Source organism: Mauremys mutica, chromosome 4 (genome assembly GCF_020497125.1).
Source record: "Mauremys mutica isolate MM-2020 ecotype Southern chromosome 4, ASM2049712v1, whole genome shotgun sequence".
Lineage (NCBI taxonomy): Eukaryota > Metazoa > Chordata > Testudines > Geoemydidae > Mauremys > Mauremys mutica.
The window spans coordinates 100481380-100587685 of record NC_059075.1 but is presented as its reverse complement, the minus strand read 5'-3'; the positions used below and the strand labels follow the sequence as shown (position 1 = coordinate 100587685).

At 40.9% G+C, this 106306-nt stretch overlaps 1 protein-coding gene across 4 annotated transcripts; it reads right to left on the bottom strand.

The window, feature by feature from the left end:
* Positions 1-18365: 18365 nt before the first annotated feature.
* Positions 18366-94021, bottom strand: LMO1 (LIM domain only 1). Of its 4 annotated transcripts, XM_045016218.1 has the most exons (5): positions 51836-51902; positions 50529-50589; positions 35325-35538; positions 23417-23542; positions 18366-18821 (listed from the first exon to the last, which is right to left on the bottom strand). In XM_045016218.1, the coding sequence occupies exons 1-5, from the start codon at positions 51857-51859 to the stop codon at positions 18716-18718; spliced, it is 531 nt and encodes a 176-aa protein (XP_044872153.1). In that variant the 5' UTR covers positions 51860-51902; the 3' UTR covers positions 18366-18715. The 4 variants fall into 4 exon arrangements, with proteins under 4 accessions (XP_044872153.1, XP_044872155.1, XP_044872154.1 ...); XM_045016220.1 differs by lacking the exons at positions 50529-50589; positions 51836-51902 and adding an exon at positions 93380-94021; XM_045016219.1 differs by lacking the exons at positions 50529-50589; positions 51836-51902 and adding an exon at positions 86547-87124.
* Between the last annotated feature and the right edge of the window lie 12285 nt (positions 94022-106306).

Genomic DNA, 106306 nt, shown 5'->3' with positions numbered 1-106306 from the left:
TCTCCACCTGAGTAAATAATTCAAAATTAGGCTGCAAGTTTTTCTGCTAGTGTAAACGTAATATTGTTTCACATTCAGTTTTGGTAAAAACACTACACAAGAATAATGGCATAGCTCAGGCTCATAACCACTGCTGACCTCCCATGTAGCCAGCTCAAATTGGCGAAGAAGCTAATGTGCTAACTAGCTGTCTAAGCTAAAGGCACCCAAATTCCCACCAGTGGCGGTGAGGATAACATCGGTCTTATGCCTGCCAGTACAAGCATAGCCTTTTTTTGTTCTTCCAGAACCCTCTTCAATCCATAATGTTCCTATGATTTGTCCAGGTGTTGTTGATGCAGGAAGGGGCACTCTTGTTAGCGAGGGCTCAAGATTTTTCTGGCTTCTATGGAGTATGCCTAAAGCTGTAGAAACTGCTAATTGTACACACTGGACTTATGTTTTCTGTACTAGAATTTTCACACAAATTATATGCAGTAGACTATTCTTTGATGTACAATCTGGGTAGGTTTCTGTAAGCAGGTGAAGTTCCCACCCTATTCTAAACAAATCAATATTGTATATTGCTTAAACTTATTTCCTTTATAGGGCTTTGAATTTAATGGAAACTTAAAAGACACCATCACAAAATTCAGCCTAAGCTTTATCCCGGAGATTGGACCAGCTTGGGTTTTCTCTATAGGACCTCCTCTGTCACAGTCCTTATTACCCTCTGCCACAGATAGATGCTCCAGCCTCTATTTTAGCTTGGCTAGATCTAACAAGATCCATCCACCAGTATGAGTCTGAAGAAATTATTATGTGCCTGGATACAGGTTTCTAGCACTTGAGCTTAGTGTGACTCAATAGAAGAGCAAACCATTATGCCAAGTCCTAGAACCTGCAATCCTGTTAGGTATAATGGATCCAGTATACAGAAACTTGTGCATGAGCCCCACTTCAAGTTTGTACTGCATCTCCTGGTGCATGTCGATGTCTATGGTCTTCTCCAAAATACTTCTTTGTAACCTGATGGCATTTGAATGGGAGGGTCTGGACAAACACGTTACACTGAAACATTCCCCATTGTGCTTACATAACTCAAATAGGAGACCACTGGGCCACATACTTATGACGAGATGAACCTAATCCTCTTCTCAGCTCATTCTTCTCAGCTGATGCATTAGACTCTGTGCACAGCAACGTAAGTCTGTGGAACGTCATTTTTTTAAAAGAAAATCCAAGAAGGAACATGCTAACAGAGTCAGCTGCAGCCATCAGTTTTTTGAATGGTTTGCTGGACAACATATCAAATGGCAACATCAGTCCACAGATTTCCTCTTTAATGTTCTTACTGCAAATGTACAGATGGTTCATTCACTGTGGGCTTCATTTCCATGGCCAAAATTTCATGCTGTTTTGTTTGCCTTGGACTAAGCTTACTCAGTCACATTAGGGCTTCAAACAATTTTATGTTGCTCATGCAATGAAACAAAATGCACCTTCTAGGGGGAATTTCCCCAGTACACCATTGCACTGAGTATCCATTACCATAATGCGGAGGTGAAAGGGGGCCAAGGATTGCACCCTATTGGCTATCTATAGAGAAACAAGCAGCTTCACTGTACAGTCTTGGTACACCTATATCCCTATAGAGGGCTGCTCATCGAGTCATGGCACAAGCTTCCAGGTAGCTGGCTTTTATACTGCAGTCACATAACCCTCACATAAGAGTCAGGCAACGAAAGATTAACTGTGCAAAGGTGCATTGCACTGTGTATATGTGACGAGCTCAAAGGAGCACACACATGCTCATAGAAATCTGTAAGCTAATTTCAGTATTCTCAACCTTTAATATTCCACAAACCTGCAAATTAGAAGTGTAGTGTCACAAGCCTTGTCTATACTGGAAAAAAGCAGCATGTGAGAAAGCAGCTTAATTAGCACATTTTAACTTGTGAAACATGGTTTTGCCCTTAGTGTGGACAAGGGCAGGTGTGTTTAAAAATATGTTAGCTAGTTCCTGCTGGGAGATCCCATCACATCCCTTGTTTCTTACTTTAAATCTATAGCTTGGCAAAACTCCCAACTTACAAAGTCACTGCTCCCACTTCACCTTGCTCACACTCAGGTACCTTAGTTGATGTATGGAAAGAAAGGAATGATTGTCCCTGCAACGCCAGAATAGGATCAGCTATGTCAGGTTTTCTTTTTGATAACCATCCTCAGTGTCTTTTGCAGTCTCTTTCATTTCATGAGCTTTAGCCACCATGGCTGGTGATTTCTCTCTAAGTGATGTTTCAGCACAGAAAATGCCAAGGGCCAGATTTGTTAAGGGATTTAGATGCCTAAAGGTGCAGATAGGTGCCTACTAGGATTCTCAGAAGCACCTAGGCTCTTACATACCTTTAAAAATGTTGCCCCAACTCTCTACATTCCCTTTCCCATTACTCACACGTGTGTTGCTGATGGCACAGCATACACTTATTCTAGATACATTAAAAGACTGAACAATATTGCCCTGGAATTTGGGCCTCTTTTCTTTTTGTAGCCTGTGATACATTGAACAGGACTTGGAAACGAAGCTTCATTGGCTCTGGACATTAACACCATCTGAAATTATTGGTGAACGTATCTGAAAATGTACAGTTTGGGTGTTTGTTCGGAGTTGTCCACACTTGAGAATAGTCCAGATTCATAAATTCTAATGACAGAAGAGACCATTATGATCATCCAATCTGGCCTCCTGTATAACACAGGCCACAGAACTTCCCAAAATAATAACTATTTTTAAAAATATCCAGTCTTGATTTTAAAAAAGTCAGTGATGGAGAAATCACTATGATCCTTGGTAAATTGTTCCATTAGCTAAATTATTCTCATCTTTAAAAACTTACGCCTTATGTCCAGCCTGAAATTGTGTAGTTTCAACACAGCCATTGGATTGTGTTATATCTTTCTCTGCTAGATGTTCCCCATGTCAAAAATTATAGACAGTAATCAAGGTACACCCCTTAACCTTATCTTTGTTAAACAAAATAGATTGAGCTCCTTGAGTCTACCACTCTAAAGCAGGTTTTCTAATCCTTTAATCATTCTTGTGGCTCTTCTCCAAACACTCTCCAATTTATCAACATCCTTCTTGAATTGTGGGCACCAGAATTGGACACAGTATTTTGGCAGTGGCCACACCAGTGTCAAATATAGATGTAAAATAACCTGCCTACTCCTTCGAGATTCCTGTTCATGAATCCCAGGATTACATTAGCTCCTTTTGGCCACAGCATCACACTAGGAACTCATGTGCAGCTGATTATCCATTATGATCCCCAAACCTTTTTCTGAGTCACTGCTTCCCAGGATAGAGTCCCCCGTCCTTTAAGTGTGGCCTGTGTTCTTTGTTCCTAGTTGGATACATTTACACTTAACCATATTAAAAAACACATTTTGTTTGCTTGTGTCCAGTTTACCAAATGATCTAGATCTCTCTGAATCAGTGACCTGTCCTCTTCATTATTTTCCAGTCCTCCAATTTTTCTGTCATCTGCAAACTTTATCAGTGATTATTTTATGTTTTCTTCCAGGTCATTGATGAAAATGTTAAACAGCAAAGGCCCATGGGATCCCTCTGAAAACACACTCGCTCAATGACAATTCCCTGTATGCAATTACATTACGTCAGTGAGCCAGTCTGTAATTCATTTAATGTGTGCCATGTTAATTTTACACTGTTCTAGTTAAACATAAAATGTTAATTAAATTCAAACACCTAATAGAAGTCTAAGTATTCAGCAGCCAGTAACCAGGAAGCTGGTGCTGACTCCGGATGTAAATAAGAACAAGATAGAGTTTGCATCCATTAATTAATAAAGATAATTCCTGGTTAACTCAACTGGCACTTGAGAGAGACGCGCTGGTTCAAACCTTTGCATGTCTCTGTGTCTACACTTACAGGGCAGCTGGGTGAGGCTACACCATGGTGCTTTTTTCTAGTGTGGACAAAACCTTGGGTCCAGTAACCCTTGGCAGACTCCACTCCAGTCTTCTCACTATCTCAGTAATTCTCTCCCACTTCACTAAACTTCTTATTTGGCTTGCCTGAGTCACTATCAGCTTCTTTAACCTTCACATCCTTTTCAAATCTCAGTTTGGCTGGAAGTACAAGGGAATGGATGTTATAATGCACAGTGGCTCTAATACAGTATAATACATGCAAATTCTTTAGAACTAGTTAGGGTGACTAGACCGCAAATGTGAAAAATAGGGACAGGAGGTGGTGGTGGGGGGTGTTAATAGGAGCCTATATAAGAAAAAGACCCCAAAATCGTGACTGTCCCTATAAAATCAGGACATCTGGTCACCCTAGCACTAGTTGTCTTCACAGCAGGGGCTACTCATTTCACAGTATAGTTACGGTGAAGGAAAAAAAAGGTGCCCTCCACCATTTGTGCTAGTTATGTGCAGATTTTGTGGATTTACTCTAGCTAGTTAACTTGAAAATGACAGATGGAAACTAAAAAACAATGAAAAGTATCCTGCCCAGGTTATGCAACTTCTGTTGTATACTGAACACAGATAGCTTCATAGTAAGCAAAAGAAGCTTATTAGGCGCGCACACACACACACACACACAAAGTTATTTCAAAAATTTGGTAGTCTTCCTGTTTAATTTTTTGTATTCTACGTGTTTTTATGTTTCCTCGCTCAGGTATTGACCGAGAGAGAGAGAGAGTTTCTTCTGTACAGAACTTCCTCCTTCAAGGAAAAACAAATTCAGCAGTTTTTACATTTAGTTAAAATGTATGTTTTTAGCACATTTTTAATAGATTGCCTGAATTTATCTTGATTGCTTACTGGTAGTGTGAGAAGTCAGAAATATTAGGTAAGTAAATTTAGAGCCAATGGGAAATGTCTGTAGGCTCATCTTGTGTTAGGCATGTAAACCAAGCTACCCAACTCTGCGACTGAAGGTTAGCTGTAAAGGAAGTCAAATAGCTAGAACAACAAGGAGTCCTTGTGGCACCTTAGAGACTAACAAATTTATTTGGGCATAAGCTTTCGTGGGCTAGAACCCACTTCATCAGATGCTGATATTGACTAACACGGCTACCACTCTCAAATAGCTAGGTTATTCATGGGTAGGTGGGTGTTATCTTCAGAGCCATGCCAATATTTACAGATTGTAAATTGTAAATAAACATGTCCCATAACCAGAGAGAATCTGGAAGTATGCTGGACAACTTTGGAACTTATCCTCTTTGTACAGGAGCTTTGCTTTACCATGCATCTTATTTCTCTTGTTAGGTTATGTGTGGTCTGAATTACTTGGAAAGGCCCAAGCTCACTCCCAGACCTGAGACTCATACATAATAGCACAATATGCTATCGCTAAACACCCTGTTGGGTTTTCGTCATTTGTTACTGCTGGAATGAGAAAACTGTTGGTAGGCTATTACTGCACATATTTTAAGATAAAAAATAAAATCTATTTGCAGAGAAAAATTGTTAGATTAATATCATCCTCACACAGCAGTCATTTTATCTAGTAAAAAAAATCACAGTGGAAGGTCCTGTAATGTCCATATTCCAGCATCATGCATGAACATTTAACATTGCTGAACAGTTGTGTGTAAAGAAGTTCTGTTTGTTTTAGCTACTCAGCGCAATTTGCTCAGTAGTATTCTGCTGCCTGTTGAAGTGGGTCATTACCTATTTAGCCTTTATTTTTACCGCTGAGATAACCACCACTAATGACTCAATTGTTAAACGTCTTCATGGTATTTGCCTTGTAAACATCTAGCTCTGTTTTATGAGGGCCATTCTTCTTTGAGATTTAAGGCTGGGATTTTCAAAAGATGCCTAAATGGATTGGGCTCAACTTTAATTGAATTCCAGTGGGAGCTGGGTGCTTAAATCCTTTAGGCAGCTTTGAAAATCCCACTCTAAAGCTTATCGTTATAAATTCCGTGCACCCCCCACCCCAATCTTTTACTATGGAACCAGATTTACTGCAGTTCTTTTCAAATTCTTCAGCTTTTTAGGAGGAACACATTTCCTCTATCAGGAAAAACAACACTTACCAAACTTAGCAAAGAAATTACAAGGAAGCGTTCAAACCATTAAAGGGAGAGAACATCCATTTTCAAGAGATTGATAATGGGATGTTGAGCCTTTCACCTGTACATTGCCAGTAGAAGTCCAGCCCAGAGCTGTGGTTGATGAGTCTGTGTATGCTATTTGGCAACTTGTGTGAAATAAATTGTTGGTGTCTTTACAAATCCAAGTCAACAGGTCTACATACCATAGTAAGTGATACGTAAGAAAAGTTAAACATATAAAGTACAGTAGAACCTCAGAATTACCAACACCACAGTTACAAACTGACCAGTCAACCACACCCCTCATTTGGAAATGGAAATATGCAATAAGGCGTAAGCAGAGACCCAAAAAAATGGGGGAGGGGGGAATCAAATACAGTACAATATTGTGTTAAATGTAAACTAATAAAAAAAATAAAGGGAAAGCAGTATTTTTCTTCTGCATAGTAAAGTTTCAAAGCTATATTAAATCAATGTTCGGTTGTAAACTTTTGAAACAGAATATTTTGTTCAGGAGTTACAAACAACCTCTATTCCCAATGTGTTCGTAACTGAGGTTCTACTATATTGACTATAACTTGAATTATTATTTTTTTTAACCTGTCAGCAGGTGTCAAGCCTTCTATGGATGACTGAAGTCAGCTGTGCAATGCCTGATTTCTTCATAATTGCAATTAATTGGTGGTGGTGTCCTTTCACATCTGGCACTACAAGTTAATCAACACAGTACAGAGCACCAATAAGATCAAAAGACAGCAGTTTAGTTTATATGTGTGTGGTGTGTGTGTGTGTGTGTGTGTGTGTGTGTGTGTGTGTGTGTGTGTGTGTGTGTGTGTGTGTGTGTGTGTTCTTTTTAAGAAAGCCTGACAGATGCCGTGAAGCACTCTGGTCAGACTAAGACATCTGCCAGGGATGTCACTGTTACATAGGTATTGCTGTTTCCAGTAGTAAAGAACAGGATAGAAATTACAGCTGAACTGGGAGGAGTGATAAGCTGAGATCACAGATACTTTCCAGAAATAATATGGTGTTGGATAAATTAATTAAATGTAAATAGGCTCACAATCAAAAATAGAAGCTATAAATCTCAGACAAATTGTCAGAAATTTAAGAGCAAAAGTAGGTAAACTACATCCCTAGTACTAGAAGAGGACCTTGACATAAAAGGCATTTCTGAAACATGGTGGAATGACAAAGACAGTCAGTAGAACACTGCATTGTCTGCATATACACTCTACAGGGAGGACAGAGTAGGTCATAAAGGTGGGAGAGAAGCAGTAGCTCTGAAAGGTTCCATAGAAACTAATGGGATAAGATTGCTGAGTGAAGAGGACCACACGTCTGTATTTGTATCCACATGGATACAAATCTCAAGTCACTGTGATACTAAGAGTTACACCACTGGCCTCCATGTCAAGAAAAATATATTGAGTGAAATCAAAGAGGCAACTGAATCTAATAAAGAAGTAATAATGGGTGAATTCACCTACCCACATATAAACTTGTCATATGTCACATTGGGACAAGTTTTATAGAAGCAATTTCTTGACACCTCAAATGATTGCTTCTTGAAACAACTAGTTCTTGACCACACAGAGAGGCTACACTCCATTCAGTCCTAAGTAACCCAAAGAAGTTGATCTAAAAAGTTACCATAGTTTAGCCACTAATTTATTGTGATCACTTTGTAATTAAGTTGAACATCCTGAGAGAAGTGATCATCTAAAACCTCTCCAGGGCATCATCAAGGATCTATAACCTATCCTGAAGGATGATCCCTCACTCTCACAGATCTTGGGAGACAGACCAGTCCTTGCTTACAGGCAGCCCCCCAACCTGAAGCAAATACTCACCAGCAACCACACACCACACAACAAAAACACTCACCCAGGAACCTATCCTTGCAACAAAGCCCGTTGCTAACTCTGTCCACATATCTATTCAAGGGACACCATCATAGGACCCAATCACATCAGCCACCCTATCAGAGGCTTATTCACCTGCACATCTACCAATGTGATATATGCCATCACCTGCCAGCAATGCCCCTCTGCCATGTACATTAGCCAAATCAGACAGTCTCTACGCAAAAGAATAAATGGACACAAGTCAGACATCAAGAATTATAACATTCAAAAACCAGTCGGAGAACACTTCAACTTCACTGGTCATTCAATTACAGACCTAAAAGTCGCAATTCTCCAACAAAAAAACCTTCAAAAACATACTTCAATGAGAAACCGCAGAATTGGAATTAATTTGCAAACTGGACACCATTATATTAGGCTTGAATAAAGACTGGGAGTGGATGGGTCATTACACAAAGTAAAAATTAATTTCCCTGTGCTAATTTTTCCCCTACTGTTACTCACATCTTCTTGTCAATTGTTGGAAATGGGCCATCCTGATTATCACTACAAAAGTTTTTTTCGACTACTGATAATAGCCCACCTTAATTGATTAGTCTTGTTATAGTTGGTATGGCAACACCCATTTTTTCATGTTTTCTGTGTATATATTTTCCACTGCATGCATCTGATGAAGTGGGCTCTAGCCCACAAAAGCTTATACCCAAATAAATTTGTTAGTCTCTAAGGTGCCACAAGTACTCCTTGTTTTTTTTCCCCTAAATTAAAAAGGATACTTAAAAAAATTAGGAAGCAGGTAAAAAATGTAAAGTCAAATGTGAATTAAAATCCTTAGAATCACCATTAAAACTACATAAAAAGAAGGCATATCGTGACAGATATGCAATTTCCTGCAATAATCCTTAAAAAAAAACCCTTAAATTTTAGTGTCTTTGGAGTCCACTGTATTAAATGCAAAGGTTTGTTATTTATATTATTGAGGGCCAGGATTGTATGCAACTTCTAAGGAGGAGATGTGATGTGAACCTTGGGAAGTGCAATGAACTTCAAAGGACTGTATTGAACAATGTGACAGACAGGAATGGACTTTTGGGACAAACGATGTCAAGTGGTTTGTGTAAGGAATTGGGGGACGTGAATGCAAATTCCCACTTGTGGTTATGCAAAAACCCAGCTTTTGAAGCTATGCCCTGAGGAAGGGACCATTGTCTGCTGATCACCTGTTCTCAGAATCTCAAGAAGAAAGGCCCAAGCTGACTGATCTATTCATGGTTGGGCTAGTTCTGAGCTAAGGCTGTTCCGAACTTGTAACCACACAAAAAACCCATTGTGGAGTTGAAGGTCTGAGCCCTCACAGAGCCTTTGTTGGAGTGCAGGGTGATCTCTGGTAAATTTGTCACATGTGTGTATGTTCCTTTAAATAATTTTCTTTGTAATGCTTTCATTTTAAGAATAAATGTGCTTCCCATAAAGACCTGTGTGTTAAGTTGTACTGCTGGCAATTACAGCTGTTCATAGCTTTCGAAGAGAAAGCAAAGCACAGAAGCTGGCCTGGTTAAGCAGACTTGCTTGTTGGAGATATCACAGTGTAGGCAGTAAACTGTGCAGCCTGAAAAATCTCTGATCAGAAGGGAGAGAGATTCAGGTCTCTGCCCAAGAAAGATGATAGCTGAGTAACAGAGTCTAGAGGCGGTGTCCCTGGTGGAGCCCGGGGGTGAACTAGATTAGGACAGCTGCACCTCTATGTGAAAAATACATATCCCAAATCAAAAAGGAAGCAGAAATGCAAGAAAAACACAACATGGTTTATGGCCAGGCGCAAAAGGTAATGTGAGCCAAAGAACTGTCCTTCAGAAATGGAAATCCACCCCAATTTATGCCAATAAAAAGGAACAGAGACACTGAAGGTAAAATCTAAGATCAAAACCCAACCTTATTTCCAAGAGCCAAGACATGAGAATGAAAATGAAATTATTTTTATATAGTAGAAACTGGAAGCCTGCAAGAGAATCAGTAGATCTGCCGGAGCAGCAGGGATTAGAATAGAAGCTAAGTAATTTCTTTGACATAAAGGATATTAGGGAGATACCTGCTCCAGACCTTTGCTCTTTAGGTCAGTAAAGATAAGGCAATCAGAGACTGAAATGTCAAAAGAGAGGGAACTGGGACAAATTGAAAATTAAGGCATAATCCATCATCTGGACCAGGTATTGTATAGCCAAAAGTTCTGAAAAAAATTAAGAACCTTGTGGCAGACCTGAAAAACATATCCAATCCTCATTAAAATTGCCTACTAGATTGGAGGACTGCAAATGTTATACCTATCTTTTAAAAAAGGATTTTAGAGGTGGTTATCTTAAAAGTTTTTTTTCTGTACTAAATAAAGTGGTTAAATTATAATTAAGGACAGAGTTCTCAAACACTCAGATATGATAAGGACAAGCCAGCACAGTCTCTTGTAAAGGAAAATCATGCCTCTCCAATCTACTAGAGTTCTATTATTTTCAGTCCACACTCTAATCTTGGGTATATGTTTCTGGTGGCAATGTTATACTGTTCTGTCTAAACAGAATTTAAGGTATTACATTACACATTAGTTAGAATATAGGCTACACTTTGCCAGTGTGACTTAAGTAAAAAGACAATGGGCTAAATTTTGGTCCCAGATACTGCACATGTGCACAACATAGATGGAAGTAAATGGGAAACTGCACAAATATACCTAAGAGAATAATGTGGCCCAGTGTTTTTCATTGCTACACTGGAATCAGCTTATTCATGTGCTGTCAAATTTTTTAAAATATTTTTGCAATTCTATGTTATATACTAATTATCCATTTCCTTCCAAAAGGATGTGTTACAAAATCAGTATCGATCTCTTCTCCTATAACTACAAATTTTCTCCCGATGGTACAGAAATCCATAGCTCTTTAACAGCACACAGCCACACTACCCTGTTGTTCAGGGCAGGAAGAAAAAATGGTGTCTAGATGGAAAATGACGGGCCAAAATTTAGTTCTGCAGAATATAATTATGTAATCCAGAATTTGGTCCCAGGCCAATACTCACGTGAGCCAACACGGTCAGGACATCTTCTGAAAGACACAATTACCCCTAACAATATGCTGTGGTACAGGTTTATTACGAACTCATGGGGATGCTTGGCACATAGTGAATCACAACGTTTCCTTCAGCACCTTTTTCCCTTGGAGGTCTCCCATCCAAGTACTCCTCAGACCTGACTTGCTTAGTATGAGATCTCATGAGATCAGTGCCCAAGGTGGTATGGCATTAACGTTTGAGAATAATTTTCACATCTGAGCCTCTTATAATGGCCAGAATCTGGGTCACCATGAAAATTGTGTTTTAACGTGTAGTTTGACTGAGCTCTTCGCTTGCCCTTTTCTCTTACAAGAATTTGCAGTGAAAAGACAGAGACACTTCCTTTGCCCATAGATAAACCTGAGAAAATCCTGATGCACAAGATGAATAGCATGAAAGCACTATATAAATGCTTCAGGAATCTGTTGATATTAGAAATGTCTGCTGTTGTGCCCATATGTCTACTTATTTCCATACTAAAGACATTTACTGTATATGTTTGCCACAAGGGAAAACTACTGTCTACAATTCAGCTATATTACTGGAAGTGCAGTACTGTATTTGTATGTGTCTGAATCTTACATTTCCAGGATATGTACAGATCCGCATTTTATAGCTCTTATCTTTGAAAGACTCCTCCAATCTGTGTTTCACCTCCCAGCCAATTAGTGAATATGTCTCATTAGGATCATTCTGTCTATATGGAACTTGCTACAGCCCAGGAGGAGATGCATTCTATGCACTGTTCTCAGCAAAGTTAATGATCATTATGGCACAAGGGAGGGGGATACATCTTATAACTGAATGGAACAGGGTTGAGATGCAAATACAGCATTTCTTGTAAAGTAAATTAAGCTAACAACAAGGTAACAAACTGCTGTTAATATTAGATTAACTTGTTTGGCAAGATATGAAATCAGGAGAGTTGGATTGTCGATAGCCAAGTGTTCAATAAAGCTAATGTAGCTCAGGAAAGTAGAGCATCCATCTGAAATACAAAAAGTAAAAATAATAGATTGGAGAGAGAGCCAGAACCAGCACAATTATACCAGTGTTAAAGATAAATTTAAAGGGCGCTCAAGTTTGTTTGTTTTCAACACTGACTTAGTCTGATTTTGAAATAAAAACGAGTCACTACCAGCCATTAGATAAGCGAAAAAAACAAACAAACAAAAAACAAAACATCCCAGATTTTTTTTACATTTGGAATCTAGAGCCTAAATGCCACATTGATCTAAGAATAAGTAGGCAAATGGCAAATAGTTCAGAAGTTAAAGCAAGTTGCATGTGTGTTTTTTCAGCAGCACCGTGCTGCAGTAATTCTACTAGACTTTGAGTAAGAATCATTAAGACTCAAGCAGAGGGGTCATTGACAGTAGCATTCTGAATGCAGGGATTGAGGCAAAAGCTGAAATGTCAAACTTCATGCCAGTGGTCACTAAACAGATTAAGCAGCGGTTATCTTGAGCAGTAAAAAAGGCACGCTGCTAATACTAAATGATTAGAGTCTAAAATGCCATTTACTCTGGTGTGATTCCTCAAATGAATATTTATACCAAGTGATGACTAACACACCATCAAAAGAATTTCATGTTCTGTTCATCAGAGAGTGTCCGTGATTATTCAGCAGCAGATCTGTGCTTCAGCACTTGTTTCTATTAAGCAAATTTGCAGTGTTCAGACAAAAATTCATGATTGCATTTTCCTTCTGGGATTTTTTTTAAGAAATCACATTCTATTCCATCATAAGAATGTGGGTCACGGCGGGTGGGCCTTATCCAATACATATATATGAAAGTGGTTATACAGGCACTGAGCAATTTCTCTCCTGTATTTTATATGAAACTGCTGGACATTTGCTGCACTGTATTCAAAAGGAGAAACCACAATGCATGCAGTGCTTCTCTCTCTCATTTGCCCAGCAACTCACAGGCCGAATTTCTGCATGCAATACACAAATCTGGGCAAGACAGGAAAAAAAATAGAAATCATTCAGTCCAGGAAGCGTCTTATTAGGCATCTGGAATCAAATTTACAGTCAGTCACTTTGCAGGGGCACAATAATAATCCTGACCATCAAGCATTAAATCAACTATCCCTACATTTACTGGAGTGGTTAACCACAATTTTTAATGCAACTGACACCCGATAACATATATGATGTTATGCCCATGGTAGGGAATGGTAAGTCATTGGAAACCTTGATGTTCAGAAATGTATTAACCTACAACAGCATTCCTGCAGCCCCATTGTCTCTCTTCTAAATGCAAGTGCATCCAGCCTTCTAATAATGACATTAAAGCCAGTTTGCAAACTATGACAGCTTCTATCCAAGGACCTCAAAGTGCCTCACTTGCATTGTTGCATTAATCCACATTGCGCCTTAATGACGTAGCCAAGTGACGCACAGGGGACTTGCCCAAGTTCTTAAAGGAAGTCAGTGGCAGCACTGGGAATAGGACCCGGCTTTCATGAATCACAGTCCTGGCTTTCACCACAAGAACATCTTTCCTTCACTAGGTGATAGGATTTCAGAATCTGGCATGCACACATGAATGTATTTTGCCTCATCACTAATGTTGAAGTTTAGGACCTATCACAGCCAAGGATTTGTGAAAAAATTAGAAGATGTAAGACTACCCCATGGAGGAAAAGCAATCAAGAGTGTAACAGAGCAGAGTTCAGCCCTGTGTTTTTGGTGTATATGATACCTGCAAAAATACCCTGGTGAGATGTGAAGCTTGGCTGAAGATAACATTCCAAAACTGAACTGACATACTTCTACCAGGAGCTGGCTTGATGAGGCCACAAGCATTTTCCCCTTTTCCACCAATTGAACACTAATTACTTGGGGATTTTTTGGCAGGCATCTATCTGCAATGATGCCTACAAAAATCCTGACAATGGTTCAGCAGCTGGTAGGCTGTGACTCTGTTTAGCAGACTAACCGATACTGTCTGACTGTTTCCTTGTGCTCCTCCCAGGTGTTTTTTCCACCTGTTGTCTCGTCTTAGACTTTGATCATAAACACCTCTGTGCAGGGACTGTCCTGTGTTTGTATAGTGCTTACAATGGGTCTCCAAAGGAACCCTAGGTGCTACCATTGCACAAGTAAATAAAATAATGTAAGCTATGCAGAAAGCAAGCCACCAGAAGTTAGATGTTTTGCCATTTCCACGCTGGGTGGAAGTTGTCTAATGTTTGCAGAAGTTTTTGCAACAGCAAACAAACAGTTCATGTAATTGGAGATGATCCTTTCTACTGAGGGGTCCTCTCTCCAACAGTCCGAAAAAGAGGCAGGCTAAAAAGGAGCGCTTGAAACTTCTTGCTCCCTAAGCCTACTTCACTCTTTTGGAGGGTTGTTGGTACAAGGACATCATGGAACATGCTATTCAAGACTGCCAGAAATGGTTCTCTCTGTTCCCATAGTTATTTTCCTCCCCCATTGGAGAGGATAGAGCCAAGGAGACTAGAACTAGGGAAGGGAACAGAAAAGGAGGCCAAAAGAAACAGAGAAGGGTGCTATGCAGGGGCGGCTCTACGTTTTTGGCCGCCCCAAGCAGTCATGCGCGGGAGGCGCCCCGGAGCCGCGGGAGCAGCGGACCTCCCGCGGGCATGACTGCAGAGGGTCCGCTGGTCCCGCGTGGCTCGGCTGGACCTCCCGCGGCTGCGGACGGTTCGCGGGTCCGGCGGCTCCGCTTGAGCTGCCGCAGTCATGCCTGCGGGAGGTCCAGCCGAGCCGCGGGACGAGCGCCCCCTCCGCAGTCATGCCTGCGGCAGGTCCGGTCGTCCCGGGGCTCCGGTGGACCTCCCGCAGGCATGACTGCGGCAGGTCCGCCGGCCCAGCCTGCCGTCCTCCCCGGCGGCAGGGGATGCCCCCTACCTTTTGCCGCCCTAGGCACCAGCTTGTTTTGCTGGTGCCTAGAGCCGCCCCGGTGCTATGGATGCATGATGACAATCGTTTTCTTTCATTAACCTTGAGTGATTTCTGTAAAGCAAAAAAAAAAGTCATTAAGCTGTGTTAGCAAGTAGAGCTGGTTTCAGACAGCCCAGTCATGTCCACATTAAAGAGTGCCTCATTAGGAAAGCTACAGTTATCCTCAATCAAGCCTTCCAAACCCCTTTATGTACTATTTTTTCATAATAGGATACTTGGAATTCTGAACGCTGCTCCAGCTGAATTTGCACTCACCTTTTGTACAGCACCAAATTGTCTAGACTCAAGAAATCTCCTTCAGAACTACTAAGGTCAGAGCCACTAAGGTCTACTGCTATGTATTGTCTTTGGTTCTTGCTTTTGGCCAGCCTGGAAAGCTTACAGGAACAGGGCAGGATGAGAAACTGCTAATACATTTTTACCCATTCGGTGTATTTTTTGTGCCCTAACAAGGCAGAGAAACAATATCATTTCGGCACTTCCCCTTAAACCAGGGAGCAAAGAGGTACTCAAAAAAAAAAAAAGTTAGCATGCTTAGCTTCAAAGCTTCAAGAAAACTCAATTATTTTATTAGAACTTGTTGACCAGTCCCCAAGTACAGATGGTCTAATCTTTTCTTTCTAGTCCTACATATCCTACTTATACCTATTAGCTTTTTAACCTACCATTGTGGCAAATGCTTTTATGTTTCTGTCCACTTTACTTGTATCACAGATCACTCTCCTGGCCAGCATCTTGCAATTTATAACCATTTAGGCCAGTCCGTATTGCAGTTCAAGTTTCTCATTGTGTTTTTTTGGTTTACAATCTACATCAACCCTAAACCATTCATCCGTCTGTGGCCTATTTTTTCCAGGTTCTTTTGGATTTCATCTTTATCTGACATTAACCTGTCTGCCATTCTCATGATTCCTGATGATTTCCATTGGTTGTGCCCCGCACACTGTCACTGAACAAGATTATGCAAAAAATCCATCAGAGATATTACATATGCCAACTTCTCTCTTTTTCCATCTCCTGCTACCCTCTGACATCTCTTACTAAGTCATTTTTTAAAAAAGTGAACCCCCACTTTTTCTTTACATTAAGGAAAGAACTTCAGGAAAATTTAATCTGTGCCTAGACAGTGTTTAATAGTAGAAACGGCAAATTGTAATGTTCCTTCTATATCTTAAGGCTGTGTGAGCACTGTCAGAACACGTGATTCAGTAGAAAAATGTTCTCATGTGTCCAGAGAGACCTTTCTTCTTTCTGTTTGTGTCCCTGTTGTTGAGGCTACATGAAACAAGAGCCATCCCAGATGCGCCTCAACAGAAAAGAACTCAGATATTCTCAGCCTAAGGAAGCAGACAGGTGGTTCAATCACACAAAAGAAACCTGCCTATACAGACCACACAGCCATTTTATAAATCCAAGGTTCTTAAGAGCCACTTCTCTACAAGCTACTGGATAGATTTCTCCCTTCTATACTTTGCCCGAATACTTCAACTTCATTGTCAGTACGGCATACGACTGGGTAATAATAGAATTGATTGGTGGCCAATGTGTCCAGGCAAATCTTTTAAAGAGAATTTCTTCCAGTGAAAAGAAGGATAAAAATGAAGTTATATAACCTTGAAAGAGTATTTCTTAGACATCAAAAAGTATCAGTTCTCTAAAGAGATTCTTTAACTGGCACCAAAACACTTCTTTCAAACTTTAAATAAGCCTGATAGGAAACCAGCTTTGTCAGCTCCCCTAGCATCACTATGGGATGACACCCCTACCATCACAAATGTCATCATTTTAAACTATGGAAGGAAATCATGGATATGCAGATGCCAATTTTTTCCTTGAATTTAGAGCACATGAAAGGTGGTAAAACGACAGTACTGGATATGGTAACCGATTTAAATCAAGAGAACAAATACAGTTTGGATAGTGAAAAATGAAGACTCTCCTATACTGTCACAAGCAGCCTGAACCATGAGCTTGATAGCCTCTAGTGCTAGGAAGGCTATTTAATCCATGCTCCCTCCCCCCGCCCCCGATGAAATTGCTAAAAGGAACCAATTGGTATTAACTGGAGGAGTGACCTATTGAAAAGACTCCTGACAACCAGAAACAGAATGGAGACCAAACAACTCATTTCACATGGCCATCCTGATCCTGAAATATCGACCTCTGTGTTCAAGAGAAGGAATGCTCAAGATAAACTATGAGGTATGTTAGCTTATTAGTGATATCTCAGTGCTTCTCTTACATCTCTGGTGTTCTGCTGTTATTTTTTAAGTTTGCTCAACTTGAGTTCTGGATGTACAGTGAAACACAGTTAAAGAAAATAGATATGAGAGGCCAAGATAAAACTGTATATAGTATTTGTAATGCAGAGGAAACAAGCAATACGAGATTCAAGATCAGTAGCCGGCTATTAATTCATGCTGGGAAAAAACTGAAACAAACAAAGAAAAGAAAAGCAGGGAGATATAGTGTGTAGAACTGAAGTAATTGTTTACCAGTGCTGGCTGCAATGTATAAAAATGATGTTGGTTGTAAGTAAAATTGTTTAGTGTGGTCCCATACCTTGCACGTGAATTGTGTAACACTGATAATTGCCAGAAAAAGTAGCCTGAATATAATTTGGAGCTTTTTTATCGGAGTCTTTTTAAATGACCTAGATTAACTGGAACCTGACAGCTTGTTGTGTGGGAGGTCACAACAACTGGCAAATGACAAGCAAAAAGATCTGTAAAACAGGTGATGCGGGTTCAATACCAGGCTTCGTTTGAAGTCTCTGGCATCAGCTGTTTTGGTGCCTGACACTTGGAAAACTGATGCCCTGTATAAGAGAATTAAGCCATGCCAAAGCCCTGAAATGAATATTCTGATCAGTAACTGGCCACCTGTTGACAAGGCTAGATAGATTCTATTCATTAGGGTTCATACTGAAGAGATACTGTATTATCTGGTCAATAAGGTTCTTGGTCATAACATTGCTCTGTCTGAATTGACGTGCTTTCACTTAAAAGGGGTCTGTGTCCACAGATACCATTCATGGTGAACAATTAAAGAAGTTGTTTACCACAGTCCTCATGGGGATTGACTAGTGATGCAGTGAAGATTCCCCAGCTATCACCCCCACAGAGCTCATTTACGCCTTTTCTACACGACAGCAATTGTGGAGACCAAATGTCATGTGGTTCAAGCAGAGGCTGAATTTCAGAGCAGCACTTTCTCCCCCAACTCTTGTCTGTTTTTGTGGTAGTTTAAACTCTTGCCCGTTATTTTATTTCATGAGTGTTCCAGGGATCTGTGTAATTTAAAAAAAAAAAAATATCTGGTCAGCATCAAATGCAGGAAACACAAGCCCCAACTGTATTACAAACAAACCACAACTTAAAATGACCAGGAAACATTCATAATTTTTAATTCACACCAGTAATAAAATTGCATTACATTTTTCATAAAATAAATGTTCCAGTTTATATACAGAAATCAGACTGTACAGAGCCCTCCCCCAGACCCCAAAAAACTCACAAACATACAGGCAATGCAGTGCTCAGCTAAGCAGGCACAACTGTACATCTAAATTTGTAACTGCTTTGTGTTGGGGGCAGGAAAAAAGTACTACAATGTATATAGTCCTTTCTGGACCAAGAATTAAAAAAATATTGCAGGCAAGCTGACAGACGCCCCTCACTGCTTGTGTGGCTGAACGTCCATCCCACAGTGCTTCAGCAAAGCAGGGATCGTTATTGAACTTGGGACTCAAAACTTCCATTCAGCTGCCCTTCCTCATAGTCCATCTGACATAAGATCATGTTGTTCTTCAGGAAAAATTTGTCTCCCACACAAAATCTGAAACGTAAAAAAAAAATAAAAAATTACGCATGTCTAAATGTTAATTGGCATTAACCGGGTGGCAGTACACCAAGGAAAAGATGACAGAGGATTAAAGTCTAGAGGTAGCAGGTGCCCAGATGGAAAGGAAAAGTTATCTTCATTATGAACTATACTTATCGGATTGGAATTTAGGGAGGCAGGATACAGTGGAGAGGGCACTCGACTAGGAACCAGGCGACCAGAGTTCTATTTCTGGCCCTGCCACTGATCTCTAAGAGACTCAAGTCACTTCACCACCTTGTTTCCCTCTCCTACCTTTTGTTTGTGTTGTCTAGTTAGACTGTAAGCTCTTTGGCGCAGAGGCCCTCTCATACTATAAATTTGAACAGTGCCTAGCACAAGGGGCCCTGATCTCTGTTGAAGCCTATAGATCAAGGGTCGGCAACCTTTCAGAAGTGGTGTGCCGAGTCTTCCTTTATTCACTCTAATTTAAGGTTTCACATGCCGGTAATACATTTTAACTTTTCAGAAGGTCTCTTTCTATAAGTCTATAATATATAACTAAACTATTGTTGTATGCAAAGTAAATAAGGTTTCTAAAATGTTTAAGAAGATTCATTTAAAAAAATTAAATTAAAATACAGAGGCCCCCTCCTCCCCCCGGACCGATGGCCAGGACCCGGGCAGTGAGAGTGCCACTCAAAATCAGCTCGTGTGCCACCTTCGGCATGTGTGCCATAGGTTGCCTACCCTGCTATAGATACTACCGTAATAATCAACATGAAAAGTGATGGAATAGATCCCCAAATAGACACGAGCTTTCAGATTTCACTGAAACCAGGAAGCAAACAGGTTATGTTACACAAAATGTTTTAAATGTTCTATGGTATTCAAATTTCCAGGTGAGGCAGTGTTTACACTAATTTACAGGCACTAAATGGCTATTAAGTCCTTCTTCACCCCCTTATGTACAGTGCTGAACAATAAATAGAAGTTTTTTGATGGATGGCTAGACTCAGTTAACCTTTATCTTCATGGAATGGAGCATGAAGTTCTCCGTCTGCCATGTAAATTGTTCTGTTTGTATTAAAGTTGACAGAGAGACTTGTGATATTTAACAATTTTATTTGATCATTAAGGTCAAAGAAGTTGCACACAATATCTGCAAGGTGCAGTTTGACAGCCACTAAGCTCCTCACACCTCCTGTTTGCTATAGATGTAAAAGTTAATCTAGAATTTTAGGATAATACACACGGTGCTCTTCATTGATCTCCCACTCAAGGGCAGAGTCTGACTTAGCACATGCTAAGTGCATGACAACAAAGCAGGACATAGGAGAGACAGCCTCAGTGTCCTAAGCCAATCCTGCTACTTCAGGGCAGGTACAGGCAAAGCTGGTAGTGATGCGGACGGCCAGTTCTGAAAGACAGATATATATGGGGCACACATGTCCATCCAGCCAGCCAGGAACTGGCAGATATGAACTTTAAAGAGGCAAAAACATTAGCTAGGAGTTCGCGGGAGAAATATAGGCCCTATACAACATGAAGCCCACAACTTTTTCCTCAGCAGAGTCATGAAGCCTTGAAAATGTGCCCCTACTATGTAGGGTGACCAGATGTCCCGATTTTATAGGGACAGTCGGGGGGGAGGGGATGGGTAATAGGAGCCTATATGAGATCTACCAGATCCAAGCCTCTCCAGCACCTCATACAAGTTTTCCCTTAATGGATGCCTATAAGTCAGCTGATGCCTTGCTTAATTTGGCAAGTCGGTATGGCGAAAACCTGTGGCTTCCACAGTGTGCTTAATTAGTATGGTTCATTGTGTGATTTCTCTCAGCACCCAGAGTCTCCTCTCCTAGCCTGCACCTGAAGCCCTCTTTATAATAGTCTGAAATTCAGCTAGCTAACTTTTAACTTTGTATTCCAGATAAGAAACAAAAAGCTGCTTCTTTAAGAGGAGACTCCAGTTAAAGCAGCATTGCACATATTCTCCTGAAAGTCACGGCCTCACCAATGGATTTGCTGAATATACAAAGTCTATTAGCCAACATTTTCCAGACTGCAACTTAAGACACAGCTGCTGACTTTCTGCTACTTAATGTTACTTAAACTGTGACCATAAAACCCGAGGAGCAGGAGTACAAAACAATGTCACGCCACCAGCACAACTGCAGCACAGTCAACAGCCGCCTCTTGCCAAATCTAGCTGGGGTCTAGAACAGCTGTGGGAGAGCTGAACAGATATTCGTAGTGTGTGGTTGAGTGTGGTTCTTTGAAAATCAGGTGAAAACCAGGCATCATGGGGTCCCATGTTTGTCTTGTAAATTGAGCACATTGTGAGAGACAAAGATGTTTTTCTCCAACTGCCAGCGCTGAAAATTCAGCATGGACCCAGCAGGAAGTGGAGTTCTTTCCTTCTCATGCACAACTACCAATCAAGGTTTAGCAGGCCCGTGTCACACCCATAGAGTTTTATGCCTGTGCAAACCCAGCAGTTTTCTGGAGGTTGATGTGCGAGGAAAAGGGAACCCAGCCTTCACACCGTGAGTGCCGAACTGTTAGAAAAACCTATCTTACTGAGCGAGTTTCATCAGGAATCAGAGAGACACGAACACTGACCCCAGGATGCCATTTTTATAAAGTGACTTTCAGAACAGAACTCACCACGAGAAAAAGGCAGGTGAACTGCCTGAAACATCTTAGGATACTGATGTATTAGCAGAGTACAGTGATAAAAAGAAGATTTAGTAGTTAGACAACAGTTACCTTCCCTTAAAAAAAGCAACATGAGTTAGGCCCAAGACATATTTTAGGAATCAGTGTTTTTGACGTGTGTTGGAGCCAATAGCTGATGGAAATATTTCGTACTCAACACTATTAAATAAAGTATAATTTTGCCTTAAAAAAACAAAAAAAAACCACCAATCTCCCCACTATGCTAAGAATGGAGCCTGAGACTCTGAAAAAGAATAGGGTAATACCAATGGATCCCAAAAAACCTAACTGAGGACTTTGCCTGTGAGAGGCTGCTCACTGTTATGAGTTTCGTCTCTGGGGAGGGAGGTGCTGAATCCCTGCCAGCGCAGTCACAAAATGGATAGGTCTGCCAATGCTTTCTGGATAGCAATAAGGTATATCAGAAACATATTAAAGACAGAATTAGAAATAGGACTATGCACCAAAACACTGGGAAATACAGTTTGTCTGCAAGAAAGTATGCTCCCTGTCCAACACACCAACCACTAGATGTCACTATAACCTCAGTGGAATAACCCTATTAAACTGGGGACAGCTTGATTTATTGCAGCTGTCAGTATTAATAGGAAGGCATTCTACCCCCAAACAAATACTACCAGCTTTGTGTTTGATACAGTGCCTTCAATTAAAGCCACTCAAACTACATACCGTGTGTCTGATTCTCTTCAGACATGCACTGCTGGGAGTCGGGTGTAAATCCACAGACTTCAACCAAGTTATACTGATATAAAACAAGTGTGAGAGGAAAGTCCTGTATTTTGATAGGTTCTCACAAATCTAACATAAAAGCTAGAAAGGAGACGTGAGCATGTGTGTGTGTAAATATCACACACATACAACCCCATATTGACAAATTCCAGAGTAATTGAAAGTGATGTATCTTATTTTTAAGTGAAATATCAGGTATGTTAACTTGGCTTTGAAGTAACATGCTTTTCTCCCATTGAGCTTACTCTCTCTTCTTTTCCTCCTCTTTTACCACATCCCTTCACAAATAATAATTTGTGGTTCAACGGGCAGCCTAAGCAAGGAGGGGCAGTTTTAAGAATGAACACATGCTTCAAAAAGGGAGACTATGTTGCATTTAATGCACTCAGCTTCCAAGAGGAGAACTCAACCTTCCGACAAGTGCACCAAAATCAAGAGAAAAGCATACCCTAAAGTCTTTGCACACACACACCCACATACCCCCAGTCTTTTATAGATACCAATGAGTCAGGCTAAACCCATGTCCTTTCACTGTACACTTTGATATGTATTTCTCTTTGCATCTTCCAGTCAGGTGTGGTACGGCCCCATTTAAAACTACCCTACAAGCAGGCCCTATTGCTTATGCAGTAAACTGAAGAGAGCACTTCATAGTCTCCAAAAGGGTTTAACCTAGAATAGATTTCTCCTTTGTACCCTCCTCACTTCTGAGCCTGTCAGAAGTCTGATTTAAGTAACTGAGTAACTTGTGCAAGAGAGGGTCCTATTTCCATCTATGGGTGTTCAGCAAACAGGCTAGATGCTGAAAGACCTCAGAAGCTGTTCATTCAGCTACATTACAACTATTTCAGAACAGCTGTCTAGTGCTTACTGTGCCTGGATCTGCAGTCCTTGCGTGTGCGCACCCCCCCCCCCACCCACCCACCCCTCCCTTGGCTCCACCAGGCCCACATCCTCGAAAAGATTGCAGGACAGACCCAGTCTATGTAGGCAACTACAAATAAGACAACCCAGCCAGTGCTAGCAGCTTCTCGGCCTCAGAGAGGTGGCAAAGATCAAGGGATTTCCTTGGTCTGTTGGCAAAAATTAAAAAAAAAAGTTTGTGGGTTTTTTAATTTCTGTAATAACTGTGTCCTCACCTCTGGTTGCAGAGTTGGCAGGCAAAGCAGTCCAAATGGTAAACATTATCTCTGGCCCTCATCACCATCTCGAAGGCAGGGATCAGTTTACTGCAGGCAGCGCAATTCCCGGTGGTACCAAAGAGCCTGCCAAAGAAGCACAATCATTAGAAGCCATTTTAATTAAATGGTGGAAGCACTAATTAAGTGTAATTAGCAGTATCAAATACTGTATTGCACCAATAAATAGGAGTTGCAGTATCCATTTCGCTGACCAACCAGTGTGCAGGAACTTGGGATACAATTGCCTGGTGAGCAAATGCCGATTGTCGAGATGAAACTTCACTTGGCTTGTGAGCCTTGGGCTAATTTACTATCTAACGGAGAAAAGCATTAAAGATACTTTCAGCCCTATTTTGCGGCTCACACGATTTCAGTCAAAACAAAACTATTTGCAAGGTTTTATCTCTGAACATTTTGCTTCCTTCCCCACCCCACTCAGCACCCATTTGCTCTTCATTGTTACCTAATGGAGGAATCCAAGCTGATGACAACGAGCCAGTTATAAAGGGTGAAACACAGAAGACTCACTAACTTTGCCAATGGAGAAAAGTCCAACTTACCTCCTGTTTTAAAGGAACACACACTTGGCATAATGTTTTACAAAGCCACTTTATAAATTTTGCTAAGACCTCCACCCTCCTCAACCTTCCTGGGAACCAACTAAGCGTCTTACACCAAGGCACAAACAGTACATTCAACAGTTCACTTCAGCTCCTCAGTCCTTGAGGACAGCCCTTCTGCACCAGAAGCTTTGCCACTTTTGTCATGGCTTTTGTATCTCCCTTCCTAGATGTCTCCTGCTCTTACAGCTCCCACAGGGAGACTAACCAAGAGCTACTGCATCATCCCCCCAGCCCTTGGACAAGTCCCTGAAGACCCATGACCCAGTGCCACTCCCTGGTGACAGGCATGACAGCACTTCTAAATTAGAGCTATAGGAACCAGTTGGGGATGCATGCAACGAATCAAAGATTTCAATCTTAAACTGCAAATAGTCAATATACACTTGTTACTTTCTGTTTAAGAGAAAGCATGTGATTTAATTGTTCTCAGAGCTATGTGGAAGGCACCTTCTTTCTGCTGATTGTTAGTTCGGCGTGCATGTAAACATGCACACGTGTGTACATCCTCCTAAACATATATTGGGCCTAAGGTCTGTTTCAATTCTTTGGAGTTGGATCTTGCTAATGCCAGTATTTACTGGTTCTACCAGTACAAAAAGGCAAAAAAGCATAGAGAGAACTGCTTGTAGCCTGGTACAGGAACACCTACGTCTGATTTCTCAGCCTACAATTTGCTGAACCAATCAATGCTACTGATCGCTGGACGGTAATCACTGAAGTGTGATAAGATCCTCAAGATAACCCTTCCACTCTCAGGCTCCTGAGCTATCATGTTAGCTTGTTTTTAGCATATAAAAAGTCTTACTTCTTGTGTCAGATGTTAAAAGAGACACCCATTACTTTTCTGTTATTCTTGGCTTGAAGGCAACTGGACTGTTTTCAGTGGGAGGAGACTAGACATTTGTGTCTGACACTTTACAAAAAAAGTCTATGGTACAGTGGGCCAGATAAAAATAGTACCAGACACACAGCGATGTAAGATCTAAATACTCTTGCCCTCAGACTTCACCACATTAGGGCTGGAAAGCCTGTACCGCAATAGACCAAGCAAAATGGCAAAGAGTTTAAATAAGTCTTACAAGCAAACAAAGCAAATGGGAACATATTCAGCAAGGGCAGGATGGTGGCCTGCTCTTATGATAGCAGGCGAGCCAGCCCTTCACTTTCCTGCCTGGGCTCCCTGCATCATGGATTAGTGCAGGACAGAGAGAGAGTAGCCTTCAGAGGGCTGCTGCGCCCAGTCCTACACAGGTGGTCAAGGACACTGCAAGAAAGGGCGTGTCTTATTATGGACCAGTAGCAGACTGGAGCCAAGGGTGGTGGTGCCAGCAGTGGCGGCAGAAGCTCACAGTTCCCTCCCTGGAATGCTCCTGGGCCAGCATAGCTACAATGTCCCTCATTCTGGATGGGGTGCCAATTTATAATTTAGCCCCAAATTTGTATTTTCTGATTCACAGTCATTTTACTTGGCAAAACAGAAATGTGTCTATCGCTCCTTGGTGTGATCGTCTTCCATCGTATAACTAGAACACCCTTAGTACAGTAGCAGCAGTCATTAGTTTCAATTTCTCTATTTGATAGAGAACTAGCAGGTTAGGAGAACAATGACGTCTGCATTTTTAAAATATCCAAATCACAGCAAACGTTAAAAAAAATCACTTAAAAAAAATCAAACCCAAGCAAAGCAGCCCAATACATTAGTGGAAGTTAATCCTCAATTTGTTCTGTGCATGATGCCGCTATTCTTGTGAGCGTAAAATATCCATTATTCATTAGCATCACAGTTGTGTGGAGCTCAATCTAGATTAAATAAAATAAAGGGGCCCCAGACAGAGTTATTTGCATTGTTAAACAGACAGTTTTCTTCACCCTTCAAATAGGATACTTCTCTACATGGAAATGATGGGGAAGTTTGGACAGATGTTCACTTAACGATTTAAACAGTTAGTTTAAGAAACATGAAGATTGTATTTGGCACTGGATTCACCTGTCTCTTTTCAGGGGTTGGGGGGTAAACCAAGGGTTAAACAGCTTTGAATGTTTGCATAAGAGCTACAGTTTATGTTTTGTCCAGCTGAAATTATGTCGCCTTTTAATGTCTACATAAATGTATCTCCCAGTTTCAGTGCGTTAATCTTGTTCTCTTCCATTAAGTTTCAGACAGCCCTCACCTCCCTTCCCTAACATATGAACATTTCACACACATTCTAGCACTTTCTAATTTTAATCACTTCTCAGGGAACGAAGTAAAGCTCTATATAGTCACTAAAATTCTCAAGTATGCCTGACTTGTAGCTCAAAGATCACAAGCTTGGAGGAAGTGCAGATTGAGGCAAAGAAGAAACACATTCTTCAACTAAGAATTTGGTCTTTGTTTTTTTGGCATGTCCAGCTGTCATGCTCCATACCTCCTCTCTTGGAGATCACACGAGGAGCAGTTTGGAGTTTTGTTTTTTTAATTTTGGGGGAGAACTCCCTTTCACCATCAATACATCCCATTGTTTAGTTTAAAAAGAAGCCACAAAAAAGGAAACACATATCCATCCTCTGGATGCATTCTCCATAGCAAATCCAATCTTCTCTCACTCACACACACACACACACACACACACACCCCGCCTCCCCCCCACAAGATCCTCAATATTCTCACTGGCATGACACCAGTGGGGGGAAAAAAGTCAGACAAGGAAGGTTTTTTTAAACCTTTTTAAAACTCTTAAAAGTTAGGAGACAGCAATTTTTAAGTACAGATTTATTCTCTCATGTAACAGAAGGACCTCACCAGCTTGTAAATAAGCTTAGACTATGCAGATTTAAAATTTAACACAATTAAACTTTTACCCTGTGGTAGTAATTATGCTTAATGGCTCTTACTCTGAACTTAACCATGTCTATTGTCGTCAGCCAATCTGAAAGCAGGAGTTTAGCCAAGGACAATTTTCTGTAGTTTATAGGCACACTAAAATCCAGCTATTCTATATTCTGATTAGCTGTTGATGTCATTGTGTATAGTAAAAATTAAAGCTAATTGGCACACAGGAGCAGCAGTGAATAGGAATGAATTGAGGGGCAAGCGGGTAGCATTCTGTGGAAGTGCTATGTAACTGTTGGGAGGCTTCTTTTTATTTAAAGATTTAGCTGCTTGTAACAATAATCTTCTGTACAACATTTTGGAATTCAGCAGCTCTGTGGAGGTACCTTAAACTGACTAAATGTATGGTATGGGCATAATTACCCAGAGTTCACCTTTTCTTTAGGGTATGAGTGAGGGGCTTATGCTGGTGAGTATGTGAAAGGGAGGGACTTGTCTAAAAGCGACCATCTCCTCCATCATTTTAAACACATTCTGTATTTCCAACTTTCATTCATCCCTCATGAATGAACATTAGATTTGTACCCCTTCCATGAATCTTCCTTCTCGCCCCACTCACATTCATTTATGGTCTAAGCTACAGGATAATCTGCACCTCAGTTTCATTATCTCTAAAAACCTACAAATAGTATCTACAAATGGATTTCTAAATACCTAGCAATACCAAGATTGCCCTCCATCCTGATATTTGAAAATCAGCAGCAAGTCAGGGGCCAGAAAACTCTCCTTTGAAAAGGGATTGAAAAGATTGGGGGCAGCTCACTTTAGAAAAGCGATGGTTAAGAGGGGATATAAGTGTATATAAAGCACAGAATGGGATAGAGAAGGTACATTGGGAGCTTCCCTTTTCCCTGCTGTATAATATGAGAAACAAGGAGGACATTCAGTAAAGTTAAAGAGGCAGCAAGTTCAAAACAGAAGGGACTGGGCATGCATATGGATACAAAGAATATCCAGAGTTATAATAGTTAACAGAAGCAGATTTTAGAAGATAGGAGAGAATCAAATGTATCTTCTAAAAGCGCCCCACTGAAAATTCTGAATTAAGATGGCAGTTCTGGCAAGAAACTTTGAGCAGGGCTCACAGAGATTGCTTGTGTGCTCCAAGCTGGTGGATCTTCAAGTATGTCTGCGGATTAATAAAACAACTGGTTTTTGTATTAAACAAGCAGTTTACAAAGAAGCACACTAAGGATTTCTATACCAGGAACAGTGGCTTCCAACAGAATTTGCCTATTCAACGGAAATAGATATATAAAAGATGGAAAAGCTAGCCATCACGACTTAACCAAATGGTAAATACATTGTATCTGGAAATACATCTGTATGTAGCTGGAGATTGAGGTGGGATTGCAAGGATAACAAATTTAAACAACTCAAGATCTGATTTCATCTTTCAGAATTAGGAAAGAAGAAAGTGCTTTAGGAAACATGAAGGTTAACAAATGTTCCTTTGCAAGCAATGACGACAGTTTATCTTTTGAAACAAATTATAAGGATATGGTTTGCTAAGAGTTCCTGAAGCACATTTGAAAGATGTCCTCAGTGACTCGGACAAAATGTACTCAGTGCAAAAAGCCCACTGCCTTATTTGACGCATTGGATGGCAGCCCGCTCGAAAGTCACGTGGGCAGGCCAAGAATATACAGAAACAGTAGGGCTCCTGCCACTGGGCTCTACCCCCCTCAGAAGAGGAGAAAATAGTCACACTAAAAGGAGCTAATTCTCATGCCCGTTCCATGCACTGGTCACAGCTGTCCAGTTAACAGGATAGCACTTCTTCCAGGGAAGATCCAGGCATTGTGTCTATTCCTGTCAGGGGCTCCAAAGCAGCACAGCACTGAACAGCCCAGAAGCCACCGCTGAGTTCTGAGGTGCACCTTCAAAAGTTTCCATTCATGAACGAGCAGAAGTGTAACTGAAGCAACTTGCAGCATGTCATCTAGTATTTCTTTAAATGTATGCACAAATAAGCACCACGGCCAATGACCATGGAAAATACACCATTTGTTTCACACTAGTTGGCCAGAAAGCTAGGGTCTCTGGTGCCTGTTTACTAATCACGAAGCAGCGCATTCTCAAACAGCTCGAGCTCCCCAGTGGATCTCAACAGTTACAATACCACAGGGGCCAATATCCATTAAAAAAGGCCCTCTATCCTTTATGTAAAGCCTATGGGACACCAATAGAGTATGTGCTCCTACTATTATATGCACTATTCCCATCAGGTTTCACTTACCTTTTCTCTGTCCACATTTATAGATTCAAAACTGGCTTGCTTCTTAGCTTTGTAAAGACTTTGTAACATATTTAGTGTACCAAATTCCATTATTTGACAGTGCTCTTCTTGGAAGCCACATAATCACAGTAAGCGGCCAGTGATTAATTCTTTTGATAGTCATTGTAATACTTTAAGTCACTGCAATGAACTTTACTATAAATATATCTGTAACGTATAATTCCACTGTAGTTTAGCATTAATTCAGTTCCAATTGCTGTAGAAGAGGTTACTTTTTTGTCTTACCTACAGTTTGGATATTAGCTCCAAAGCCATTAAAGAAAGGAGTCAAATTAGAAGGGCTTAGATAATTCTCTGTGAGTGATGCAAAAAAAATAGTGGAAGTGAATTAAGGACTGAGGAGATTGTGCAGAGAAAAAAAAGTTATGGATTCAGAGATCCTGTGGTCAGAAGTGACTATTTGGAGTGGAGAACTTCTAGTTGAACAGATGCGGCAAGTTACCTTCTAGGCAGAAGGCTGGCCTGGTTGGTGGGAAAGCGTTTAAACAGGGAAGAGGGAGATGATGGATACACATTACAACATAAAGGCAGAAGGATACACAACAACACATATGGCCGGCAGGACAATGCTGAAAACAAAGCAGAAATGGCTGCAAGAACAAATAGAAATGAACAGAGGTAATCAAATGCTAAAGACATTAACATTAACAAGAATAATGCAGCATTATCACAAGAAATAAATCTTATTTGGTTACCTATGAGAGAGCCACAGAACAAGACAATTCAAATATCAACTTGCGCAGGAAAGCTGGCACTGTGTTACATATAAAACTAGTAGTTGACAAGGGACAAGATTTTCAAAAAAGGTTGTCTAAAGCTAAGTCCATATTTAGGAACCTAAGTAAGTGGACTGATTTTCAGATGCACTGAGCACCCAAGCAGCTCCCAATGATTTCAGCAACAGAGAATTCGGTTAGCGTTAGGCACGTCAGTAAGGCATTCAATGCTGCTCCACATAGTGCTCTCAGAGAAGTCTGAACAAAGGCATGGCTACGTATATTATGTGATGGATGCCTAACTGACGGATGACCGGGAACAAAGTAATGCTGCTAGTGTATTAGATAGCCAACCCCCGCAATGGATACCTTTCCCTCCCCTCAGCAAGAGTCGGATATAGATCATGTGCTCAATGTCTTCATAAGTGACCTAGAACAAAGAAAGAAGAGCATGTTCACCAAGTTAGGAGGCTGCCTAGCAGCAAGGGAGGCAAAATTAAAATGGTGGGATCTAGGAGAGTTAGACAGGAAAAGTGATAAACAAAACTAGGTTTAATCAGGATAAATGCAAAGTGGTATGGTAGGAAGCTAGCAAAATGGGTGAATGCTGGTTGGGAACTGGTACTACCAAAAGATCTTTGATGAGAAAATGGGCCCAACTCTTTCCTGCCCTGTACACAGTAGTCATTTTACATCGGTGCTCAGTAGCAATACAATGCTACCAAATCAGACTTCTGCACACCCTTACACAGGGACGAGTGGCTTCACAGAGTAAAACCCAGTCAGTTGAACATGAACAGGGAAATCATGCAGTAATAGAAGAGAAACACAGGGATGTATAAATAGTAGTATAATGTGTGGAACTGAATTATTCTTAGCGAATTTAAAGAAGAGTAGCATAAATTATCAGATTATTAGAAAATGACTTACTTAAAGGTTAAGAGAACTAAAGTAGCACAGTCTGGAAAGGGAACTTTGGAAAGCAGATTTGTAACAAGAAAGAAAATCTAGGAGGTTTTTTCCAGTAGTCAAAGTGAGCACAAGCTGAAATTAAGAAAGGAAGAATTTAGGATAACCTAGGAAACAATCTATCAGTGAAGCCAGTTACAGACTGCATATAGCTGCATATGCAACTGTCGTTATTTGAGTCAGTCAATGAAAGATTAGATGGATCTCTCTTTTTTTGTATCCGATAGTGATAAAAGGAGATGATCCAAAGTCCCTTCTACCTGCAGTAGCTAAAATTCCTTAGCACAGAGAAAGCCTGCACTGAACTGTTGTGAAGTAAGCTCCTCATTAATCTCACCACCAACACACTGCTTTACACTTTCAGAGTTCTGTACAAATTCTAACTGACCTCCCACACACCCTAAAGAGGTGGAGAGAAGTGCTGTAGTTATATTTGGCTTATAGCCGGAGACAGAGAAGTGATGTGACACACCCAAGTTATAGAGTTAGTCCATGTCAGAGCCAATGTTTTGGTAATCACTGAGACAGGTGCCAAGTTAAGACAAATAGAATTAGAAATCTGGCTCAGACCACTGCCTGCAAGAATACCCACAGCATGGATTACCTGTAAACTCCTCAGAGTGCTGCTGGAGAGACCTGTAATCAATTCCCGGTTCAGCCACAGATTTCTTGTGGGACCTTGGGCAAGTTTCAAGAATCTGTAGAATGTGGATGAGACTTTCTTGCCTCACAAGGGTGTTGTGAGGATAAATTCCTGGATGATTGTGAGACACTCAGATATTACAGTGATGAGGGTCATGTGAGTATCTAGACTGACCTGGAGGCTATATGGCACTTCTTACCCATATGATGACCCATCCTAGGGGCGCGCACACTTTTTTCCCCTTAATTCTTGCGAAGGAAGTTAGAGAGAACAAAGCCCCAGTCTACCAGGAAATCCCAGCAGCACAAGCTCCTCCTACTTCCTATGAGTACCCCAGCACTTTGGTGCTTCATCCTCCTTTGGACTCCCTCATGCTCCCAGCAGCATCGGCTAGCTGCCCTGTATTCATTGTCCATGCTCTGCCAGGAGCAGTCTTTGACTGGTGTTACAAATCTTCAAAGTCCTCTCTCCTATCTTCTAAAATCACCTGTACTTTCAATTCACTGTATGCCAAATTCCTCAGTCTCTCCCGCCCAGAACTCCTTGCTATTCCTGGTGTTTCTTCCCCAAAGTCCAGCCTCCCTCTGTTCCATATTATTCTACTCTCTGCCTTCTTCAAAACCCTTGAATTCAGTCCTTCCCTCCCAAGCAAATCCCATAACACTCTGCTCCATACCCCAGTCTCTCCTCCCTCTTCAAACAAGCCTCCCCTCACCTACACTTTGTGGGTGGCCTACCTATACAATTATACTTGGGTCTGAGACAGCTGAAATTCTACGGACTCTTGATAGCACAGGCACTTCTTATATGCCTGAGAGATTTAAGAGCAGAATTCATAACTAGAGGAAAGATGCTCTGATTCCACTGATGGGCTACAAGGTTCCAGTTCTAAACACTGTAACAGTTAATTACAATCAAATATTTCACAACTCCATTTCTTATTTTTAAAGGAAAATTAAGGAAATTTTGATTTGTAAAATTGTAAACACTACAGACTCCCTAAAATATTACCCTGAATCCATTAATACTTTGATCCCAGATAGTTCAAGGGTTTTAACTATTGTCACAAATACAGCTGGTTTCTGGGAACCACAGGGTTAACAAATGTTGAATGGCTTAATTACAGTCTATTGTTTATTGCTGAAAATCTATTCAGGGGATGATGGTACAGGAGGAAATTCTATGGGGACAGGTGTTATAGAAAAATATTAGCTAAAAGTCATTCACCCCTCCAAAAAAACCTCAACATTATATCTTTTCACAGATTCCAAGGCCAGAAGAGACCATTGTGATCATCTAGTCTGATCTCCTATATAACACAGGCCATAGAACTTCCTCAAAATAATTCCTAGAACAGAACTTTTAGAAAAACATCCAGTCTTGTTTTAAAAATGGTCAGTGATGGAGTATCCACCATGACCCTTGGTAAGTTGTTCCAATGGTTAATTACTCTCACTGTTAAAAATTTACACCTTATTTCCAGTCTGAATTGATCTAGCTTCAACTTCCAAGCATAGGATCATGTTATACCTTTCTCTGCTAGTCTGAAGTCTTTTTTTAAATATTTGTTCACCATGTAAATATTTACAGACTAATCAAGTTACCCTTTAACCTTCTCTTTGTTAAGATGAATAGATAGCTCTGAGTATCACTCTAAGGCATGTTTTTTAATCTTTCTCATGGCTCTTCTCTGAACCCTCTCTAATTTATCAACATCCTTCTGGAAGAGTGGGCACCAGAACTGAACACAGGATTCCAACAGAGGTCACATCAGTACCAAATACAGAGATAAAATAACCTCCCTACTCCTTCTTGAGAGTTTCCTGTTTATGCATCCTAGGATCATATTAGCTCCTTTTGGCCACAGCATTACACTGGGGGTTCATCTGCAGCCGATTACCCACCATGATCCCCAACTCTTTTTCAATCACTGCTTCCAGGACAGAGTTCCCCATCCAGTAAGTATGGCCTACATTCTTTGTTCCTAGATGTATACATTTATATTTAACTGTATTAAAACACATATTGTTTGCTTGCGCCAACTTTACCAAGTGACCCAGATCACTCTGAATCAGTGACCTCGATTCCCTGTTTAGTTACATTCCGAGACCTATTAGTTAGCCAGTATTTAATTTATTTAATGTGTGCCAGGTTAATTCTATATTCTATTCTTTTTTTAAATAAAAAATGTCACAGTAGCAAGTCAAACACCTTACAGCAATCTAAGTATAGGATGTCAACAGTATTATCTTTATTAACCAAACTTGTAATATCAAAAAAAGATATGAAGTTAATTTTTCATAAACCCATGTTGATTTGCATCAAATTACATTACCCTCCTTTAATTCTTTATCGAGTCTCATATCAGCCACTCCATTATCTTGCCCGGGATCGACATCAGGCTAACAGGCTTATAATTACCTGGGTCATCCAGTTTACTCTTTTATAAGAACTGGCATGAGTCTAGCTTTCTTCCAGTCTTCTGAAACTTCCCCAATTCTCCAAGACTTATTGAAAATCAACATTAATGGTCCAGTGGTTTCCTCAGCCAGCTCTTTTAAAAATCTGAAGTCTTGGATGCACTTTAACTGGACGGCCTGTCTAACTTTAGTAGCTTTTGTTTAACATCCTACAGAGATACCAGTGGAATGGAAAGTGTGTTTCCACCACCATATGAGGAGAGTACATCATCTGTTTTTCCTCCCTGAATACAGATCAGAAACATTTATTGAACATTTCTGCCTTTTCTGCATTATTATTGACCAACCATTGTCAGGATTCTTCTTGTTCCAAATATATTTTTAAAACTCCTTATTGTCCTTAACTCTGCTGGCCACAGATTTCTCCTTGTGTCCCTTTGCTTCCCTTATCAGTTTTCTATAATTCCTAACTTCTGATTGATAGTCATTACTACCAACTTCCTTTTTATTTATTTTATATATTCTATACAGCGGACTTCACTTCCCCTCACTTTTGCAGTAAGCCCCATTATTAGGCAAAGTACGCTATAGCTATTGTCTTATTAAGACTCATTTAAGCTTCCATATATACGTATTTACATATATCCAATCCAAAAAAAAAAGTCACAATTGTCCTTGAGTAACAGGTTTTATTCGCTACAAATGCACATGGGTGAGGATAGCTCTACCTGGAGGAAGAGTCACTGTTGGTCACTACAAGATTTCCTGAAGGAAAACTTAAAAAAAATAAAAAACACCTGATCTCTTATTTTGATACTGTTTTGCTTTGTTGTGTCACCAAGGAGCCTCATTTGCCCGGGGGAGAGGGGAAAAGGAGGGAGAGAGCAGACAGAAAACAGTTAAATGTCTATTTAAAAGCTGCCATTGAAAGGCAAGTGGGACAGATCCTCAGCAGTTGTGTATCCACATGGCACTGAAGTCAGAGGAACTACGCCAGTTTACACCAGCTTATGATCAAGCCCTCCATTTTAAAAATAAACATCCCTTTCTTTTGTAAGCTCGTAATTTAAAAAATACCATAAAGCATGCCCTTCCCTCACTACCAAGCCTTACACATAAACAGTTCCATCAAATATAATACAGCAAACGAAAAGGTGTCCTTAAAAAGGAGAAAGCTATGGATCTTGTACTCAATTTAGCTATTAGGCAATGCTAAAAACTGTGCATGTGGATATTTAGACAGTACAAATTTAGAAAAAAAATAAACAGCCAGCAGTGAACTGGGAGCGTATAGGAAGAACCCACAGAATATACCTGTATTTACCTCAGGTAATCTCTGCGGCAGAGAATGAGATTTGCTTTTGTGTAAAGAGTTGATCCAACCTCTCCAAGACGGCAGTCACAGCAGGCACATTTTAGACAATCTTCATGCCAATATTTATCCAAGGCCTTCAGAAGGTAGCGGTCCTTGATCTTTCGGTTGCAGCCAGCACAGCCTTTCTGTTTCCCTTTTGGTTGTACAGATAACATGGGCACCCCTGCAAACAAAAACAAACCATTACAATTCATGTGACACTTGCAGACAGACCGATATTTTAAGCAGAATTGCTTTCCCGCACAGTTGGGGACCTTCAGTGCTGCAGGTTTGGGGGAGATCATGTTCTAAACAGCTTTCGGCAGCGGTGATCAAAGGAACAGGTTTTATCTTGGGAGGGATGTTCACCTGCAAGGATGTGATAGTTATTTCCCAAATGATAAACTGACCCGAGCACCAAGTTGTTGGTTTAAAATCCTTCAGCAAATAAATTAGTTGCAACTTCAACATTTTTCTTTCTTAATTAGCATTAACAGACAATTAACGAGACAGGTAAAGGCAATCATGAAGATTTTAATGGCACATATTCCAAGGCCCTAATGCTGTTCTGCTGTTGAGTTGAGCTTGGTAGAAGGGGAGGAAAGTGCGGGCAAAGAAAACTATATTCCACCCTTTTACTCTTTGCACCCTCCTCCCTCATAAAGACCCTGCTGAAAACTAGCATAGTCCTCAGGCTGCTCTAACCTATGCTGCCCCAGGCCTCTGAGGGCAACTGAGAATAGCCAGAGCACAAGGATTCTTTAACAGTGCTGCTTATGTCAAGGGCTCTGCACTAGCACTTAAGATGTATTTCCAGATAACTGGCTAATCTGGGCTTTCCCTTTGCTTTGTGCCATCAGAGCAGGTACCAAAAACTCTGGGCCTCATTCAGATTCTGGACATCCCTGCTGGACAGCAGAGATGAGTGCAAGCATGTCAGGGAGATAGCTAGGTTCTCAGTCAGGGAATTGGGGGAGAAAGCAGTTCTTTGGCCACCAAATCCCTGGATGGTGATAGGACACCAAGGGCCTATCTGAGCTCCCAGGGCACCAAAGCCCCCAGGCCTGTTAGTACACTTGCCTCTCATGGGCTCCTCTTCCAACTTTCCAATATGCTGCTCCTCCCTACTGCCTCCAACTTCCCTACAGGCCTCCTCTCCCTTTTGGGTACTCAGTCACCACAGGGCTCCTGGTCCCTGAGCTCTGTGCCGAGAGAAGCTGCTCACCTGTTGCTTTGGAAGGAGTGAGCCTGTATCCTACCACCCCTCAGTATCCTCACAGGGAAAAGCGAGAGATTTGCTCTAGAGCACAAGGGCAAAGGAAACAAACATGGTTTTGTGAGGCTGAGTGGGCAAAAAAAAAAAAAAGGTGCACTTTGTAAGTGACCTAGATGCGGGAAGTGACTATATAAGGAGTCAGAATGCCACTTTACCTAGAGCTTCACAGTGTCTATTACTGGCCCCGCCCCATATCATACCCACATTGAAATGAGAGAGCTGGGCCTCCGAATTGGCTTAGACGAATTTGGGGAGATGAGATGGTTTCGGTGATGGCAACAGTGGGGGTGGCACAGGATCTGCTCTCGTGCAACAATTTTAGAACAGTTTTTATAGCAAGTTATAGATCCTAGGAAGCAGCAGCTTGATATTGGAATTATTAACAGCCCCTTAACCTGAGTGGCACTACTTAGTGCTGCTGTAATAAGTGACATTTGCTGCTTTCCTTAAAAGCCAGGGGGACTCGAGGGTGGCTAACACTTGGCACATGTAGAACCCACCACTCTTACAGTAATAATTGCTCTGTCAGAGCTGCAAGTGGAGGACAACAGCACTTAAGACACTTCTGCACAAACAGTGCGCTATTGATCCATTTGTTATCAAAGTGGTCTCGGTACTGTGGAGACAGGTCAAGTAACATTCTTAAGGCTAAAAGAGCCCTCCTGCTCTAGGCTGCCAGAGGCTCAAAATCCACTTGCTTAGAAATATCTGCAAACTTGAGACACTAGTGACAACTATGTAATAATTAGTAAGTGAAGATCTAAGCCTCAGCTCCAACACACCACACAAATCAACAACGCTACTCAAACGCATGGCGCCATCAGGCTGCCCAAAAGTAGGAAAAGATTTTTGAGCAAGCACAGAAGTGTTCCCTAAAGAAAACCCACAAACAACCCCGCCCCCCGCCCCCTGCGAACCGCAAAAATTCAGAAGTGGAACCTATCTTAGACTGCAGGGGTAAAATTTGAGCAGCTGTGATATTGCAAGACATGCTCACAAGAGACAGGAAAGGGACTCATGGGTTCTACAACTGTGTTTTTTACTTGGGCATTCTGGGAGCAAAGAGAAGGAGCTCCACTTTTCCAGCTGATCTCCTCCTCAGAGTATTTCCCACCAAGAGATAATCACGTGCCAGCTCAAGCCCCACACCAGCAGACTAACTCCACAGACAAAGGATTGCAATACCTTGCCAGAATGGAGGCCTTGCGTGGAAACACTAACTGGATGTAGAAGTAGGTTTCAGTAGCAACATTAAATTTTTTTTTACAATTTTCTGAGCTTACTGAAACCAAGCACCAGGCCTTCCCCAAATGTAAGAATCTTGTTGAAAGACAGTCTCTCTAGGCACTGGAGAAGGGAAGAGAAAATAGCTCTCTATCTAGTAATACAACATTTTGGATTACAGAATTGAACTGTCTTGATATATGTAATCAAAGACTCTCCAAGGTCCTTAAAGAGGTGTGACACCACATAGTACTGGATAGGATTTGTTGACTAATCATGTACTTGGGTTCCAGGGTGGGTGAAGGGCTTTCCACTCCTTTGTATTAGCGCGGTTAGTCTGGCCACAAATTGTATAACTTCAGCTTTGTCTGTCAAAAATAACCATAATCTCATTGGTCATTCAAAAGTGGACAGAAAGATAGGTTTGCTGTGCAAAAATCAGTGTTTCCAGTATCTCATCCAGATACTCTTCAAATGGCTGCCTTAAAACTCTCCGATGTCAATGCTGCCGATCACCAGTGGATGGAAAGCAAGGGAGAAGACACAATCCAAGTTGCTAGTTGTCGACATTAGAAAAATCAAGTTTCAGGTGATCACAAGAGATTGAAATTCTGATGCAGCTGATCGCAAATCATGTACCAGCTTTTCAGCTGCCAAGTCGTGAAAGGGATCCAGAAAAACTGAACTCACAACATGTGTTTAGATCAATACTCTGGGATACTGTAGGAAAAACCCTTGCTTGACAGCAGCTCTTTTATCCCCTTTGGCACTGGGTATGCTCGGCTGTGACAAACATTAGTAATTTGAGTTCAAACGTTTACAGTTCAAGATACTTAAAATATACTGCTAACATAATATATAAAGTTGCTGCTGCCATGTTAACAAGATTTTAAACAAGAGCTCTGTGTGTGTCAGTATCTCTAATTTTTTCATTCTCTACCAGTCGCATATGCATTTACTGTACATCTATCAGGGCTCAAAACCAGCTAGTAGGTGCCTACATGTTGTACTGGTACTTCTCTGAAGCTACCATCTCTAAGGGTATGTCTGCATAGTATTTTGGAGCAAACCTCTCTGACAGTCATCAAATGGGGTTTGCATTAGAGCTCTAAAAATAGCAGGATTGACAGCATGAAGCTGCGACTTGGACTTCACAGTATGGGCTCTGAAACCTAGGTTGAACGCCTGGAATAACAGCTCTGAGAGGCGTGAACTGCCCCATTCATCTCAACAGAGGGTTAAATCATCATTCCTGGCCATCTGAGTGAAGTGTCTACTATTTCATTCTTCACGTAAGGCCATGTCTATAGATATGGTGCTATTGAGGCATCTCTGCAGCACGTTTGGTGAAGACGCTCTAGGCCGATGGGAGAGAGCTCTCTCGTCAGCAGAAAACCCCAACTTCACGAGCAGCGGAAGCTATGTTGGCGGGAGAAGCTGTGCACACAAGTGCTTATGCCAGTGAAGTTTGTGTCGCTCAGGGGTATGACTATTCCTTCACAGCCCTGAGCGTCATAAGTTTTGCCGACATAGGCTATAGTGTAGACCTAGAGGGGGAGCCAAAAAGCACACAATCATATTTTGAATATCTCCACAAGCTACTGTGAGCAGCCTCTCATACTGGATAGTCACAGAGGCGGAGCTTGTTTTGTGGGCAGAGTTTGGAAGAACGCACTACCACTTCTCCCTCCCCGCCCTCAGTCTGCTTCGAGCCACACCGTCAGACAGTCTATATAAGGCTGTTTCGTATTTGGACAAGTTTCACGGGTAAGGCTTGGTGTTCAGTTTTTCCAATACAACATGAATAAAGGAGGAGTTTAACTTACCCAAGCTCAAACAGAAAGTGCAAGAAACGCTGTACATGGCAGAACAAAATCAACTCAATTTGGAGTAGTCTGCCCCACCTGTAGTAGCCTCCACTCCCCTACAAAACGTTATTGTTCTTGTAGTTATTAACTTTATACTACAAGAGATCTACGCATATCCACCCAAGTTTAAAGCATCAGTGGAAATCTAGTAGGCACTGAAAAATACCAAACCCCAGGTTACGTTCCTCTGGTGGTGCGCTTTATCAACACTCACACTTTCATTCATAAATATGCTTTGAAACAGCTCAGCAATTTACAGATCTCCTTCCCCATCCCTACATGGAACCACGTGTCATTCGTGAGATCTTAAACAAGTCTGGAGAGCCTGCCTCAGACCCATCCCAGGAACAGTAGATGCCTCTAGTTTCAAGGTTTAAACATTAAGTTTAATTGGTTCTATTTCTCCAAACAGAAAATAATTATATAGGTGGGGGTTTCTAAAGCACTTAAGTGACTTAGGAGTACAAGACTTTCAATGGGACTTGTGTTTCCAAGTCACTGTGGGGGTGGGGGGAGAAATCACACACTACAAGAATGACATTTGCCTTCACTCAAAAAGTTGGGCTCCTAATAACTGCGGTAAGATCAGGACTTCTGCTGAGGGTGTGAGGGATGGAGGGAAAATGCAGTTCCCTTTCTTAAAACATTTAAAAAAGTTAGTTTAATCAATATAGGAGGAAAACTTTCCTTAATAAAAGTTAAGCAGAGCTTGAACTAAATTGTAAGGGAGTCACTAGTAGTCTGTGTTAAGGATGATTAGTGGAACCACAGTATGGTTTGTTGTCCCATATGTGGCCTGTAGGCAGATAACTCTCTCAAATCTCTACAGTCTCCATTCTGTGCACATGATTGTCTTAGGAGAGGCTCATGTGAACAGGAGGAGAGCAACACTTTCCAATTTTCTTTTAATAACTAGCAGAAAAGCAGTGAAGATCTTTTTTACAGTACCTTTGCAAGGAAAGAAATGCCACACACTTGGTCAGTTTTCAGCGGGGGGTTTTCTAATGAAAAAAGCCAGCATTTCAGAGATCATATGATGTTCAAAGCTGCTATTCCCACTCAGATAATAACGAGCAAGGTCAACCTGTGCTGGTCAGGTTCAGCGTTTTGAAATTACATTTTGGTCTAGAAGGCTCCCCACCTCCAACACCCTAACCAATCTGGATGGAGCACAAATGGAACTATAAAAAGTTTCGACTGCAATTAGCTGGCACATTGACATGGCAGGTGAGGTGTGAAACAAAATTTCAAAACTGCCAAAGTTTATCAGCATGGATTCACAGAGTACTTGTCATTTCATTCCAAACAATGAGCAAGCAGAGTCTCCAAAGCATTGTAACTTTACAGCCCGAGCCCTGCAGGGAAATCTCAGAAGACAGGGCCAGTATAAATACCCAACCCCACTCTCCTCCCTCCCTGAAAAACAAACGACCATGGCTGAATAATGCCAGCCAGCCAGTATTCAGAGCCTCAAGTTTTTATTAGTAAGTCACTTCCTTACCTTAACATCATGAAACACCACTGGAGTATTCTTTATTTTCTAGTACTTATCTAGGGGTATGTCTATACTACCCACATTACAGCGCGGCCGCGGCAGCACTGTAACATGGGCAGTATAGACATGTTTATCTCCGGGGGGGAGAGCTCTCCTGGCGATAAAAAACCCACCCCCAATGAGCAGTGGTAGTTTTATCACCAGGGGCGTGGCTCCCAGTAATAAAGCACTGTCTATACTCGTGCTTTTCAGCGCTAAAACTTTTGTCGCTGTGGGGTGTGTTTTTTCACGCCCCTGAATGACAAAAGTTTTAGCACTGAAAGGCTCTAAAGCAAGAAATACAGTTCATTTTGACTGGTGAAATATGGTGTTGAAATGGGTGCTAACAAACAAAAAAAACAAAAAACCCTAAACATACTCCTGAGGTCATTCTACACCAAAAATTTAAAAAATCGGTGCCAAAAAATTTAAAATTCTGCAAATTTTATTTGTCAACTAAATGTGGAGGCTCCAGCATGTCATTGGGGAGCACAGGCCACTGGCTGCCTAGAAGTGGGAAGATCACTGTGCAGTCACACACACCCCCAGGGAGGCTGCACGCAACCCTGACACAGCGCAAGTACTGGGTCTGCCCCAGAAACACCCCAGGTACATCAGGCAGGCTCAGAAAGGCAGGATCCAGGTGCAGAGGGGCTTAGTGTGGAGGATCCAGGTGTGGGTTGAGAGGGTTCTGTGTGGGGCAATCTGGGTGCGGGTGGCTCAGTGGGGGATCTGGGGAGGGAGGGGAATCTGGATGCACAGGACTTGTTAGGGGGTTCTGGGTGCAACGGTAATGGGATTCTGCGGGGGGGTCCAGGTGAAGGTGGTTGGGGCTAAGCAGAGGGGGGTCTGGGTATGGGGAGGTCAAGATGCTGAGGGAATGGGGCTCAGTGGGGTGGGGATCCAGGTGCAGATGTTTGGGGCTTGGTGGGATGGGGATCTGGATGTGGGTGGCTCATTGGGGTGGTTCACTAACAGCTGAACCACCAACCAGGTCTTCCCCAGTCCTGTCCCCCACCCCACAGTGATTTACCTCTCTTCCGGCTGCCCTGGGCACCCAAAACATACTGCTGGGGAGGGTCACATGACTGCTCTTGTGGCTTCCCTTTGCTTCCCTGTCAGAAAGTTATTTTTCTGAGGGGAAGCAAAGAAATCTACAGAGGACAGAAATTCTGCACATGTGCAGTGACGCAGAATTCCCTCAAGAGTTAACATACCACCTCAGGCACAGTCCCACACGCACTGGTCAAGCTAAGGTTATAAAGGAGCATACATCTGTGGAGCTGGGAAAAGTAACATGCCGATGCTTACCTGTTTAAATACATAATCAAAATGCATTACAAAGGAATTTTGATAAAGTATTAAACAGGAAATTTTGCAAATGATATCAAATTCCATTCTCTCTGCCTCTTCCTCTCCACTCTGCCCCGCCCCCCCATTGCTCACCATCCATGGTACCTCTTCTTAGAGGCAGTAGATGAAGATTTTCTATTTTTGGCAACCTATATTCCCTTCCTTGCCCTTTACAACTTAATAGACTTGCTGCTGGTAAATACAAAATAAAAGCTATACTTAGCGCTCACAGCTCCAACACACATTAAAAAAATTACAGACACCACCCTCTGGTCATACTGAAATTTACGACTGTTGTCTAAAGAGGATGTTATTGTACTGGGTAAACTAAACTTTACCTCTACTCCAGGGCTGACAAATGGGCTTTAATCAGCCTATATCTTCTCTGTCAAGGGTCTTTCAAGAAAATTATTCAGCTGCCTTATACCACAAGTATCAACTAAATACACCCTATATGTTTCTAAAGCATTTTCCAGATATTTTATTCATGTGGCAATTTGTAACTATACCTCTAAGGGCACCCTTCGTATATCTTCATTTTCAAGAGACTGGAAAACTTTTATAAACGGTGGGCCACACATTTCAATAATAGTTACCTGAAAGGGTGCTGTGATGTACGTCTCTACAGTGCTCTGTTCTGCAAGGGGGCTCCTAGTCCTGTCTGAAAGCATGGAAGTTCACCACCTAATTTCTTTAATGCAACTCTAAAGGTTAATTGGTCTGAAAGAGTAATGTGGACTGCTGGCTAATGATATATGCCTCAAGGCTTCCTGGCTTTCTTGTGTTTTATACAATCAAGTCCAGAGCATAATACGCAGCTGAGATCACCATGACTTTTCGAGCCCTCCCCTCCTTCCCCCAACAGCCCTCCAACCTACCAATACATCTAAAATGCTTCATATTAAAGCAGCAGTAGCTGAAGGCAGTTCTGTTCCACCTGCATTTCATGCCTTGTTAGAGGGGGCTCAGTTAAGAGCAGCAACTGCACTTCTCATTACCACTGCAAAGAACTAAAAACAACCCTAATGAGGAAAGTGTGTGAGCATACAGTATGGGCTGGGAGGAGGGAAGTCCTCCCACATTCCCTAAGGAATCTGGCCAAAATCTTCAATTTGCCATTTATGACAGCTAATTAGTTATTCTATTCAAAATCTTTGCTTTAAATAAAAGAACTAATTATACACAAAGGTCACTCCCCCACCTCCTGTGAAGCACACATAATTGGCTTATTTCCCCAACATTGTGTGTATGTTTTACACAATGCTTTCAGGCAGATGGCTTTAACTCTTTCCTTCAGCAACTTCTTTTTAAACTTTTCCACAGATTAGCGCTTTTACCATCATAATAACTTCTCACAACAACAGACTGGGTAACCTCCCTCCCCCAAAACGTACTAGCAGACTGCCACTCTCCAGGGCAAGATCTACATCTCCATATAGGTTTGTACAACACCTAGCACACAGGGATCTGGGGACCACTGTGACAGTGTTTTGTTCAGCCATGAACTATTGCTTAAATGGCTGCCCAGCGCTTCCAAACATATAATTAACCAACGTGCTTCAGGTTGGAAACCAGGGGCTACAATTCTTCTCAGTGCATATGCTACATTAATTGCAAAAACAAATATTAGAAGGGGGTAGATGGAACATTGAACTCCTAAAGTAATAAGGGCTTAAAGCAATTTGTGCTTAGAGATCGCACTTTGGGAAGTTGGGAGACAGATAGGCAATTTAACCTGGTATTTCAGAGTACTTAAAGAAATCTTATTTCCAACATCTAATAGCTTAATTTAAAAAACTGACCTTCCAGTAACAAACTAGCATTTGGCTGCAAAAGACAAAATGGCAAATGAAGAGTAAAGTAATCTTATTAACTTTTGTCAACACAGTAAATAAGCAGCACTCTACTGGTGTCTTTCATCAGAGGATCTGACATTTCTAAGCTTTAGTCTCAACACCAACATAAGCAGAGCTGGGCAAGTATTTACAAAAAAGAAGAGGATTTAGAGAATTTTCAGTCTTATTTTTCAAACAAAAGCATTTTGACTGTGCTCGTACTACTGTTGTGTTTATCTTCTGTGACTATTCTAGCAAACTTGTTTGCTAAACAGGAAACTATCAAGCCAAAGAGTACATTTTTAGTATTTGCAACCTTGAATATTTGCTCCAGAACCTGATTTAATGAGTTAGGGCATCCAATGAATGAGCTGAACATTACCATGTGATGCATGTACAATCAAAATATTCAATATATGCACCAAAGTGTTTATGAACGAGCTATAGACCAAGTCATATTCATCAAAATTGTTCAATGAATAATTTCAAAAATGATTGTATTACAGAAAACCCATGATCATTTCACAATTCTAGTGTTGTACTGTGATATGCAGAGGGTGATTTCAGTATGGCTTTGGGAATTCATTTGGTGGCATTCTTTCCTCTGAGTCATTACTGAACAAATTCCTCAAGCATAATAAGGAACACTGTTGTTGCAGGGGGCAGTTTCTAAGAAGAGATGTAAAACAGATTCAGAACAATTAATAGTTAGATATCCCACGGCTTGCTTTTTGTGTGTGCGTGTGCATGTGTGTAAGTAAAATGAGTAGGACTTTAGCCCTAGAGTCTTGGCCAAATTGCAGTATGCGATTGTATGCTCTGATTGCCTACTGCAATCTAGCAGTTTCTATTGTACAAGGTGGCCTAATTTTTCAGCAGTGTCTAATGATTTTGGTTGCCCAACCTGCAACACTTTAAAAAGGGCAAGACAGGGTACTAATTTTCAAAGCCTGCTGGCTGAAGCTGGGCACCCAAACACAGATATCCGAAGTCACTCCTCTTCATTTCTTGTCCAAGAACTGCATACAGATAGACCTAAGCCACAAAATGTGGATTACGGCTCAGAATCCAAACTTCCTTTGGGGTGTTCAGATGCCTAGTGTGGGCCAATCTCTTATGTACTAGTGCATTCAAGTGAACAACTTGTAGTTGGTAAAATATATCTCTATATCTATCTCACATGCCAGGCACTAGATGGAATCCACAATGGTGAAGGTTGCAAAACAGCTTCCATAAGTAACATTTTTATCTGTTCATAAAAATATTCTAGTTGCGGGCTTAAGTTTTCCAGGTTTTGCATCTTTCCAAAGATATATGGACAGAGTATCTACAGTTTTGTTTTTGTTTCTTTTAGCATGTTCACAAAATCCATGCAACAGTTCTGAGTTCTGGGAGAATTAACTAAAACCCACATTTCTCACCTCCCATCTCCCCAGTGTCAGAATATTCTAATCTCTTAAAGACACCGCTAAAGCAAAATCAGTTGAGTTGAAATTTGGCATGGGCTGCCTTTTTAAGAGGATTATTAGTACCTTTGTTTAGGGACAGGGAAAGCAGAAAAATAAAAAGTTACAAGTGAAAGAACAACCTAAAGCACCTTAGCAGAGACATGAGAAACTCGCTGGTGGGAAAATATTGCAGATTCAGTGATTTCGCATTTGGCTGGAATTCTTTCTATATTCTACAAATTTGTAAATTACCATTAAAACAAAATTAAGTTCTTTGGTTCTTCTATGCAGAACATTTAACTGCCAAAGCAAATAGAAAAACAGGTCTGTCTCCAGGCCAAATGGCAACAAAGGTGAGAACTCACCCTTCACTTAGGGTAACTATATTGTAACAAAGCCAACTTCTTTTCTCTTTAAATGCAAAAACCTTAATTTAAGTCTGTAGGGTTAAAATCACCCCAAAAGCCAGGGGAATAAGTGTTGAAGTCAACTCTAAAGGCACGAGTAATATTTTATTATTAATATCCAACTTTTCTGTTAAGTGTCTGGCTTTATATATTTGTTTAGATTGCAAGAAGTACACATATATTAAAAAGGATACAGAACATGTCTGAACTCAGTTTTAACAGTGACTCTATAACACTGCTTTAATGTAGGTTCTTTTATTTATTTATTTTAAATTAGTGAGTACTTTCAGGTGAACAGAGCCATATCATTGTAAGATCATCATCATTTCTTTTTCCTTTTTGCAGACATACACATTGTCAGCTTAAGCTTTCGGCAACCTTAATAGAATTTCAGTGCCCACTGCCAAATGGCCATTTGATGTTCTGCTGTGTGTACACAGATGAAGCTGTCACAAACCCTAATACAGGCAATAATAACTCTCTAATCCAAAGCTTTCACAGGCCTACAGAAGTTTCTCAAGAATTTTGGAGACAATAAAAATTTGTGCACTACCACAAAAGAATCTGAAACCAACCAAGCCTAATTTGAAAAGCATATAACCATATTTCATGTTTTTAAAAGGGAATAATATTGAAGCCAGAGGCAATATTTGAAGCCATCAATAGCTAGAAAGTCATTAAAAAAAAAACATCAAAAGCTACAGCCATCACAGGTCATCACAATATGTAAGCAGGAAGACCTCAAAAAGCTTACAACAGATTCGCACTCTGAAATACACCCCCTGCAGAGAATTAGTGTATTTCACGGTCAACTCTTCACCTTTACCTCTAAAGATCTAATTGCATTTCCCCTGGGTTTTTCAAAAGATGAGCAAGAATCTACTTTTAAAGAGTGCAGACAGAGTCTTTCCACTTAATTCAATCCATGTAACAGATACAATTGCTATTGACCTTCTAGTGTCATGAAACATACCTCTCTAATGATTCATAAAGATGCAGTTATTCTGAAAAACCTAGTTTTTTTACCTTCCCAAGCAACTACCAGACAAGCCTATTTGCTATTAAAAGTTGGAAGAGGGCTGGGGGGAGCCATTTCCTCCTCCTTTGTTGAAAGAAGAAAAAAAAAGCCAATCCACTTCTTTGCAGCAATAAGTACAAACCATTTGCATGCTTAACTGTCAGACCATGCACTTTCCATTAAAGAGATAGCATCCCCTTTCATAAGTCCATTTGGGATCCATTTTAGTGTTATCTAAAAATCAAATCTACATGGTAATCCTTTTAATGTACTCTTGACTTTTAAAAACAGCTTTATGTTCCTTCAGGAAATGTTTTAAGCCATTACTCAGTAATTACTATTCACCCATGAAAACACTGATCTTTTACAATATATAATCAGTTTGCTGACTTAAAAATAAAGCAGGCTGGAATTCTGTCTCATGAAAGTAGTGGCTGAAAACCAAGGTTACCAAAGGTAAATATTTTCTGCCTAGCCAATATATTCCAGAATGACATATTGCTCTAGTGTATATAGAAGTCTCCAGATGAAGATAGTCAGGAGACAGTTGTATGTACAGTGGTCACCATTAAAAAAAGTCAAGAATTACCAACAGATAACAGTTACCAATTTTTCCTCAGTTTAATAGGGAAAACTGGTATCTCCGATAGAACTATGCTTTCACTGTTCGCAAGTCCCAGTTTTTAAACTGACAAGGTGGGTGAGGTACCATCTTTTATTGGACCAACTTCTACTGGTGACAATAGCAAGCTTTCAAGCTTAAACAGAAAAGAATTCTTCCATCGACCTAGCTACCGCTGTTCAGGGAGGAGCGGAGGTAGACGACCACCTACATCAGTGGAAAACCCCTACATCGACATAGGAGAAGTCTACACTACACTACAGCACTGCAGCGGCATAGCTCCACATTGCAGCTGTGCCTCTGTAGAACTCATAGCATAGACACTCCCGAGGAAACATATGGGGCAACCGAGAAGATAAAACTCCTTGTTTGTACACACATGCTTAAGAAACCGATTTGTTAGTGTGTAGGTCAGAGTAAAGAAGGAAAGAATTCTATATTGGGGGAGGGGGAGTTTAGTAAGCAGTGAGAACATTTTGCTGTAGTGAGCCTTGAGCTACAATCAGTGATCCTGAAGCAACACTGGACCTGCAGAAAACACACCAGACCCAAAGTAAAGGATTATACTGAAAAGGCCTCCTTACCACTCCCTCCCAACACCATCTTGAAATAGCACCCCAATTCCCAAGAAAGTTCCCCAATGCTCCTGCCCTGTGGAAAGTTTAGCATGATTTCCTTTGCTGGAACCTTCTGATATTAATTAGAAGGCAGAATATATTTTTTCAAATGCACTAGCTCAGTTATGGGTTTGATGCAGGAATTGTCTGGTGAAATTCTACAGCCAGCATTATGCAGAAGGTCAGACTGGATGATCATAATGCTCCTTTATGCCTTCAAAATCTATTAGTATCTGAACGTAGTGGAGGATGGGCAGAAAAAAAGCATGTGCCAGATTGCAGCACTGCTTCCACTCACCTGTTTAAAGACAGGATCAGATCACAAGAGTACTTAGGCAGGCCCATGACCCAACCCACAACTTCATTTCCATGCAGCCTTAACCAGCTGAAGTCTTCTCTGAGGATGGTGGCTGAGAAAACTGTGACATTAGCATGGGCCACTACCCTTCCCCTTTAATGCACAGGAAAAGCTTGTTAATATCTGCTAGACGTAGAATTAGCCAGTAACTAATCATATAGCATAGATCAGAGTGGGTTTTTTAATGCATTTTTATTTATATTGCTAAATCAGGGCTTAGCAATACACAATTGGCCCCTTACGCTATAAGTCTAACATGTAAACACCTTGAAAAGGAGTGACCAAAATTAGTAACTATCAGAGTAATCAGTTGGTGCCAACTTTCTTTACATTCCTTCAATACCATCATTATTTATTTATTTTTTTAGGGTAAATAGATAACTCAAGTGCTACACAGACAAAGGGCAACAAAATGGGGGGAAACTGCAAGGCTTTTTTGTGCATTGCACAAAAAGTTTGAAAATACTTATGTGGCAATGTGCTCATTATTCCAGAATGGAATGAACACTCAGGGTCTGGGACAAACTATTCTGACATTTAGTTTACTGCACCCATGAAAGCACGTAAAATAGACTGCAAATACAGTCTAGTCTACTATATACAGCATTTATAGTACCATGGTACTCAGAATACGAGGAGACAGGATCACATGAGACTCTCCTCATTTTACGGCTGACCACTGGGCTGCATTCAAGCTGATCCCAAGGGAACCATTTTCATTAACCTATAATACCTTTCTAATCCTATTCCTTGGACCTCAGACCACCACTAGCACAAAAACATACGACTTGCTGCCTACACACTGGATGTAGTTCACCATCATTACAAATGCTCTATGCAGCAACAGATCCTCTTTAAGAGGAAGTCTGCTCTTAAGACCAGTTACTTATGCTCCATTTAATTCTCACTGACATATTTAAAAAATTAAGTGTAAAACTAGCAGGTTTTATTTTTTATTATTATTAAAAGAGATGAGCACAGACCAAAAACCCAGATCTGAAAGCCTCTGAAATTTGGGATGTTCTGGAACCTGGATTGAGTCCACATCAATTTGTGCTTAATGGCTCTTCTGTTTATTGCAGTGGTTCAGTGGATTCCCAAACATTTCCAGCTGCTTCAAATGGGTAGTAAACGTCGAGCTTCACCTCCAAACTTTTGACAACCCAGGACAAGAAATTCCAATTAGCATACTTTACCTTCTTCCATTTCGACAGTCAAGTCCCAACTGCTTGATGTAGTCTGTGTTTTGAGCGGACACCTCATCATAAAATTCCTGACCGCTGAAAAGAACTATTCTCACCTTACTAATGAAGTAGAGAGTCTTAAGTGCCCTGCAATCTCTTTAGAAAAGTTTGAATCTTCAGATGAGTCTCAATTTCACAGCATCAGGGAATTGTCCGCCAATGCATTGAACCAGAACACTAGAGTCTAGTGGGAGTTAGATACACATTGCTAACATCAGGGTTATTTTAGATTAGAGTTCTTCCAAATCAATTTTGGATTCAAACTTTTAAATGCACTCTCCAGAATGCAGGGAAAGAATTTGCTCTCAGTGGATATTTTCTACTGCTTGGGTGCAACTCACACTTCTCTAAGGAAAAGGATGCAACTAACCTTTGTTACTGAAGTACCAAAGCTGGGTCACATGGGGAAAATTATGCAGACACCAACAATCCTAAAAAGGAACAATATACTTAAGGCTTTACTTATAAAAGTTGCATACAAAAATGTACTGCAGAGATTCACTGGAAGCTTGTTTTATCTGAGGGATTTTCAAACTGGAGGTCGGACCCCTCAGAGGGTCGTGAGGCTATTACATTGGGGGTCGTGAACTGTCAGCCTCCACCCCAAACCCCGCTTTGCCTCCAGCATTTATAATGATATTAAATATATTTTTAAAAGTGTTTTTAATTGGGGGGGGCGGGAGGGCTCGTACTCAGAGGCTTGCTATGTGAAAGGGGTCACCAGTACACACGTTTGAGAATCACTGTTTTAACTCAACTTTTACACTGCCCAGACACTTAGGTCCAGACCCAGCCATCTTTACACTGATACAATAGTATTTTACTGCACAAGCAGTTCCATTTTTACTCATGGAGCAAGGTACTATTCAGTGTGGTCAAAGGTGGTGTAATGTGACCCCGAGGAAAGTAATCATGTTGTAGTGTTAGAGGGCAAGCAAGATTGGCAAAGTTTGGCCTTTGGAAGATCACCTGGAAGACTAGAAAAAAAATTACAAGAGTTCTATAAAGTCCAACTAAAAAAGTTCTTGAGATGAGGCAAGGCAATTACCAAGACACATATGGGAAAGTTAATGTCAAAGTTCAAACCAAAAGCAATTAAGATGGGTAAGAGTGCTCCACAACTTGACACAGGTTTCCTTTGTATTCAGAACTTTTCACTAGCATTAAGCATCTTAACTTGCATATAAAGACATTATAATTAAAACCTGTCAAGCTTAAATCAGTCATTTATAACAAGTGCCCAAGAAAGCTTTTAAACCAGACTAAATGTCTCTATTAAAATGGAAGTAGTATCAGAGACATTTTCAGTTACAATAGTTTTTTCCTTAACTAGATAGTTTGAGAGATTAGACTAGTTTAAAAATCAAAAAGTTCTATGGAAGTCTGAAGCCACTTAAGGGGGGGAGGAAGAGGGGGGAAGTGTGGCAATTAGAAAAACCTTTTAAAAACATTAAACAGCCCACAATTCTTTGTATGAACTTGAGCACTTCAGAAAGCCTATAAAAAGGCCCAATTTCCCTTCAGAATTATGAGCACATCAGGGAGTGCTCTACTATGCTCCCTACAGATAGGGGCAATTATGTCAATCTGCCACTAGAAGCCGGACAGTTACTTGGACAGGCAGCTAGCAAGCTTTTAGAATCCCAGGCTGATTAGAGTAGGGTATATAGTGCTTACCCTATGCCCGCTATTCAGATTCATTCCAATGCTTTCCTGTCACACATACTCCTTCCATGAATTAAAGGGCCCATAAGAATTAAAAAAAGCAGCCTGGCTCTTCACTCTGTAAAAAGGAATTTATCCACCAAATGTTGAATGGCACCCTGGACTAATCAGGCAATTTGTTAACCCACAGAAAAGACCAGCCACAGATATTTTGAGATTTTAAGAAAAGTTAATGGAGTATATAATTGGGAAACCAGGTTTGAGAGAACAGAAATAGTCTCAAGGACAGGGCTTATTACTTACAAATCAGATTAGGTGTTCCCTCCCCACCTTTAATAAAGTGCATTTGGTGCTTGGGAATGTGCTCCCATTGGAAACTTTATGGGTACAACAGCAATCTTGGTTTCCCAGACTCACTCCCACCAGCATAACACCCACCTCAAACTTATTTTGCAGGGTGAGAAAGCAATTCAAACTTTTATGGCTTGCCACATCTTTTGGCAAGTAAGCACAACTTTTCTAAACCACAAACATACATTTGCGTATTAAATTAAGAGGCTCCGAACTGCCTAAAACTATTCATCTTATTGCAATTCTAGTTTTTAAAAGCTATGAAACAAATGTTCATATGTATATGGCAAATCCACCACAGGATTTCAGTACTGGAAATGAAAGTAGCATTCTATCTTTCAGTTCCGTTACCATTGCTGGATGCATTCATCAAGAAAAAGAGATGATCTTAGAATCATGTTTGAATGGGAATGGGGTGACAAACTGCTAGAGCAGTGGTTCCCAAACCCAGGTTCGTGAACCCCTGGGGGTTCACAGGAAAAAATTTCCTAATGGCAGACAGAGCTGTCCTTACGGACCCCGGGCAGCACGGAGTCAGCAGCCTTGAGCCCCTGGGACTTCCAAGAGCTAAGCAGATCAAAGGAAGCATATCTATCACACTGAGGAGATTTAAACTTCAAAACTCCTTATAAGAGATGGAAAGGGAGGTGGAGATTTTTTGCTGTTTTTAAAATTAAATAGGCAGCTAGTATTGTTTTTAAAATTATTATGAACAAGTTTAAGCTTTGTTGTAACGTGTGTTGTTTGCCTGGATTGCTCAAGATCTGAATGCTTGTGTAGGAGGAACTCTGAGTTGGCTTCTTAAATACATTCATGCTGTTTCACATCTGATACTCCTTGATGAAACATAGGAGCCTTGTCTTATAACAGGCTTATTCAAAGTGTTTCATAGCTTGTAAGTGAGATCTTGGAAGTGTGTTGCCATTTTCATAATGTAATAAAAATGCTGTAATGATAAATAATAAAGTGTGTAATAAGCATGTCATAAAAACAAAATTTTATATTTCCAAGATCACTGCTTTTATAATTTATACTCAGGTAAAGCAGAAAATCCCTGGAAATATTCATTTTTAAGAGGGGTTTCGCAAGACTTGACAAAGGGGTTCACAGGTTGTTAAAGTTTGGGAACGACTGTGCTAGAGGGAAGAAGGCACTAGTCCCATGGGCAAATGCTATACAGTCAGTCAGGAGTGCAGCAGGTCTTTGAAAGAGAAAAGACAACCTGTCCCTGAAAATAAAGCTGCGGTCCAGTCATCTCTCTAAACCTACCCCATTCATCTATAGCCAACCACCTTCAATGCTTCCACCTGCAAAACATAATGCCCTTTGCCAATCCACCTCAACTCAGCAGTACTCTGTGGTCCCTCCTTTCAGAAGAGTGTTTAAATTACCTGCAACACTGGAATAAAATGTTACTCTAAAGCATGCCTGGAGCTACTACAGCAAAGCTTACGATAAGCAGTTTGTTACTTTTAGTGCTGTAGTGTTTATCACAAGAACTTCTCAGGAGAAGATTCTTCCACCTTTTAATGCAAACTCTACCCCGGCCTGAACTTCAGCCCAGATCCAGTCTCAAACCCCAACAGAGTTTGGGTCTAACCTGGATCTCAAGCACAAGCTTCAGTCAATGTCTAGCAAAGAAGGTCTCCACACTGCAAGTCAGCATGGCCCAGCAGATACAGCCTAGAACTTGGAGTCAGGAGAACTAGGCTCTATACTCAGCTCTGCCAGAGCCCTGTAGTATGACCTTGGGCAAGTCACTTCACCTCCAATGTCTGTTTCCCTTCTCTCCCCATCTCTCATCTACTTAGATCGCAGAGACTCTGAGCAAGGACTGTCTCTTATAAAGCATTTGCAGGGTGCCTAGCACCCCAACCTCAGCTGAAGCCTCTGGGAGCTATTGTAATATAAGCACACACAGAGACTGCCTACACAAGCCTTTGTAGGTGGAAGCAACTTTCATAGTGTTCAAAGGTTACAGCATATAGCTGCTTTAAAACTGACAGACTGATCTCCTGAAAATGAAAAACTGGCAATTTCATATGATGGTGCCAAGGAAATGAATGAAGTACCACAGAAAATACTCAGTTGCTTCAGTGAGGTTACTTGGGTTGGCACTGTCTATTTCTAGATGCTGGCCAATTTGAAAATAAAAACTTCATTTTTTTTAAACTTCATTTTTAATATGCTTGCCCTCCACTATGAACACATTTTACATTTCTTTCAGGTTGAAGAATCCCAAAACATTTCACAAGCTATATGCAGATAGCAGGACTGAAATGCTGACAGGTGGCTCATAGCACTGATATCCAAGGGAGATCACGGACGGACGGGCGCGCACACACACACGCACACACTCTCCCTCCTCCTCCCCATCTCCCTCCCCATGGGATCTCCAGTGACCATGCAGAACATTTTTAAGATCTCATAACAATAATAATAAATAATAATAATAATAATACACACATAGTAAAAGACAATTGATCTACTGCAAAAAGAAATGGAAGAGTTCAGTCAACAGGATTTTAAATAGTGGTTCCACAGCCTCTGAATATCAAATATGCCCCATCTCAATATCTAGTTTTCAATTTTCTTTCTTTTCCAGTATCAAAATGCACTTGAACTATAACACAGTTTGCACAGACATCCCAATAATACCTTTTCTATGTATAAACTTTTTTTTGGAGGGAGGGAGGGAGAGAGAGACCGACTGATCTTCATGGAGAAAAATATTTTCATGTTAAAATATAATCATGTTAAAGCATTTCTGGAGCTCCTAGTCTTATCATATAGCATAAGAATATGGCGAATCTCCGCCTAATTGTTAATATTACATCAACATCAGTACACAGAAGTATTTTGAAAGTTAGTTCATAAAAGTAAAATGAAGAAATTCTGGAACGTCAGGAACAGATCTTACAAGCAAGTCTTTATCCATACACTGCACAGAAACTATGTAGAAACAGATTCCTATATAGAGGTGTGCCCACCCGAATCATTAATAAAGTACATCTTTCACAGAGACTGGCAATTAGAACAAAAAATATTTTTCTGAGAGGAAGGAGGGTCCAGTGCGTAAGCTGCTAGCCTGGAAGGCCTGGGTTCAATTCCTTGCTCCACCACAGACTTTCTGGGTAACCCTGGGCAGATTAGTCTCCTGGGTCTCAGTTCTCCATCTGTGAAGTGGGGGAAATAACACTGCCCTTCCCTGGAGGGATGTTGTGAGGATAAGTCCATTAATAATTGTGGTAATGGGTGTCATTAAGTACCCAAGATAGACAAGAATACACAACTTGTTTTTTTATTAAACCTTTTTTTGTCCCAATCCATGAAGTTATCACCAAACTTCCACCTCTTCCAGAGCCCTTAGACTAATCCACAGTTAGTATTAAATTCATTCTTCCTGTTCAGTAAAAGGCACCACTCTATATTTTCATTCCTATAGGCTATTCTGAAGTCTTAACTCCCAATATCCTCAGGCACCAGTGTCTAGCAGTTTTCTCCTTTTGGATCCTGAGCTAAGACTGACTTAGTGATATTTGTATTGGCAAGGAGATCACCGACTCATTCCTCTCCTTTTGTTCACAGGGTACACTTCTCTCACATCCCCATAACAGCAACCTAGGTTCAGGTATTCTTACAAGCTTACCGAATACCGCATGTAAAAGTAGTAGCTACAATAGAGACAGTTTCAGACATACCGGACAATACATTCACAGTTAAAGGCTGTGTGCATTGAGTGGTTTTAAGTCTTTTCTAAACTAGGGCATGAACATCTAGTTCATGGTCCAACATGGGAGAGTTACTGGGATAAAAGTGATGCAAATCCATTTTACACCTATGTAGGCATATACCCTGGGGAAATTGCACTGGTACAAAAAAAAAAAGAGTACACACAACACAGGGTGAAATCCTGGCCCCATTGAAAGAGAGAAATCAGATCCTTCTCCTCCACAGTCACATCTTCAAGGAGACTTTCCTATAGTCCCCTGATCTTGTGCTACTTCCCCTTTGCCACTTACTACTGCCTTCTTTTGCTCACTTCTACAGCTAATTTGACTGTCTTGCTTTCTTGCAGGTTTCTAACTCCATATTTCATATCCACTTCCACTCAAACAAGGATAATGGGGAAAAAGCAGCGTGGGAAAAAAATCCATTAAGAGGTTATCCTGTGGTCTTGCAGAAAGTGTGCTTTGACCTTCTGCCTTCCAAAGCTACCCATGAACAGATAGGCTTTGAGGACGTCGCAGCACACAACATAGGCCTTTTTGTTGTATAAAAGCTTGTGACTCAGAAAAACTGCCCCAAAGGTAATTGGTATAGTCCGAGCCTTCAGTGCACTGATGAGTTCTACTGATGGACAACAACAACATTTCAACTAATTTTTCATCAGAAAATGCAAATTCTTTGAAACTGAAACTCTGTGGCAAAGACTCAGTTTCAACACATATTTTGGAAAAAGTTTTGAAATTATCAAAGTGTCCCCTTTTGAAATTGTCAAAGTGGAAAATTAACTTTTTCAGTTCAGTATAACTGTAAGCTAAATTACAGTAAACAACTTAAAAATAAAAGAGGTCAAAAAATAAAACATTCTGCAAATAACCAAGCCAATATATTTGTATTGCCCCAAAACAAAAAAACTTTTGGATTGTTTGTGAAAATCTGAGATTTAGACTTTTCATCCCACTTTGGGCTTTAAAATTTCAAAACTTTTCCCCGGACAGGATAACCATTTCCTGCCCAGCATTGAAATTCCATTGAGAACACACAAATGCAAGTTTAATAATATATAAGGCTTAATACAAAATAAGATCACCATAATTGTCAAAAGGATGTATTGAGTCTGAATATTAAAATACAGTTCTATTTTAAAAAAAATGCTTAAGAAAGTAGCATTGTGGGATTCCCTATTTGTCATCCAAGCAGCGTACAGATTTGGTTTGCTTAGTTTAGGATGTTTTTTCTCTCCTTGCCATCCAGCTCTGAAAACAGGTCATCAGACTTCTTGTCCATGAAACCAGATACCTCTTCTGCCTTCAGAGAAACGCTCTCTCTAGTCTAGAGGATGTCTGCTCCACTAAGGTAACACTAGTTCCAAATTTCAGAGTGGTAGCTGTGTTAGTCTGTATCAGCAACTTAGATTCCACTTGTGCCTTCTAAGCAACTGAGTCACACTCCCCTTTCCCTTACTCCACACTAGGGTGACCAGACAGCAAATGTGAAAAATTGGGATGGGGGTGGGGAGGTAATAGGAACCTATATAAGAAAAAGACCCAAAAATAAGAACTGTCCCTATAAAATCGGGACATCTGGTCACCCTACTCCACACACATGCTGGTCTTGGATTCTAGTGCTCTCTGTTAAACTGCCACTTAGCTCCTTTTCAACTCCCATTAGTTCATGGACATCACACTTTGGCAGAGAAGGTCCCTATTTAGATACCACACTCTGTAAAATGTTGGAAGAAAAGAAATAGGTTGCGGCAATGCAGAACTCAGACAGGGGGAGTTGCAACAGTATATCAAATGCTGCTGTAAGTGCTGAAATTTTTATGCTTTAAAAGAATAAAAGCCTTCAGGAACAGCATAAAGAGCCACGTCCCTATAAAAGATATTGCATGTAAAGGGGCATTTATTATTCTCAATTAATGGCATCTTGGTAGATATGTTTAAATAATTCCTGAGTATCAGATTTAGCAAAGTATGAAATGGCTGAAGGCCTCCCTTTTTGGCTACAAAAACTATATAAGAATTACAAGTGTAATATTTGACAGTATGGTTCAAAGTCAGCCACATTTGTAGAAGGTACACACCTAACATCAGACAACCTTTTGTATCTTGTTTCACAATGGTAAGGAAAATGTAGTGCGTCTCTGAAAGTACAGATTAAAACATCTGCAGAGTCAGTCTCCATGATAGCTCTTTTACAAAATTCAGTGATGTTCACAGTCTATCATATCAGGCCTTGATCACGTCCTCCCATAGATTATTAGGAAAACTTAATGTGGCAGAACATAATACAGTAGGTGTCTGGAAAAATGAATAGCTACAAGTCTTAAAAACACACTTACTCTACAAGCATAATGTGACAAGCATAACGGATTTTAGATTTTTTTGGCATATTATAAAAAAGGAGTGACAAAATAAGAATTTATATCCTTTGTCCTAATGAGAACTATTTCCTCTGAACAGAACCTAAGTGTGGCAAACCTATTTATGTAGCTTAAAGGCCTATAGGCTCGTGTGCGTAAGTCTACGTATTACCAACTTGGTATATGAGGCAAAAATGAACATTTCAGATTTTGTCACTCTTGAACCACCCATAAGGGCAGAGGGAAAGAACGTAAACAGACTCAAGCATGAACAACTAAGCACAACTCTGATTTACATCAAGAGTTTAAAACCACAAGAACAAGGAGACAAAAGCTTGAACAGGTTAAGAAAATGTTAGCATACCCTCTTTCCCCCTCCCCCCCGCCCCTTAATTCTTGGAGGTTCCAGAACTCACCTGATAGTATAAAGAGAAAAAGATACAGGCAAACTACCCTTCAAAGGTACAGTACCTGTGATCATTAGGGAGGATGGCAAGTGTGGCAAAAACAGCAACCTTTTAATTTTGACACTTTATGGAGCTAATGGCTTGTTCTAGTTCTCTCCCCCCACACAAATTCTTCAAATACTCAGTTTCAGAACGGCTAAAATGAATTGCTAATAGTCAACACACTTCCACGGAGCCCACCGAAGGCAGCTCATAAGGGAGAGGGATCTTAGAAGTTTAAATGCACAGTGGGGAAATGACAGGGGTGTGTAGGCCATTGTGGACAGGACTAGCTGACATCTAGAAGCCGCTCTGTGTTATGAATGGCAGGTTACAAAGTGCAGTGAACGGTTTCAAGTATGTACAAGGTTGATACTCAAGTGATCCTTGCTTCCACTCTTAATTTATGTCTCCCCTCTATTTTTCTTAACATCCTGTTGCACTCTTGTGCCTGCCCTCAAGTATGCCATCTGCACCCTCCCATCTCTCCCCCTCTGATTATACATACAGCATAATCTCTAAGTTAGCGATCTGATCATGGATATAGAAAAAGCAGCACTTTCATTCATATCCTCTTATGATATCCCTTCTAGAAAGGGCACAATATTGTTTGCTTTAAACAGAACCTTGACCACAGTTTTTGAATTAAGATTTTCATAGCAAATTAAGCCTCCCTATCAGTTACCTTGTGTTTCTACGCAGTTTAAGGAACTGCAGTGTCCAAATGAAAAAAAAAAAACATACAAAAGCAAGACACTCCAAACCACCTGCCCAGTTCTATAAATGAACAACTACGGCAGCTAATTTTTTAGGTGATTCACGCTGGGCCAAACTTTCCATCCTGGGGGCCTCAAGCTAAGCCTTTAAATTCATATTTAGGCACCCAAATAAAAGTGACAGGCTTTCAAACTCCCACAAATCCCATTGATATTGGCTGGAACTGCAGGTGCTCAGTATTTTGAAAAATCAGGCCCATTTATTTAGATACCTAAATACAGATTTGGCAGACTAATTCAAAGCACCCAGATTTGAACACTTATGCCATTATTCTTTTCTTTGGGTTATAGTGGGTAGGATGAGTCTTTAGTGACTGGAGTATTCCTTGCGCCTTCACATACAGTGCGATAAGTTTGCAAGACAAGCAAGTCTTCCAGAGGTGTCAGACTCTCCAGTCACCTTAAAAAACCCCAGGTGAAGCGTTGGATATTTGGCTCCCTACCAGAGGTGTTGCACAGTGCTTTGAAGATTACAAAGCACTAAACTATTATTACAGTACGTGAGAGGCTCAAATCATATGATGAGCTAACCTGGTTTTAAAAAGTGTTTAATGAGGACCGATGGATTACAGAGAACTCAATCAACCTTGTATTTTTTTAAAGTCTTCCCAGTCATTTTACTGAGAACACAGGCTTGAATTTATATAAGAATTTTGGAAGACGTGCCTTTCTCTGATGAAAATAAAATGGAAATATAAGCAGGGAAAAGGCAGCTCTCTCTCTTGTAAGTGATGGAAAGTCAATTTGCATCATAATTACAACCAGGGCTGTGTAACGTTACTTTTAGTTAAAGCAGTAAACTACTATAATAAAAATGTACCTGGGGAATATTTAGAGAAAGCACTAATGATTTCTTCCCTAGTGGTTAATAAATTCACTTCCAGATCAATTTGTTCATGATAGAAACTTGAGAGCATAAACAGTTACACAAGCTCTTAGAGAGTGTGTCTTTTTCAGTATAAATGATTTATTACAATGATTAGAAGCACATAAACAATTTAAAATACAACTCTAATTAGTTTTTTTGGAAGAAAGGGAGAAAAAAACCTTCCTGACTCTCTCTCTGCATTATGTTTTACTTTTCTAAGTGTGTACTTTTTAATTAAATCCAAATGTCACAATAAATTTAAAGTGTTTTATTACCACTCTGGCTAACTAAGCCATTCATGCAAACACCCATTATATTAAACCAGATGCAGGACTGAAAATGGTTGGGGAAAGAAAAAAAAAGGCAATCATTTCTATATTTGACAAGAGACTGTACAAAAGGTTTAAATACCACAAGTTTTTTGGCAAGCATTTTCAATTGTACCCAGAGAAGCTGGTCAGCTAATTGTTGTTTAATACTGTTTCCAAGTCTGAAAGCATCAAACTCTGTTAAACTTTTCCATTTGGGGGTGGAGAAAAGACACTTTGTGGAAGCTTATTGTAGCTTACTGTAGAAATGCACAAGAAAGAGTGGCTTTTATATCTAATTCTGAAGTATTTTTAAAAGAAAGTGTTTTGGAGCTCTAATGTAAGGCGGCTGGCCATGAGTCAATTTAAAATGCAAAGACATCTGGAAAATGCTCTTTTGAAACTCTAAGTACCATGACATCTTAAGAACTTCTCAACTGAAAGAGCACCACATTTTATAATGCAAGGAGGTTTTTTGGCTGCTGATTCCACTGACCTCCCTGAAAGGGTCATACATAGTCCATGTACATTTGGGGTATAGGCACCACGACAGGTAGTGGCTATAAGCTTGGGATAGCTGGTAGAAGCTAGCCACATTTGGAGCTCTATACAACACACTCTTTGGCCAATATTTTCAAAAGAGGCTCAGTGCCCACAAGGGGCAAGGCAGGGCAGGTTTTCAAAAGAGCTCAGCTCTCACTGTGGCACTAAAGTAAGTGGCCAGATTCTCAACATGTTGAGGGCGGAGCTCTTGGAAAAGCTGGCTATAGGTATCACAGAAACGGAACATTCCTGAGCATCTGATCCTTGTTTAAATTCCTATGTGAGAGCAAAGTTCTTTTGAAAGTCTGAGAGTTCAGAGTATTTGGGGGAAAAAAAATCTGGCCCTATATTGCCACTAGCACAGAGGTTGGTCTTGGACCCCAATCATCCATTTGACAGCACACTGTGCTAATGCTGCAGCAGCATGGCCTACAAAGGGCAGATTTAACATAGCTTAAACAAAAGCCCCTATTAGAGAAAGCATCGACAATTATTAAAATGTGTTAAAGAAAATGGGCACTGCACAGATAAAGCTTTTGACCTTGCTTTGCAGCCCTCTTGAACACTTTAGCATAATCTATCTAAATTAAAAACAAAGCACCAAATTTTAAAATGGCACAAAAAGCCCATTTTTAAAAATGTGATTAAAAACAGGTCAGAGGTTGGAAATTAGTAATTACTACTACAATTAACCAAAATAAGAGAGAGAGAGACACACACACACACACAAATTGGGCATGTTACTTGCAGTTCATGTCAGAAAAGCAATGTGACTAGAACACAGAAGATAAAGCCTGCAAGTTGCAGAATCATTGGTGTAACTAAACTCTGTCACAGACACAGGCCTGCAGTTGCAAGTTTGCAGCTTTTGTTTCCACAGCGAGATCTGCTGATAGTTAATATCTTCAACTATTCCACTAAATTCTTTAACTGGGATTTGAATTCTTTGGTAACTGAAAATTTTGATTTTCTTCTAGTCTAACCTGTCAGTGCATCTCTGCCGTATTAGTACATTTGCCCTCAACCTCTTATTTTAATACCTAAAAAAAAAAAAAAAAAAAAAAAAAAAAGACAAGAAAGGCCAACTTCTGAATCTCTTTGTATTGAGAGGAGGTCATTTGCCAAAAATACCACCTGCTAGAGTCCATATTGTTTGAGTGTAAAAGCCTATTGAGAACTGCCAAGGACAGCATATAAAAGATTTCTAAAACAGATTACTTAACACTGGATAGAGACAGAAATACTCTGTATGCAACTAACATCTTTCAGATGGATTTCCCTTAAAAAAATTTTTTTTTGCCCTCAAAATCTAACAATTAACACTTTGTTCCCACTTCAATCTCAAAATGGCTCTTTGTGAGCTTCCTTAGAGCAACTTTGAAAGAGCACGGTGGGAAAGAATAGACTGTCTGTTTTGAACTATAACTAAAAATGAACTATTCTCTAGATCTTCTATTGATGCTACCAGCTACCATAGGTTAGGTGGAGATCTAGGTTCAAATCCCGTTTAGGTCCCAGTTTATGCTCAGCTCATGATTTTTTTTTTTATTCTATATGATTATTAGAGAGAAAATGAAATTGAGGGGTGAGGAAGCAGGAGTGAACTTCCCTAAAATAGGGGGAAAAATCCATCTGTTCCCCTTAAATTTGAAGAGCGTTAACGCCTTTGCCATAGTTATGAATATTTGGGGATGCAACTCATAAGTATTATAGCAACTTATTTTTACTGGGACTCCTAAGGCAATGTATTGAATATTCCGAGCAGTTCGGATCACACAAAAAGAATATGGTTAAGAAAGCATGGCAAAGGGCAAGTCAAATGATACAAGAACTCAAGGACCACAGTTATTCAGAAAGAGTGGGAGACAAAGATTTGTATTCTTGGAAAGGCCAGGATCACCAGTGAGCCACACGGAATTTAGAAAAGAATAGGGAGGAGAGAGGCTACAAAGCAGCATGTGGTCATCAGCTGCAGGAACATGGGGAAGCCAGCACAGCTCTACAGAACTGGTTGGTTCTTTTTAAGTACACTTTAATGTAATTTGCTGCCTAGGACAGGCCATAGGGAAAGCTTAAAAGAGAGTTTTGTTGGGGTGCGCGTGGAGCTCTCCATTAGTCCTTCCATTCATACCTTCCCTTCCCACCCATCAAACCCTTTCTTTCAGCAGTGCTCCCTCCAACAGAGGCTAGTCATGGCTCCCTTGCCAGCCAGCAAGCACCAGGGAGAACCAGTCAGCATGGCTTCAAGCATCTTGGCCTGTGCCTTTAATGGGCTTTCCGATTGTGTTAAGACACAACCTTTGAATGGATTTCTAACTGTTGATCTCAGGGACTCCTTCCCCCCTCCCATCCCAAAGCAGAGCCTCTTGCCTCTAAAGTGCTCCTAGTCCATGTCAACCGAGGGGTTAAGCATCTGGCATGAATTCTAATCCTTGGATGAAAGTGCCACAGAGCCGACCAAAGTTGTTTTAGGCTACATCTATGCTGTGAGCTAGGGGGTGTGATTCCTCTGCCCAGATACGCACTAGCTCTCATTGAGCTAGTGAGAGTATAAATAGCATTGTAGCCATGGTAGTGGCAGCAGATGACTTGGCTGTGCCAAGCATGGACCCAGCAGTTTGAGGTGGGTTTGTATTTGGCACAGCTAGGTCATGCCTCCACTGTGGCTAACTGTGCTCCTGTAGGTACACTGCTGTTTATACTCACACTAGCTTGATCAGAGCACAAGTCTATTTACACACAAAGGGCAATCACACCCCCAACTTGTAGTGTAGACATAGGAAACCTATTCCATTCTGAGACTAAGTATTTTCCTTAGGAAAGTTATACTTCACACCAAGTAAAACAGGGACTGAGGATAGATGCATGACCATTACAGCTCTTCATTCCCCCCCCCCCCCTCAAGTCTAACTTGTATTTAGTGTTTATGTTTAGGAGACTCAGGAAAGTTAAATGATTATGGATCTATTTTAAAATGTGTAAAATTCATTACACAAACTATTTAAAACCTTTCTGAACTTTGCATAGTTGAAATTACTTTTTTAAGTAGGTTTAAAACTGACTCCAGAGCCAGAATCTTCTACTTACATCTAGTTCAGTTATTTATACCCAGTGATAGAGAGGAAATTGATGGTACATCCTCCCTTCCCCTCCAATTCGCTTCCCTTTTTACAGCTGGTAACAGTAGGAGAAGAGGGTACAGCAGAACCACCTTTATAAGCACCATCTCAATTAGAGTCATGTTTACATTACATTCTCATTTTCAATGATACTCATCCACTACATTACACATCTCTGAGTTACATTTTAAAGTATCATTATTAACAGATCATCCAGCACAATGTAGATTTCATTTGGTGCTCATGATGTCCTTAAAATGGGCAGTCGTTGGGGTAGGGAGAATTTTTTTTCCTTTGTGTTTGTAAAATGCCTAGCCCAATGGGATCCTGGTCCATGATCAGAGCTCCTTGGCTCCGTGGTAATCCAAATAATAATAAAATCAATCAATCATCATCTGTGCTCTAGGAAAAAGTTGTACAACGGAACACATGGTAGAGCATGGCCAAACTCCATAACCAAGAAAAAACACTGGTCATGTTTTCAAATGAAAGCCTAGTCAGAGTCATACAATTTATCATGGGCTCTCAAAACCAATTCAAAATCGATTGGACGTGAACATCCACGTGGATTTGTACTAGTACTAATGTGAGAATCACTTGAACTTAATAGTTCAGAAATACTGTGATCCAGTGAACAGGGCACTGGACTGGGACTCAGGAAACTAAGGTTCTATGCTCAGTTGTTTCTCCTCCAATCTTGGGGGTGTCGAACGGGACCAACACACAGGATGCACTGAGAAACCTTGAGGACAGATTTACTCAATAATTAATAATAAAAACTTTATTATTATTATTTAAACCAAAATGTTGAGCTTGTTCCTCATGGACAAACAACAAAGTCATTGCTAGGGGCCTGAATGAGCCTATGGAGCTGGCATGGAAATCTGGAACGAGGGCAGGGCATTCCAAGCAAGTGAGACAGGATGAAAGGAAGCACAAAATTGAAAATGAGACTATAAAACGACAAGAGTGACATCAGACTTGGTGTAAACTGTTCATGACATTGCAGTTTATTACACTGTATCACTAGATACAACGATAAAGACAGACCACATGTCCGGCACAAGGGGCAGAATTGGAGTTCTATTTATTACACAGAAAACTGATTGTCAGCATGTTACAATAAAAATATACAATTGTTTTATTCCTTTAAATTCCTATGAGCATGGCAAGACAGGTATTTTTCTTCCCCCGGAGGGGGTGGGGGAGGGAAAAGAGAACCTACTACTCTGAGGCCTGGTCTACACTAGGACTTTAAATCGAATTTAGCAGTGTTAATTCGAATTAACCGCTCAACCGTCCACACTAGGAAGCCGTTTAATTCGACCTAGAGGGCTCTTTAGTTTGAATTCGGTACTCCACCCCGACGAGGGGAGTAGCGCTAAATTCGACATGGCTATCTCGAATTAGGCTAGGTGTGTATGCAAATCGAACTTAGTAGCTCCGGGAGCTATCCCACACTGCACCACTCTGTTGACGCTCTGGACAGCAGTCCGAGCTTGGATGCTCTGACCAGCCACACAGGAAAAGTCCAGGGAAAATTTGAATTCCTTTTCCTGTCTGGACAGTTAGAATCTCATTTCGTGGTTGGACATCGGGGCGAGCTCAGCAGCACCGGCAGCGATGCAGAGCTCTCCAGCAGAGGAGTTCATGTAATCTCTGAATACAAAGAGGGACCCAGCATAGACTGACCGGGAACTCTTGGATCTGATCGGTGTGCGGGGCGAGGAGTCTGTGCTTTCGGAGCTGCGCTCCAAAAAACGGAATGCAAAGACCTACGAGAAGGTCTCCAAAGCCATGAGAGACAGAGGATACAGCCGGGATGCCACGCAGCGCCGCGTGAAAATCAAGGACCCCAGACAAGGCTACCAAAAAATCAAAGCGGCAAACGGACGCTACGGAGCCTGCCACCACTGCACCACCAGCGACCATGGACTCTGATGATGGGACAGTGTCAACGGCCAGTTCCTCGGCGATGTTCGCGGACGGGGAAGATGAGGAAGGGTTTGTGGAGGATGAGGCAGGCGACAGCGCTTACAACACTGGTTTCCCCGACAGCCAGGATCTCTTCATCACCGTCACGGAGATCCCCTACCAACCCTCCCCGGCCATTAACCCGGACCCTGAATCAGGGGAAGGATCACTCGGTAAGTGCTTTAACCATGTAAACTTTTATTCTTAATATAACAGGAATCTGAAGTATGTGAAAAGGAGGTCTCTCTATATATGGGGATAGAACAGAAATCCTCCTGGGAGATCTCCACGAAGCTCTCCTGGAGGTAATCGAAAAGCCTCCGCAGGAGGTTCCTGGGGAGAGCTGCCTTATTGGGTGCTCCGTGGCAGCACACTTTTCCGCGCGAGGCTTTCATGAGGTACTCAGGGAGCACTGCCTCCCCGAGCACGGCTGCATAGGGCCCTGGTTTGTGCTGGCTTTCACGCAGAATGCGCTCTCTATCTCCTTCAGTGACCGTCCTCAGGGTGATCTCGCTCGGAGAGTCCTGCATCTAATTAGGGGAATTACTGTAATGTTACGCCTGGTCCAAAGTATTTTTAAAAAATCTCCGGACAGACGGCATAGCAGAGACTCAGCACGCTGCTGCGTGACGAGCGTAATGGAAAGCCAAAGATTCAAATGGACGCTCATGGAGGGAGGGGGGACTGAGCACGCAAGGTATCCCACAGTTCCTGCTGTCTCCGAAAAGGATTTGCATTCTTGGCTGAGCTCCAAATGCTTCTAGGGTCAAAAACAGTGTCCGCGGTGGGTCAGGGCATAGCTCGGCAATGTACGCAGCGCCCCACCCACCCCCAGAAGTGAAAGGGAAAACAATCCTCTCTTGACTCTTTTACATGTCACCCTATCTTTACTGAATGCTGCAGATAGACGCGATGGTGCAGCACTCAACACCAACATCCTTGCTCCCCCCACGCTATGGATGGCTGATGGTACAATACGACTGATACCCGTCATCATCAGCCTATTGTCACATGGGGCAGTGCAAAAGGGCTGGTAACCATGCTGACTAGCATCGGTAAGGTCAATCAAGGGCGCCTGGGCCTAATTTTTCCTGGTAGATGGTACAGTATGGCTGATAACCATCGTCATCATAGCAACAGGGGGCTGAGCTCCATCAGCCCCCACCCTTCATGTGTAAAGAAAAGATTCAATTGCCCCTGGACTAGCAGCAGGATGATGGGCTCCTCTCCTCCACACTCCTTAATGTCCTATCTGGACTATCATAGCAACTGGAGGCTGCCTTCCACTCATTTCTCACTAACAAGTCACTGTGTCTTATTCCTGCATTCTTTATTACTTCATCATACAAGTGGGGGGACAATGCTATGGTAGCCCAGGAAGGCTGGGGAAGAATGGAATGAACAGGTGGGGTTGTTGCAGGAGCACCCCCTGTGAATAGCATACAGCTCATAATCTATGCAGGATCTGACACAGAGCAGCTGTGCTCTCTGGTTCTGTGATACAGTGGTTCTGTAGTACACTTGCCCATATTCTAGGCAGGAATGATTCTATTTTTAAATACCAAAAAGGAGGGATTGACTCAGGGAGTCATTCCCAATTTTGGCTTTTGCGCCCCTGGCTAAGAGCAGCCAGGGGCACTTATGACAGCAGCAAATGGTGCAGTGCAAAAGGACTGGTAACCATGCCCATCTTATTACCAATTTATGGTATGGTAGATGGTACAGTATGGCTGGTAACCATCTCTGCTGTCATGCAAAAGCAAAAGCATGCTGCTGTGTAGCGCTGCTGGACCGCCTCTGTCAGCGGCATCTAGTACACATACGGTGACAGGCATAAAAGGCAAAATAGGCTCCATGGTTTCCACGCTGTGGCGTCTGCCAGGGCAATCCAGGGAAAACGGGCTTGAAATGATTGTCTGCTGTAGCTTTCCCGGAGGAAGGGATGACTGACGACATTTACCCAGAACCACCCGCGAAAATGGTTTTTGCCCCATCAGGCACTGGGATCTCAACCCAGAATTCACAGAGACAGACTACACTGTGTTCATTCTTCGCAAAAATTTATCTTTGCAAGGAATTCACTCCCTTTTTCACATCACACAGCTTCGACTGTCTCCAGACCCGCCACAGCATCCCCCTCACAGAGGCTGGCAAAGATTAGGCGGCGAAAGAAAAAGACAGGGGACGAGATGTTCGCTGAAGTTATGGGGTGCTCCCGAGACGAGGCGGACCAGCAGAGCCAGTGGAGGGAGACCCTCTCTCTGTACCAGCGCTCACACAGCGAACGGGAGGAGAGGTGGCGTGAGGAAGACAAGCAGGCGACTCAAACGCTGCTTGGACTAATGAGGGAGCAAACGGACATGCTCCTGCGCCTTGTGCATGTTCTGCAGGACCTCAGGCAGGAGGACAGAGCCCCCCTGCAGTGTATCTGCAACCGCCCTCCCCCGCCACAAAGTCCCATACCCCCCTCACCCAAAATAACCAGAAGGAGGGGCGCCAGAGGCCGTGTAAACTGTCACTGCACCCCAGCAGAGTGCTCAAGTACCAAAAAGCTCTCATAGCCTAAATTTTGAGAAGTCCTTTCCTTCCCGCCTCACCCAAGCCCCCATCCCAGTTTCATCCCCTAACTGTCTAGTTGATAATAAAAAATACTTTTCTGTTAATTACTTTTTCCGTCATGTTCTTTTAGAGGAGACTGTGTTTGAAGGGGGGGAAGGGGGTTGGTAATTTGACAGGACAATCACCTTTACCAGGGTACAGACATGGGGGCAGGATCAGCAGCAGGTCACACACACACTGCAGTCAGTACGCACCCTGGTCGGTATGGGAGGTGGTTTGCAGGTTCTGTGTGGGTGGGGGGGTACGTGACTTTGTAGCGGGGGAGGGGGGTTACAGATCTCATGCAATGGTCCCTGTCCTGGACCACAGAGCCACGCAGCAGAGGAATCTGTATCCGTCCTCCCCCGCCAAAAGGCCACATAGCCCCGCACACAGAGTCCCAAAAAGGAGGGATGGCAGGCTCCGTTGAAACATCCAGTCCGGCACTGCAGACCGCTCTGGGAGCAGGAGCCTGTCATTCCTCGAGTTTACAGGCGGTCTTTACATCACCGCACACCCTACCCAGCACAGTCCGTGTCCCAGTTTCAACCCTGTAACGCAAAGTCATCAATAAAGAAACCTTTGTAAAGTTACAGTGGAACATGTATTTTATTTTTAAACGTGTGTTGGAAGTTGGGGAAGCGGGGTATGTAACTGCAGATGCTAGTCAACAGTCACTTGGTAAAGAAACAGGGGCAGGTTCAGCTTCTCTGTAAAGAAACTGAACAGTCACAGGTCACGCTGCTCACTGCTCGCTGGGACTTCAAGAGTTCCTTGTCGCTGTGCAAGGCGCCTGCACAGAGCTTCACGAGCCAGGGCATTAGCGGGTAGGCTGGGTCCCCGACGATCACTGTAGGCATCTGCACATCCCCGAGACTTATTTTGTGGTCCGGGAAGAAACTACCTTCCTGCAGGTGTCTAAACAGACCAGAGTTCCTGAAAACACGCACGTCATGAACTTTGCCTGGCCACCCGAGGTTGATGTTGGTAAAACGTCCCCCATGGTCCACCAGTGCTCGCAGCACCATTGAAAAGTAGCCCGATTTCTCAGCAGCTGACTGTGGAAGAGGTGGACGATAAGGTGCGAGGAGTTGACAACGGCCATAACTGCAGTGGGATCCGTGCTCAAAGTGCTGTGGCGCCCGCGCTGTCACTGAGCAGAAAAGTGCACGAACAGATTGCCCGCAGGCGCTTTCAGGGAGGGAGGGAGGGAGGTCGTGATTGACGGTTCAGTGATGACAGTTACCCAAAACCACCCTCGACACATTTTTCCCCCAGCAGGCATTGGGGGCTCTACCCAGCATTCCAATGGGCAGCGGGGAGTGCGGGAACTGTGGGATAGCTTCCCACAGTGCACCGCTTCCAAAGTCGACACTGGCCCCGTTACTGTGGACTCAGACAGTTGAATTAGTGTATTTAGTGTGGATACACAAATTCGACTTCATAAGGTCGATTCCACAAATTTGAATTAAGTAGATTCGAAATAGTCTTGTAGTGTAGACGTACCCTGAGGACTAGTAAGTGTAAAGTATATCTTTCAAGCTCCGTAGGTAGAGGGGAAGTGAACTTCAGAATGAACTGCTCAGTCTGACTCAACATTCATTGCCATCAGTAGATTTTTAGACTCATTTGCCTTTCCCTCCTCTCTGCCTAACCACACACAGTTTGTGCTCTCTCGAAGTTGCTCAGAGTGCTGCATGAGCCAGTTATGCTCCTCAGCGAGGCCAAACATGGTTCATAGCTCTGGATGTGGTGGACCCATGTGCCTTGCCTTGGCACAAGAATCTTCTGCATGCTGCATGGTAACTCTGGTCAAAGGGAACACATATTGGGCACAATTTAAGCTGTGTAGTATGTTATAGCATTGCCTCTCTGGTTGCTCTAATTCAGAGTTTGTCAGCATTTCCAACACCTCCTACTCCAAAGTAGGGGTTACTATAATGGTCATTAAAAAAAACCTGCCTCAGGCTTTAGTCTGGCCTAGGGTCTCAGCCCACTATTTTTTCCTTCCCGTCCTCCCCTCATTCCTTTTGGGAATCTTCCTGGTGTGTTGAAGTGGAGGAGGGAACCCAAACACTAAGTTAACTTAAATGCATAAAACACGCAGAGATTAATTCGTCCACTGCTCTCTGTTGGGCAGCACTTGGATACCAAGAGGACAGACACCTATAAATCCCCAAGGCAGATCGTGCCTAGGTGTTATGGGAATACACTGTTAAAGACCCCTGTAATATCTAGTGTAAAAAAGAATTTGAAGTCTCAGCTTTGCTTTGAAATTCTGGTCCAGATTTACTGTTGGTGCAACCACACTTACAATAAAGATGAACTGGCCTATTAGCAAGACCCTCAGAGTTACCACCAGTATTTTGGTGCTAGTGCATTTTTCCTGCTTTCTTCAAACAGTTAAAGCACAAGACTCTGGGCTCAGCAGGAATGTAAAAGGAAATATAGGAAGAAGTGTTCCCTCAGGAGCATATTTAATCTTAGCTTAGCCAATTTTTTTTTTCTTTCCACAAGGTTCTTGTGGAACTTAACTTTTCCTGCCATGTAGCTGAAGCTTTGGTGCACTGGCAGCATGAGAATTCTTCAGGTCCGACAGCAGCGCTGTCGACCACAATGGAAGTGTGAATGCAGTCAGGAGACCAAAGCGCTCCATATGGCAGTGCTTGTTTTAAGGTTATTTAAACACCAGTAAATGGAAACATGGCACAGCAAGCCCCAAAGCCTCAGGCAGGATAACAATATAATCCACTGTAACTCATGTGCTAATTGTAAGTGGATGACTACTGGAGTTTGAAGTTTGAGTAATGTTCAAGGCAGCAGGTTTGCCTAGGCTAAAAGTTTAGGGCTTTTACCATCATCAACCGCTAAAAGGGCAATGGTTATTTTGGGTAGTACCCACTACACCTGAACTAATTCTTCCATGGAGCTAGTGTTCTAGTACTATCACCACCAGGAAACCAGCAATACAATATCACTCATGTTCAAACCTAGAAGTAAAAACCACCCATGTTAGGTAAACTTCTGACCCACATCTGCTGAAGAGTAGCTGCACCAGTCAATGGTAACATTTTCTGCAGTCTACGTGTGTGTGAGGTCATATTGATTAGGTTTCCTTTCCACCTGAACTATTTAATGCATACCTCTGATACCGGTCATAAGTGACCATATTCATTCAGCTTTACAATGTAACTAAATGGAGTTCAGACACGCTATGGTATAAAGTTACTTACTGCCATCCGACAGCAGTCCAATGAACGCTGTACATACACAGTAGCATTTGAATCAGTGTTAACTTAATTCTTAATAGCTGAAACTGTGACAGCGTGCTGACCCTTTCATGTCAACCGGGAGCATGCAATCTTTGCAGAAGATCCTCAGGCCTTTAATCAGATTCTCAGTGGGTCTTAAAGGGATACTACAACATCAGTTTGTAAACATCTCTCTAGTGGAAACAAAAACTACTTCTGAGCTAGCCAATTACGCAATCCCAGAAGATGTATCATACGGTCATAATGGAATGAACTGTGGAAGGAAATTACATTTTAAAGCAGGTGGTGGCAACCTCAAACCTTGACTCAGATATTTGCAGGCAGGATTATATCCCCATAAATAGATCAGGCTTATAGAAATGTATGTTGTAAAATGCTTTTCATGTCATCTAACCCTTCACCTGGATGGCTCACTCCAACATGTAACGTGTCATGCAAAATTGTGTGCACGTTAAAAGTGGTGCCTATAATCAGTTTGAGCACATTTGTGAAAAGCACGTGGGATACTTCAAGATCAACAGACCCTTACTCCTTGTAGCGACCTGTGATGTCAAATACCATTTTATCACATCACTACAAATTCAGCAGGAGAAGGCAGAGTAGACCAATTCTGTTAACAGATGCATTATTAACTGGGATTGCGGGCGAAAAAAAAAGTGTTAAGGAACAGGGGATGAAGCAGGGAAGGAAAGAAGAAGAGTGTTAGTGAGTTGAATCCCAAGTCTTAGCCTATCAGGCACTAACATTAAACAGTCACTTGCTGCATTACTTTAAAAATTCATTTTAGCATTCAAAGCCATTGCAATCTGCTGTGGAGAGCTAGAATTACAAACTTAAAAAAAAATCAGTTATTTTGTCTGGAGCTATTGTAGACTAATGTGTAACAGACATCACTGGATGGTTCATAATGGCTCCAAGGGCCATTATAACCTCAAGGGTCAAGACCTACTTGAAGGCTTTAGAGGTTGTGGATCACTGACCCTAAATAGACCACTGCAGGCAACACTTGCACAGCAAGTTGCTGCAAAAAGGCTGTGAAGTTTTCTGTGAAAGACTGCTGCTTATGCATTGTAACACTTGGACTAAAATAAATAGGAGTTTAGGCCTACAAAAATAGTTTGCAATACTACAGTAGTGTAATTCAGTTGTCAAGTAATTTTAGTAAATGTCATTTAGAAAGACAATCAAGAAGTTCTTTTTCTCCTGTCCCGCCTCCCTTTTTATTTTTCAAAGAGTTCAAAAGGGCCAAATGGAGGGATTATCAAAATTAAATACGAAAGAAAAAAGTATCCTCAAGCAAGGAGCTTATGTGCAGACTTCCTACCCCAAGTGAATTTTCATGAAGCGAGGAGTTTTATATGGAAACACTGACAGAGCCTCATACGTTGTGGCATAAATTCCCCCATTAGAACAGCTAACCAGGTCAGCACTCTTAGGACTGTTTCTCAGTCTTGTGAGAAGGATGAAAATTAAGAGCCACGAAGCAAATTATGTCCTGGTCTGCCCAGTTATTTGCCCCTCAAAACCCTTTAATGGAAACTTTTCAGACGTGAGGAAGAACTTTACCTTTCAGTAGCGAGGGTGGGAAAACTGCTTTTTAAGCACAGAGTGAAACTGTTAATAAGTTAAACACTAACACAGAAAGACTTAAGTTTTAAACACATGTATCTTAAAATGAGATAGTAGATGTTCATTTCCTCATCCCCCTCATTCCCAAGCTGAGGGTCTACTCCTCTTGCAAGAGATGACAACCTGAAACTCCAAAAGGAGAAGCAGCTCAGCTCTAAGAGGTCATCTCTTAAAAGAAGAAACAGACCCATACTCAGCTCTTGATAGACAAAATATTATTAAGATTACTTATAGGGCTGCACCTGTTTCTATTAGTGATTTTCAGAACTTGCCATTTACTATATTATACATAACTGCAGATTACTATTCAAAATAAAGTTTAGCTTTCAAAAACCATCTAGGTATTTGATTAAGAGGGATGGCTGAGAAATGATAAATGGGTTTTCAAAACACAAAGCAGATGGGTATCTTAGCTACTACGGAACCCCAGTGTAGCCACAGCTAGTTCCAGTTGTAAATGTATATAAATCTCCTTAGAATTTAATTGGTAAGAATACTCCGATGTACACTGCAGATTTTTCTTTTAAAAAAAGAAAAAACATATGCAAGGTGGAAGCACCATTACACAATATTAAAATGTTAGAGGTTTAAGCTTTGTGTTGGTTTAGGCATTAGTTACCAACAACCACTGATGGCAGACATAAAGCCTCCCTTAAATTATTAAGCATAAAAGAGCAGACTGTAATATTTTGCTAAACCAAAGTACAGACACAGACAAAGATGTCATTTCAATATTTGAAACCAGCAAGTTTAATTTAAAATAAGAGCAAACCAATAAGCTCAGAAAATAGCAGTGTGTGAGAGGAAAATTACACTGCTAGAGAGAAAAAAAAGGGGAAGGGACTTAAGAAAAGTAATCTCCAAGTGGAAATTAGAAATCAACCCCTAGAAACAGAATAACACAAAAGAAATATTACTGTCCACTTTCTAAATCAATATAACACTGCTACACGACAGAATTACCATGGTAACTCAAGTAAAAAGAATAAAGCAATTCTTATTATTTCAAAATAAAATCACAGCCTGAAGCCCAGCTTTTATTACAACTGCTGATAGATCGCTGGCTTGTATTTATCTGAAATATTGCTTTTCAATCAGCTATTTCATGAATGTACAAGTTTCACTGAGCAGCCCACTTAAACAGTGCAAGTTTAAAAAACTGAACAGGCTAGCCAATGAATCGTTTTTACCCATTTTTAAAGGCGGTTGTTACATTTTCGCTTAATCCGAATTAAAGAGAGATAAGGAAACAAAATAAAAAAAGAAAGTTAGTGCTTGTTTAACTTAACCTCTGTAAATTCCAGCCCTTTGATTCCCAGGACTCCAAAGCTCAGAGGAGTACAACAACATACCCTAAGTGTTCTAGTAATCTCACGGACAATGAGACTATTATTTATTTTAGTTTTGCATAGGGAAGGTTACACATCTGTTCTCTTATGAAGAATAAATCAGAGAAAACACCAATTCTAGAAAAAGTCACTCAAGGATGTTTTGACTTGCCCCCTACTGGACACGTAGAGACTTAAACCACAGTTTGTACCAGTGCAGGAAAATGCATCAAGGGCAGGATATTAGTCTGTACTACACATTGAGGCCAGGCTAAATGCAAAGCTCAGTTAAGTTCCCTCATGTCTCCAATGCTTGTACTCCTTGCACTAATGTACTTAAAAGGTGGCAAGCCAGCAGGTTACCTTCTGCTCCCTCCCCATCAGCTGTTCAAAAGAGCATCGATCAGGAACTGAAAGCGACAATCCTCTTAAAAACAGCAATGCTTTTTCTCCTTGCTCTTATAGCAGAACAAACTCTTCCAGCTAGCTGAATATGCAGAGGCATTAAACAAGGCAGGGGCTATGCCGATAGTTATCAAAGTAAAACTATCACAAGGTCACAAAGGCACTAATGGTCAAGAAGTTTTAGGGCCCCCCCCCCATCTACAAACAAAATGATGTTGGGGGAGCTGCCTTAGGATTCCACATGGCTTTCTAAGATGGTCATAACAGTTTTTCTGTCTGCAAAGGCAAGAATCAACATGTTAGCGCGTTGCATCCCAACTGTGGCAAAAAACAAGGTGCTGGCAGAGATTTTTCTCTTTGCTGAAAGGAGGGCTTTTATCATCAGTTGGATCTAACTTCTATGGGTATGTCTACACTGCACACTAAGCCGAGGTACTGACTCAGGTTTGAGCCCAATCTCCCCTTCCAGCTATACACAAACCAGCCTGGCTCAGGTCAGCAAGCCCACAGGACCGGGTCCTAGGACCGTGCTAAGGAGTGGGTCAGAGACAGAGTTCCTCTGCAATTCAAGGCCGAGCCCTGTCATTTTGCAGTGTGGACACAACTCGGGCTGCAAAGCCAAGTCAAAAGGTCTGCATAGTGCAGTATGGACTCGTTACCATGGCAGCGAGACCTAGGTCCAGCAACTGTAAGCCCGGGTTTAGAATACAGTATCGACATATCCCATTAGGCCACAGAAAGCAAACTGAGGCTGTGGCTACACTTGCACTTCAACAGCGCTAAGTGTAGTCAAAGCGCCAGCACTGGGCGAGAGCTTTCCCAGCGCTGTCCGTACTCCACCTCCCTGTGGGGAATAACGGACAGCGCTGGGAGCCGCGCTCCCAGCGCTGGGGCTTTGACCACACTGGCGCTTTGCAGCGCCGCAATTTGCAGCGCTGGAGAGGGTGTGTTTTCACACCCTGCTGCAGCGCTGCAAATTTTCAAGTGTAGCCAAGGCCTCAGGAGCACCTTCAGATGCTACTCAGCAGTCAGCCCAGATAAAGGGGCAGTCAGCATGAAGCTGCATGGCCGTCACCAGATTCCCATGAGTGTTGGGACAATGGTTATTCCTTTCCTGCCTGGGCTAGTAAGGTTCTTCCACTCTTTTTCATTGAGTGCCACTAGGGGTGGCATGGAATGGCATCTGGCCAGTGAGTGGGAGAGTGCAGCCAGCACTGCTCCCACTTCCCACCTCTGTTCAGCTCAACCATTTTTGCTCACAAGAGTATTAGGTCAACAGCCTGCACTCTCCCGAACCAAAGCCGAAGATGCTGTCTGAGCAGCCCTCACTCAACTGAGCAGGGGAGACAAGGGCTGTGCAAGGAGAGATCAGGCCACCCAAGTTAGGAACAAATTAGCACAGGCACTCTAGTAGCATTTGTAAAATCAACTCCCTCTCTCTGGGCTTCGGCAAGTCACCAGACCTCGGTATGCCCTGGCTTTACAACTGTAAAATGGGTCTAATACATAGCATGTTGGGAGGAATTATTTAATATTCTTAAAGTGTTTTGAGGAAGAAAAGCACTAGGGATATGCAAAGTATCCTAACTGGAAGATGAGAATCAATGGGAAAAAAAAAGAGTGGTAAGGCACCTAGTAGCTTTCTTTTATATTAAAATATTTAAAATGTCCTTACAGCTTTCTCTCCCACAATCCTGTCTCAAAGTCAAGAAGAACTCTGTGGCTTGCTAATACTGTGATACTGCAGTAACACTGCTCATTTTAAAATAGAAACTGCAGCAATACTAACCTTAGTATAGAAGAAGTGCACGCTGCATTTAAAGCATAAAGTGGCCCTATAATCATTCGAACTATTGCAATTGGGATTCAAAAGCAGTGGTGGAAACAATATATGCTTAATTTGAACATGGACTGCTAAGAGGTCACACTCAAATATCCTGTTTTATAGAGTGTCTGGCTGTATTTTAGAACATTTTTCTAGAGCGTAAGCCAGCTGAGGTCTCAATCATGTACAGATTAGAGAAAGGACAGGAGACTAGGGGGAAAAATAGAGTCCTATTCTGTCTGACTCACTGAAATAGGACACTCTAAACTGCACTTAAAGTGTTTCTTTAAACGAAAATGGCTAAAGTAGTAGGATGTAGAAAAACAGAACCAGTAAGTACAGAGGTGGTTAGAGAGTTTTTATTCAAATAAAGTCTTGCCTCGGGAGATGGAAAGAGAATCTTGAAATATGGAAATTTGAATTTACATGTGTTAAAAGCATCAGTGAGACACTTCTTTGGAAAAAAAACCCACCTTCGTTACTATACATGATAAAGCAGCAACTGAATGTTTGCTTTGATCCCAGCGCATAAAGGGTGAAGCTTTTAGGCAAGGAGCGGCAGGTGATCTCAGCTCTTCTGCAAGTCCTAATGCTCCTAAAAGCCACTCTTCCAGTTTCTGTAATTGGGCATCAGTAGTTAATGTAGTATTGACTGCATTACATGCTCCTGTGCATCCTCTCACTAATGCCAATTGCATCACCTTGTACATTTACCATATTGCTTAGCCAATAGCTGTTAAAAGCAATCCAAATCATGAATCATATAGGAAACTTTTAGCAAGACACGACATCCAAAGGAGACAATTTACAGTTGAGTTAATCTGGGTACATTAGTGAGACATGGATTCAGGAAGACAGACCAATTTATGTTACTTTAGTTTTACCCTTTATTGCTTTGTATAGGCAAATGAATGGAAGGGCATGGAGTAAAAACAGATATAAAGGAGTCCTTTCAAAAAATAGAGCTCCAGTCTATGCAGACAGGTCAAAGGGTTTGAGATGTCTAGTACAGCCTTTCATATCCATAGCAGGGTACTTACAGAAGTCATTTTCCACAAAGGAGAATAAAAATGAATATATTATGGATTCTGAAGAATGTTAAATATCCTCAGGTATAAACATTAGGCAGAAACTGAGTTGCCAAGATCACCTAAAGCACACCAGACCCAGCCTATCCACAGAGATATCTAGTAAGTGTCTTCAGTATCTACAATGCCATCACAGGCCCACACAGCAGTCTTTGTGTGTGTTTCCAAACAGTTTTGTGCACAGAGTCTAAGTTCCTTGAGGTGGGGACTGTAACTTTGTAGGCAGTGGATAAAACAGTCCTGAGTGGGCTAGCTTCTCAAAACTACTTGAGCACACACAATTTGCTTCAGACAATACATTGGTAAAAATAAAAATAAATAAAAGCAATACATTCATCTCAACTTGTTAGTGGGATTTGATCATCTGGAGACTACTCGTCACTTCTGAACGCGAATGCATGGTCGAAATATGAAAAGACGTTGAAGTGGATTAGTTAGCTAAAAGGTAGACCCAAATCTAGAAATAAACTGGTAAACCCCAAACACCTCTTTTTGTTCTCTGTTTGTGCATCACCTAGCACAAGAGGGTCTGGGCAAAAAATACATAATAAAATAATATAAAGGCACACGTTTTACAGTACAATCTCTAACGAGGCACTTGACAAATTACTGGTAGTCCTTTATTTCTCAAGTTTAAGCAGTACTATTTTGCTTTTCTTATTAAGCATGATAGTGTCAGAAAAAGGAAAGACTGGATATCAGGGTGATGCTGAAGCCAAAGAAATACCCCTTAGAATAAGGCATTAATAATTTGTAAATGGGGACGGGGGGAAGGAATGAAGGGAAAACAACTGTGTACCTGTCAAAAGTATTACAAAAAAAGAGAACACACACTTGTATGTTTAAATAATCTAAAATATTGGAACTCTGGTGCTCTAAACCCCATTTAGGAAAAGATCACAATTCCCCTTTGAAAAGCTTCCAGGGGTCCCTTTGAAAGGGTTGCACATGAAGGGAAAGTGCCAAAACAAAACATTTTCACTAGCAGATCAATTTAAACAGCTGTGGTAAAGCAGCAGCCACTGGCACCATCATTAACAATTTAAAGCATGGCTGCTTTTGTCTTCCTTCCCAGTTACAGTCTCATTATGCTTTTTTTTTTATTTATTAGAAATACAGTCCTCTGGAATACATTTCTATCTCATATCCATAATGAGCCACCTAGGAGCATCTCTGGCCTTGACCCAAATATACGTTTATATTAGTGAGGGAGTTTTTGTTGTTTAGTTTTGTTTCAAGTTCTCTTCACTCATGAATAACCCTAAATGTTTCTTTTAGAGAAAGAATAGAACTGTTAAAACCAGTAGTTGCATCAACCAAGTATTCCCCTAGTTTTGTAAACACATACGTGGGAATTTGATCAGTGAGTGCAGAATTTTGAACACTGCAGTAGAAAATACACAAATGATCATTTAAACAAAAAAATGTAAATTCATTCACCACTACCTGTGATCCTCTTTGATGCCCACTTTGTGATAATACAATTATTAATAATAAATATATTTACAGAAGTAGACACACAACTTCCTTCTGCTATAAATGTTCTTGCAAAACAAAACAAAAAATCAGTGTGTCGGAGCCCCGGCCATGGCCCAGAACTTCACTGTGCTAGATGCTGTACAAACATAACAAAAAGACAGTCTCTGCCCCAAAGAGCGTACCATCTATTTGTGACTCAGTAGCCAACAAACAGTCTTGAAAACTCTATTGCCTTGGGGGGGGGGGGTCATCCTAACAGGGAACAGGAAAATAACCCACACACCGGAGAACTATCAAAACAGCTGCTGTGGATTGTTCACAAACCATCTATAAGCTGAAATATGCTAATCTAATAGTAAACAAGATCACAAAAAAATAGACAAGTCCCTCCAGGTGCCCCCAAAATTATTGGTGAATAAGTGCTACAGTCACTGAAAGAGTCATTCCCTGTGGACAGTTCACCCACATTACTGGAGTTGGGGGCAGTGATTTTTATACTGTTTAAAACTTCACAATACACTAAACAAGGACAATTCAGCACAATTTTAAAAACACATAGCACCATTAGAGTTTTACACTTCAGCAGTTAGCAATATCTGCAATGTATTTTCTATTCTTAGAATACCATGCTTAATGTTTTTTGGTACCATTACTATGATTTGGATGGATTTCAAATATTTTATTTGCCATGAACTTTCATATTCTTAACCTAAGATAAAATGGTTTAAAGATGCACTTAACACTGGTGCTGCCAGCATATTTTCCTTTCGTAGCTGTTCAGTTACTTCTGATGAAAGCCTAATGTCGTTATAAGCTTAATTATTTGACTTAGGTTAAACAAAAAACTTTCAATAGGAAACAGACATTTACAAACAATGAAATGTGTTTCTAAAGGTGAACTCTGAAAACCTAAAAAAGCCTCCCAAGTGGAATCAATTAATCCTCCAACCATGATAACTTCTTAACCATTTAAAAACAGATATTTCAGACTGTGCTGTGACCCTTTATCACCAGATCTAATGGATTACTTTATTAAAAATGCACTGCTCGTACAAGGACTTTTTTTTTTGGTGAAGATTCTATACTTTGATGACTCTCAAGAGATGCTACAGCAAACAGATAAAATACACAGCTTTCATGAATATCACATGAAAATTGAACACCAACCCACAGGCAGCACAACAGATTTTAATCTTATTAACTGTTGAGCAGCCTTCTTATTGCATTTAAATCCAAAATTAAACCTAAATAATTTCCATGATTCGGTCTCTTCTTTTATCCCTCCCTCCCAAACCCACCTCCAAAAGTTGAAAAAAAAAAGTGTTTCCTAATTGTTTTAAACACGTAATATGCCTAGAAGACAACTGCAACATAGCAGCAGCACCTCGGAACTTAAACATTGAAGCTTTAAAGAGGAGTCCAGCCTCAATACCATATCCCTGCAGACTACAAAATTACCTTGATTGTACAACACAGGAGTGTGTGTATATATATATCTCCATAAAATACAACTCACTGCTATTAGAAATGTTAACTTCTCCATTTCTTTTCAGGATGGGCAAAACCAGTTTCATTAAACTAAGAACTCATCTAAATGTTCAGCCTAACCCTTTCAGCAATACTGAAGAGATAGGGATAATATTTGAGAGTCATCTTTTCAGTCAAGTGCCCCAAGAATGACTGTTCTAAATGTGCAATCCCACAAGATTTGAAGCAGCTAAGCTTTAGGGCAGGGATTCTTAACCTTTTCTTTCTGAGCCCCCACTTCCAGCTATACCACCAATTTCACACTTCCTGTACCAGGTACAATCTCAAACATTTCCCTTTTGTGACTCTAAACAGAATCCACAGCAATTACGCTTATGCAGTAGGTTGCATGATTGGCCCCAACTATATACATTTCCTTAATCGGTTGGGTTATATAACCAGTTCTCAGCAACAGAAGTTTTTCATTCTTTGAATAAGGTGACTTCTAGGAGGACGTGCAGGAAGCCTGACAGGTCTTGGAGAAGCTTCTCAGCAAAAGCAGAGGGAAAAAAAACAGCTTTCAGAATAAAATAGTTTTCCTGATTTCTAATAAAGTTCCATATTCAGTATTAGAAGAAAATGACTCTCTGCCCTTGCCAGGTGTCATCTATTTTCCCCATTACTCCTCGCTTCGCTCTGCAGCACATGTCTGATCAATTTGCCATTTCCTTTTTTAAAATCAGCAACGTATAGGTGGTCTTGGAAAGATTATATTTTTACTGGTAAATGTTGATTTCACCATACAAACAAATACCACTGAAAAATATTTCCATTGATAAAACCCTAAGTTGACAGATAGGTAAAGTAAGAAAAATGAACTCAGTACGATTTCAAGATATTTGTATGTTTTGACATGTGCTGTTGACAATTTGTGTTTTAATGTTTATAAAATTTTAACTTTTTTGAAATCAGTGTCTGCTGCCATTCAGTAATTGCTGTATGACTGACACCCCCCATAATTTTGTAGAACTGAAAATTTAAAAATAAACTAAAAAATGTTTACAAACATCTATAATATCTGTTGATTTAAAAAAAATCTCACACACACACAACCCCGCCCCAAATTCTGACAAACAGCCACTGGATATTTTTTCTTCCAGAGGTAGCACTATTTCACGTTTAGGCTTGTGTTCATTCTATAACTACCTTATTAGAAGTCTATAATGATCTTGTAAGTGGTTCTATACATTGAGTAAAATGGCACATCTTGATCTTGCTAGATTTGCATGCGGCATCTAACATTCATTTATAAGACGAATGCATGGGCCCCGATCTCATGGCTGGAGTCATCTCTCACTGATCATTCTTGTCATTGGGTTTGTGGTTGGAAGAAGGGAAAAAATATCTTTGTTCTCCTGACTTACCATGACACAGGATTCTGTTTGGACCCATCGCTTTTATTCACACTTTATAACCACCTAGCAATCAACATTGATGGTATTTAATCCATCTTTATCTAGATCTGGTCCTTCTTCCTTTTTCTCCAAGTGGCTTTGCCTTCATTTACCATGTTGTGTAAGTGATACTTTTAAGTGGATAAGTGAGAACTTCCTGCTATTAAATATAGATGAGAGAAATGCTGTTTTGTGGCCCTATTTCATGGAGTCCTGTATTTTAAGGTTAAGTCTCCCCATATTACTCCTTCCCCCACAGCCCGATGCATGCTGTTTGATTATTACCTGCTGTTTCAACTCACATCAAATCAGTTAATACAAATCCATTTGCTAAACAACCTTTCAGAAATGCATGGATTAACTGCATAGAAGACTGCAGCCCTGGAGCGTACACTGGTTCTCTCCAAGTTAAATTATTCCAACCATCTTCCAATCCGCTTGTTTTTTTTTTCCTGGTGCCTCAATATTACCTCCTTTTTCAGAAGTCTCCATTGTTTACCACTAGAGCAGCTGATCTCGTTTCAGATTCTCCAATATTCATTGCCCTAAATACTTCATACTGATGTGCAGCTTCTTTTTGCAAGCTCACACCCACGTCCGTCCTTGGTACCCATATTTTGGGGTCACCCTCTAAATATCAAGTCTTCATCCAAGACGCCCATAACATTTGCTGGAACTCTCCCACCTGGTATTCATATTACTTATTCTTTTGCCACATTTAATTGATTCAGGTTCTATTTTTAACTCGCAAGATCCATGTTTGTATGCACTGTTGGCTGTACCAGCTTTGGGATATAAAACACATTCTGATCAGTGCCTTCGTACATGTGAAGAGGGCAGTAACAAGTTGTTCAATAAGCTGGGTCTAAGACACTGAGTAGTTAACAGCACAATTTAGGTGGGAAAAAAAGTTGCATTTTTTGTAATAAAAGAATTATGATTTCTGTTAGTGTGCTTCATGCCATACATACTACTAGCTAGGCTGCACTTCACTGTTAGCAAAGATTACAGCTGGAATAAGCAGCAGTATTTTCCTAATTGCTATTACAAACACTGAATTTTTGTTTTGCTTTGAGTGTTATTCGCGCATTACACTTGAAAATGTGATCTCTACATGATGCATTTTTGCTTTTACACAGGTAACAGCACTTCCTCAAACTGAAGAATTTAATTTTGGCTGTTCTGCTCTGTTCATATTGTTCCATCATCACAGATTATAATTCTGAGTGCAAGCATGAACTGCAAAGGAGGATTTTAAAATGTGGTAGAAACGGTTTTTGTTTAAAAAAAAGCAGTACACAACTTGTGGCCCAATAGGAAATAAGGTCAGCCAGCCAAATATGTCTTATTCAGAGGAAGATTACAGAGTAGCCTTATGCTTCTAATAAAATAAACTCACTAGATTCAACTTACACAGCCAAAAAAGCAACAGAACACCTTTGAGAGCTGAGCTGCTTCAGAGCCTTTGAAATCCAGAGACCTTCATTTGTTTTTTCAGCATAAGCAATATGCAACCACTTAATACTTCTTTTAGCCACCGTAGAGTCATCTGCAAAGTTGCTGGAGAAGATTTGTAACAGATGCTTTTATCTACTTCATTTTCTAAGCTCTAATAAGTCGACAAGGAAACCAGTCAGACAACTCAATAGAAATCGAAATTTCTATCTTCTAGGTCAGGTTATTTGGAAATTTCAGGAAGCCAAATTGACTGCTACCGTATTGGTAAAACTGGTTATGCATTCCAGACATGAAATCTGTAAATAAGACACCATGACTGTCAATTCAGAGTTAACACTTTATGAATTTCATAGAACTGAGGAGAATGGCAATAAGAGGTTTTTTTTAATTTTTTTTTAAATAAAGAGGAAAAGTCTTGGTGGGAAAAAAAAATCCATCCAAATTTTATTCACCACAACCTGCAGGTCAATCCAAGGTTAGGCAATGTACTTGTGTTCCACTCCATAAAACTAGACTAAGGTTCTCTGAACTTGCAAATAAGTTAGAGCGCACTGATCGTGTAAAATATATTATATCTACTGATGATGGTCCTCCAGATACCTGAAAAAAGTCCACTATAAGCAAAGCTACAGGTCTGATATAATATCTGAGCAGAATTCTTATGGTTATTTTAATGTTGGAAAACCTCAATGTAGCAATTATGAAACCTACTGGTTAGAAACCACCAGATGTGGGTTACTTTTTAATACTAAGGCTCTTCCTATTCCAAATATTTCCCACTACACAAAATCCATTTCAATACTAGAAGAAAGCATAGGAGGAAATCCTCCCCTTTCAACCTGGTATTTGAATTACTTAGTTTTAAGTACTATTAGTGTTATGTGATTAGCATCAATTTTGACAGGGGAAAACAATTCCTCTTTTTGTCAAGAACTGAGACACATCTAATAGCAATATTGCTATTACTGGGTGTCAAAACGTTTAAATTCACAGGGTTCCAGGCATACTAAACATCCTTCCAAATTTTCTCCAGTCTGTAAACCCATGGAAATTCAGTACCTTCATTCTGCCTCCAAATGACACCAGTGTCTAACTTTTCAGCTGTTAGATCTTTTCACATGCATGGATATGCTAAAGGCTACCAGAATCCATACTATCCAGCAGCATATACTGGCAGACACAACGCAATGAAGTTAGAAAATGAATATAAAAGAACGAGTGTTCACACCTATCTAAAGGTCAGAATAGCCTTCTTTTAAAGAAAATGGCAATTCCCAATATTTAGCTTTGCCATTAACATTATGGTAGCACCCTCAAAATGTTTGTCACACAGGTCACAAAGCAATGTTTGTTTTCTCATCAGAAAACTTGTGGTCAAACTTACCATATTCATCCTAGAAACTACCAGTGACAGAGCAGTTAAGTTGCTTGCCCAAGGGCAAATGGCATTCACATGAGGAAGACACAGGTTCCCTGACTCCTAGTCTCATGCTCTAACTACTAGATAACAGGGCCTCAGCGTAATCTTTGACTCTTCCCTAGATTGCTTCACTGCTCCTTCCTTCATAAGGACAGCTAGCTTTAAAAATAATGGAAGCACACGCCAGCACCCAAACTTACAAACAGTCACTCTCTCCTTCAGCTTCATTCATTAAGTTACCTTCCTACAGTAGCACCACCTCTCCCATTTAGAGAATAAATTCTCACAATAAACCAATGATTCTTTGCCAGAGCAGTTTAGCAGGCCTATTAGCTTATTGTCATTATGTTTATAGCTATAAAGAAGAGCAGTAAGTAATATATATATATATATATATATATATAAATAATTAAACATGTAAATTAAAAAAAGATGTGGGAAAGGAAGCATCAAAATTAGATGCAAAAATAAAAGCTACTAAAATAAACAAGCTAAGATGGGTAAAATAGAGTCATGTTGTCATTTGCTGGGAAGAAAAATCCAAATGAATAAAAAAAATAAACTGTTTCTGCCACATGTCCTTCAGCAAACAGAGCCTGAAGTAAACACTTGTGGGCTAGCTGACTTGTCAGCAAAGCCTGGGGAAAACTAAGATAAAAAGCGAATTTCCCCTGTTACTGGCACAGGGGGGAAAAAAATAATCAAAGGGTGAAGGCAGAACACCCAAACATGCACACTATACATGTGTGTCAGAGCCATTTACTTACATGTAACCCCGTACGGCATACACTGTGTACACGCTTAAGGAATCTTAGCCCACCTACCGTCCTCCTTGTCCAGCACCATCATCTCAGGGATCAAGAGGAGTCCGGGTGCAGATGCTGTGTCTCCAGCAGCCTTCACTCAGGGAAGAAGAGAACTAGTCTCTGGGATCACAGATGAGCCACAGCACAGCTGATCGTCCTTTAGCAGCCAGTGAGCTCTAATTACCCAGTTGTCCAGCTTTTAACCTAGATTGCACTCAGTTAGAATTACATTCAGAAATGAAGCACTTTGCAGATACAAAAGCAGTCTCACCTACTTTTGTACCTCAGAATTGCAAGGAACTAAAACTGCAATTTAGAAAAAAAAGGGGGATCGGAGCTGTTTCTTTGGTTCTCACCTTCTAAATGGCTCAATTTGCACAGTATAATCTGTGTTAATGTAATTGCATTTGATAGCTCATAACCCTGGCTGTTGCAACTACACAGCTTTCAACCCTTACAAAGTGTTTTCCCTTGGATTTAAGATTAATCTAAATCTCAAATTATATTCAGAGAGAGGGGAATATATCTAAGACCGGCTACTGCTGCCTCTGTCTCTCAATTGGTGCGCTTTGCCCACTTGCTCCTGAATAAACGCACGCATTTCCCAGGGACCCCCTCTTACTCTTCTGACAGGATTTAATGGTGAATTTCAGCCTTTCTAGCTCAGCAGCACCACCTGCAGTCCAGTATCTGTACATTTAGTTTTACTAGCTACCGAGTATCTTTAGTGTTTCAAACATTACTAACTTTGCCTCTTTTTCATGCTGTTCGTTATCACCGATCAATTTTCACACACAACATACTCTTTCAATATTTATATTTACGTACTGCATCTTATACAACTGTGTTTTACTTTCGCCGATCTCTAGATAGAGATCTGTCTCCAAAGCATTCCCTCCCCCCTTCCCTGCTTTGCTCATTTAAAACTTGAAGTGTCATTTGAAACTGTCCTGTAGCTTCTAATGGGTTAGGGACTCTCCCTTTCCCTACTAAAACCTAAAATTCCCTGCATAGATTCTAAGATCATAGCCCTGCCACACTGGCTTCTTCCATTATTAACTCTATTTCGCAGATGTGTCACGGTTTAGAGCTTGATGTAACACTTCTCAAAGCTCATTTTGACCTTGTTTTTCCATGCACACTTAGGAAATTTCTAAAATACACTTTGTGAATTTCAGTACATCATGCAACATTTCAAATAGTACAACAATTTCTACAAATTGAGTGCAATATTAGTCCTTGCTCATTTGCTCAGAGACATCGTTGTTGCAGTTAATTCTACTAACACTGGAATATAAACCAACACGCTTGGGGAAGGGCAATCTTCCATCTTTCCTCACATGAGTAGGCCTTGCTCTCACAAGCAGCCCATTGTCTTCAATCGTGTCAATCAAGATTACAGGATGAGGTCCTTCAATACCAAGCGCGATCTACAATTTCAGGCATCGGGGTATTTTTAATCCCAGAAAACATTTTATTCTCATTTTAATGATATTTCTCCCTCCCCTTTACAACTGATACAATGGTACTCTTTTAAAAGATGATAGCAGGCTCAAGTTATATATCCTTAATACCTATTTTTAATTAGATTCCTTATCCTCAGCTCAAATGGCTTTTTCCTTCCCCCTTCATTTTGAATACTTAATCCTAACAGTCCTTGAACATATTTGATGTTAAATATATCATTTTGCATAGAATCATTTTCATCCAGTACTTAAAACTTCTATTCTTCTCCTTTTAATATAGTTTGCAAGGATTGAAATTGTATTTTAGGGTAAGAGTGCAACAGCTAAGTGATCATTTATTTTAGCTACTGTAAATTAAAAAGGAAGGGGACTGCAGGCCAAAGATGTGGTAACTAATGCTTGCTGGTGTTTGTTCAAAAATGTTTAACTAAGAGAAAAGTATGAATTTCTAATCTAGCATAGGTAAATACTGTAATATTTCCTCTAATATATTGCTAACCTTTATTAGAAAACATATTCCAGTGTTTTTGGATCACAACACCTTACTTCTGACACTTTTTTCCTACCCCAAAGCATCTATTTTGGGGCAATATTTTTTTCCATCTTTGTAAAGAGTATCTTTAAAGTAGCTATTTTGGTAATTACATGATGTTTAAGCTTCTTGTCTACATTAAATAGCTGCTATATGTATTACTGTTGCCCTTTTTTTGGTAAATATACCTACAGACTGATTATGTAGCTGTCAAAATATTATGCATTAACATGTAGCGCTGTACCAGTATCCATTTTATTCCTGCATTACTTCTACACATCCAATCACTTGGATTCCCTTTTGCAAACTAATAATTCTTGCATTAAACATTCCTCACACACTCACTCATTTCAGACACCAGTAAAAAAAATATATATACACATCTCCTGTAACCCTTAAAACACTTTACTAGTAATTTAACAGAATCAGCTACAATTAAGCCAATCATTGGAACTGGTCACGATATTTGAGATCCGCTTACTGATGGGTTCTTTTTAGCAGAAGTTCTGCTCTCCACTGTCAAAGCATTGGCAGTAATTATAGATTTGAGGAATATCTATAATAATCCTGAGCTATGTAATTATCGTATTGGACACTGGGCTGGTTTGTTTGTGCAAGTCAAAAAGAAAGAGACCTAGAGGGCCAAATTCAGCTGTGGCTAACACACCAGAATTGCACAGGTGCAAGTCTCTACAGATTTTGGCTCAGAATGATGTTCTTTAACTTCAGCTCTGAAGATTCATTTTGGGAAAACACTTGGATAAGTTTTCATTTTTAAATATTTCCTAGTATTACATTGTGTTCTATCAGTTGGGTTATATTGTGTCACTTCAAACATATGAACCGATGCTACTTTACAGACATAACTTGACATAGTGCCGCAATACCTCAAGTCAGGAACCTGACTATTTTTGTACTCTCCCCCTTTACCCACAATGATATTTGCAGAGCCCTTACGAAAGTAGTATTGTTTTTCTGTTGCCCATATTGACACCAAGAAGTGTTTGCGTCAAGGCAGCTTTCCACTTACTAGGCAGCAAACTGATTATTAGACCCTGTGTGATGGTGACGGTGTCACCCTAAGGCTTGCATACTCCCCTGAAGCCTTCATTGCAACACGTACCCTGAGGCTAGGAGAGCAATCTCCTCCAAAACAACAATACGGCTGGACAACTAGCTCTCAGGGATGCAACTTCTACCTAAGAGGATGTGAGCTTTCTGCAATGCCCCAAGACTGCTGGAGGAATGTGGAACTTAAACAATTCCTGATTTCAGCAGCATTCATTAAACTTTCACAGTGCCTTCTTATGCAGAACAGCTAGCTTTTTAAGATTAAAAATGACCCTACAAAAAAACAAAAAAGTGAATTGGGTATCTGTGATCTGCAACTTTGTTTTTCAACCTTCTAAAAATCCTAAACAAAACAAAAACAAAAAACAGACCTGTCCCCAGAAAGAGACCTGCTTGCATTAATAGAACAGACCCATTTTCACTAACAAGGTCTTTTAAGACAAGCAACTGGTATAGCTAGTGATAGCCTCCATTTTAGTCCATTTATAACCTGTGCAGATCCAGGATCCTTTTTAACATTCACACCGGATCAGGCAACTGGAGCTCCATCCAAGTCAGGCAGAAAGAGAAAGGAAAGCATAAAATAACCTCCTCATAAAATAGTTTCTTCTCTTAATCTCGCCTTCTGTCCCTAATTCCTCTGACACTTAACAGGCATAATTTCTCCTCTAGCATAACTACACTATCAACAGTTTTGAAGATTCACAGACATTACTACAGTTTGTTACTCTGATCTCCACATAAGGGGTTTCTTACTATTCTTCTTTTTAAGTACATCTCATTCTAATTTCCTCCTTACCTTCACCACCATCCCCATTATTTCCTTTTATATCGCCGTTCACGAGAGCTCCTGGAATGAGGGCTGTTGAGAACTGTCTGGATAATCAATGGTTCTAGTTTCACTTCCTTACACCATCATCATTCCAGCCCTGAGCTCCTTATGTTTAACGAGTCTGTCTGCAATACTTGAAAGAACCCAAATACCCCCATTAGCAAACCCTCTTTAGATCTCAGTCTTTCCTCACAGCTCACCTGCTTCCCTTACTTCAGCAGCAGAGGCAGCATCCTGCTGTTAACCCGTCAATCAGATTTAAACAGATATGGGTTGGCAGGCACCCTTTGGCAAAAAGTTAAGGGAGATTAAGACGTTGCGTAGTTTATTATTATTACTGGAGGACTTTCATGCTGAAAGTAAAAAGGCAATCTTTTTCCCTCTAGTCAAACAAAATTTGCACTGTAACAACTTAAGTTTCAGGGATCGCCCATTGTAGCTTACCCACAAAAATGAACTCAGATGGAACTACAAACCCTATCGCACATGAGCACTACCAGAAAAGAATTAACCTTGCTTAACTGTACTGACTATTAGTTAGCCCCATGTATCATTTAGATGAAGTTCTCTCCCCTTTACTCCCCCCCCCCAGACACTTTTGACTTTTATACACCCCATTACTAACACTGCATTAGTTTACTTCAGAGGACTCTGTCAAACTAGAATACTATAAAGGCCTCTAAGTCCGCAATTTAATTTGGCATTCAGCTCCCTCCCCACACACCCTTCTGAGCCCCAGTGTGCATTTAACCTTCTAGCTGTTAGAGATTCGACCCCCTCCCACACAGGTGGAGCACACAAGCAGGCATATGATTTTTCCTCATTCCTCAACTGATTCCATTAAGGTGTGTGTCAAGCAGGCTCTCACCTTGCAGGGGCAGATACTCCAAGATTGAGAGGGAAAGGACACTTCCCGCTGTCTCTTTTATTCTGGTAGTCACCTTTCCAAATTAAACCCCCCATCCACCAGGGGAGAGAATTTTATGGTAATTTATACAGGCACATAACATATAGCATTCACTGCAACACTACCAAAGTGAGGCTTTGCAGTTTGCAATGTAACTGAAGCTGGTATGATGATGACAAGCTAATGCCACCTGACCTCATGGCCAGTGACACAGTTATATGCACCAAGATGTCATGCAGTTCTGAACTGGCAACAGGACTTTGATCCAACAGCATATTCCCTCATCTGTGTCCTCAAACGACAGTTATCTCTGTAACACTCCTATTCCCGTACAGAATATTACTGGCATAGTTTGGCAGGAGATGAAAGGGTGGGAAAATGGTATCAGCAGATGAAGGAGATCAATTAAAAATATCAGTGTTGTGTTACCGCAATTTTCCCCAATAAGGATTAGGAGGAAAGGACCATTTTCTGAGCTGCACAGACTTCTTTCCCCGGGCTTTGCCTATGCCGATGAAGAGGGTATAAGATTACCCTTGCCTTGACCCAGTAGCCACCCATGTGCTCATCCCTAAGGCAGAGGCCACTATTTGAAAACACAGTTGTACAGAAAAAGGACAGCAAAATACTGCCAGAATCAGTGGTGTCTAGGCATATATACGTTCGTTTCTGACAGGCAATCATGCTGACAATGAAACAGTCTTTTCAATTATGGAGAAAATGACACTAGAATAGAATGATTGTAAAAGAATAAAAAAGTCAATATGATGAACTCTTATGGGGAACACTGGAAGAAGCAATCGCCATGCATAACAGCAGGTGATCATGCTTTCAGTACTCACTGGTGCTTTGTAAATAAGTTTCAAAGATTGGGGTGGGGGATTCAAATGCCTCAGTAGGATAAGCCTAGCAAGAGTTTGTAAGTGTGTTGCTACATCAAGCCTGTAAGGATTGTTTTTAGCTCAACAAAAACCATTACCACAGCACTCTGCAGCAAATAACTCTGGACTGCCAAATTTGACAGCTAAGACTGCAGACTAGTGGATGACAGAGGTCCGAGTTATCCTCTCCATTCACCCGGGCCCCAAATTACAAAAACCACTTCCAACAGCACCTTATTTCTCGCTGTCTATGCTTCGTCAGGATGCAGGAGGCTATTTTGGAGAGTTACCACCAGTCTTTTTCTTTTCTCCTCAGCAGTTCTTAATACTTTACACGCCAGAATTAATTTCCCTTTAAATTAGCTTACATAGCCTGTAAATCCTGCCTCCAACCCTGCCTCCCTCCCAGCTCCCAAGTGAATCCAAATGAATTTCTAGCAAGTCTTGACAATAAGCACATGGTTGATCTAAACTTGCATGCAGTCAGCTCTCTCATTTCCACATACACACACCCCCTTTCCTTCCCAGCCTCATTTAAAAAGTAAATCCTTCTCCACAATAAGCCAAGGCGCCCTTTGTGAAGCAGTTTAGCAAAGCTGTGAGCTCTTAGTCATTAATAGCAGGTTTAGAGCCATAAAGGGGGAGGGAGCTGGGGAGGGGAGGGAGGTGCATGAGGGTGGAATAGGCAAGAGGGTAAACACGACAATAGGAGATAACAGACAGTGGACATGCTGGGAGAATAGAAAATACTAAAACTAATGGATTTAAAGAGGCAGGAAACCTAATCCAGGCCCGAAAGATCTAGTGAAGAGAACATTCCGTTTGCTAATGAGAGCAAAAAATAACGTGAGTGGGGAAGAAATCGGTTCTTATTAAAGGAGAGCTGGGGAAGTAAATATCCGACGAATCCGATGGAGTTTAGCGAGGCAGTCATCCAAGCCCTCCCTTAGACACCCCTCCATACACACACACGAGCCAGCATGCTCCGATTTGTACAGTAACGGTGACATGCACTTGCAGAAATGCCCCTGCTCCACACACACACACACAGCAGCTGCCTCCCTCCTCCTCCTGCAGCTCGCGCTGCCTATCCGGCCGCAGCCACGGGAGAGGACAGGCGCCGGGCGAGCGCGCTCTGGCGTGATCTCGGCTTCCTACCTACCGTCCTCCTTGTCCAGCACCATTGTCCCGGGGGGCGCGGGCAGCAGCTGCGTCCGCCGCTCCGTCTCTGGCGTCCTCTCTCCCTCCAGCCGCCGCCTCTGCTCCTTCGCTCCAGGGAGGGGAAAGGGACGGAGGACCGGAGAGTGTTTGCAAAGCGCTGCCGAGCGAAAAATGCACCCGGATCGTCCTCCCTGTTTTTCTCCCCCCCAGCTAGCTACAGTTGCACGACTTTTAACCTAGATTGCACCGAGCTAGAATTACATGCAGCAGCAGCACTGAAGAGCTTTGCTAGTGCAAAAGCAATCTCCCCCCTCCAACTCAAATGCCAGTTCAGAAATAAATAATAATAATTTTAAAAGGGTAAGAAAGGCAAAATCGAGGGCCGGTTCTCCAGCGCCTTCCCAGCGAGCACAGTCAAAAATTTTGTTTTAATGTAATTGCAGGTGATAGCTCATAACCCCCCTCTTTTGCTGTCGCTACTGCAGAGCTTTCCAGGCTTCCAAAGTGCTTTTCTCTTTATTTCACTCTAAATCTAAAATTATATTCAGAGGTAGGGGGAGGAAAAATGCGAACCTATCGCTGAACGCAAAAGCACTTGCTGCCTGCCTGCCTGCTTCTCTCTCTCCTCTCAATTTATGTGCTTTGCACTCTCTTGCTGCTGAATAAATGCACACATTTCCCAGGGACCCTCAGATTCCCCTGTTAATTAAATCAATTCATTATGCTCAGATCTGATTAGCAGCCCCTTCCCCCCCTCTTTGAATCAATTATTCAATACACAAACATAATTGCCTGTGCCAGAGGTGTCTAAGTATTAGCTTATTTAACTCCAAGGACACTAATTACCCCTAGGGCAAGGGAACTTTTCTCATTAATTCTGACAAAGCACAGTTAAAAAGAGTGTGTGTGTATATGTGTGTGAGAGAGAAAATGCGGCAGTGTATAGCCAAGGAAAGGAGGCATTGCTTTAACACACGTGTTACTGTATAAATAAGCTCATTTTCTTTCTACCTCTTACATTACATTCTTCCCCACATCTCCCCCTTGCTAAACTTTTTTTGAAGTAAAGCGCAAGAACTGCATTGTAATGAATGTAGGTGGCATTGCTGGCTTGAAAAGTGTTTGCAGCTACACACAAAAAAGGTGTAAAGGGTTGATGTGGGGAGCACAACAGAATTTGCAAATAGTTTTGTTTACCAACGCAGAAAACGGTGTGGCAGTCAGTGTTCTGTATTTTAAAAAGCTATGAAAGGAATAGTCCTATGAAAGCAGCAGATAAGATGGCACAATATGGCATGTACTGGTAACAGTTCTGAATTGTTTACAATCTGAATTAATATCAATGCCACTATTAATGTACTTGCTTCCGACGCTTACCATAATGGACTTGATTTCCATTAGCTGAAACTGGAACGCCGAAAGAGACTAGGCAGGACTAATACAAACTGAAATCAACAATCATTACACTACCCATTAGAGACACAGGCGTTGTGGCTTGCAGGTTACCCAAATTTTAATTCCATGTGAACTTCCATTAAAAAAAGTATTAATTGATTCCCCCCAAATCGGCTTTTACGTTCTAAAGATTCCTATTGTTAGTGTCCTCAATTTGCACAGGAGCATTGAAGATTTTCTTTTTGTTTCTTCAGGCAATGCCTGAGCTGATCCAGTACTCTATTTGCCTATCTACACCTATCAGGAAACTAATATTAGTTCTGCTCATATACTAGGTTTTATTTAATTTTTTCCCAGTCTTGCCTTTTTAAAAAAAACTTTTGTTGGTTTCTATTGGTGGGACACGGACAATTTTTGGCATATCTGGAATGCCAAAAGATCTGTCTCCTGGGATTTCCTCCCATTTCCCAATTGCACAGCATCACATTTACCCATGTGAGGACTGCCATGACTAAAGTCGCTCATTTGGCAATTCTAGGGCATTATCTTTAAAGCACACCTTGTACATATCAAATAAAGTCAAGGTGAAAAACTGGTAAGTTTGTTGCCAAGCAAGCTTAACTGAAGTGTACTCATTACTTGCAAGCATAAATACAACTTGGAACATAATGTTGTGTTCCATTAGTGCAATACATTTTTCTATGAGCATAATGATAAAAAAGCCTACAGCTTTGTAACACAACAAACCCTGCTAATTTTCTGGTCTTTAATTTCCAGTGTATGGCATATACTGCACCCACAGGAACTTGACCTGTCTAACTCAATGAATCTTTTCGGAAAGAACACAGCACAGCTCAAGAAATCCCAAACCTGGAGAAACCTATAGCATTCACACACATCTAAAATATGTTAAATTTTAAGGCCCCAATTGTGCTTTCACTGTAATCAATAGGAGTTTTCGCTGCAATGGCAGAAGAATCAAGACCTTAGTATGCAGCAATTCCATTTTATTCTGAGCTTGTTATGGAGGTGCTAGAGTTTTGTCTAAGGATGCTCTTAACAAAGAGGCATTTGTTTGGATACGCTAAGCTGAAGGACACTATGGAGGATGCAAAGGGAGAAGCGGCGAAAAACTGAGTAAAGGGTCTAAACTGTGAAATGAATATTGATTTTGGTATCGCCTCTCTAGAAGTGATGTTCACAGTTGAATTCAGAAAGATTGTGGTCACTGGGGATGAGAAAGAGAAGAAGAGGCAACAGACAAATTGAAATGGGGTCACACAACCAAAGCCAAACTACTATAAAACATAAACCATTAAATAATTCTCCATGCAAACATTTTACAGTTTAAATGTTATGCACTAATCCCTGCCTTTACATTTATGTGGGCTCTGAGGTGTGCAGGTTTAATAAAGATGGTAGGATTAACCCCTATGTAAAAGTCTTTTTACAATATAGTGGACCGTTGTCTGGTGTGCATGTTTTGGAATTAAATATATTCAGACAATCCATTCAGAAAAGGAAGCATTTGAATACTTATCTGAATCTCTGGAATCTAAAAATACTAAACTGAGAATGTCATGAGAATGGCCTTTCTTAAGAATTTTCCCATACGATCATTAATTATTATTAATGATTATTATTGCAGTAGCCCCAGTTTACCAGGTGCTATATAAATGCACAGTTAGAGAGAGTTCCTGTCCAAAGAATTTTCATTCTAAATAGATAGAACAGACAAAGAGTGGGAGGGGAAACATGCCCAGAGAAGTGCAAGTGACTTGCCTAAGGGCACACTACAGGTCAGTGGAAGAGCTGGGAATAGGAACCAGGTCTCCTGACTCTCAGTCCAGTGCTGTAGCACTAGACTGTATTGCCTGCTTGCTCAAAACAGGACTAGACATGGTTAAAATGCCATTCAAGGCTTTTGAGTATGCACTATTGTTAATATTATAGTAGCACCTAAAGGCCCCAGCTGGGATTGGGGCCCCATTGTGGTGCAGGCTACACAAAAACCACATGTAACAGTCCCTTCAGTGAAGAGCTTGCAGTGTAAACAGACAAAAGAGAGAAAAAGTGCGAGGGAGAAGAAGTACAGAAAGGAGCAGTGACTTGCCCAGGATCACGCACCAGCTGGGTGGTAAACCAGGAGTATAGCCCAGATTTCCTGAGTCCCAAATTGATTCCCTGTGTATTAGATCACACGTTGCCTTTTCTTTTTTGGTCTGGTCACAAGTAGGAGAAAATGAAATGCCTCATAAAAATGATGGAGAATAGTAGATGAAGATTTCCTGGAGGGTAAAGACAGAGAACTTGTGTTGTATCCCAGCCAGGGGTGAATTGGACTGAAAGACCTCCACAAGTTATTCTATGCTTGAATGAGGCGGGGATCCAGTGGAGGAAAAAAGTATACAATCATGCAATTAACCATCATATCATAATGCATACTCAAAGTGGCAGAATTAGGGTTTCAATAGCCATCTTCATTTTGGCATTGGCTAACGTTTGAGTGCCTGAGTTGGCAACATTACATGGTGGTGTTTTAACTTTTTTTTTAATTTAATTTCCTAAGTTTCAGATGCATAGGACAGACTCCTACCACTCTGAGTTAGATTTAACAGATTATTTCTGAAGCAGCATTGCTGAGTGAATGAGACTTGCATCTGCCATATTAGAGACCCAGGTTTTATTCCTAGCTATCTTAGGGCTTGTCTACACTTACAGCATTACAGTGGCACAGCTGTAGTGCTTACTGAAGACACTACCTGTGACAACGGGAGAGCTTCTCCCATCAGCGTAGGTACTCCTCCACCTCCCTGAGAACTGATAGCTATGTTGATGGGAGAAGCCCTGCTGTTGACATAACCCTGTCTACACCAAGAGTTCGGTCAGCTCAGGAGTGACGTAGTTATACCAACATAAGTTTGTAATGTAGACGAGGGCTTAGAAATGACCTTGTGCAACCTTTCAGTGACTATTTCTGTAAAATGGGGTATGTGTATGAAGCTTTCCTCGAAAACAGGGGCCACAAAGTTCACAAAATTAACACCAATCAGTAGTAGAGAGACTCACAGCAAAGTGCACCTTTTCCTACATCAAAGAATATTTAGTGAGTGTAAACAGGAGGGAACCACTTTGTCTGATTGTCTGGAGGTTCATGAGGACCTGGATGCATGTGAAATGCAAATGAAGTCTTCAGAAAATTAACAAGGAAACCTCACTAGTTCTACTCCACATGTGTAAAAGTTGCCTTCCCAGGGAGTTCTAACTCAGAAAAATCTAGATGGATTTTCATGGGGCCAGCAAAAGTAGTAGCTACTAGAACAGCTACAAAAACAGCCAAGAGGGTTTTGAATCTTGGTAAAATTAGCTATTTTTTCAGAAGCTGCTTCCTTGAATATAGTTGAATCATTTTAGATCAAAACTGGAAAATAATGACAATACCTACTCATGGCTGAGACCAAAAATATAAAAAAATCAACACAAATAGTTGAAGTTTTCCAAAGTTCTAAGCAATCAAAAATTGGGGGTTTTATGGAAAGTACTAAGCAATCCTGGGATGGTGGTTGCTACTACTACTCCTATTAAAGGAATATTTTACAGAATATTTTTGCATCCTTTTTTCCACAAATAAAAATATTAATCAAGGCCATTAACTTCAGAAGGGCTGCTTGAGGATGCAAGAATCCACCCATTTGGAGCCAATTACAGAATCAGGGCCTTCATTTCTTTCCTACCTCCATTCCTCTACTGTACCATGGTGGTTTTTGGGGAGGTCAGGTAGGGAATTGTTTTTTTGCTGTTTTGTATTCTTCAGTGTCTGGCTTCTTTTAGTTTAATTTTACTGTTTAATACCAGGGTTTTGAGGCTGTGCTCCGGCTCTGCTCCAGCTCCAGGCAAAAACCTGCAGCTCCACTGCTCCGGAGCTGCTCCGCGCTCCAGCGCCCTGTTTAGTACTTTAACATAAAAGGCTGTGTTTGTAGATATATTTATGCAGCTGAAATATACTTTCCAACTTAGGCCCTGATCTTGCAAACTCTTGTGCACGTAAGTCACTTTGCGCACGTGAACAGTCACAATGAATTCAGCATTAGGGCACAAGTGGCAGATCCTCAGTTGGGGCAGAGTGCCATAGCTCTTTGCAATATAAAACAGGCATTTTGTCCATGACACTACACTGTCCCAGATGGGGACAGGGTCCCACATGCACTGGCATTGATTACAACATACAGTAAGAACAGAATTTAAGGTGCTAAGTAGGGCTGGTAAAAATTTTTCCAACAAAACATTTTCCCATTAGAAAATACCTATTAATCAAAAGAGAAATGTTTTGCAGAAATGTGTCACTTTTAACAAAATTTCATTGAGACAAAATCAGAATGGAATGGTCCAATAAGATCAAAGAACATGTAGGATGGGACGTTTCCATTTCCATTTTCAAAGGTCTTTTCATTTCCTTTTTAAATAAAATTATATTTTTAATCAGAACTTTAAAAATATTTCTATATTATGAAATCAGAATTTATATTTTTAATCAGAACGAAATGTTTCAATTGACTTGAAATGTTTTTTTAATTTTTTTTTGTGAGAAATTTTGTGAGCGTTTTTTTTTATTTCATTGATTTGGAACAGAAAAAATATCAAAACTGCAGAATTTCTCATGAAATAGAAAATCTGGTTCCCACCCAGCAGCTCTAGAACTAAATTAGCTGCAAGACAATTCCTTTCATATTAGTGCCCACTTTGGAGTTTCTTCCACTTTCCTCTGAAGTATCTGGCTAATGTCAGGCTTGGCTGATGTAATATTGCAATTCTATGATCCTACATGGACAACTTTTTGTAGCTCTTACAATAATTGTTCAAGTTCATACAAAGTATGGCCCTGATCCAGGACAGCACTTAGGCTCACGCTTAAGTCCTACTGACGCATAGCACATGCGTATGTCCTGAATAGAAATGCTTTCTGAATCAGATCCAGATTTCTTTGCTTACACTAAGATCTACTGTACTTGAATGTCTATGCATTGTAAAAATTCTGTATGACTAGGTTTTGCTTCTTGAAATAAAAATTAAATATTTTTGTTGAATGCAGACTTTTTCTATTAAAATTATCTCTGTGTTAAAAATAGAGCATTCCCTCTGATACTGAGAGAATAAAAACTGAAGGATAACTCATAAAAGGACAGCCTCTAGAGAATGTGAGCTCTCTACCCTTGTAATATAAGGCTGACACTTTAGCCATTAGGCTACACAATCTATGGTGACCTTCTAGGGGAATTTACAGGTATTATATTAGTAACAGGATGCCTTGGCTGCTGTTCTCTGGGTAGCAGAGGACACAAAGTTACAAGGGAAAATAATTGTTTTAAAAATGAAGTAAGAGATCTAGAATTCAAAATCTGCTCCCTACTTTATAACCGTATCCATGTAATTTAGCATGAGGCAGGTTTTGCCTCCCATGCAGGTGTTTAGGGTCCCAGATACACTGGAATCCATATGGTTTCTCTGTGCTGGGGAAACAGGAAATCAAGAGGCTGTCCACCAGGGTGCATATAAACCACCCTGCACACTATCAATGGCTGGGCGTGGATATGGGGAGTAGGGTTGGATATAACACTGCACAGATTCATCCAACATCTCCTTCCCCCCAATAAAGTTGGGAAGAAAGGAGGTTCTAGGACCGCAGAGCCTGAGGCTGAAGTTAGTGGCTTCAGAGCAGGCTGGGAGTGGGATTTGGAGCTAAGCAAGGTTAGACTGGCCAGGTTGCTATGTTACAAACATGGAACATAGTTGACATGTCTCCTCTCCAGTGAAGATCTCCCTTCCCCTCCCCTCCACTCAAAACCTCTTTGTAGTTAGTCAATTACCCCACCCGCTTCTTTGCCTGTCTAGTATATTTTTATTTTGACTGTCATGTCACAATTAAAATTTGTCCCCAGTCAAGGAAAAGTACAGGCCATTCAACTAATTAGATATTTTTAAACATCCCAAGCTCTCTGAGCAAGTCCAACCACTGGGGCATCTTCAGATGAAAGAAAGTGAGGAGCTGCTACATTTTAGTTACATTTCACCCTTAGTTGGGCAACTACTGAAATTGCTTTAACACCTCAGGCAAGAGTGATCAGGCCTAGTACTGCCAGCCTCAAATGTTCAACAGTCACAAATCTAGATGAGAATCATGAGCTTGGCTTGAAAATCATGAGATTTTAATAAGTAATCCATTTGGATTCTTTTTATTTGTGTTCTAGTTTTTGAACTTTTACGGTTTATGTTTTTAAGCTTTTTTCTGAAATCATGAGAGCTAGACATTTGTTTTTAATGACAGCTGGGATTCTTCATTAATACTATGCCTGTAAGAACTGGAGCTTGGAGGAAAACACCAAATATCACAAGACTCACAATAAAACTGGAAGAGTTAGCAACACTGCAGGCTTGTACTAAACAAAACAAACCCACCAATAGAATTGTATGGTCACAGTGGCGGCTCAGACTGGCCCAGTACACAGCGATACGGGTGTTCTCATTCTCCAGCATCACAGCTTTCATTTTTTAAAAGTCAATCTTTCACTGTTAAGGTTGAAAGAAAACCTCAAACCTGTGAGCTGAGAAACTGCACGCAGAGAAATGTCTGTATGAGTGCAGAGAGCCTGATGGGAGGGATGGTCAAAAATTTTCGTTCAGCACTTTTTTTTTCCAATGGAAAATTGATTTTTCTGTGAAAAGTTTTGTTTAATTGAAAGTATCAACCTTCCTAGTTTTTTTTAAATGTATAGGAAAACAGAAAATGTTTCAGCTGAAAACTGAATATTTTAATTTTTGTTGGAATTCTTTGGCTTTTTTCCCCTCACAAAAAATTTAAATCATCCGCTGAAAATTTTCAGTGAGAATATCACCAAATTTTCTGATCAGCTCTACAGAAGCTCTAAGAAGCATAATCTGTCCCAGTCATCTCAGTGAGGTGTTAGCTGAGATGCTCAGTGATGACTCCTTAAATCGGAAAGGAAAAGGAGCATCACAAATGTGACCTCTCATGTTGGTGCCACAAGGGTTGGCGTTTGGGAGATACCACCACTTTCTCCTTCACTTCCTATCTGTCAAGAAGGAACCAAACTCCAGGAGCCTAACAGAGCCCATTACCACATTCAATCACCACTTACGGGGAGCCGAGGTCAAAGATCTCAGAAAGCATGGGATGTCGTATTTTGAATGTCTGCACCATCTACTGTTAACAGCATCTCATTCTGATAACTCACATGAGTGAAGCTTGGAAGATTCCTGTTTTTCTTAAGATGATGCTTGTTAATAATAGTACTCCACAGAGGTATGTGCCATCAAGTGAGCTTTTTCTAACCTGGCTTGAGTCACTACCATGATTCTCAATTAAGTGTATGGAATTAAATATTTAAGTTTGATTTATGAAAAAATTAGCTGGAAGAAACTGACCCTTTTCCAATTTAACTCTACTTTAGGGAAGGAAAAAGGGGGTCAAAATAGCCAAGAATACCCAAGATTACCTCATGTGTCCCATATATTCCCATACATTCCACCAGAGAGAAGTTCAGATGTGAAGTTGCTGACATAATATTATAGCAAATACATATGTTAGTATAAGCACACATTCATCAAGGAATAATACATCATTCCAAACAAAGGATAAAGGTTTTATCCATAGTACATACCACGGATGCATCGACCCTGCCCAACATATCAACTGTCCCAATTCCCACTCCCTTTTCTCCATCGAAAGGGTTTCAGCCATATATTACCCATCCTAGCACACACCTTCCCTAACAAGCTCCCATCAAGCAGAAGCAGAAATATTTAGATATGCTTCCCCAATCTCATGCTGTCCCTCCCAACTAAATTGAAACCAGAAGAATATTCTGTAGGTCCCAGTTCAAAACACTGGCCCAGATTCTAAACTGCATCCACGCTGAGCATGATGCAACTCAGGAGACCAGGTGGCTTTATGTTGCCCTTTGTGGCCTTCGAGATTCTGGTGGATGCCCGCTCTAATTTACAACCCCCAGAGTCTGCTCTGGTTTACATCTGTCTCCAATGAGGTGTTGTAGCAGCACAGAATAGCTGTAATACACTCTATGGCCACACCCCTTCACTGGGGCTGCACCAGGCCACTGTGTTCCACTGGCCTTGTACTACCCAGGGAACCCACTAAATCAGCCGGAAATCCAGCTGGCCAATTTGTCCCCTACTCACTCTGCTGGTGTACAAGGGCAGCACTTAACCTAGAATTGTGGCTACCAGGTCCCTCCAGTTTCAGCTCAATAGACACAAACCAGAGAGACTAACCATGCTCACTCTACTCAATGGTATCTTTGACATCAAGGCATGTTACATGCTTCACTTAGTGAACAGGGGGCAACATTTTACCAGATTAGTAACATTGGCTGCGACTGAAAAATAGCTGGTGAAATGCAAAATGGTTCAACTCACACTTATTCTACACCCAGATAATTTACACTTTAGTATCTAGCCTTGGTTTCAGAGAACAGGCACGTCATCACTGTGTCCATAGCAGAGTGGATTGTAACTCCCCCTCCTCTCATGAATAGTTCCACTTTTCTATATGAACAATCACAAAGCCATCCATGTTGCTTCTGTTCTTTTTGGTACCATCCATTGAAAAGAGCTGACAATGTCATGTTTCAGAGCCAGTTTGGAGTGAGGGTAGTGAGGTAGATAAGCAGGGCAGTCAGGCACCATACTGCCATGCCACTGGGGCTATTTTTTTGTTTGTATTTTTGCTTGGATGCTCTGTGCTGGGGTGACAAAAACATTTCCCACCCTGGCTGGCAAGATGCCTAAGGCCATTCCTTCACAGTATCGAGAAAGTATTCCTAGGATCGTAGAAACATGAGAGATGTAAAGACTTAGAAGACCACTAAATCCATCTCTGTGGAAATCAGTGATGGAGACATTGACTGAACTGAACAGTAATCAGACCACGCCAGTCTAACCAGCTATATTCTTCTGGTCCATCAGCGAATGGTCAAGGTATGGTCAAGGTATGCAAGGTATGCCCTAAGACAAGAAAATAGCTTTGAATAAGATTCTTGGGCCTGCCACAGTTTCTTCAAGAAGGTGAAAAACTTGCTCATCCTAGAGGCTCAGAATATTATAAAGGTAGCTAAAAAGTTCTAGCATATACCCATCAGAGCAGAGATGGCTGCCCTATTGACAAGGTGAAAGGCATTAGAGATTGGTAAATCTGAGAGTATTTGTGTTTTAGATGATCAGTGGTTCAGATCCAGCTCTCTTATCTGAGACCTTCTCCCTCTTTCACTCTTCAACCAAAATTCAGGGTTGGGGGAGTTTGGAAAATTATTCTGGCTCATTTCTGTCACCTCATCCTTCCACTTGTTTTCTAAATCAGTGAGGTCACTTCAGTCAATTCCCTTTTCTCATTATTTTGTGGTAATTAAGATCAATTTAGACACTTGTATTACTAGTTTCTAGCAGTCAGATCTCCAGAGTGAGTGGCAGGGCTCTCACTGAAGAAGACTATTATAGATAGAACATGATGAATCAGGTTATCCACCCAAACCCAGGCTGGGCATTCTTTAGAGTAAGGGGCCTCATTTGGTCAGGTTCTTAGATGAATGTTCCCAATCATTTTTTAATTTACATTTTTGTATAGCATTCAGAGGACACAGTGAGGATCATGGATAAAAAACGAAGCAATACATTAAATAAGTAAGCCTTTGGCTACACCCTTGGCACCTAGCATTGCAACCGTGGCGAAAAGTGACAACTGTGAAGTTACTGTCAAACACATCTTCCCCCTAACATGCTTTGGAGGTAGTCAGACCTGTAAGAAGAGCGTGAAGAGCAGAGTTTAGATAGCCTGGTAATGACTACATCTGTTTTAAATAGATTTTTTTTTTTTGGGCTAAGGCTACCATGCCAAGCATGGAGTCAAGTTATCACTGAAAAAGGTTGAGCTACAACTCTGATGTATTTTTCAACAGAGTGAACAGCCGAGCCTTTTTTAAAAAGCATAAACTAGTTAGAACACAGAACTTTAACTCATGCTGTTTGATGCTTTAAGTGTGGATTTACACTACAACACCCTTGCAAGTTATCTATAATGCCTCACATTGCTAGTATATCAAATTTGCATAAATACACTTCAAATATATATAGATCAATAGATATAAATGTGCCTTTAAAAGGTGAATATCATAAGTGCATTACACACAGAGCTCTTACACATCCTCTAATTAATTCAAATAATCACATTTTGCTTTATTAAATTAAACATTATATGCATAAAATATAGCTTACCATCAACTCTAAGCACTAAAACACTGCTAAGAGAGGACTGTTGCTGCCAAAAAGGCAGTAGGAGAGTGAAAGAACACTACTGAAATGTAGCTATAACCTCTATTGCCATGGAATGACTAATAATAATGTATATATTATTTTTTAAACAGTATTTTTGGATAACTTTCCCCTCTTTGTCTGGTACTCCAATTCCAGCCTGTAATACTGTAACTTTGCAAGCTAAGCACAAGGAACCAAAGTAGCAGTATAGACCAACACATATTTTTAATGGGATAATTCATTATTTCCTCCAGCAGCTCATTTATTGATCAATCCTCCCCTCCCCTCCATTTTATAGAAAGATGGGTTGAGGGAGAGAGGAACTTCCTGATAGTTCTATAGAATTCTTTCCAAATGAGAATCCAGTCACTAATCAAGAGTTCCTAAGAAGCAGTAAGGGTAGCTGTGTGATTTGGAGGAAATTTCTTAGGTCAGTCCCAGTTTAAAGCTTTTATATGCCTACAAAATCCAGGTGATGGTAAATTTAGCCCTGCTTGAAAGACAGTGATTAAAGTTTTTAAGAAGCACAAAGATTTTACACAGAGTGGTATCCTACCCAGGACCAATTAAATGTCATCTTAAATACTTAACTGAAGCATTTTTTATATACTAGGAATCAGTTAAGTGGAAGGTGTCAAATTTAACTTACATTTAAATTTTGTCATTAAGTTAATCTCAGGAGATTATACACCATATTTCAGGAATGATTTCAGAAAGCTTTCAGTACTACAGTCTCTGTTAAGTTTGCTTCAGGACCACTGCAGCAGCCTTGAAGGAAGAAAACACACAGGGGAAATTCTCCATCCCCAAGAGCAAATAAGCACAAATAATTACAAAAGTGTTGCAATTAGGTTCAAAATAATGAAGGTGGCATCACATGAAGGTGTCTCAGCTAAATAACTCACAACAAGAACATTAACAGAGTTTGTTCCATTTCCAAAAAAGAAAAAAAAACAATTTTTTGAAATCTGTGACAAGTTAATTTGTATCATGTCATAACATGATCCAATGAACTATGTGCCCTTTCTTCAACAAATGCTTTTCTCAAGCAAATACAATGCGGCATTTCAAACATTTTTGAGAGATAGAAAGAAGATAAATCTTCATGGGTTAGGCTATTGGACTGGGACTTTCAGGAGATCTGGGGCGTTATTCCTAGTTCTGCTACTACTTTTTTTTGTGACTTTGAGCA

What these genes read in the sequence shown, in the direction of transcription:
- LMO1 (XM_045016218.1), bottom strand. Translation starts at nt 51,859, where the DNA reads ATGAATCTGAATAGCGGGCATAGG. An exon ending in TTGGTACTTCAGTAACAAAG is followed by an intron (nt 35,539 to 50,528) that starts GTTAGTTGCATC and finishes TTTTGTTTGCAG; the next exon opens with GGGTGCCCATGTTATCTGTA. An exon ending in TGCCAACTCTGCAACCAGAG is followed by an intron (nt 18,822 to 23,416) that starts GTGAGGACACAG and finishes TTTACGTTTCAG; the next exon opens with ATTTTGTGTGGGAGACAAAT.